Below are 144179 nucleotides of genomic sequence, written 5' to 3'. Positions count from 1 at the left end.
TAGGCATGTGGATGTTGCAGGTTGTCCCAGCTGCTGTCACAACAGCAACACTTGGGCTGTTGGGAGACAGGTGCAGGTCTACTTGGCCAGTTCCTGCTTTCTGAACCTGCTCCCAACCATTCCCTCCACTGCACAGATGCATGAAAAAGGAAGCTTAGGCAGAGACATATTGTAGCCACAAACATCCCTGTGCTGGCCACATCAGTGGACAAGAGAAGGACTATGAATGTCATCTTAGCACTTCTGCAAAGCCTTTGGCTCAGTCCCCCACAGGATCCTTTTCTTTAAGTTGCAGAGAGATGGATTTGATGGGTGGGCTGGTAGGTGGAAGAGGTATTTCTTGGACAGCCACATCCAGAGGGCAGTGGCTTGACTGGGGTGGATATGACCCAAGCATTAGCATCAAGTGCATAGTTAAAAAATGAGAGTCAAATAAAATTTTGTTCAAAAGTTTAAAATTGGCTTATCTATGGTATTTGCAGGGAATGCCCTGATGAAGGCAGGAATGATGCATCTGACTCCATGTTCTCAGAAGGCTAATTTACTACTTTATGATACTATATTATATTAAAGAATACTATACTATACAAAAGAATACAGAAAGGATACTTACAGAATGCTGAAGAGATAATAATGAAAACTGGTGACTCTTTCCAGAGGCTCAACACAGCCTGGCCCCAATTGACCTGAGTCCAAACAACTCACACCAGCATCCAATGGAACAATCACCTGTGGGTAAACAATCTCCAAACACATTCCACATGTGAGCACAACACAGGAGAAGCGAATGAGATAAGAATTGTTTTCCTTTTCTCTGAGGTTTCTCAGCTTCCCAGGAGAAAAATCCTGGGTGAAGGGATTTTTTCAGAGAATGTGAATGCCACACTTATCTGTCTCCCAAACATTCCCATCACAGCAATCATTAATTCTCTAACTGACACATATACACACTTATTCAGGGACAGCAAATGTTCCCAGAACTTTGTGGAGTAATGTAATGGAACAAGATCACGATTTCTTCAGTTGTTTTTTTATAATGTGGAACTGGCAAACACAAAGTACAGTTTCAAATATGTGTGAAATTCAAACCAGATTCAGCCAGAAGGAAGCATCTCCCTCTAAAAAGTAATGAAAAAACATGGAAATGAATGTGTAGGAGAATAATGTTGCATATTTATCTAAGCAAGAGGTTAAGCTTCAGCTACCAACTTGTTACTGATGTTTCCACAACAGCCAAGAGAATGTGATAAACTCACCACTAAATATTTCCTTCTGTTTATCACTACATAATTTTCTGGAATGCATTCTATGTAATTTGAGCAGAACTAGCTACTTCATGCAGGCTTTATAGCAAGAAAGAGAAAAAACTGAAGAATTAACTTGCCTCCTAAAATTCAGTGCATAGGAAGATAGTAGGAAGATATTACCAGAGATAGGATTACTTTTTCTAAGGTTGAATAAACAAGAGGAAACCAAAAAAAAAAAAAAAAAAAAAAAAAAAAAAAAAAAAAATCCAAAGAAAAAAATAAGATGTTTAGTTCCTTTAGTAATTTAGACATAAGAACAAAAAACTTTTAAGTAATCTTCAGATTCTCTAATTCTTTAAATTCTTGAATGTCTGCGCAGGAGTCAACACAGTATTAAGATTGCATTTCATCACATAGAGGTAGTGAAAAATTTTTACTGTAATTGGTTAATTTCAATTTATTTCTCATTCCCTTACATGAAATTGGAAAATAAATCAAAATTGAGTAACTTATAAGGCAGCTGTTTTTCACATAGCAATTTTGGCACCAGTGTTAATTCCGTTTCTCCTAAATTATGGCCTGCAGAAAACCAGTGAAAGAATCAAGAAAAAAAATAGCAATCACGTTTGAAAAGAATTTGTCAAGCATTTCCAAACCTTCATAATCAAAGACTAAAAGTATGAATACAGATGGCCTCAGTGGAGGCAAAAAAAATCACTGTTTTATTTTGTCTACCAATGCAGTTTTTGTTTAATGTTGAACAAGCTTACAGCTGCTACACCCACAGGATGGTCACCTTAACACCTTCTGGCAGCAAACTCCAAAAAACCTTTTCTTGAACCTCTGCCAGATGTTGCAAACAGCATCTGAGAACAAAACCAACAACAGGGTAAGCAAATAGAGCTCAATTATCCAAAGAGAATGTTCACACCTGTGTGAAAGGAGATTAAAATGACAAATTAAAGCAGGATAATGTTGAAATTATGGACTAGAGCCTGACTGGCAAGAATACAGTAAAGTGGCAATGGGTAGAGGTACTTTTGTAGAAATCTTTCTTATCTTTCATGGCAGAATGAGAGGAGGCTGGATACTAAGCACTAATTAATTATTTTAAATTAACTATTCTGTTGCTTGGCCAAAACAAACAGTAGATACTTTATTGCAGACATTTTGGAACACATCCCTTTGTACTTAAATCAAGGCTGTACCTAAAATTCCTGTACTACAGTAAGCATCTTCAGGGCAAAGGAACAAGGCTGGAGACTTTTTCCCCCCATTCATATTCCCAACATTTTTTCTTTTCTACCCATCTAGTTTTATAAAAGCTTAGTGTCTCCACCGGTAGAAAATACATTTTCCCCATTCTAACAACAGTAATTGCAGAGATTTCTGAGCTATACATGTGATTTTCTGACTTTCAAATCAAGTATCTGGTATATAGAACAAGAAGTTTAGCATTCAGTATTACACAGCAATACAGTTGTGTAAATTATGAAATTTTCACTCAATTCATGCAAGTTTAGTGTCATACTAATTCCAAAATGTATTGATGCTAAAGACAAAAAGGACTTCAAAGTTGAGTCGTCTTCAAAGACGTGCAAGATCTGATGAAACATCATGGAATGTGGTGCTCATGTTCTTAAGAGGTATTATTTTTAGTGCTTCTTTTAGGGTTATCACTACTCTAAGCTTCTGGTGAGATGCCTTAGCTCTCTAATCTGACTGAAAATTAAACTGGCAAGGAGATAAATACACACATGAAGTATTTTAATTAATTTTCAGCTAAATTACTGAGATGGTTGTCAACTCAATGGTTAAAAAATCAGTGTGCACTTCTTCTTGCCAATACCTCTGCAAAAAGCACTCACAAAGGCTTCTTCAAGAAATCTCTTCACTGGAGCAGAAAAGCACTGGAGCATGAGTTTCAAGATGTTTTGGTCTCAGAAGCCAGGCCTGTGCTTGCACAGCCTTTGTGGTTCAGATTCATACTTTGGTACTTCATCACCACTTTGATAGGGCAAAGCACAGTTTTTCTTTGGAGGGGTACTGGTTTTGATGTAAAAATATTTGGGATTTTAGAAATTACTTTGTTTTCTAATGGTGTGGAAAACTTTGCTCCATCAGTTCCTATAGTAGCTGGCTCATAACTCATGAAATTCATGGATATTTATCTGTGTTATTCTTGGGATTGCCAACACAGTGGGATGTTCATGAGTTACAGATATTCCTTCACATGAGCACAATACAAAATATTCAGTGAAAATCTGTTGGATTCAGGCGGATCTAACAGCTTTGCTGCTACGTGTATTCTAGGTTTACTTTTGTTGTTTTGTTATCCACTGAATGCACTATTTAAAGTTTTAAAGACTTTTATGTAAATCTGTTTGAACTTATGTGTCATACTGGAAAGCTGTCATTCCTCTTGACATCCCCCAGCCAGTGCAGACTGCTCTCAGATTAGATTTGCAATGTTCTAGGGTCAAAATTATTTTAGAGACATTACTTCATACCCCCTAATGCAATACATTACTTTAGGAAGCTGTGCATGTGTTCATTTGGAGTTTGTTGGCTTTACTTGGATGGGAGCATGTGATCCTTCAATCAGTTTTGCAGAAATGTGATTTATCTCAGCAAAAATTTCCCACACAGAGGGAAATTATCCTGCATAAATCTACAAAACATCTATACATTGCATCTCTACAGTCACATGTAACAAAAAGAGGTGAAACACTGGAAGGTAATTTCAAAGCCTGGTTACAGATATGAACCAGATTCATTTAACTATTTAAGCCAACAAACTTTATAGAACTGCTCCTCAAATTAATTGCATCCAGATTTGTAATAGTACTCACCATAGAAATTTTATTCTTAGATTAAAGTGGGACATTTTTCAGTTGAACCTGTCCTAGAATAATAGGATAATACCAAAAGTCTCAGTTCTCAGGAGCCATCCTTTGTACAAGTTTCATAAACCCAAAACTTTCATAAGCATAAAAATCTGCAGATCTAAATTAAGACATAGCTCTTTATGGCTGGAAAATACTGCTTTTTTTTTTTTTTTCCCTAGCATTCCAATTTTCTGTGTTCTTTTAAGTGCTTAATGTTAATTACAAGTAGTTTCAATGCAAGCTTTGCATGTAAATCTCCTGTGGGTAAGTGGGAAAACAGATGAGTTTCCTGCAAGGACTTAATTATTTGTTATGTCTCTTGAGATTCCATTTTCTTAGTATGGCACTTGCAACTGGTCCACCAAGCCAGATTTATTCACATTAATGTGTTTGAAGAAATCATATTTTATTTGAGTGTAAGAATTTCAGATTAACAAATAAAGGCTCAGTCACATTTGCATCTTCAGGGAAAGCCATGCATGGTCAAATCAAGGATGGATGAGTTAGTCCTGAGCAAAGTTTTATTTTCCTCTTCAGATTTCTGACAGTCTGGCAGTTCTGATAAAATAGCCCTTCATTTCTTAAAGAATGTTATGTTATTTTAATTATAAAAAATATGAGAATTAATAAGAAACAAGTTGAAGGCTATAAACTGTGCACACTGGGGACTCAAGAAAACTTATCAACAGACTGACTTCAAGATACTGAAGTACCAAACAGTTTTACCTTTAAAAAATCCACTTCAGTGGATCATGATTTAGGTGAGGGAGTAGTGACATCTGATTATTTCAACTCAGTTTTTGCTTTATTAATGGCATCTTGAACTTCCTGTGGCTGGAAGCGTCTCCCCACAAGGGAGAGACATACCACAGACATTTTTGAAAGACGTTCATGAACTCATGTACTGCTGGCTTTACTCAGCATTGCTATGGAACAGTTTTCACCAAAAATTAATGTTCATCTTCAGCTGCAAGGTTTCAATGCTGCAGTGACTGCCCTCCAGTCAGATTTTGATGCCTCATGAACCCAGGAGATAACAAGAATTTGATGTCTTTTATGTCATGTCCCGCTTCATTACAGCCCCAAATGTGCATGTTTGATCATGCTTATTTTTAAATTTTGACCTGCACATACCAAGGTATTTACAATGCAGATAGAGACTAAAAAGTCATGTATATTTCAAGCAGACATGCATTTTATTAGTTTCTCCATATTTTTTTTGCTGGCAATTGAAAAAATGAAACATTTCGATTGACCATTGGCTGGATTTCTTATGGTGATTCCTTATAGTATTTGGTCAGTTCAGTTCTTAATAAATTATTGATTTTTTTTTTTGACTTTGAATAGTCAGTTTTGATCCTTGTGCCTAAACAATAGGCAGTTTTTAATGATGTTTCTAGTCAAGAAAAATGAATGGTGTCTTCAGACTTCCTATTTTAGCTCTCCCATCTTGCTATGCTCTACAAGTTAATGAAATGAGTGAGGCAGAGTCCCCCCCTCTGTATTTCCCAATGATGTTACACCTCAGGCTTTAGCAGAATGAGCTTGGGGTGTAGCTGGCAGAAGTCTGTCCAGATCTGGAGCAGCTGATTTTTAGCAGAGGTGTGAGATATCACTGTTAGAGGTATTAATTACTTCTGCATGGCTACTGCCACTAGAGCTGCTTCTGCACCAGGAAAATGTTTTACCTGTATAGAATTATTGGTGTGTATGCCCCCTCAAGGCATGATTGAAGTATTTTTGGATCTGGCTGGTGTGAGAAAAGAGTTCATTACTCCTCATGTGGAGCTTGACACTTCCACAGATGAGCTAACTCTGCCCTGATCAATCCTGGGGCACAGTTGGTTGTTGGATTGCTTTGAACCATCTGTTCTGCACTAAACAGAGTGAAGAACATGCAGGTGATGTCTGAAAGGGTGTTGATTGTGGGAGTATGAGCTCCTGTTTGAGTGGCAAGAAGTGGTGAGGAAAGAGCAGCACACTGGTCTCTCAGGAAGTGAGGGGATCAAGGAGGAGAGGTTTGAAGGGTCAGCACTGCTTTCAGCTGCCTCAGCAGCCAATTCTCAAAGCACTTCCCTGCAGAAACTGCTTCAGACTGTTAGAAACCCAGTTTATGAAGTAATACTACAGGAAGGGAATGTGCCACTTCTCAAAACAGGATGTTCTCACGGTGTCAAAAAAAGAAATGCTACCAACCCTTCCAAAACAGGCTAAAATTCCACATTAATGCCACATCAGGATCCAGCAAAGCTAAAATTCCACATTAATGCTACATCAGGATCCAGCAAAACTAAAATTCCACATTAATGCCACATCAGGATTCAGCAAACCTCTTCAGGACAGGGTGAAATTTAAGGTATGGTTGTGCTTGCATATCTTGCACTTCATCTTTAATCCAGGGATCTGCTGCCACTGTGGATATACCCAGATCTAAAGAAGACTCTGTGGGTTTGGAAGATGACCCAGAAGACAAGTCCTCTCTCCTTCCATTTCCTAATTTCAAGTGCCCTAATTTTGGATCCTAGAGAAATAGGATAAGGAAACAGCTCAGGGGATCAGCTAAGTTTGCAGCCTCATAAAATTATATTCAGCTGTTGTTTCCTTAACTCCCACAGGAATGAGCAAACCTGGCTCCTTGCCTTAGTACACTGAATTTCAAATCCCAGACAAAAGACACTGTAGCCAATGATTAAGCCTCTTGCAATTTGAATGTGAAGCAAGGCAAGACCTTCACCTCCATTTTCTCTACTTCACCTACTTTCTTTTCACATAATATACAATAGCAACTGACACTTCATGCAGATTTATTCTTCTATGTACTGTGTTAATATCACTGAAAATGTCATATGCAACACAATTTCAGTTGACCATTCTGAATTCAAGTTTTTGCCTTCAATAGTTCCTAAGATTTAGAATATAATGCAAATATTTTTTTTTTCCCCTAGAGAGAATCTATTGGGACATCAGTCCTTTTTTAGTGGGAAGTGGGAGTATTTAATTTTGTGAGATTTGGGTTGGAAGTTGGTAACATGTGAAATGATGATGATGGAGATGGAAATCCTGGAAAATCCTGGAAAATCAAACCACTTTCTCCTATTGCACATCTGTCTCTTGTCCACCACAAAACCAAATCAGAGGAAGGAGGGAGCAGCTCTTCCTTGACACTTTTAACCAGATGTCAGCAGAGAGCAGCATTTGCAAGAGGTGGATACAGAACAGGCTGGGGTTTGCACTGAGGCAGCACACACTGAGCCAGATCCTACCCCCACTTTTACAGATGCTGATTTGCTGTCATCTATTTCGATCTATTTTTTAATCTTATATATATTTGCAGTTCATAATGAAGTTTATAACACATGACAGTTTTACCAGATTATCTGTTATCATGGCTGGGTGGGCTTTGATGATGCTGTGATTTTGAAGCATGTTAAGGAAATGGAAAAGGGAGACCTAAACTGGGAAAGTAAGAAAATCTGATATTTCAGTGATACTTGCAAATCAGGATTGAAAGCCTCTGTTCTTTCATGGTTTTCAATGCTTTTTTCCCTCTGTATTAATATTTGGTGGTTAAAAAGTACAATGTTCTTGCTGAATTGGATTTTTTAGATTACTATTTTTGTTTTGATTTAGGATTTTTAAAAAATCCTCAAAATATCTTTTCAGGGTCTTTTATACTTTCCATAGAGAGTGTATATAAAATATAAGCATTTAAATGTTCAGAAATTCTTGGTTTTTCTTGTTGACCTCCGTACAAAATGTGTGTTCTTTTATCTAAATTGTGCTTATTGCAGTAAGTGCACTTGCCTTTATAGTTTCCCATGATTAATTTTTTCAAAGCAGATAAATGCTTAATTTGCCACTTAGTGCACAATTAACTATTTTTAATTTGTCAACTACTTTTAATTTGCAACGCTGCAGAAGCAAATATCCAAAAACACCACCTGATTTCTAATGAGGCATGCTGATCTCAAGGATGCAGCTCACACTGAGGGCATGGTGGCAAGACATTGCTGCAGATTTAATTCAATAATTGTTTTTTTTTACTGTCAGGATGAAGGATATCCACCTAGCTGTAGTTCCATTATACTAAAAGTCTGACTGAGAGTTTACTGTTACAATATACACTGTGCAAGTAAAGTTAAACACAAAAGTGTGTTCCTGAATCCCTGCTAAATCCAGGTGCCCAGAAATCCAAAATCAGACCATGAAAACTTGTGGCCAGAATTCTGCTAATTCTGGGGGGCCAGGTTAACTCCTGCACTCATAAATGAAAGAAATAAATTTAAAAAAAATTAAAGAAAGTGCTGCTGCTTGTGAAGTTCTGGGCAGATCTCTGGGCCTGGGCAATGCAGCACCTCAGAGAGGTTAGAGGTGATGTAGGAGTGGTCCAAACCCAAAATATTGTAGCAGAGTATAGGAGCCTGTAGAGACTCTCTTCAAGTGTTAAAGTTGTTTTTTGCATAACTTTCTTTTTTGCCCTTTGGTTGGATGACTTTGGTACCCACAGGATAATCCTAGATTTGCAGTATTTTTACATGGGGCATTTTATTTTTTTTTTTTTTTTTAGGCTGGCTTCTGCCTGGAAAGGTGTTATATGAGTAAATTTTCATGACATATTTAATGCTTGTACAGTGGTAGGAGTGAAAGTCATCCTCCTAGGAACCTTGTAAGGAAAACTTCAAAGGCTGCTGCCTTTTATTGTGAGGCCTTTTCCTGCAGGAACAAGAATACTCAGTAACAAAAGAGGGGAATTTAGAAGAAAAGCGGTTTTGCTTAAAAGCCAACTACAGACCTGCCATTGTTGATGCTTTCTTACAGAACACCTCAAGTCCTGAATTTTTTAGATTGGGTTAAAACCAGATGTAGGGTATTTAGCAAATTCTCTATTTTAACATTTAAAGTTTCTATGTAATGAATTTTGAACTAATTGATCCCTTGCATCTAAAATTATGAAAGCTGTAGATATGAACTTCTCAGCTTGTGAAAAATGAGGTTTTGTGGGATGGAACATCAATTTTTATCTCTTCTGAGCCATGAGAAGGGACTGCATCCCATACCTCATAAAGTATTTGATCAGTCAGGACTTGCATTCTGGCTTGCATCACAATACTTGCTGCTAATAGTCTGGTTTAATTAATAATAGGTGACTTGAGAGGAAGCTGAGAGGAGGAACCCAAGCATGGAAATTGAAGATAGAAGTATTTCTGGGGAGTGATTAGGCAGTATTAAAGCACAGTTTAGGAAACTGACAGTCTTCATTAGTTTCAGTAGAACTTAGTGTTTGTGTATTTTGCTCTCGCACCTCTTCTTGGAAAGCAAAGCTCTTTTTAGCACAGAACTGTGCCATCCACTTCTACAGGCTCCTTCTCCACTTCTTTTTTTAGATTTTTCTGACAAGTTTCTGTAAGAACTCTACTCTAACTGTGAGACTGTGAAGAAAGGGTTTATGGAACAGTTAGCTCCTACTCCCAAAACCAACTTTGAAGATAAAGTCTCCATTCATAGACCGAAATACAAGATAATTGTTAAATACCACAATCCTTCTTTCCAGACAGGTCTGCAGGTGTCTTATATTTTGGAATAATTTTTCATATCTGATGACATGTTATCATACAGAAAATATAATTTATAATGAATGAGGGCTGCTACTGAGGAAGATTCTACTGACCTATTGGGCTAAGTAAGATGACAGCAGACCAGAGGTGCAGTGCTAGGTCAAGAATAAAATACTATAAAAAAAAAAAGCTGTCCAGTTTTGACCCAGGGAAGGGTAAACATGCAAACACTAAGCTTTATTCTAGTGCAAAAAATGTAATTTATAGGACCACATTAACATTTGGCCAATTTATCCTTCCTCCATGAATTCCAGGTCTGAGTTTCTCAATGTGACGGTCTCATGATGGAGATGAGGACTTGCTTGTCTATTCTGGGTATTCTGGGCCATGTTGTTTCCTGCATCTATGAACTGCTGTGGGACAAATTTGTCCCAAATATGTGACTGTGGTCTCTGCCAGATAATCAGTAAATTTACTGATATCTAGATAATAATTGCACACTGTTATCTAGGCAGTAGGTAATCACTGCTCTGTTATCAGCTCCTCTCTCACTTTCTCCCATCTTCCTGAAAAGTGGCTGCTGGTCCTGTTCTTTCTGATTAGTCCCTCAATAAAAGCATGGAAAGTTCCTGGACAGCTTTGAGGCTGAAGGTCTCTGAAAGAGCCACACTGAGAATGCTGAGGTAGCTGTGACATCTGGCTCAGACTGCTGGCATGTCAGGCAACCTGCTTTTTTTTGGTCAAAGACCTGAAATCACCCTTCAAAAGAACAGGCTGCTAAATGTGCATGTACCAGGAGCAAGAAATTATGACAAATAAATACCAGGAGAAGAAGATAAGAAATAGAGTGACATTTTTTTGCTATGTATTTTTTCTATAACCAGTGCTCCCCCTGTCCTTTCTTTTGTGCAATGGAATTCTGGCCTGGAAGAGAAACTTCCTGAATTGTGTATTGATCTTTCCTGCTCCTGTAGGAAGTGCATTTATAGCCTGAGTCTGCTGCTAGAGCAAAAAGAGGGTGGCAGAGATGCAGAGACTTGTGAACAAAACTCTAAGGATGCTGCATCAGAACTCACAAGATAGCAGCTCAAAATGTTCCCTGATCAAAATATTTGTCCTTATGGAAGTTTGGCACTACTGTTCTGCACTCTTTTTCATTTTAACCGAATGGTATTATCAATCCTTTATTCAAGCTTTAGTCAAATTTCAGAATGTCAGTGTGAAATTCATATAAAATAATTTCTTTCTCAGCTTGCAGGTACCAGCAGCACAGAAAATGCCCTCAGAATTGGACAACCTTGTCAACCTTGTGGTCAGCTCAGCTGGCAAACCATTTCCTGCTGGCAACTGGAAGGCTGCCTAAACATTATACAGAGATTAGCAACAATTAGCCCATAATATGGTAACTCTTACTAAAAAAAAAAAAAAAGGGGGGGGTGGGAAAGTCATGTAGACTGTGAATTTCAAATAAGCACCACTTAGTGATCTTAAAAATCTATGTGAACATTTTCCATTTTATGAGAGCTGAGCTTTTGCCCTAAAAGGCAGAAACTCCCAATTCTTTTAAAATAAACTCTTATGGCTGTTGATGGCCTTGCCTTGTGCAGGATTCATTTTGTCTTCTGAGTTTTGTTTAAGGTGTACCCACAAATGCTGATGTGCATCAGCTCTGCAGAGCTGAAACATAATTTCTAGTTATCTGCAGGTCTAGAACACACAAAGGGAAATCTCAGGATATACTTCAAACAGTGTTAACAAAGAAGAAAGATGAGTTTGATTTTCTTTAAAAGCATGGATTTCACATTCTTTGCTAGACAAACTACTAATGCTGGACTCCACTAAAATGTTCTGTGTTGCAATTTTTGAAAAAGCCAGAAGGAAGAAGCACTTATTGGCCACAAATCTGCAGTGAGGTCCCTAGTCCAGCTCTAGGGATTTTTTGTTTCAGAAAATGAATGTGTTCCATGTAACACGCTGAAATTCTTCACAGGAAAGTATTTTGCCAACATATTGGGAAAATGTTGTTGGTCCATAGTCAGCCACAGCTGACTGTGGCTTTCTTTATTACTGAAACATGTTTAAAACAGCAAATAAAAGCAGACAGCTTTGATTCCACAGAAGTTCAAGAGGCTCTGAAAGAGCAAAACTAGGAAAAATATTCATGAAAGAGGAAAATTTAGTAAGTTGTTATCCCAGGATTTTATATTGAGAAGACAGTATTGCAATCCTCCCATGGATGGTTATGGAGCTATTTGCCTCTATCTCTCAGCAACTCCAGGGAAATCAATAGCTGTCAGAAAATGCCCTTTGCCATCTGTCATTGCAGGTTATTCATAAACCTGATGCAATGCTGAGGAAGAATCTGGGCAATCAGATGACTAAATGCCTGGTGCCTTTAATAGAAATATCAAATAATAATTAAAACTGTCAGCCATTAATGCATCAATACAAACACGCCCATAGAAATTTTTTTTCTCATTTTCATTTCCAGATCTCTGAAAGAATACTGAGCTGACAAAGACATATACCACTGATTGATTATTCATGCCCATCAATGTCCTCATTTCTCTGGGCTGGAAGACTCGAGCTGAAAGCAGCATCATGAATAATTTTTATATTCATAGAGCAAACTGTGTATTTGTAATCCAGTAAAAGGTTGCTGCTGTTGGCATAGATCATCCACAGGGAAAGGGAAGGATCCAAGGGTATCTTGCTTTTATTGTCCACACATTTGCCTCAGCTCTGCTGCCTCTCCCCCACAGTACTCAGTGGAGCTGATGGACAGGAAAGTTTCCCTTAAGAGCAACCAGGAGACACCAGCAACGTTTCTCATGCAAGGTGATGATAAATAAACACCCCCACACATTCCCTCAGACAGAAACACTTGTGCATGCACAGGGCAGCACCAACAGCCTCATCCTGCTCACCTCTCTTCCTCCCATCAGGAGGAAGCTCCATTAGTGGAAAATATAAACATGCATGTCCATCATGGCCCCAGCAGCTGGCCCTTGGATTCTTCCAGCTCCATTTCCCCTCACACAGAGAAACAGAAACAGACAACAAACTGCTGCCAGTTATCCCCAGACCCTGGGCTCTCACTGGAAGCTGGCTTGGACCTCCTGGTGGGTGCAGCAGCCACCTTGTGATGCTGATCTCTGTAGTACATGACTCAGACTCACAGCCACCTCATTGCTGTGGTAAAATCAGGGAGCCCCCAATGGCTGGGAGTGATTGGCACCTGACTCCAAGGCTTCAGAATGCTGAATTCTCACTGTATTAAAACTAAATTATATTACATTATTCTATACTATATCATACTACAAAGAATACTAAAGAATACTGAAGAAAACTTGGGACTGTCTCTGGACAGCCAGGACACAGCTTTGAGTGATTGGCCAAAGAAACAAAACAATCCTCAGCAGAATCCAACTGACAAATCACTTCAGGTAAACAATCTTCCTAACACATTCCACACGTGCAAAACAACAGGACCAGCAAGTAGAGATAAGAATAGTTTTGCCATTCTTTTCTCTGCTTCTCTCACAGCTTCTCTCTGTTCAGAGGGCATGTGAATACCACACATTGCCTGGCTCCCAAGCCCCTTGTCCTGCTCGCCACTGGTTCTGCTTGATGGCTGCTGGTGATGACACCTGGCACGTGCACCCAGGCAGCAGCTATGGATCCCCATCCCTTCCACTGGACACAAAGATCCCTCTTGTGACCCATGGTCCCCACCTCAGCTGCTGGCACTGAACTGCACATGCACAAACACAGAACAGAATGCCCTCCCTCAGAACAATGGTCAGAGATGGAGTTTAGTGTCTGTAATGTGTCACAACCCTCCCAGGAAATAACCTCTGAGTTATTTGGGTGTCACTGTCATATTTTCTGAAAAATCCCTTTGCCAGGATTTCTTCTTCTGGGAAGCTGAGAAGCCTCAGAGAAGAATGAAAACAATAATTCGCTGATTGCTTCTCCCTGTTTCGCTGCTTTGGAATGTGGTCTGGAGATTGTTTATCCAACAGGTCGTTGGTTGGTTGATTGGTTTCACGTGAATTGTTTTGACTTAATGACCAATCACAGCCAGCTGTGTCAGGACTCTGGAAGCAGACATGAGTTTTCATGATCATTCTTTGTAACCTTCTGTCTGTATCCTTTCTCTATTCTTTAGTATAGTTTTAGTATAGCACTCTTTAATATAATATAATTATGTAAAATAATAAATTAGCCTTCTAAGAAGATGGAGTCAGATTCACCAATTCCTCCTTCATCCTGGGGACCCCGAAAATACCACATTTGGGCTTCCCCCATCTGCCATGGTGCTTCTGTGCTTTGTTGTGCCATAGACAGGAGCCTTGGATCACATAACCCAGGACAATCTGTTTAAAAACCCCAGAAGTTAATTATGATTAATGTATTGAGTAAATTCTTATTAGATAGTTAATGATTTATAGCTGCTTCCTCTAGAAGATGTATATAAAGGTCACTTTCTGAGATGCAGTTATTTTCATGTAGAAATCTGACAGGTTCTCACTGATATTACAGGTATGTTCTTAAAGGATGTCACCATTTGAAACCATATAAAGGACAAGGAAAGGGGGGTTTTAATATCAGGAAGTAATCCCTGAATTAGCAAAAAAGACCAGTTTTGCATAAAATCACCCAGCAAGAGAGTGATCAGGGACTTATTTTTCTCATCTCCCAGGAACTCTGAGTGTTTATTTAATTTCTTTTGCTGACAATTTTTTAGTTAAATCCTGTCTGGGGTGCCTCTTTTCCAGTCTTGATAATTACTATGGGCATTTCTAATATAAATTACATCCTGAATTGTTGAATGCAATTTCAAACTGTTGGTCTAATTAAGGAGCTTCAGACTCACAAAACATTAATTAATCATGGAGTATCTGGGCAGTGTGTGTGTGTATGTTCATGCTCAAAAATAAAGCAGCTAGAAAATCTTTCCTTGGTAGCTGTGCTTTTTAGACAATTCATTACAATGATCACTAGTTCCTGAGTGCAAAAGGCATTGTTTTCCTAGCAAGTTTGCCCAGACCAGAAAAAAAAAATACACCAAAGTGCTTTGCAGCATCACATTCCCATTCCTAAGAGGCAGCAGGAGAGCAGCTTTGTGAGGTGGGAGTGCTTTGTTCCTCACCCACTGCACAGCTTCACACACACAGACACACACACGTGATATCAAACACAGCAGGACCTGCCCTCTTCCCCTCCTTCAGCAGAATAACAACTCTCATCTCCCTGCAGTCCTGGGAATATGGGAATTCTTTGCTCTGGCTGCATCATAGCACCCTGCAAGTACAAATTTCTCCAATGACTAAGGGCTGTCTTGTCAGCCTCCAGTAACATACACCAGAAAAAGCAAAATGGATGAGAAAATTTATGAACTATAATGCTGGGAAAAAAAAAAAAAAAGATTGGGTATGAAAAACTGCCTCTAGGCTAAGTTAAGCAGAAAAGCATGAGGGTCTTTCTGGCATTAGAAATAGAAAAGTAAATTTTCTAGGCTGACCTGGACACATTTAACAAAGCCACAGTGCTAACTGGAGAAAAGTAGAGGAGATGTGGTCAAGCTGAAAGTGAAGAAACTGAAGTTGTACCTAATTTTGTCATTTACTGTTGTGATTAATTGAAAACTATAGGTTTCTCATCCAAAATCTCACCCTTATTTTATTGTGATTTTGCTCACAAAGAGAACAATATATTACTGCAAATATGCAATTAATCTTCATTGAAGATGATTAAAGTGGTTCAATAGCATGTTTTTCTTTGAAAAACAAGAAAGTTGAGTGCAAGCTATAACAAATTATTTGTTTTATGAACACTAGTTAGACAGAGACCACATTAATTAAAACAATGCAGAGGCCTGTACTCACATCTCATATATAAATTGGTTTTAGCCAACTGAAATTGATATCTCAGTGCAGTCCAGTGCCAATTAAAATATGAACATGAACATGTAGAGCCATAGCAGGGGTGTGACAGCCTCTGTGTTAATGAATTCTAAGAACAAAGGTTATCTTTACTTGAAGGACCCTTTGTACTTAAGAGAGAATGTATCATATGGAACCCATAAATATGCCAGGCCATGGTGAAACCACTGTATTTCTCACAGACCATCACAAATCCTTATCAGCCCTTTTCCCATCAAACAGCTCTTGATAACAAACAGCACCAAGTGCAGACTAAGGAACTGCAGACCTGGACTTAGGAACAGGACAAGGGGGAATGTTTTTAAACTGAAAGAAGGTAAGGTCAGGTGAGATATTAGGATGAAATTCCTTGCTGGGAGGGAGGTGAGGCACTGAAACAGGTTTCCTAGAGAATCTCTGGATGCCCCATCCCTGGAAGTGTTCAAGGCCAGGTTGGATGGGGCCCTGAGCAACCTGGTCTAGGTAAAAGTGCTCCTGCCCATGGCAGGGGGGTTGGAACTGGATGATCTTAAAGGTCCATTCCAATGGAAACCATCCTGTGATTAATATTAGGAAATAGTTTTTATGACAAATGACCATTATGTAAAGCTAATTTCAATGTGTCAGGATATATTTTGCTGGTAAAAGAAAAAAAGTGAGTTTTATCAAGCCATATAAACTTCATCAGTTGACTGCATTTTGTGTTGGGGAAAAAGATATCAAAACTGCAAGAAGAATTAAACAATTCTAAGTCAGTCTGGGGAAAAAGAACAATAATATGCAAAATGTAAATTGATGATTTTAAAGAAAAATGTTGGCTCAACACTACCTCCAGGGACATAATTCTGGATTTTTAACAAAAGGGAAATCTAGAATGTTAAGGCTTTTTCCTCAAGAAGGTAAGAAATGGTAGCATCTAATAGTCACTGATGCACAGAAGCACAAACCCCTCAAAGAAGTGACCACTTTCGCTGCTGAGTCCCTTTAATTCTTTACGTAAAATTCAGGCTGTGTTAAAGTTAATGAACACAAAAACAAAGGGAGGAAAAAGAAGAGCCAAAAAAACCCCCAGAGGCCCAAGTCTGAGCAGTGGCAGAGCTGAGCCTCCTTTGGTTCTCTGAACTCTTCTTCTGCCCTAAACTTCCATCTACAGATCTTTCTCAAGAAGGCAAAGAACTTGTGAGGAGCTTGTGCCTGCATGATTTCTGTACAGCCTCTGAGCTGTTAAACCTGAAATCAGAAACACAATCCCCTAAGGCTGGAAATCCTGATAATTTTGATCCTGTTGCAGGTATTCAGATGCTCTGCACCAGTGGCTGGATGATTGCCTCCATAAATAGCTAATCAGACCCGTTACACTTAATAAAAACAAGTCAAAGTTTAAGTCACCGTGGAATACCCAGCCCTTGGCTTCAATGCATGAATGAGTTTGAAAGGAGCAGGCTGTTACAATAAAAATAACAGATTTAGCTACTAGCAGGTTTTTCCAGGGAAGAAAGCATGACAGAGCAGTTTGGGCCTAGAATTTTTGATGGATTAAGAGAATAACTTTGGGTCTTATCTTCCATGTCACGTAATGTGGGATTTATAAGCAAATTTAATTAAATAACAGATACAGAATGATCAGACTTCAGTCATGACAGCAACAAGCTCCTGCAGTGCTTATAATTATCATTTATTCTGTGCCACGCACAGGTCTGATTAGAAATTGAAATGAGCAAGCTCCAGTTCAGCATTCGGCACGATTATTTCGCTCCTGTGCTCTGAATAATTGCAATCTTCCCAGTCTCCACACTTGGAATTGTGTTTTCTTGGAACTCAGATGAGCAGTGAGAAACATATAATGGACAGACAGAACAGATTTATTTATAATTTCAAATTCCCCTTGCTACCTGTCTGCCCTTCTCCATTGTCAAGTGGATTTTTGCCTCTCTTCCATCAATTAATTTTGCCAGATTACCTGCCTGCTTCTCTCCCCACCTTTACTCTTCCCTCCTGATTCCAGAGCACAGATGCTGAATAAATGCCTTTATCACCAGGTCCTTCTAGTTCAGTGAGACAATATGAAGACCTACCAAATATTTATGAGTTCTACTCAGCTGTTGTGGTAATACATAATTGAGACAGCAGCTCTTGGAAGCAGCAACTGCTGACCCTTGCCAGGCAACTCTGAATTCCACTTAGGCAGCTTTACATGCCAAGAAATAAGTCACAGTCTGTTGCACACGTTGGTTTGTGTACAGATTTTGCCATTCACACAAGTGTTTTATCTAACAGTTAACTCCCTGTATACACCACTGTAGAGCTGCATTTAGGCATCCACTTAATACAGACCACAAATTTTAATTCCATTTCATATGTGTTATTTCCTAAATAATAATAATAAAAAAAAAAACCCAGCAAACTCTGATGTTTTGTTAAAGATGTTTCCTCTTATTTCATTTACATTATAATAAAGCTGTCAATGTTAGTGTGGCACTTAAAAGGTTTCTTGATCCCTCCTCCTCCTGGAAGCCTCAGTCTGGAATATGAAGCACAGCATCTGCATTAGTATTCACTGTGTGCATGGTAACATTGACCTTGTGCCTCAAGTGGTTTTAATATTTCAGAGACATGAGGATTAAACTCCATGGGAACATTGAATGGAATAGTGGCAGGGCAAGAAGTGATGAATTAAAAAAGGTAAAAAAAAAAAAATCATGTCCTATGTGATCAGACATCTAAATTAAAGTAATTTTACTGTCAAAACAATCAGTTAACTATGCAAGTAATTAAGCAAATGGTGTCATTATTCTTTAAATCTCCCTGAGAATGTTTGATGTGCTTAGTGGATAGCTGATAGTGATAAGAGTGATAGTGATAGCTCAGGGGGTAGCTGATGGCTTTGTTCAGTTCCTCCACTATCTGCTGTTCAATGCCCAGTGTGCCAAATGTCTGCACTTCTTGGGATGAGGGACCTGGATCATCACAGTCCTCAAGCAGGCAGCAAATGTCTCAGCAGTAAGGTGGAATTTTTAAAGAAGTTAGAGGGACATATTTTGAAGTTCAGAGTTTGTCCTTCACCCCTCTGACTTCTTGAATGTCCATCACGAAGCAGGGATAAGACTCAAAGTGTGGTGTGGCAGAGACTAGCACTGCTCCTGTGTGTCCCACCTCTGGTACAACACCAACACAAGCTGGAAGGCCCTGGGATTCTATGAAGTCATGTACAGCACATGGTGGGTTCTGGTGTTTCAAGACATTTTTGATATTTTAGTGGGTTTTAGCATGTTTTCTCAGGTTTATCAGAGCATTTATAGCTTTTTTTGTGTTTGGGGGTTCTTTCATGTGTGTTTTTTATGTTTTTTCCCATTTTTCAGTGGTTTTAGCAGTACAGCTTCTTCCTTTTGCCTTTCCCAAGCTTCTTAGAGGCAATAAAAACAGCAGGGAAGTGAAACTGTCCTCTGGCAACATCAGGCTAATCATCAATTAACTCCTATGTGGAAGGAACTTGGAAACAAGAAAGCCAAATTAGGACCTAGGCAGAATATTGTCAAATTACAAATAACCCAATGAAGAGTTCAATCTCATTGAGAAACCAAAATTGTTTTGTCTGAGAACAGAGATATAAAATTGAGTTGTTTGGGATCCATAACAGCTTGGGCTCAGACAGTAAATTCAATGTAGAAAATGAAGAGTAATTATACTCTTACAACTCTTTCAGAGAACAAGATAAGATGGTAAAAGTTTATAGATATTGCCTTTGAAATATTTGCTGCTATGGAGATAGGAAGGGACTTGCAATTCCTACAATAAACGAAATCCAAACCAAATCAACTTTAACTCAATTATGATCTTTACTCTAGGATTTTAAAGAGCTCTGGAAATTCATGCTTCAGCACATCACTGGTGAGAATCACCCAGTCCCACCGTGGGAGCTGCAGTTCAAAATTCAGAGAACAGAACTAGACCATCTCCTTTTAGACTTGTCAGGAGTTAAGCCAAACCTTCTGATAGCATAATAAATAGCCAGTATGTCATGGGGTTTTTGTTTCTAGCTGCAATTTTTTAGCTAGAAATATAATGGAATTGCTACACCACTGTGCAAGCCTAACTTGTCTAATAAATTAAATACTCCAAATGAAAATTAATGGATTTTTGATCCACTATAAGAAATTGTTTCTGTAAGTCAGAACTCAACCTGCTGTGCTGCTGAGAGCAAAAAGTGCACTTTGGTAATTGAGATGACTGATCACTTGTTAGGCACCAATATTGGTTATGTGAGTTTTCATTTTCAGATCCTCCAGGGAATTGATTTCCCCAACCTGAATTACAGGATTATAGGAGCACTGTTTTACAGAGGGTCTTTGTCTCCCCCTTTGCTGGGTGAACACGAATAAAACAAGGCAACTCTGAGAAGAGCCAGCCAAGCATTATAACCCTGGGAGCCATCCTGCAGTCAGACCTGGAAAACTTCTATGCCCTGTGGCTGTGGACTGCTCAGAGCACCAACAAAATGCATTGGTTTTCCTGCAAGCAGGATCTGAGCAGATGAACTTGCTGGGCTATTATGCAAATAAGGACTTACAATTTCTTAAAAACAATGCCATCATTTTCACAGTGCCATTTTTAAGACTTCTGCTGCCAAGGCAGTTTTCATAAGAAGACATGCAATTTGTTAACCATTCAAAATCCTCTGAAGGGTATGCAGCACTTGTGAGCTGTGATAATGTGCTTTCCTCTCTGGTATTCTCCATCTGGAAATTTCCTTATGCATTACAAAGCAGGATGTTTCAACACTCAACCAAATTTGGAGAGAGGGGAAAATCAGTGTTCTTAAAAATGAAGTGATGCCTCATTGACAATAAGTCACTAGGGTAATCAGAAATAAACCGAGGCTCCCCTGTCAAGTATTTGAAATATTAAAATATGCTGCCTCTCTTCATTAGAAAAGGATTTCTTTCATTAGTGAAATGTGCCACACTTGATGCATTCAATTCTTTTACAAGCTATAGATAAACCTGACAATGTGGTGTGGAGACACTGCATTTTAATCTCCATGGCAGGGATGAAATAACAGCAGCATAGACATTTTAGGCCAGTTGGCCATCATCACACACTGAGCCTGTGTCAGAGTACAATAGCTCATCTGCTCCTCACATTTGCAGCAATGACACAAAAAATCTACACCAAAAAAGGTTTTGTGGGCCTGTTCAGATGACCACCTATCCATAACATTGATTATTAAAACAAAGCTGCCTCCTCAGATTGGAGGAACAGAACTGGCTATTTGGGAAGAACAGATGTTTTGCTTTTGTCATACTGTCCTGCTTCCCTCCCAGGTTGATTTTCTTCATCCACTTTTGTGTTCCCTCTCTCCCCTCCTCTCCCTCTTACAAATCTGCATCTCCTGGCTTAAGAAATTGGGATGAGCAATATTTCCATTTGGGGGTGTACTTGTCTGCTTCTGCAGAATCAGAGGCCAGAGCAGAGCTTGCAAGGTATTTCAGTTTTAAAAGCAGCTGTTTTGGATTCCAAATCCAAGTAAGGAATCGGTCCAGCTGGACCAATCTCAGCTCAATCTGCCCAGCTGGGTATCTGCCCAATTGGCTATCAGAGTTGGAGAGCTCAGGGAAGACTCCTGCATGACAGCTGTAATTTAAACACACACACAAAAAAAGAAAACCACACACAGTTGCATGTGAAGTAGAACAATGAATAACACAGAGAATACAAAAATGTTGCTCATATCACCCCAGCTAAAAATATATGCAGCTATGGCATCACAGAAAGAGATGAGGCATAAAAAAATAGGTGTAGAAGCACACAGAATTCTGATATTGCTCACTCACAAAAGATGTTGTCACTCATCACAGAATTTGATAATGAATATTGTAAAGGTGATACATCAGCGTCTTCTGTTTTGCCAATCTCATTGCCAGATTACAAAGACCGACCTGTGAGAGTTTTCTGAACATTCTGGAGAAACTGCAGACTCAAAGTCAGGCTTAGAAGAGAACATAACACCTCCAGTATTATTTGGTCACCTCTTTCATCCACTATTGGTGAAGAAGATTCCCTGATATATTCACCTCTGCACATAAAGTCTTAAGTCATCAGTGACTGAAACTGAAATATTCATATTTGGGTAGAATTGATAAATACCTGCCTGCCCTGAGATGATTTAAGGAGTCTGTAGCATCAGCACCACCCAGCAGAAACTCACTAAACAACATGAGTATTTTTGCTGCACCTCTCCAGTGTTGCTCTAGCCCTTTGATGTATTGCTGAACCGAACCACTGGAGAAACACAGCTAGAACTGGCAGAGTAGCTCATCATTTAACAGGATAAGAGAGCTGATCTCAGCCTGGCCAGCAGCTCCCCCTTGGGAACCATTCCAGCAGCCAGAATCAGCAAGGCAGGATGGAGTCCAACCAAGAGCACATGGCCCTCAGTCATTGGCAAGGACATAGCAAAGCAGCTCTGCTCCGTTTGGGCTTTGCAGAGCACCAGGAATCTTTCGTAGATCGGTTGCTCTGTCGTTTTGAAAGGCTTGAAACAGCCATGCTGATGTGCCTTAATTCCAGACAGAAACTATACCCAGAGTTTCTGCAAGTCATAAAGTCTCAGGGCAAACTTCTTTCAAAAGAAGGACGAGTTATTTTTGTAGCCAACAATGCTGGTGACTGCAAAGGTTGTTTCAACAGTAAACAAATTTCCAGGTCTTTGAGTGCTCGGTAGTTCTGACTCCAGCCTCTAGCACAGCAAGGCACAAAAACAGGATGACAAAACAAGAAATGACAAAAGTAATGTCCTCATTTGAGAACACACTCTTTATCTCTGATAAAATCTGCACCCTTTTCTGCTGGACATAGAAGTTTGTTTCATGGGTGTCAAAATACACTGCAGAGAGAAAACAGAGCCCTACAATCCAATGAAAAGAAGCATCATCAATTCATAATTGCTCCCAGTGCTCCAGGATAAGAGATTGTCTCTAGATACTATCAATAGATTTATTATATATAAATATATATTTAAAGGGATCTCTGTGGTCTGGCAGCTTTTATTGGGATTTCTCTGGAAAATATACTTGTAATATATGGTACATAGGTTTTCATTTACACCAGAAACACAGGGGCAAGACATTCTAATCCAGTGATGTATCAGTGCTGGGCTGAGTGCTCATAGATTAAAAAAAAGTAGATACAGTCATAGCAAATTACTTCTGAACTTCTTTGAAGCCTATAAACTGCTATTACAATCCAAAGGAAGCGTGACAAGGTTCATCAAAGATTCATTGCTTGTTGTTGTAGACTTCAAATGATGAATGAGAGAGGGTACATTAAAATTCTGCTGCTGCCACTAGCACTTCAGGAAGCTTTTGGAAGATAAATACTGCTTCTACTTAAAGGCAACAGGTTTTGAAAGAATGAGTCACATTTTCCAATACAACTTAACAATCTTGTTTAATAATTAACACAAAGGGGCACTGGCTGCTCTCATAAGGCAAACAACTGCTAGAAAATACAACAGATTCCTCCACAGATATTCAAAGCCAAAGCATTCCATGCTGCTGGGATTATGGCAGTGCTCTGGGTGACAGGCAGGACTGATCAGCTTTTGTTTTCTCCTGCAGACCTTGCTAACTGCATCTAGGTTTTCAAGGCCAAAGAGTCAGAGAAGGAGCACATTCAGGGAATATCTTTGACATCCCTTGAGAAGAGGCTCTCAAATGACCTGAGGTGGCATGGCTTACAACGACCCCACAGCAGCAACTCTGAACCTGACAACAGCACTTGTCAAAAATGTATTCTAAATTAACATGTTAGAAATACAGCTTCCTTTTCTTGTTTAGTATAACCTCATAAGTGATGTTACTGTTTGGACCTGCTTTATGAGGCAGATAAAACACAAAGATAACAGAAGAGCACTTCCTTTGTTCATTATATTAACAGACAAGAATTTATTCAGCTTTTAGATGGCCTGTGTGGGTAAGTGCATATCAAGGAGCACGTAATTAAATACTAAAGTATTTAAAAGCCTCTAAACAGACAATAAAGGGGATATAAAACCCACTTTATATTCCTTTAGAGTTCATCTCATGCAATGTCTTAGACAATATAATCATGTATCAACATGTATTAAAAAAAGCCTGCTTCAGGGCTGAACTAGAGGATCTAGAACCAAAATGTTAGGTGGCAAAATTCAAGGGTGATAGAATCTGTAGTGGATGAAACAAGGGTTAAAACAGGCCAAATGCCCCCCCGAAACCTGCACAACTCCACACCATGGAAGGTGACACCAGTGCCTGTAAATGGGACATGTTCCCACCTGTGAACACAGCTCTGCTGCTCTGCAGCCTATAAAAAATTATCATCCTTTGCCAGATTGAGGCAATTTCTATGCTGCTGATCTAGGCTAATAACGAATTTGTGCTATTGCACATTTAAACATCAAACTCCTGTAGGAACGAGGCTCTATTCATTTTCCAGGATGAAAGGATGTCTATCAAAATAGCTAATTTCCATTTGTACCTAGTTACAACCAAACTAGAATAATTTTATTCTCAAATAAATGTCCACAAGCAGATGAAGGATTTGGACTAGAACCAGTGCCATTGTTTTTTAGTCTGAGCTTGCACTGGGTTTGCTTTTAATGCAGCACTGAAAGATGCATGAAACAGGATCCAGTGTGTGGTAAAGAAAGAGGATAAATGGGTAAAGCTAAAATGAATTAGAAGGTGCAAAATACTGACATGAGGAGCAGTTTTGGTCACTATTCTTAGCATTTTAGTGCTTTCTGGCAGCCTCATATTACAGCACACATGACTTCAGAGGCTGAAGCACACTTCAGTTTGTCAGCAGGCCCTGAGGCACAGCACCAGCCCAGGTCAGGTACCCATCTTGGTGGCAGTGGAACAAATGCATTTTGACTAATTCCACTGAATTTCATTGTTTCCTCCCATGAGAAAAAGTATTCATTATTTAGGGTTATAATACCATCTAGATGTGTAATTCCTGATTTCAGCTGTGCAGTACCAGGCACTACTCAGAGAGAGAAATGCCTCCATCTCCCAAGAGCTCATAGAACACTGAGAGAAAACCTGCTTTGCTTGTTCTACAAGACTTGTACTATCTATTAAGTGCTTAGTACTTTACATTACTATGCACAGGTGAGAGCCATTCCATAAGACTGGATGATGTCTGTGCTATTTAAAATGTTTCTATAAATCTTGGGGTGCTCTGTAAAAGTTGTTCTTTCCAGTCAGCACTTCACAGTGATGCTCAGTAGCTGCAAATCTGTTTAAAAAGACTGAAACTGTCAGAACAGTGGGACAGGCAAATTTCTTCAGGTCTGTCAGGAGACTGGTGATATGAGGGATAATTTATAGGAAAGGAGAAACATCTCTTTGAGATTTAGACTAAAGATATTTTGGCTTTTAATGCTTTATTCTGTCACCATAACATAGTACTCAAACATGGGGTTTCATGATTAGAAAATAAAATAAAATTAAAAAGCACTTTACATTCCTCAGAGTTTTACTGAGAGTTTGACTTCACAGAAATTCATGGAGTTGGGCCACAGAAGCATATTTTCTCTTACATGGGAAGTTGGCTAGCAATTAGAGGTAATAAAATAACTACTTCAAGTGTGCAAGCACTAAAAAATATTTCTAGACCTGTGGTTTATTAAATTGCATCAGAATAATGTCTGCAGCAAAGAACTTCATTCTTTGGTGAGGTGTACCACTGAAACACATCGTCAGAATTTTGTTACAGCCTTTTCACATGTTTTCTGGGAGAAAAGAAGGGGAATATTGTATTTCATGGGAGAATTTTCCCTCCTTCCTGTGTTACTGAGCAGAACAAAAATAAATCAGAACAATGTGTTCATGAGCAATGGATGATGGAAAAACTCACCAGAGCAGGAATCTGGACTGAGATCATCAATGTAAAGTTCAGTGGAGCATGGATGGCAGCCTAGTATTTGCTGCTTCCCAAAGAATAAAAACCTCAACTCTTGATTTCTTTTGATCTTTTCATCTCCTGTTCTATTTGTAGCAACTCAAGCTTTATCTAACATCCAACAATATTTTTGATGAACTAAACTTACTGTATTTGTTTGGGGTTTTTTCTATTTTTAATTTCCACCAACCTCTCAGTAGAAATTGCAGTGTTAAGTGGGGCTCACAGGAAACAGAAGGCATGATTTCCATCAACTTCCATGTAGCCAGATTTTGACCAAGTTGGTATAACTTTCTGTGGTAGCTTAACATGAGCGCTGAAATTTTATCCTTACCCCTCAAAAATGCAGGCTTCCTTTCCATTAACATGTTTCAGTTTAAGAATCAAGATGGAAAGGATCCTCCCAACAAAAGCCTAGAGACTTTCCAGTGTGAACCTATTCCCCACGTAGAGGGAATGGGCATTAAATGGAAAAAACAAATAGCCTCCAGTAAATTCAAGGATTTTGGATCATGCACAGTGATTTTTCAATTTTTTTGGCAAAAATACCTGTGTGGAGAAAGGAAAAGCAATAGACTGCTAATACCCTTGCTAACAATGTAGGATTACTCATGACCCCAACAGCATTGCCAGATCATAACAACCTCAGAGCAGTTTCTGTAAGGTGTAGGTTGAAGAACTTTTTCTCTCTCTTCAAGGGGCTTAGTGCAAAAGGAAGAATATGGCTCAAGGAAGCAGATGGAAAAACATTTCTGACAGCTTAAGTACAGTTAATTATTTGTAGGCGAAGCATTCTGCTATCAGCACTGATTTGCTGTACTTGAAACAGTCAGAGCAGCAACAATTTTATTCAGCATCACTGCAATTACCTGACTATAAATAGGAGACCTTGCCTTTCATCCCTTCCAGGAACAAGCAGCTAAAGGCCAGCACACTGTGTAGATGCCTCTTTGGTAAGGAGCTCATCCAGGTCTCATCCTCTCCCATTTTTTCCCACCTCTTACCTTTTCCTTTTAAGCAGATTCAACAGTCACTGGAAAAAGGAAAAACAAAAAGAGTACAACATGTATGGGAAGAGTTCACAAGGTAAGTATCACCTCTTTCACTTCACAGACAGTGCAGCTGAGGAAAGTGAATACTCATTTAAGAACGTGTTCATTTCAAATCTGCTCCTGAAGGAGCTAAGAGTGATGATGTGTTTTCTTGTGTCTTCTGGGATTTATCACCAAATAAGTCCCAGAAAATTCTTCTCTCTGTGAGAGAAGAGAACTCTGCTCCTAAATAGTAACATTCAGCCTTCTGGGAAAAGAGACAGGAAGAAAGCAGGCTTGCAGAGGAAACCTCCAGCCTCCACTAACCAACAAGGAGGAACTGGAGACAAAAAGGATAGCACAGATTATTTGTCAGTCAAAAGTGTGTCATGGGGAAGACACTTCCTTGTGACCAAAGATCACAGTATTCTTTTCTACTCTTCCCTTGCTTTGGTTGAAGCAGAATCACAGAATCTCCTGAGCTGGAAGAGACCCACAAGGATCATCAAGTCCAACTCCTGGCTCTGCAGACTAAATTCAATGAAAGGGAACATAATATTAATCAGTTTTTCCATCAGCTTTAAGATTTATATCAAAGAGAAACAAAATGCTATTGAGAACTGTGTGATTACTTTTTTGAATAAGCATTATTGGAAAGAACTGAGACATCTTAACTTTCATTGTCCACTCACAGCAAGGACTAATTAGAATAAGATTCTCCAGAATACTCTGAACAGCTGTGATTATTCACTCTTAAGAAAGATTAATTTGACTGGAAAGACAACAGAGAAACCCTTTAAAGAAGAAATGGAGAATAGAGTTTTCTATGGAAGGACAGGAGGCGGCTCACTTTTAACAGAATGGAGGGTGAAAAGGACTTCTTTCTCTATATATTGAAATCTTAAGCAGCATGAGAGAAAGTGTACTTAGGCTAATGTTTCAAAAGCAAGTGGAATAAATTATCTGAGAATAAATTTATTCTGGAAACACAAAAAAAAATAAAATTCAAGTACCAGAGCAGTGAAATCCTGGAAACACTCACTCAAAGCAGTAGTAGGACCAAATGAAGTGTTCTGCTTTCCAGTGGACCTTGGTAAGTGTATTGATGAAGTTGCCTGAAACAGAGAACCTCTTTCAAATGACCAGTCCTTGAAGTCCCCTGAGGTTACATTCCACAGACCCACATGAACAGCTGCTTTTTGTGCTAAGTCAAGAATTACAGCCCAATGCCAGTTACAAAAACTCAGCCCTGCAGGCAAATAACTGACCTCCTACCAGTCCAGTTCATCCCTGAACCTCAGGATTTGAAAACTATGTGTTTTCAGGCAAGAAGCCATCATACTTTCACCCATCCAACCTCACAAAATTCCAAGTCTCAATGAAACTGACTTGAAAGCATGTATTTGGAATATAGGGAACCTGAAGCAATTTCTTTTCATCTCCTATGAAATCCTAGGAGATGCATGGAAAGATTCTGTCACCTGCTCAGAGCTCAGAGATGAAAGTTTTATGAGGTAGCAAGATATCTAGAAGTTATTCACTATGACTTGTTCCTGTGAATCTAGTTCCTATACTGCTGTAGAACTAGATGCTTTAGTCAGGATGCAGAGAAGAAATTCAGTTACAGACAAACATCAGCTTTTCATGGGTTGTGCATTAATTATTCCACTGCAGCAGAGCTCCATCAGTCAGCTCTGTATTGGTGCAGTGAAGTTCCTTAGCTCAGGCTCACTCCAAGAGAGCATATCTGTATTGCCAGCAGGGTCAGTGTGATTTCAAGAGCAGTTCAGCCACCTCTGTGGTGGGTACAATCCAAACCTATGAACCATCAGAGTCCAAATCAGCTTCCCAACATCTGATTTGGCAGTCTTATGCTTCTAGAACTGGGTATACTACATTGTATGAAGGTAAAATGCATCCAGTAAAAACTACTGAAAATTAAACAATAAAACTACTGTAAATTAAAGAACAGCAACCCTTGGGACAACTTCATTTAAATATTGTTAGAATGCTTGCACAGTATAATGCTTGCACAGGCCAGCTAGCCCCATTCCAAGCAATGCCCAGGCAGGATTTGGGAGCTAGCATGGTCCAGGAGCAGAGTTAGCATGCAGCCACTGTGCTTTGCTGGTTAACAGGATTTAATTTTGTTACTGCACAGACCAAACCAGAGTGAGTCCTGGCACTGCAGGCACACTGTGACTCCAGCTCCACAGGGAACATGCCAGACATGGAATGACTCAGCAGCCATGGTGAGCCTGCATCTCTCCAGCTGAACTGCTATGCCCAGCCTAAGAACCTCAGAGCTTGGTACAGGATCTGCTGGCTCTCAATAGCCAGACCAAAGGGGGTGATCAGTGAGCTCCTGCTAACAGGACCAGCTGTGAACAAGCCAGGGGACAGATGGGCCTCTCCACACTGTTCTCTGCCAGTCTCTGGTAGAAAACCACCTTATCAGCTCATTCCCAATGCAAGAGCTAAGCAGTGTCTGTGAAGGCTCTGCTGTTAGTCTTGGGTTTACAGCCTTGCTACTACCCACAGCACCAGTGACTTGGAGGGAATGAGTTTGGGTTCACCTGGATCAGCACTGAAATATATTTAGCAGCAGTTCTGGACACTTGATGCCTTTGACCAGTCAAACAGATGGACCTAAAATGTAAATAGATTGTGAGTATTTATGTAGATATGTATTTGTATATACATATATAAGTAAAAAGATATGCAGCCCATATAAATGAATTAGAATGAGAATTCTATGACAAAATTTTAAAACCTTTAAATTATAAAAAACGGAACATTTTTCAATAGGAACCTCATACAAGACAAAGACATTTTGTGTATTTGTTCCACCTTAAATTTTACAGCAGAAGTACAACTACAAAACAGAATTACAGACCACAATTAGCTGGTCCAGTATTCGCTATCCAGCATTGTGATAAATATAATAGCTATGTTACAATCCTCTTAAAATATATGCAGCTTTTACCTGGTTTGGGTTTTTTTTTTTTTCAGTCAGAGGAACTCTATTCTGATAAGTGTGCTTGGCCTGATTAGGTTAAACCCAATGTATTTCTACATCTCACTGTATGGTGTTGGTGCATCACAAATGAAGTACAGAAATATACTGGATGTTCACCTGCAGGAATAGCATATAGTTAGAATACAGAACATTGAAACTGCAGATTCTTTTGGTATTGTTGTTTTGGTGGGGAAAAAAAACCCCAACAAACCAAAACCACTGAAGTAGTTCCACGAGACTTGACATCCCTGTTTGACTAGTGTCATGAGAACATCCCTGCAGTTCAGTCACACATCTCACCCAAAGTCCGCTCACTGCTTGTTTTCAGAATGTTGTACAGCTCTTCTCTCTGTGTAAGATCATCTTGTCCTGTGCTTCCTCAGTCCAGAATGGTCCTTAAGAAAAGAAATGTTGCTTCCTGGAAGACAGCAGGGACTACAGGCATTAAAGTTTTAATGAATCCACTAAACCAAGCAGCATTATCCCTGGAAAGGTGAACAGTAGTATAATTTGGCCCACGTTGTTGCAATTTTTTTGTTTGCTTGGGTTTTGAAAATCATTTGCTGCAATACATTGAGAAACAGGAGACAAACAGAATTAACTCAGCCATTCTCCCATGGTATTTTGCTTCTCTTTGCTGGATCTCTCTTTCATGTACCATATTTACTGCTTGAGTTCAAAGTTTTCCTCTTTGCTCTTTTTAATCATGCATCCCTTGGTTCGCTCGTCCTTGCACCTCCAGCCTTTGTTTTTTTCAGTCCTTAGTGATGATCTTTCAGTTAAGAGCTCACCAGAGTGTAGATCATGCTGAATGTAAAAGAAAGACACAATATGAAAGTATCCCTTTGAAGCATGCAGAGCACTTTGATTTTTATAACCCTTTGCTGTCTGTTCCTCAGGTCTGGCTGTAATGGCCTGTGCTTTCCTTTGCATTCCTTCTATCTCTCTAAAGCATCTTAATTAAGGTGTATTCAAGATGGGTATCAAAAGGCACTCAAGAAATAACAAATTCATTATCGACATCCTACTGCACCACAAGCTGTGTTTGAGCTTTTTAAAGCTCAGTCTGACGTCTGGATTTGAACAGCAAAGAAACAAAACCATTTTGCTTTAGCATGTTTGATCTTTCAAACTTCAACCAGCAACTCTCGGCAGGGCAGGCAACGTTTTCCATGAAATTGCATTGTTTTGATTCCTTTCGAAAAAAACTCTGTGCACTATAAGAAACATAAAATGCAGCCACCAGCTGGACTGAATCCATACATATTAAATGCAACTCTGAAAAGCAGAGAAAACAGTATATATTGCCACAGCTCCATTTCTGCTGCAATTCTAATTCTGTCAATACCCAGGAAAGCATTGAAAAAAGTCTGTAATTTATACTATTTTATCTAGCACCAGGCAGTGGATTTTGGATGGTGGCCATGTTTTAGATTGAAGGGCTCAGAGGAAGCTGCACAGCAGTAAAGTCTCAGGAGAGATGCTACACCACACTGCTGAGCTGACTTTGAGACTTTGATCCCAACGCAAAAACGTGGAGTCAAAAAATGCTTTTTTTCCACAAACCTCAATAGCATTTGAAGGGAATACTGAGAAACAGCAACATGCAGCAGTGACTCCTGAAGATGTGGTGAACAGCAGAAAAGGTCAGACACCAATAATCAGAAGAGAAAACCACTTTTCTTCCACCAGCACACAAACCTGCCTTGCAGGGGGATGACTACATGCAAGACTGGCTTGAAGAGGAAATTCTAAGCACATACATCATGGAGGAAGGAGTAGAAGAAAGCTACAGCATCACCTCCATTTAAAGTGTGTTAGAGTTGGTTGTTCAGTAGTTTTAATGGTGTGATTACACTGAGATCCTGGCAAGGCCTTACCTTAAATGATCCTGACATACTTTTGCACTGGGCATTTGTGCCTGTGCACCGAGGACATGTGATATGCAATTGATGTGCATATCTCCATGAATTTACTTTAATCAGGGGTTTGGATCATGTACAGGCTTTGCCCTGTCATGAAGGGGAGCCTGTAGGAATGACTAGGGGCATGGTGCATCCCATGCTCCCACCCAACATCTACCTACCCATTTATTTACTGTCTTGAGTATCACTGTATCAAAGGTATAGTATTTTTCTTACGATCCTCTTGAATCATAAGAAATTATAGGTTTTTATTTGATGTAATGCCATTAGCACAACATTCACTATTTTACCATCCTAAAAGATCATACAGAGAAGCAAAAGTTATTTCCTTTGGTTGGTGCTGGGGCCTGGCTCAGGCCTTAGGTAAACACTAAATATTCTGTACTGAAGTGTCAGCAGGAGAATCAACAGCAGAAGCAACCTTTTATGAGACTAAGGAAATTGTCCAATTGGTTCCAGTCATTCCTAAATGCAATCCCACAAGTGAAATGAAAAGCAGCTTAGTGAAATGGTCAGACTTACCAGTAGAGATAGTAGAAGAAGGAAAGGAGGTAGAAGGCCAGCTTACACCAGGCCTCTTTCTGACAGTAACTCAAGGTATCTGCGTTCATGACTGCAGGCGGATCATAGGCCAGCTCTGAGCTGTCTGCTGGGCAACGAAAATACCTGAAAGAGCAGGAGAAGACACCTGGAATGACCCTGCAGTAAACTGTATTAAGTATGTGCAGACACACACCTGACTACCATCTTCCATGATAAAGCAGGAATTCCCCTTTCTTTCCCAAGTCTCTATTTCCAGACATTGTAAAAATCAGGATGCTAGTCTAAGCACTCCTTCCTTACAGAACCAAGCAATTAATGAATGTGGATTTTCTGTGGTCTATTAATTCTTCAGATCAAAACATTTCCCCTTCCTACAGAGTTATTTCTGGCTTATCCACTCATAACTTACACATTGTGAGTGACAATATATGGTGGTTTGTGATCACAGAGAAGATAAAGGATTACAGGGCTTTTACTGCACCTACACAACTGATTTCAGACATGATGAAAGGTGACAGTCCCAACCAACTGGTAGCTAAGTTCCTCCAACTCTGAAAAGGAAAAAAGCCAATATGGAGTAATGTAAGAAGTGGCTGACCAATATTTTCCACATGTGGCACTGCTCAAGAATTTATCATCCAAATAATTTTCTTCAAAAAATGTTTTTCTTTTTACATAGGACACATTTATAATTCTTCTCAGCAATGACTGAGTGTTTGAGAAAATCATGACAGAAGAACTTCTCTGGCAAAAGAGCTTTTATCTCAGTTTGCAGTAAAAAGCAAAAGCAAAACAACAAATAAAGAAGTCCTCAGCAAAGTTAATGAACTGATCTAAGATCAGCAAGAATCAGAGGAAATATTGTTATTTCTGCTGCTTTGACAAAGTAAGCAGAAGACTGCTGATTTCTTACAGATGGACAGACAGATAGACAGGAAGATATAAAAACACCAAGCAAGCGACCAGCAGCAAACTTTGAAAGGAGGTGTTCTCAAAATAACTTTGCCTTTCTCTCCTCCAATGTTAGTCTCATCCACTTACAATCTCTAATAAGATTGCAAGTTCTTTCATGGGGAACCACAGGTGGAATTTTGCTTAATTCTCTTCATTTGGATGAAGATATTACAGTATCTTCCCATGGTTCTGTGCAGAACTTTACACAATGAATCCAAACCTGCCTGTGATTAAAGCAGGAATAATTATGGAGTATCTATAGCAGGCATATGAAGAATCATGGAAAAAAAAATCAGAAATTTCCTCCAAAGGTTAATATCATTACTTAGAATCTGACCATTTTCCCCTTGGAAAAAAAAAATTGGTTTTAGAATTTTTTTTAATGGGTCTCATTGTCACACTAAGGGTTATTAACCCTTAGCAAAATAGCAGCATGAAACATTATCACTTATATTGCAGCAGAACAATAGGGAGAAAAGCACTTGTAGCTCATTTCATTTAGCTTTCTGAGAACTATACTGGCACTCTAATTTCTGAATAATACACTTTATCATATGACTCTGCATTAGCACCGAGCTTTTGCTGGAAAAAAAAAGTAAAAAAGCTACTGCTTTTTAGCTCCTGGTTGAGATGATGATAATAACTCTTCTTTACAGAATTATTCTTCTGCTACCATATGTACCTTTGTAACACAAAGAGACCCTGACAGACAAAAATCATCTGTGCTTTTACAAACATTGTGAAAATGCAGAACTAGGGAAGTCTCCAGACTGACAACCACAAAAACTGATTTCTCTTGGTTATTTTCAGAAGCAACAGAAGGCTGATCCTCCACTAGAATGCACAGGGAGATGCAGCAGCAGCAGCTGCACTGCCTGTCTGGAAAACAACAGCATGTCTTACATGATCAACTTTGGAAGCCCCTTGGTAAATATAAACACAATTCAGAGATCCAGAGTGGGAACACTCCCCCCTTTTCATATGGGCAGTGTGAAGAAACAGCTCTTCATCTACTCCAATCCCTACTCCACAAATCTCTAAAAGAGGATTCTCTTGAAGAACAGAAATTACCTACTGTACAGAAAGAAACAACTTATTTTATACTGGAAAAAAAAAATCAAAAAGCTGCCAAAGATGATGAGACACAAAAATCTGTCAGCCTTCCCAGTCTGTTTCACAGCTACAATGGAAAGGTTTCCTTGCTAGGGCTGAATGAAGAAGTCCAAGCTCTTTCAGATATGAACTGTCTTGCAACTCCCCATCTGGGAAGTATTTAGAGCCTCACCAAGTTCCACACTCAGATTCCAGCCTATTCCACTTCCATGTTTTCACTTGTGATGAGTGCATCCTGACACCCTTCAGAATATTCATCCAAGTAACTGAAAGCCACATTGTATTAGCATATGTTTTCCTTAGCCATTCTAAATCATGAAAAAATTTCCTTTTCTCTGGAAATAGAAGTTTCAGTGGCTTTTAGGCAAGAACCTTAGGCAAGAGATGCTCATCTCCACTCCTATCACTGTCCTTCATTTTTCACACAACCTGCATGTGTGCTGAGCTGAAAAGCAAGGCTAGCAAGCAGTCAGCATGTAAAAGAAGGGCTTACCTCCAGAAGTGATAAAAAAGCAGAGGAACATTTAACCCCAGTGTGAGCCACTCCTGAGCACATAAAAACATTATGCAGAAAAGACTGTGGATGGAGTACTCCGGCAGCACCAGCTAAAAGGAAAGGAACAGAAAGAACAGAAGTCAGTAAAACAAACAAACATCTCTTTGATTCTAGTCACCTAGGTAGTTTTTCAGAGAACAAATCAACTCTGCAAGTCTTGCAAGTCTCCTATGTGTCTGTCCCTAACACACCTCAGCTGGCAGCGTGGCTTTGAGCAAGGGGCACAGGACCCAGGGCCAGGTTTGTTAAGGTTCTACCCAAGTTTGTACTCCAAGGCCTTGTTGAGACACACGGGACAAATCACTTACTGTCTCATCTGGTGTTCCAGATCCATGTCTACAAAACATACATGATATTAGTGCCTCCCTCACAAAAGCACTTTGAGACTAAATGAATGCCAGTAAAAGAGTTTTCAAAGAACAAAGTTTTATTACTGAAGCATTCAGAAAGGAAACAAAGCTATTCCTGAAGTTTTGCTCCTACATTGGAGGAGTGTCTTTGGAAAAACAAAGCACTGCTTCTACCATTTTGATATATTATATACACCATAAAGAGATCCAATCCATTACCAAGTCAATCTTGCAAGCACAAACCCACTAAGACAGGAAACTCACTTCCTAAGAAAATCCATGGCTCCCTACACTCGTTGCTTCAGAACCATGACGATTCTTTCTATTAAAAGAGAAAATGAGTGGGCAGCTGGCAGAAGCAGAAATGTATGTGATGTTGATTCACAGTAGTTATTTCAAAAGGCACTTTGCTTTCTTCACTGCTTTCTCATTTCTTAGCTGTCTTTTTTCTCTTGTTTTCTTCCCATGTCTTTTCTCAGAAGTCCTTGGTTCTTTTCTTCAAGTCACAGAAAAGATTAATTTCCAGCACTGCATATTTCTCAAAGCTAGACAAACTCAAACACAACTCATCTGCATCCACTGCTTCATCTTAGAGATACATCGACCAAAATTAAATCACAAAAGGCATTTGGGGGCTTTTTTTGATGACAATTCATTATCATATGTCAAATAATTAAAGTGACCTCTATTTCTTTTTAAACAAGGTAAAATTTACTACACAGCTTCTCCAAATACCTACTCCCATACAGCTGTGCTGCAAGGAATTCCACCATCTTGGCTCTAGGAGTCTTTCCACCTCACATGGAACATACTGTTTTAATGCATTTCACTTCAGCACTTGAAAAAGTTAACAGATTTGGGTATCTCTGTGACTGTGCCTTCAACTTAAACATTCTCAAGGGCTTATTTTATGTGGATGAGAAATCATAATACAATTATATACTTCAGATTCCAGATGGTACTTATTTATCACTGCTGGATCTCTTTTTTTTTTTTTTTTTTTCAGTTTGAGAATGTGATTTACAACATGACTATAACCTTTCCCCAAAGAATGATTCATCTTCATAACAAATTGTAGACAAGAAAGGTCTTCATGATGTACATCTGCCCACTGAACATCACAGCACTCAAAAGTGTATTATATTCATTTTCACATATTTGATTGCTGGTTCCAACACAATACACAAACTTAGCTAGACTGCAACACTAGTGCCTGATCAGTGGGCTGGCTGGTAATAACAGGGAAGGAAACCCACAATGAATATTTATGCAGAGCTTGAAAAACAAACCAAAAATCTGCAGTGAAATTAGAAAGGAAACAAAAGAAACAGAGGACTCTCAGAAGTAGGCTCACTTTCCAGTCACAATTTCTGGTGTAAATTAAATCTATCTATACTTTTGGTAGAACAGCAAATGGGTCATTAATGTCTCTTCAACCTTTTCTTGGAGTGGTATTTTCCTGCAGACATAAATAAGAAAGGATCATTGCTAAATCACTGTTTCTGGAGAGAATTTGTGCAAAGAAGCAAACAAAGCTCAGCCTGCAAAGCCAGGTAGCTAAGTCGCTCCGACTGAAGTACATCAGCTGATGTACTTCAGAGACCAAATCTAAAAGGAGGTGAGAGACTTGGAAGCATAAAGTATAGAAAGGCACTAACTAACAGCAAGGCTTATGAGGTCAAGTAAGTAACTAAAATAAAACACTGCCTCAGTTCTTGGCTGGAAGAATCAACCTGCAATTTGACACTATATCCTCTGAAACAATGAGAACTTGAAATCAACTTTAGCAAACATGGGATTCAGCTCCTGGAGAGAAGAAAGCTGGCTGAGAAACAAGCGGCAGTCAATCCTTGTAGTTTCTGCTGAGGCACTCAACTGAAAAGCAACTTCAGTGATACAGATAACTGCAACAGGAACTAAACCAATGTCTTTAATTCATTCCTGTGAGAGCATAGGAAGCTGTCAGATGGTAAACATGTTAGGATATAAATAGTACACTTCTATTTTGAACCAGGAACATCCTGATTCAAATAACGACCTCTGCTTTCTGACACAGCTCAAGATAAAGCTTGGGATGGTTATGAAACATGGAGGAGAAGGAGAAACTGGCAGAGCAGCAAAACTCTAAAGGGAGGCAACTTGGTCACTTTGAGTCCCAAGCTCAAATGGCACTACAAATTTACCACCAGAAATTCAGCTGGCTGATATTTCCCTGTGGAAAACCACAGGAAAGCCTGAAAAGGAAGTCAGCTTCTAGATTAAAAAAAATGCTGCTAATCAGAAATGCCTTCTGCTACAACATAAGCAAGGGAAGAAGAAACCACTGTAATTTTGTTAGTTTTGTTCTGATATAACTGTATGGTTAAGTAAATGTCCACATAAGTAAACCCTTATTGACAATTTACCATTCACATTTAAAATGTAAAACCTTAGGTGGGCATCATGCCCATTACCATCTCGCCACAAGAATTCATTCTCATATAAAATAGTACACACACACTGCACATGCAGATTGATCCTTCTCTAATACTATAGAAAATAAAGCAGCCTATGCTATGGATAGACACCTAGGTTTGGCTGAACTAAAGAGCAGGAAAACAAACACTGAATTTAAGCACCAACCAGCAGCTTCTTTCTGTTTATAGGAATACAAAGACCTCTTTAGAGAAGCTCAGTCCCAAATAAAGTTATTCTGTTTCCCATTTCCTAAATCTGTTCTGTTGTTCTTATACAAAAGATAAACTGTCTTTTTTTGTCTGTATCTTTCCTCCTTATTCTGTTTATTACAGATGGATGCCTCCTTCTCAAATGTAATTTTGATTTTACAGGACACTGTATCATTTTTACATGGAATGACTCTCACAGTTTGTCTCATCAGTGAACAGGGCCCATAAAACACCTCACAGAAAACAGAACTGGGAAGATATTATAGCAGGAATAATAATATCCCTTCATCAGTGCTATTAAATTCTCACAAATCTCAAACAGTTTTCCTACTCTTAAGCCACTGAAATGTCAAGATTCTTCTTTCCAGCACTTTGTTTAGACCAGTGCTCCTGAATGCTACACACTAATAATAATAATTCTCACAGAATTGCTGTTCCTTCCCCAAACACCCAAGAGTCTCCATCAGTCTCCATCTGTGCCTGTCAACCTCCACATGCAACCACAGATTTCACACTGTACCCAGAAATTGCCAGCCATTACACACTCTACCCTACCAGAGCTTCTGAGAGTCTTCATTACACTGTTAGAGGCTGAAACAACTTCCCCTCTTAATGCCTGTCTTCCCCTCCTCCAGATGGCAGGAAAATCCTGCAGAGAAGTGGGGGTTGATTCTCTTTCTGGGGGTTACCCCAGAGCAAACAAGTTGTTCACCTTAAAATCACACAAGCCCCTTTCCATCCAGCTGAAAGCATCATGCATGTGTGGAATCACAGGCCCCAGATGAGGTGTGATCTAAGTGCACACTGCTTTATTGCAGTGCTTATTGCTACTGTGTCTGCCTGCACTAGAGGATGGCTGCAGCTTGTCACTATGGGGTTCATTTGCTGCCTTTTCCACCTCATCCCTCAAAAAAGCTGACAGAATCAGTCCCCATCAATAGCAGGGGAAAGAGGGGGTGGAGGTGTACCCAAGGTTTTCAGGACTCAGGAGTTATTTCAATAGCACTTTAAAGCCCATCCCTACAGAGCCTGCCAGAGCTAACCTGGGTTACTGGGGAGTGTCAGCTGAGTTAAAGATACTGTGAGATCAAAAGGGAGATTATTTAATGACTCCGAAATTCCCCTAACTGAACAGCACAGACCAGAAAAATCAGAAGTGGAGTGCAAGAAAGGGAAAAAAAGAAAGCAAAACCACACAAAAAAATAGTAGCAGCATGTGCCTTAGCCCAGACTGTGTGTGTATGTGGAATGTACATACTCTGAAACAAATCATCTGTTTCCTCCTGCTGGTGCACAAACCAAAGAAGAAGGGTCAACTATGTGTAATTTAAATACACAAACCATACATCTTAATAATTCCAACAGTTTTAAACATACTGTTTGCTCTGATCAAACAGATGAAACACTAAATTTTACTCTTGAAATACCAGAAGTCTTCCCACTTTTCTAGTGTTTCTTTCTAATCTACTTTAAATGATTTGGGTTACTTGACTTCCAAAACCTCTTCTGAAAGGCTGCCCTAGAGCCCAATACAATGCTGTCACAGTAAATATACTAAGGTTTTCTGTCCAAATATTCAGGTCCAATTTATTTCAATTCTCCTGCTAAAATCCACACTTGCTTGTGTCTCTACAGACTGTTTGCTAGTTGCTAATTCAGTAGCATCAAATTGTTATAACACAAACATGTAACAAAACCATTTTAAGTAATTCAAAACCATGTTATGCAAACCTCTAGAAGTATTTAGCAGTTTGGTAGGTAGATTTGTGCATGGAGTTCAGAAGAAAATGCCTGGGAAATGGATTCCAGATCATCAAAAGGACAACATGCAGTTGAACCTACTAAATTCATATATGCAGCTTTATATTTTATCTGGGGGAGAGGAGCAGCACACACATGCAAGACTTAATGTTACAAACAAAATGGAGAGCACAAATTTAAAAAAGAAAGGGATATAACATCTGTGTTTTCACCCCTCCACTCACTGCTCGGGATCACAATGAAACAAAGCAGCAAAAAGCCAGTGCTTTGTGAAGGTAATTTAATTATTCTAAAGAGCTATTGGAATTTCTTTAAACATTTCTCTTAAGTGAATGTGAACATAAGTCACTCCACAGCACAAATATCAGACAATGAAATGAGTAACACAAAGAGCCTAATTACTATTCTCACTCCATATCCATCTGTGACACAGTACAAGATCTAATATTAAAAGACAGGATTTCTGGATGCTCTTTCCATCTCAGCTACTAAATACTAAATTTATATTTAGGCCTATCATTTCACTTCTCATTGTCTCTTTCTCTCTTCTGCAACATGAGGATAATTATATTCAATTCTATATATTCCACTGGAGCTAGTTTATGACTGGAATATTTAAGCTTTTTCTTAAGACCAGTAATAACTTTAACAGGAGTGAGAGATGAGAATCAGGTCTTTACAGGACACTCCTCAGGAGTATCCATAAATATTTTGGTTTTGCAGAGCTCGTGGAAGGTCACAGCAGCCAACAGGTAAAAAGGTTATGAAACGGATTTAAAAAAAGACTGAAAGGTCTGCAGGGCATCGACACAATCTAAGAAGTGCCCCATCCTTGGCAGGCACGTCATTAGGGCAGATGTGCTGTGATCTTACAAGTGCATCTCCTCTGCAAACTGTTCTTTTCCACTCAGCAGGGATCAGGAGACATCTTTATGACCTTCCTTTTTCTAACGCTAATTCCGAACCAGCAACAGAAGCTGGGTTAGCAACCCCGGAGTGCCAACTCCTCTAATTTCCACAGCGCTGGCAGAAAACAGGGTAATAAACCTCTCCTTGCCCTACCTCACTTTGGTATTTCAGGCACAAGCAGCCAGGACACCCTGCAGCTGGGCTGCTCCAAGAGCTCCTGCCGCCTTTGTTTGCTCCCCCAAAACTGGGGAGAACGGCAATTAGCGCGGCAGCTGCTCGCTAGGAGCTACAAAACCAACCCCCAGTTCACAGGCAGGGCTATGAATGCACAAACCTCAGGGATGATCAAAATGAAGTTCAGCCATCTGCAGGGCTCAGGAAGGGCCCTCAGGCCTTCTCCTGGGGGTCTGCCCAAGATTGACACTTCCATAAATGCTGAAAACGAAGTGTTCGCTAAAAGGCTGTTTCCGTGTCGGGTGTGTGAAGAGCAGCAGTCTGAGGAAGCAGATTTGGTGCAGTGCAGACATGGCAAAGACATTTCCCTCCCTGGCACTACAACAGCTTCATAGAAAACAACAGCAATGAGATGCAAGGCAGGACATTTAACTCTCAGCAGAAAAAAACTGCATCCATAAACAGGTATGGGGTGAAATCATTGTGCTCTACATTTAGGAATTATACTGCTTTTTGTAATTGCACAGTGGCTTAATAGGGTGAGATCTCAACTTAAAGCCACACTGAACATTCTGCCAAACATAACAGTGACCTCTGGTTTAACTTCCTTCTTTTTATTAAAATGCAAATACTTACTTTATTGCATACTGAATTAGAGCAAATACAGGCCATTAGCAAGTCAAATTCTGCCAATATTTCAACACAGCTCTGAGGAACAGATGCATAAATCGCATCGCCCCAAGTGGCTGAGAAGTACACTGCTCTCAGGAGCACAGTACAGACAACATTACTCATCCAAATTTTTGCTGCATCTTCAGCTTATTCCACTGTTGCTTGTGACATTCTCCCACTGCAAGGACTTATGTTTACCAACTCTCCAGAACAGGACTGGGAGAAGCTGAATTGTAGGGCAAGAGGTCATCAGTTACACAGTGACACTTTGTTTGGCACTTTGATTATTGACTAAACACTTAGAGATGAGATTAGCAGCAAAATATAGTCAGTTAAGCTGCAATAGTTTCATACAGAAATATTTTCATGAGTAGTAACACTGTGAATATCTCCCTTTAAAAGATCCTCCAGTTTTCATCAGGTATCACTCTGGCAAATCCTGCTTCCCACCCTGAGCAGAAGAAGAATAAGGACCAAGCTGTGGCTGAGTCACAAGTTTGAACTCTTCACTCTTGCAATAGTTTTCCTAACTTCTCCCATTACAAGCTCCCCCTGCTATGAGCACCTGGCAGACACAGCAGGATCTATCTTCTCATTATCCCTAGGTAAGCACACAGACATCCTTAGGCAATTAGTGCTAAAAATAACAATTGTTATGTTCTAACTTTTGAAAAGTGCTGAATTCAGGAACTTGTAAAATTGACTAAAAATAGTGTTGGCACAATTCACTTAATCAATGAGTGTCAGTAGTGAATGAATTGCCTGCCAGAAATACTACACTTCCTCTCAGTACTTTAGTCCTATTTTAAGGACTTTCTTTCCAGATATGATACTGTATCCAAAGAAAGGACAAAAGGGATTATATTCAGTATTTTTACTGCAATTGTAATACTTTTTTTAGTAAATATGAATGCAACCTCTTTAAAATAAAACAGAAAGTGTGAAGAAGAGATGCATTATCTCTAGTCCAGCAACATTTATGAGATAATTTGTGTACAAAGTATAAATACTGCCAGGTCTTTGATCCCAATTCTATTATCAGTTCTGCCAAATAGCTTCTGTGCCAAGTTCCATTCTTTCTGATGAAATTCAAACTATGTGGGCGCCCAAAAGACTAACTGAATAGGGAATGTCCAATTTTATCCCATTCCACACTTCATAGATAACAAATGTAACAAAAAAGTAGGAGAAAAGACTGAAGAGAGGGAAGCTTTTAGATTATCTCTACTGAATTTTCTGTCAGAGTGCAGAATTGAAAAAGGCAGCTTGGTTACAAAGGTACTGAAGGCCTGGAAATCTATTACAAGATTCAGGGAAAATCATTATGTCCTTCATCCTTCTGATGCAAACAAAACCTCTACCAAGTGTGAATCACTATGAATATATTAACTCCCTCCTCATTTAGGCAAGCTGCAGAAAACAATTAAACCAACACAGAGCTAGTGAAAGTGTGTCATATTTCAGCTACAAATGTTTTACTTGCTTTTCTTGTATCTCCACTTCTCCTGTCATCATTCTTCTTTCTTTCTTTCCCTTGTACAACCTAAGGACAGCCTCACTGTTTATAAGAACAGAAAATTTAGAATTCATCTCCTGCCTCTTGACTAATGAGGGATGCTGTGTGAAAGTTGTCTAAAAAGAACTCCACCATAAGTCATGATTTTCATAAACACAAAATCATGTACTAATACATTTTTAGCTAATTTTACCCTTGAAGTGCAAAAAATACTCTCTCCTAATGCAAAAATATCTTGTCAGAGCCACTCTGAAGGCCAGAATAAAGTTGGCTTTATCAATGCAATAGAAGTTTAGCAGTACCTTTCAAGTAAGAATGGAGTACTGAAATACAGACCAGTTTTGGGTTTCTCATACATGTTTAGAGTTTAATGTATTTTAAAAAGCTTTGGGGCACTTCAAACAAAGAAGAACTTCAATGAATTTAGTTTTATGAAGCATGATGCAATCACAGTCCAAATCCTAATGGAGAGAATATGCAGAGCATGGCAAGCTGACACCATACAAAATCTGCAGGTATAATTAATGCCTTGGAAACAGCAGTATCCTTTATTCCAGTGGCTACATGCAAACTCTGGAATTTCTTCTGAGGCAGTCTGGAAGCTAATTTTGTGTGTGTATGTATAGCAGAGGAGTATAGCTCATACTCAGTATGACATTGACAGAGATCTAGCTCATCTTATTGCCTGTTCATTATTATTTCTGCAGAGCAAACATCCCAAGCCTCTAAGTGTACAACACCAGATAATTTCACTCCCAACAATCTGATATCAATGTGACCACAGCATTTTGAGTCTGATTCCAAACTTGGCTGGATTTGAAGCTCATGTAGAGATCCAAGACCTCATGCAATTATTGAACCAACAAAACATCAGATCTCTCAAAAACAGCAAGCATATTTTTACCTTTGGTTAAAAATAAAAGATTCAAGCTCTACCTGCAAACAAGAAAACTTAGTAGGTCTCCAACAATAAAATTTCTATCATCAGAGCAACTGTGCAACCTTTCCTTTCCTGTTGTGTACATGTCTGGTGAGTGTTAACAAATGTTCTTCATATTTATTACCACATGGTTTTTGTAGCATCTGGCACAACCAGGCTTTACTCTTTACCTGAGACCAAAAGCACTGCTGTAACACAAACACCAACAAACATTATGAAAAGGAGAGCTAAGTCTTGCTGAACACTCATCTCTTATCACAACCTTTAAAACCAACTAAGAGAACAGAATGCAAAATTCAAAAAGAGGCAAAATGTAACAACAGAACATCCACCTTAAGACAACAGAACATTCACCTAAAGACAACAAAAGCAGAGTTGTATTATATTTTCTTCCAGAAAGGCAAATGTATAACAGCCTAAAACTACCCTTTTGACTTCATACAGTTTAAAAACGTGAAGTTTTCATCTGATAATGTTAATTTATAATATCACGGTAGTCCTAATAACAGATTATATGTTTAAATCTGTAAAAAAAGGATTAATGAACATCTGTTTCAGATTCACATTGCTTATCAGGCCAGTTAATAGCAAGTTCAGATCCTGACAAAACTATCTAATGTGATCCAATCAAAAGCATTCAGCTCTGTTCTGAACCACTGAAATTGCATTGCAAAGACTGGGGAGGAAAAAAAAACAAACAAAGGCATTTGAGATGATAAAAAGAGTCTTTAAAATACATAGTATTTACATATATAGTTTTATACAGTGCCTGGGTATAACCTTCTGTTTTTCCCTGAGTCACAGGGAGGCACTGAATAACAACCTGGATATCTGCAGTATTTTTTCTACCCACAGAATTTTATATTCTCTCTTCTGAAGATATCCACCTTGTTTCTTGATTGGGGTTTATGTTCCCAGTCACCCTGTGGGAAGGGTCTCCTGACAGTTTTCCTGCTGCCCAGAAGATTACTCAAAACTCAGCAGTTTCATCACATTGATGAGGTGTGAAAAGGGAGAGCATTAGATACATCAAGAAACATGACATGTACAGAGAAGCCAGCAACAATGATGAACTCTTTGGTCTCTAATGAGAGTGGACAAAGTTCATGTGCTCCATCATTGTAACAATCGCTGCTAACAGGAAAAATGTCACACACTGCCATTTTTTGTTCCCTTTTGTGATCTTTGTTTGAGCAGCAGTTTATCAGAACTCTGGAAACATCAGCCTCTTTTTCCTGCAAGGCAGAATATCACTGCCATTTCCACAGCCCAAAAATGCCTAATGATTAGACTGAAAACTCTGTTTTCCTCTTAGATAACACAAGCCCCTAAGCTTCAAAGACTAGTCCACCACCAGGTAAGAGAACACCTGGGATATATTATCCCTGCAGACTTATCCCTCTACGTGTGGCTATGCTGCAACATTTTCTTTTTCTGTTAAGTCCAACTTAATGAGGAATTAAAACATTTTTATTGAGGTTGTAAACAATGTACAGCATGACCAAGGTAGAAACATTGCTGCTATTCCCAGTTTCACAACAAACTAATTGTCTTGCTGCTGGAGCTTCCACTTAGGAGATTTCTCAGCCCCAGAGAGAAAGTGTGATTCCTTCTTACAATATGGATGGTTACACACCACTTTCAAAATTCCTTGTGATTATGCATCACATTTGCTAAATTTGCTTATATAAGCTCACATTAAGCATTTTAATGAGCCATGCTATAGGCTCACAGAAGGGCTCTGCTAATGACCATCAGCCTGCAGAATGGGTAAAAGAATGTTACACATCCATAAATCCCTAAATGCATGATGAAGCAATCAATAGACAGACCCTTAAAATCCACACTCTTAAAATCCATCACATTATCTCAGGCTTGCCAGTGACCATGAGGCAGAACAACAGAGAGAGTGATCCTGGCAATAACCAGCAAATTTATCAAGAAGAAAAGGATGTGATCAGTCAGTTGAAATGAGCTACTGGGACACCTGACACTCCTCAAAGGAGAGTGACCACTCTAGCTGCTGCAAGCAGGGAATGCCAGGAGCCACTGGAAGGTGCAGGTCTGGAGCCTATCAAGGTCCAAGTAAAAAAAAATTATTTCATATGGCAATTACTCCAGTTCATATTGGTCAGTCTGTCAGTCTCCTCCAGCCAAAATATGGGAGAAAAAAAAAGTCAGCTGGATAAGGGTAAAAAAGTAAAGATAGAACTTTTTAACAAGGTTGATTTCACATAATATTTAGAGACCTATAAAGGAAAAGAACCTCCACACTCAAATAATCCTCTTCTGCTATTAAGAAAAAGCCTAAAAGCTAACTTTCCCTGTTAGCTGATTCGAGGAGCTCATTAATGTTTCACTGAACATATTGTGGGGTTTTTCCAAATTTTGGGAGTCTGCTTTCACTGCTGACAAAGAGGCATGACACAGACGCAGGACCAAGCCTGATCTTCATCCCCAGAATGCTCTGTCCACAGCTGAACCTATGGTGTTAACCCAAAACCCTTCAAGCTCCTGTTTGCTCATGTCTCAAGATTACTGTAACTTGCACATATGTGAGTAATTTTAACTTCTTTTACAGAATATATAAATGTTGAAATGTACTGAAACAAAACTGTGCAGACAGTCTGTCTGGAATTCTGTAATACACTAGGTTTTACATTTTATTTACACTATCTCAGTGTGAATGGAATGGCAATTCTACAATCACTCTTTGAGGCACTATGGGTTTTGGTTATCTACCAAAACCTGTAAATATAATAAAACGTTACTATAACAGGTATTAGGACATATAAAATGAAATATAAATTTAAAATAGACATTTATTTTACTTTTGCAAAGTGGTAAAAACCAGAATTGAACCTTGTAAACACCAAAACTACTGAATACAGAATAAATTTCCAGCACTACCACAGCAGATCTACCTCCACTGGTAGAAACCACAGTGACAGAGGTACAAGACCAGACCAAGCACTGGCACTGCCCAACCACCTAACTAAAACATTAAAACTTGCTTCAAAAATGTTAGTTGAATTGGTTTTTAGGTTTGTTTTGTTTTAAACCCCAGCTCCTGATTCACTATCTACTATACTACTGCTGGTACTGGAGTGCTGAACTAGCTGAGTTTGGTTATTCAAACAGTCCCTGCAGGGGTTTTTGTCTGTGTGTTGGTATTCTTCAAGACAGTTCAAGTTCATCTGGAACATCTTTGAGATTAATGTCACCTTGCCTGCAGTTAGAATCTTGCTGAATTTACTCTCTGAATTCCCATCATCCTTTCAGGATTTGTAAAAGCCAAAAAACCCCATATAAAATCAAGAAAAAGGATTGAGCTCTGGTACAGTATTTTCTTACACTTGCAGTTTTAGGAATTTTAGGCATAAGTAAACTAAAATGCTGCACTACATCAGAAAAATGAGTAGAAGTCTGTCTTTGTCAACCTCAACTCCCTCCCCATTAAGTTCCAGTTCTGATGTTCAGAAATTATTCTTACTTTAGCTTAATGGGCTTTAAAAACAAATATTTGCTGATAATTGGAGAAGAGTTACTTAAATTGTTGAGCAGTGTCTGGCATGAGCAAACTGAAACCTGAAATGTGTTCACTGAGCAAGAAGTTCAATCAACTCTCCTCCTTAGTGAGGATTTATTGAATTAATTCCAAAATTATGATGCATAACCTAATCAAAATTTAATTTAAATTTCCTCCAAGGTAAAGTAATAATATTGCAGTGCTTGATTAATGAATTTGACTGTATTTTAATCTAGGAAATTCCTAATTGTCCTTAGTGTTAATGTAAGTATCAATTAGGAATTAAAAAATAAGATATTCATGGCTTAGCTAGATTTCTTGAAATACAACTGCAATTACAATGAAATAATATTGCTGTCATCAGTAACTGAACATATTTTAACAGCCCCACCAAAATATTTGACTGTAAAAACCATGGTAGACCTCACAGGCACATCTTGGCACATCATAGGCACCCCTCAGCAGGGCTGAGAAGCCCAAGAAGCCTGAGCTTCTCTGTACTGCTCTGCTCCCACCCACCACTAGCTTGTGTCCTCTGGACAGCCCTGCAGGGAGCCATGGAATCACATCCTTAAGGAAACAGAGGCACTTTGGAGGGAAAAAAGCCTCCACAGCATTTGCTCACCCTGGTGTGTCCTGTGTGAATCACCCAACACTTGTAAGGAACCAATGTCTGCATGATGGGATATTCCACAGCACAGGAACACAGATCTATCCCACAAAACCCCACAGCACTGAATAAAATGAGGCAGCTGTGACCTGACAGGACCTCACATGGTGCTGGGTTCAGAAAAGAAGCCTTCTCTTCATTTACTTCAGGGCAGGAGAGATCTGACTGTGGCTATAAAATGTTCATAGCTTCTTTATGCCGAATCAATCATTCTTCAGTAACCAGAAAATTTAGGTTTATTTAATCCTACAGCACTGTAGAAACAAGGAGCCATGTGTTCCTGCACATCTACATGCCAGCACCATACACACCAGCTTCACACAAACCCGGCTTGTTTTAATGATACAGAAACATTTTCCCCAAACCAAACATCAGAAAATGCCTGGCTGCAGAACAGTTGCATCCTCCACTTTATTTTGGAAAATGTAAATAAGTTACATAAGTATATTTAATATCTGGTGAAATATCACACACCTGGTCACAGTTTCTCAATAAACTCCTCAAAGTATTTTGGATATAAACCCAAAAACACATCCTTAAAAAAGTCTTTGCTCACTGGAATCAGATTTCTATGACATATTTAAAAATTCCCAAGAAGCCCTTCTAAAACCAGTGTATAATGAAATTGAACTTACTTTTATAGCTCACCTCTAACTTCTTTAAAACAACAAATTTACATCAGCTCTTAAGCATTAAGTTCTAATGTCATAAATAGCAAGATACCACTGTTTTCAATGCCCTATAAAAGAACTTCCTGACTTCAAAACAGGTATGCTGCTGTTTCATAAAAATAGAAACAGACCCTAAAGCCACACAATATTGAAGGATATATTTAGTACCTGCTGGAAGAATCCTAACAGCTATTTTCCTGTATCAATATAGCTGGCACTCAATTCTTTACTGTTTTTCCTCAATTTTCCTCTATGCTACATGAAACACAGCTATTTTTAGCAGTTGTCAGATTTGAAGGCTACAAATCTCTGTAGTTATTGCACCCTCCTCTTCTTGCATATAATCTCTCAATTAAAACAAATGTCTCCCCAAAGAACTTTGAAGAAGAGGCTGAATTAACAAACCATTTAAGTGAAACAGAAGCAAGCCAATCCCTTATGAATACAGAGCCTGCAATTAGCCAAAACGTTCCATTTTGCCGTTCACAACAAGGCCAATGTGCAATAAAAATTAAACATTGATGCAGGCAAGGCATTCCCATGGGGCTCACATATATTAAACCATTACCATAAAGCAACTCAACAGTTGCTTTATGTCTAAGAAACTGGGACACAGCTTGAGACTGGCTGGCTGCCTATTTGATAAAATGGAAAGCTATTGGTAATACGTATTTTCCCTTATTTTTGTATCCCAAGTGGCATAACCAGGCTCAGGAAGTACTCAAATGTGGCTCCCAGCAGCCACATGCTCACAGGGGTGCCAAACAGACAGGACTCAGGCTCTGAGCAGAGGATGGCAGCCCATAGGTTCTGCATGGAGTCACAGTTATGTCTTTGGATCAGCCCAAAGTGATAATCCCCAGCACTGGCTTTCCCAAAAGCTCTGAGGATGATGCTCCATAAAACCCTATCTGAATTTAGGTCTTGCCTTGATTAGGGTGTGTTCAGTAGTCCCCACTGCAGTGATGACCTTTTTAAGGAAAAATGCAGGATTTAGGTGGCTTTGTTACCACTCTGCAGAACACAATGTATAGAAACTTGAACACAGAATAAAATACTTTGAAACTGTGATTATTTTTACTTAAATGGGACACAGTCAGGAAAAACAAAGATTGTTTATGAAAATCCTACTTGAAGCCACAAATAAGTAGCCCACAATCTATCAGCTCCTTCAAATGTCTCAGAAGCTGAGGCACTCAGCATCTCACCTGTGTCAAGCTGAAATACATACTGTTACCAACTTTTCTATTCCATCAACCAGAAACCTTGAACATTAGATATGTAACTAATAAAAATGTTCAGCATGTCAAATTCTGAGCCACTGTTCAAAAAGAAAGGGTATTTTTAAAGCCTGTACTACAACAGTAACAGCAGTTTAATGGGACTATAAAAGAACCTCCAGCTGCAACAGTAAAAGGACTTGTCACCTTGGAAAAGCTCGTTCCAAAATAAATGGGCTGATGTTCCTAAGTTCAGTTTTTATCCAGACACCCTCTATTCTGTCAACCTTTTACAATTTGTCTTGCTCTGTCCTTACAAGGCCACCTTGATGTTCACTTCTCAGCTGAATCCAGCTTTCCATCAACAGAGTGTGAGGATCCAAGAGAAAATAAATGTACATTGCCACTGGATAGCTTTAATTCTCATAAACTTCCCAAATCCTTGGCTGGCTCACACTCACCTTTCGCAGGAGGAAGCAAATCCGCTCAATATTCCTCAGCCTCTCCCTCTGTCAAGAGAAAGTGGGGGAAAGGCAGGAGATTAGCTGGTGTCACAAATGAAGACAATATATCACAATTACGAGGGGTCAATGTTTTAATTAATGGCTGCAGTGAAGCAGCACATGTTATTAATCTGGACTGACAGCATTCACTTCTTACCCACTGCTTGCAAACCAAATGATTTCCCATTTCTATGTCCCAGTAAGTTATTTCTCCTTTGTTACTGGGTGTAAAAATATTAGCTGGGGATTCAAGTCTGTGTTAGCCTTCAGCCAGAGGCTGCAACTCTTTTAAGTCATCATTTGGGGCTCTATTTAATTGTGCCAGTTGATACCACAGAGACCCGGTCTTGCATTTTCAGGTGCCCAACCTCTGGCTTCAAGATAAACCAGAGTGGGAAAAACAATGAAGTCTGCCTGGCAGCTCTTCCTCTGTCACTAAGATGGTGCCTGAACATGTGATACCAGAATTTAGCACATTTGTCACAGTCATATTTTCTGAAAAAATCCCTTTGTCCAGGATTTTTCTCCCAGGAAGCTGAGAAGCCTCAGAGAAAAAGGAAAACAAATTCTTATCTCATTTGCTTCTCCTGTGTTTTGCTCACATGTGGAATGTGTTTGGAGATTGTTTCATGGGATTCCTGTGAATTGTTTTGACTCAAAGGCCAACCAGTGCCAAGCTGTGCTGAGACTCTGGAAAGAGTCACGAGTTTTCATTGTTATCTTTTTAGCCTTCTGTAAGTATCTTTTCTGTATTCTTTAGTATAGTATAGCTTAGTATTCTTTACTATAATATAATATCATAAAATAATAAATTAGCCTTCTGAGAACATGCAGTCAGATTCATCATTCCTGCCTTCATCAGGGCACCCCACAAATACAATACACATTAGTGAAAAATATCTGAAATGGCCTAGAAACGCCACTTTAAACAACAGATGCATTCATAAATACTGAGAATCACTGTAATTAAGCATTGTGACTCAAAAGATGTTCTAAAAACTCAACTCAGAGAAAGAAGACAAATCAAAGCCAGGCTCTGTTTTCAATGGCTCATAATGAGAAGCTCACCAGCAAAATCAAATTTCACTGCAGAGCCCCTTGACTGGAGTTACTGTGAAAGATTCCACTTAGTGTCAGTTGCACTGCAGAAGGCAGAGTGGGTTTGGTGTCCTCAGAAGACTACCTGATATTTTTATTTAGATATGGCAAAAACATTCCAAACAATCAATGTTTTTAAACAGGTAATGTATTATAACAATGTGAGAAGCCAACTCTCCCTAAACTTTTTGCTTTCCAAATATTTTAAAACTCAAGGTTGTGGCAAATTTAATTCTAGTCTCCAAATAAATGTCTTTTTTTGCTTTTCTGTCCCCAAGTTTAAGCCATTTTTTAAAAAAAGTATCATTTTGGAAACACAATGAGGCAGTGGCAACTTGATAGGCCCCAGAAAAATACTGTGCCTCTTTTTGGAGTCTCTGAGCTAAAAGAGAGTCAGAAATTTTAGACTCACGGTTGCAAACATGAGATGGGATGTGTGTGGATGTGCCTGAGGAGCTGCAGAAAGCTCCCTTGCCTTCCAGAGTGGAGAGGGAAAGACAGATGCCAACTGCAGCTGGCCTTGGAGAAGTGGGAACTCTATCTCCAAAGGTAATAGAGAGCAAGCCAGGAAATTTGAATTAAATTCTCAGTACTGACATTGTTTTTGTCTCTGATTTGTCTTTAATTCAGTCTCCTCTTGTCAAAAATGCTCTACCCTCTGCCATGAAAATGTTGTGGAGGACACATGGGTAAACTTCAGACACTCCTAGAGTGCAATAAGAGAAAACTACCCCACCAAATAAATGGAATATGGGCACAAGCAATGGTGCAGAGGCAAAAAAGAAAATACACTTGACCAAAGAGATGAGAAATCCCTGCTAAAAATCTTCCTTTTGTGACAATATAAAAGGCAGCTACATGTGTATTGAGCAGAAAAAAAGCAATCTGAGATTATTGCTTGAATTATTCCAGAAGGTTTCATGGAAGTCTAGTATGTGAACCAGCCACAGAACACTCTGCTGTGCTTTATTTCATGATTCACTTTTTGATTCCTCCACTCATATGACTGAAAATGGGACTTGTTAATTTTTTTTATTGTGGAGACCAATTCCATTACCATTTTAAAATAAAATGAGATTATCTCCATAGAGTATCTCAACTTTTAGGAAGTGAACAATTTACTGGAATTTGGTACATATAAATTCAGTGTGCAGTTCTCAGATAGGAAGTAAAAACAGATAAAGTGGATTGAAAATCAGATTACTTCCAGTAGATTCAAAACCAGATTACATCCACTAATATCCTCTATAGGATTTCTTCATATAATTTCTTTCTTTTCTTCTCATTCTTTGCTTATGTGTTAGTGAACAGTAAAAAAAAAATATTCAAGGATTATAAAGTTAATGCTTGAAATCATCAGTGGTCTAAGCAGTACATGTCCTCAGCTGAGTTATGAAACAAGGCTAAATGGCAAAGTACTAGCTACTGCATCTGGCTATCAGTTGTAGGCAATTCAACAACTTGATACTCTGTAGAGATCAAATTCAGCATTTGTCAGAATCATTGTCATTCCCAGTGAGGTGATGGGGAGCCAAGCTCTGCTCTCAGTTCTGGTGGTACAAACTGGCACGTGTAGCTGTAGTCAGCTAAATCACCCTAGATTACAGCTTTAATTGACAGAGGAATTTGGATATGCTTAAATCTAGGCTGCATTTCTGGTTCATTAGTTAAAACTGAGTTTATAGTCCAAGGTATTTAATGCTCTCCTATAGCAAAAAATGATATTTACTCCTAAAGCACAGGAGAATCCAGAGGCCTGCCATGGGACAGAGAGGTCCAGGCATGCAGCTCTTAACAAATTCTTTCAAGTTTTTGGCTCACTGATACAAACAGTATGGGAGAAAGTGGTCACCCCATGCTCGAACACTTAGAAAGCAAGGTGTTTCTAAAACGAAAACTTGTGGCACAGAATGAAAAGGTGAAAAGAAAGCATTAGCATCACATTACATCCTTCAGCTTCTGAATTTCCAAATTACTCTCCTGCCTCCTTCAGCAAAGAGGAAAGCCATTAACATAAAAATCGCCATCTGGCTTCCTCAGACTGGCCCAATAAATCAATTCTTCAAACCACAGCTGACTTCACAAGAGCCTTCCTGTTCATTTCCACATGGATCCTTCACCATCAGCTCGGTGCTCCCTGTTTCTGGAGCAGCCCCAGGCCCTGGCTGTACTCACTGCATGGGCTGGGTTGCACTGGTCGATGGGGCTCTTGAAGTCTGTCCGAAGCTCATCAAAGGCAATTATCTGAAAAACAAATTTTTCAAGTCCTGTAATGAATGCTCCTTCAAACACTTATTTTCCTTAAAGGACTAATCAGATGCACTTCCTCACTTTCCAGGGAAAATACGGGAAAATAGCTTCCCTGACACACTCCCTTTAGAAGTAAGTAGTTAAAACAAAACAAGGGATACTCCTACGTATGACACTAGAACTCATTAATCTGTCATTCTGCAAAATCATATCTATAGCCTTTTCAGTGCTGCTACTTTCCATATTTCTTCCCTCATATCAGCAAGATTTCTCTTTTCAGATTTCCACATGACATAAAACTACTTCACAAACGAATACATCTCCAAATTTGACGGAAAAAGTCATCAGCTGCCTAAAACACAGAGATGCATCTGATACGATGTTCCAGGTTTAGTACATAAACAGCCTGGTTTTATTAGTTGTTAAATATACCTCAGGTATTAATTCTGAATTAGTATCAGCTTCACCATTAAGCTGCTATTCATTAACAAGCACACTCCCCAAAAGCAAAGCACTCTAGGGCAAACATGCCCTTCCTAAATTCTGACAGCTTTTAGAACTTTACTTCAGACCTCATTGATGGAGAGATGTCTTTTGCTCAGGTCCTTTTGGTTTCCTCCATTAACAGATGGATTGAGACATCCTGGTAATCACTGGTGCTTTTAAAGTACAGCAGACAATCTGTCTATAAAAATAATAGTGCTTGATAGCATTTTCTTGGAAGATCTTGTGTTAGATCTATTGAAGAGCTAGCATTTTTTTGGAAGACTTCTCTTGGAAAGAAAACATCTGTAATAATCCTCAGCACACTTGATTCAAAGATCTCAAAGCACATTCTTAACTTGGTGCTTGCATTCTAGTAATACCTTTTCTGCTACTTTTGTCTTGCTTCACCCAAGGAAGGAAAGCTCCCTGACAGGCACCACATAGACAGATGTTAAAACAGTGATTCCTTTTTAGACACTTTACAGCCTGAAGTGTCTGTTCTTAATAAAAGATGATGGAAGTACAAGGCAGCAGGTCTGGTAATTAGCAGATGAGTGCAACAGCCATTCCTTGATGTGTAACAGCGTGCCTGCAGCCTGGCTGTTCAGAAAGAAACCAACTGGGTGTCAGCACAGACCTGCTACACAGCCAAAACACATTCATTTAACAGAGATGGAAGGCAGGAGAAGAAAACCTGAAAACGGCCTGTTCTTGAATCACAACAATATGGTGAGAGGCTCGAGAATAAAACCCAGAGCTACAATCCATGAATTTCAGCACCACTCCACATCCTGCCCTAATGCTGCATTCATGCCACTGAAACACATTTAAAAATCAAAAGTGTGGCATTTTACAAGAGCACTCCACAGAATTCAATTTATTCAACTATGACAAGTCAAAGTGGCAGAATAAACCACAAAGGGAACTATAAAATGTGATTACAAGTGAAGCATTTCTCCCTACGGATGCAGCATCTTTCCAAGTCAGGAATTAGATCTGCAATGGTAAAAGAGCAACTAAGAGAAGCTGGGAGGGGCTTGCAGTACATTTGTGAAGAATAAGGCTCATGACACCTGTGCATTTATTATTTCTTGGACAGGTCTTCATATCCTCCAGCTGGACCAACAGCTAAGGGAGTTACACGTGAGCAGCTGATTCAGACACACACAGAACTGGGGAGCTGGATATCAGCATTAGCACTGGCAGAAGGGGGGAAGGATGGAAAAGAGGTTAGCCTCAAATATACTGCACATTTATGTTTACTTATATTTTTCATTTTTTTCCTCCTTCTTTTTTTTTTTTTTTTTTTAACTTCACCAACATTCCCAGCTCTGTAGCCAAACCCCCACTCTTCATTTGCTGGCACACAATTTATGTTATGCTTGCATTATACGTAAGTGCACTGAAACACATCTGACAGGTACTTAAACACATGGTTTTCACAGAACCAGTAAGTGTAAATGCAACAGTCTCACAGACAAACCTTTTGAGATGCCTGCAAGCTATGACAATGTTAAGAGACATTCCTGCTACACCTGAAAGAGACTGAGGTCTGGTTTCAAGCACACATGACTGGTGGAAAGTTTCTTTAATGAAAGTTTGAGTGTCTCTCTGGAAGGATGCTGACAAAAAAAAATCCCCCTCAATTTATTTCAAAAAAGGTTCCATAGTATTTTTGTATGTTGTTAAATCTCCAGAAATAGAAGTCTAGTGATGACATGAAAATACCTATTTTAATTTATGAAAAAGCACATTCCTGTTTCCTATTTCTCAGTTACAGTGAAAAACGATAAAGCACGGGCAGGCTCAGAATAAGAGGAATATAAAGAAACTCCCAAAGCATTTTGGGAGCATGGTTTTCTTCTGTTTTGTTGTTGGGAGTGGGGTGTGTTGGGGATTTTTTCGTTATTTTTAGATCTTACAATGTGGTTTGTCCTAAATCTAAAGCCACAACTGTGTAAAACTGTAGTTTCTTAAGATTAGCAGTTGCTTACAACACACTGAGTAACAGTGCAACAAATTATATTATATTATATTACTGAAAAAACAGCTGGGCTGTGCTGCAGCAGGGTTTGCATCATTAATTAGGAAACATCTTCCTCTTTCAATTATAACTCTCATTCTGTGGCAGTTTAATGGCGTGGGGCATTGAGTGGCTGGAGCTGCCATTTTTCCATCCACACCCCAAATAACCAAATACTTGTCTCCATGAAGTATTTCACAGTGCTCTCAGGGGAGCTGCAGTGCTCTGACCACAGCCAGAGGAACAACCTCATGCCTGCTCCCTTTTGAGCTGGATGCAGTTCATCCTGTGTCACTGTCATATTTTCTGAAAAACGCCTTTGCCCAGGATTTTTCTCATGGGAAGCTGAGAAGCCTCAGAGAAAAAGGAAAATAATAATTATCTGATTTGCTTCTCCTGTGTTTTGCTCCTTTGGAATGTGTTTTGAGATGGTTTACCAGCAGGTGATTGTTTCATTGGTTTTCTGTGAATTGCTTTGACTCATTGGCCAATCCCTGTCAAGCTGTGTCAAGACTCTGGAAGAAGTCTCATGTTTTCATTATTATCTTTTTAGCCTTCTGTAAGCATCCTTTCTGTATTCTTTAGTATGGTTTAGCTTAGTATTCTTTAATACAATACAGTGGCATAAAACAATAAATTAGCCGTCTGAGAACATGGAGTCAGATTCATCATTCCTTCCTTCATCGGGGCACCCCACAAATCCAATAATCCTGATTCCCACACATCTGCTGAGCAGATCTGCTGAGTGCTCTGGGACAGCACCTGGACACTCTCAGGGGCTGTTTCACCTCAGAACCTGCCACACTCACAGCATCTTGAGCATCTCATCTCATCTCACCTTGAGACAATGAAATAGATCCCAGGCAGAGCACTTCATAAAAAATGACATCGTTTCACCCCTGTAAATGAATGTATTTTATAAAGCATTCATTATCTTTCAGCTATCCAACTGAATTTGATGGAGGGTGCTAATCAAGACTACAAATCATGTACATGCATGGACATCAGCAACCCAGTCTCTGCAAAGGCCACACAATAAACACACTGTTCCAAAGAAAAATGACCAGCCCCTGATCACAATGCTGAACAGAATTTGGAAACATGCTTCCAAATGGAAACATGAAAACTAGGGACTGGTTCTCACAAAACTGAGAGATTTATTTCTATTAGTAAACATTAATGTTGTACACAGCTTCATAGACAGAGAATAAGGACCATCTGACATTTAGTGAGGAACTTGAAGAAAAAAAAACAACAAAACCAAAACACCCAGTTATCTGTTGACTTGCAAAGCCCTGTGAGGAAAAGAAAAAGTGCACAATGTTTAGCAATATTTTTTATAATTATTGCAGAAACAGACCAGGGATTGAATGGACAATGGAAATTGCATTACCTTCTGTCTTGGGGAATTTTCCCTGTGAATCCACATTGCAAATCACTGCAGGAAGTTTGTCCTGCCTCTGCCCTAGCCATGCTTTTTCCTGGTGAGAGAAGTGTACTTGTGTATGTTTTCCACCTAATAAAACTGAAGTTCTATAAAAATACTGCTTGCAGTCTCTGGTGATTCACACCATCTGCAAATCTCAAAACTCCCAGTACAAGCCAGCAAGGAGTTTGCCCCAATTTACACACATAATGCATCAATGAGATTTTGATGACAATACATGTTTCAATTGCAAGTATATTTATAAAATTTGTTTTAATTGCCTGCACTCTCTCTGCTAATCAGAGAGACCAAAACAGCTTTGAATAAGGAAGCATTCACACAAGACCCAACATGAATTTTGCTTTCTTTTTATGCTTATGTACCCACCAAAATGAAAATTTCACTTGATGTTAGAAATTAGCTATGATATCTCATTTTTAGGGAAGATTTTTTTTTTTTTAAATCACTGAGCTCTTACAGAAACATATTTTAATTGAGAATGTGGTGGTTTAGGGTGGCAGTGAAGTTGGTGTAGGTGTGAATGCAGTGACAGCAAAGAAGTTGGATATTATTGCCTACTGGCTTCTCAGGAAAGTTAAGATAAAACAGAACTTGATGACAATCACACCAACCACAGAACAGAACAGTAACACCTAACATATGCTTCCTTGCCACCACCCTGTCAATGCACCACCATCCCATATTGAGGGAACTGTCTTTAATGGTTCTTTTAGACAATTTGTCTCCCCTCCACTCTCCCAGGCAGCTTTCACAGCACCCAGGCCAGCAGCTCACAGGCTGACTGCAAGTCAGTACATGGACTGAAGGGAGGCAGGATCAGGAGCAAGCTGTACTCCTAAACTTCATACCTGCCCAGCAATGGATGCACAGAGATATTGACTGTGTTGGGAAAATGTGTCTGAACCACGAGCAAATTGGCTGAGGTACTTGGCTGGATTTTGTTGGGCAGGAGTAGCAACTGAAAAAAAGTCAGTCAGGTAAGAGTCAGTCAGGGAGGAATGAAAAAGGACCTGGAAGGGAAGATAACTCACTGCCTTAATGTGAGGGAGCCCATAAAGAGCTACAGAGAACAGGGACAACAGCAAAGTGACAGATTGAGAGAACTTTTTTTTTGCTACCCAATTCTTATCATGATATGAAATGAACCTGAACAAGAAATTTATCTGTGAGGTGTTCTTCATCCCTCTTTGCTCTCTGGTTGAATTGATCTGCTTAATGTTACCAAGCATGAAAGATATTTCAAAATTATATGAATGGAGGGGTGACCTGCCCCAAATTCCAGTGAATTTTATGCTTTTTATCATGTTGTATTTCCTGTCTCTATCCATTTGTTAAGCATCTCCTATTAAAAATGGAAAGAAGTCTCCAGTCTTGGTTTTCATCATACCTCTCTATGCAACACAGTACGCTGGTGTTGATGAGAACCTTAACAATTGAGCCAAACCAAGGGCAAAGAAAAAAGTGAGATGGAATGTATTCCTTTCTTTTCTTCTCTTTCATTTTCTGAGTTATTAATTCACCACATATTAATAAAAGTAAACAATAATAAATAATGCTTTGCATTTATAAATCTGCTTCCAAGGCAATGAAGGTCTTAACAAAGGAAAATATAATTTCCATTTTTTATACAAGGGAAAAAATGAAGCTCAAAGAAATTAAATTATTTACAGAATCAGTAGCAGAAGAACCAAAGCCTCTGGACTGTTGCACCATATAAAGTTTAAGGGAAAGAGAGAATACTGTCAGTACACTAATAACATGAGAAGTGAAACCAGGCACGTCTGCCTGATTATTGTGCTGTTGTTCATCTCTAGAGCAGAACACTGCTTTAAGCAGAGCCTTTTTGGATTAAGGTTGCAAATGGTTTTAAGTCACTCAAGAGTAGAAAATTGTTCTATTTGTCAGATTTCACACTAACAACTGTACGGCATTTCCTTGCTCTACTTAGCTTGAATTTCACATGCTGCCACCATCAAACAACCCACCACATAGAAATCCAAAATGTGGCTCTATCCAGTACTGCACAAACACCTGAGCACCCAGTTTATATCCCCTCACTCAAGTTCTTTTGTCTGTAAAAGGATGCTACATTTAGGACAACACGATTTAAAATTTTTAGGCTCTAACTGGAAGCTTAAGCTAATTAAAGCAATGAAAATCTTAGTGTAATTTCTTCAGAATTTAAGCCAGATCCTAAGGCTTTTCCAATAGAAAGTCCAGTATGCAAATTTAAAAATGCATAATCTCCATTCTGTAAATGCAACACAAAATTATTTCCTACCTACCAATGGAAATATAGAGGTATAATTGTACTGCTCTAAGTAAATACTGATTAAAATAAATAGAGGAAGGCTCTTTTGCTGAGAGCATGTGTGCACAAACATGCCAGCCTGCACTGCTATATTTACACCTCTGTTATTCCCTGTATTGATAAAAACTATGCAAGTGAAAAAGTAGCAAAATTAAAAAACACCCCAACTCTATACAGATGGACAAAAGCAATATTACTGCATCAGCTACACGAAATCAGATTTCCAAGCCTGTAGTGGGCTGCAGGGGAAACCACTAAGAATTAAGAATGACTCTTTGGCAGTCACCCAAACCAGTCCACACCTATTAGCACAAGCACGAACATCTCCATCCACATTGGGAAAAAATACAGAAATTTATATTCAGGAATACAACCACACTGTACAAAGCTTTGAGTGCCTTGATTGGAAAGTTACTGTGTCCATGGTACCAGTTGTTATTGCAACACTGCAGATCACAGTTTGGAAAAGCAACTTGATTCCTAAATGCATAGAATTCATGTTATTAATTTTGACAAAACGACTAAAAAACCCTCAGCAACTGCAAAATTCTGTTGTGCACACAATGTTTACAGAAGGATGATTTGACAAGCATCTATTGACAAATTTCTACAACTTGTACAAAATGGGCTTGTAAAAATAATTTAATCTAACTGCAAGGTGAAACAGTTTTTACTGGCTAACAACAGAACTCTGGTCACAGATTTCACTCACTCACCACAGATACTGAAATATCTTCCCCAGCCATCCTGAAACTGAGATGTCAACCCCCTCCTGCAGCAGAGAGACAAATGTCCCACTGATTCACCACAGACAGAGATGACCTGGGCTTTTATCACAACTTTATACCCACTCACTGTCTTCCAGTCTACAGCAGCTGAAATGCAGCCAGACAAAATTCAGCTGTGCACATATAAAGTGCATTTTGTTAAGAGAAGGAAGACAAGCAGCAAGCTGTGCAGGAGGGATGATGCTAATATAGCTGTACAGAGCCTCCTTCTAAATAGGTTAATAGTTTTGCTCCCTGCAGCTAGAACACATTTCCAAACAGACCTCAAGCAGAGCAGGAATTTTTAAGGTGTGTCCAGACTGCCATCCTTCTTTCCCTCCCAAAGGATTTCATCATTTTGTTGTCACAATTCTTCTTTTTTTTTTTTCCTTTTTTTTCCACCTTAGTTTAGTGCATTCACTACAGGGAACCAGTTCAGAAACCAGCAGTGTTCTGTGAATCAAACACGCCCCACAACTCACCCCTCAGTGGGACATAAACACTTGCTACCAATAAGAAGAAAAAACCCCCACATTTTCAATTAGTACCTAAACTGGTGAATACACCACATTGTTCCGAACAGAATGGAAGCTCTTTTGGATGTAGAGATGCAATACTTCCATTTAATTACATTCAGTGTGGTAGAAACTATTCTTCTACCTCAGCTGGCTGAAGACTCCATGGGTCAGTGGTGAAGTTAATGTCAGGATCTGAACCAAAGGCAGCAGGCATGGTTGGCATTCCCAAGCACTTATATGTGTGCTCTTCTCTTTTTTCCAATGAAGTCTTACAGAGGATGTGACAGTGCTTCCCACCAGCCCCAAAGGCACAAAATCTATGCATCATTGTAGGCTGGGGGAAATACAGGTGGAATCTCTGCAGCAATAGGGAACAGAGTACAAATCTCCCACACTCCTTGTGCTTTTGACACAAGTATGCCGCCAATATTCTCTTCATGCATATGGTCTCCTCCTCCTACATGCACTGGAGTATTTAATGTGGATTCCTTAAAAAACAAACAGGTTTTTCAATTTAGATAACAAGATCAAAACCTTTTAAACATTTCAGTCTCTAACTGCTTCTGATCTCTTCAGTTCAGCACCAAAACCCCGAGATCAGTTATTCACAGAGCACCAGTGACACCAAACTGACATGTCATTACTGGAAATGCTGTCACTTCTTAGTTAGGTATTAACTTGATGTGATAGTCAGGACTTGAAAAGCAAACAATCTGCTACAACAAGGATTCCCAGTCATAGCCACAGATTCAGCAAACCAAGAAAAGGCATCACAGAGTTACAGAATGGGTCAGGATGAAAGGGACCACAGTGTGTCCAACCTCCCTGCTCAAGCAGGGTCATCCCAGAGCACACATGGCACAGGATTGTGCCCATGGGGTTCTGGAATATCTCCAGTGAGGGACACTCCACAGCTCCTCTGGCCATTCCGTTCCAGAGCTTGGTCACTGCACAGGAAAGTTCTTCCTCATAGTCTGGCTGAACTTCCTGTGCATCACTTTCTGCCCATTGCCACTTGTCCTATTGACTGGCAACACTGAGAAGAGCCTGGCTCTGTCCTCTTGGCACCCTCCCCCAGATACTGACAGACAATTGATGAGGTCCTCCCTCAGCTGTCCCTTCTTGAGGCTGAACAGGCCCAGCTCCCTCAGCCTTCCCTTGTAAGGGAGATGCTCCAGTGCCTTGAACAAAGCAAAGGTCACCATAACAAAGTCACACAGTCTTGTACCAGCTTTTTCTTCTGTCCTGGAAAAGATGTAAACAAGGACCACATCTGCAGATAAACTGAACAAACATATGTATAAATTTAGGCCAAGACTTCACCCCTAGTCTTGATCTCTTCAATGGGCAAGAGGAAATGATGGGAGTTTGGATCCAAGCTTTACAGCTGAGGTGTCAAACTCAGATGTGTGGCTCTGATAAAGGGAATATCTAGTGCAGATGAATTGGTTTGCAGATCCCAGATCCAACCAAGCAGGGGGAGATGAAAGCAGTGTGATTTTCTATCCATGCCCAGGAGAAGCTGCAGAACTCTGCTTTCAGCACAAGAGATAGCATTGCTTTGCCCTTGCTTCTCTTTATACTAAACACTATAACTACTAAGAAAACACAGTAAGAAATTAAAGAACTCTGATGTCTTTCTCACAGCCTCTACATCACAGATGCATCACTACAGATTTGTACATCTGCTACTTGCATAGGCCAAATTCTTCACTATCCAGTTTTTTCCACACCAAACTGGGGACAGGCTAGACATGAGTTGGTGAAACACCTGTACTAGAGGCTGGCCAGGTGCAGAAGGGAAGAGGAAAGGTGGTCTGGTTACAGTGGTCCAATAGCTGGTTTATTCTGTATGGAAGCAAGATAACTGCCTACCTATGGAGGTGAGAGGGTTTATTCTTCTGTCCTTGGTTTTCCCCAAAATTACAAATAACCTCTAATCCATCTCACCTTAAATTCAGTGTGCTCCCATGCAATGTTTCTACTTATCTTTTAATTCTCATCAGAATTATAGTATGTGCAAGGAGAAACACACAGATGCATTACAGCCACAAAGCTCCATCTTCACAAATTATTCTCAAAACGAACTGAAACACTTTTTCTATTACTTAACAGCTCAAAGCTGATAATCCAAAGCTAGGAATAAACAGACTGTTTCTGCAGAATAAATTCAGGGAAAGGGTAGTAAACAGATGGGAAAATGTACCAAAATAGGTACAGCTGGAAAAAAATATTTGCCCCAAAGAAGATGGTAAGAGAATGAGCTCAAAAGAAAAGATTCTTTCCAGTATCAGTAGATAAAAGTCATGGGTGAGAGACTGGCCAGCTGGCTGGTGCTGTCTCTAAGCAAGTATCCAGTCTCATCACCACAACACAACTTGTTCTTTTCTTGAGCTTCCAAAGACTCCTACATATTGCTGCAAGTTATTATTTTGATATCTTAAAGCTCTGTTATGCTTGGGAGAAGCATTACCTTCCTTTCCCCCACACATTCCTTAGTTTTCCTCTCATTGCTGCTGATACTTTTTGCTCCCCTCTCCTGTGGTCTCCATTCCTATGAGTACCAATTTATGCACATTCACCAAAACCCAGGAGTCATGAAAAGGAGTCTGGGTTCTGTCACTAAAAAATCTGTCCAAGCATGTCACACATTACACCATACCCACACAGTAGAATCATGACATCGGTCGTCCAAAAACATCCACCACCTGAATTAACCACACCTTCTGGCTTCAGGCAGCCTCTTCTGCCCAAATAACTGCCTCCCAAATGAGAATGAGAACACAGCAATCTTCCCTCTTGTTAGTCCCCTTGCTCATACATGGATTTTCTTCCTCTCATTTCCTCTTTCCTTCACATCTTTCTCCCTGAAGTCCTCCCTCCCACAGTTCCCTTTTCCCCCTTCCCACGTCATTTCTATTTGCCATTACCCACTCAGCAGTGGGGTTCTACTAAAGCTGTCTCAGAAAGAAGCCCGTGGGAGGCAGAAATTCTGCTGGCTCTGTGCTTCCTGACTTTCAGGGGCACAGCAGGAGCCCAGCTGGACCAGCAAGAGGCAGGACAATGGAACAAGGGCTCTTCTAATGCAGGCAGCCTCAGACAGGGACGATCACATTAAAGACCTTCCCAAGTTTTCTTTCTTGGCCAAAAAGAGGCCAGGCAGAACTTGGAGGAAATAACTCCAAGGCCAAGGCACACACACAGACATATGTGAAATGGCCTTCAGCCACACAGCTGTGTTTGCAGGGCTAAAGCAAGGGGAAGCAATAAAGCAGCACCGGAGCTGTGGTTGCAGAAAAGAGGCAAGGGGAAGGGACACAACAACATGTAAAAGTGATCAAAAATTGAGATTAAAAGAGCAACACCCAAAAACATCCTCATCTGCTCAGCCATGTTCTCATAAAATCCCTTAGTTTAATTACAGGAGCGTGATTAAGGATAAAGATACATTTCAGCATAGCTCCAAACAGGCCTGTCACTTGGATGATCAGCAAATCAATTTTCTAAAGGATCTGCTAATAGTGTTTATATAATACTGAGGGAAGAACAACTCTGAAGCACAGGCAATCAAACTGATTTCAGTGGAGCCTTCATTATGTTTGCTTATAAATGCCCATTCTGTGAATGCATAAAGAAATTTCTAGTTAGGTGGTGATACAATGTGAACTATTTAGCCCAAACTCGTAGCGTGATAAAATAATAATGCAACAGAAGATTGACTAAACAATTACACACTTGAAACCGTGACTCACACACAGTGTGAAGATGGTTGGCATTTAAATGCATTTAAAAAATCAAATGTCATTCTATTAAAAAAATGGTGCTTGTATCAACAATGCCTGGCACTTGCACACTCTCTGGTATGAGATAATTGCAAGGGCTATAAGTTACTAATTATTATCTTTTACTGTCAGTTTCCTTAATTCTTTAAGCTTTGGTTTGTCCAGCAATGTGCTTAGACTTCCGGATGTATTTAAAAAATCCCAACCTATATTTGACAGCCAGAATATGACATGATCTGGAAAAGCATAGAAATACAAAACGACCCAAGACCAACTCGGATTTTTCATGACTTGTTACATTGGTGAGGGAGTTGCAAGCCGTGTACAATGGGAGAACTCAGTGATGGCACTACCTCTTCATCTCCCTTATGTTCTGCTTCATGTGCTCACATTATCAAAACTGGAGCCACAAGTTCAGCACTCCTACAGTATCTTGCTGAGAAAACCTACTTCCATTGTAAATGTCTTGTGATTTTAATGTAACTTTCCACAATGACAATCCTAAAATAAATCCTTGCTTTATAGCAATACCTTTTCAATGGGAAGCTGAGAAAAATGTAAAGACTTTTGTCCTCCCTTCACAAAGTGCACTGATGGCTCTCTGAATTTAAACCTACCCTCTGTTCAAAGCCATTCCTTCTTGCTCTGTTCCTTGTAAAAATTCCCTCTCCAGCTCTCTTGTAGGCCCCATTCCAGTACTGAAAGGTGCTATAAGGTGTCCCTGGAGCCTTCTCTTCTCCAGGCTGAACAATTCCAATTCTTTCAGCCTTCTCAGGGTGCTCCAAACTACTGAACATCTTCGTGGAACTACTGTGGACCCACTCCAACACCCACGTTCTTCTTATGTTAGGGATTCCAGAGCTGGGCACAGCACTCCAGGTGGGATGTCAGGAGAGCAGAGGGGAGGGGGAGAATCCCCTCCCTTGACCTGCTGGTCACACCTCCTTTGATGCAGCCCAGGACATGTCTGGCCTTTTGGGCTGTGAGCACACATTGTCAGGTCATGCTGAGCTTCTCACCAACCAACATCCCCCAGTCCTGCTCAGGGCTGTTCTCCATCCATTCTCCACCCTGGTTGTATTTGTGCTTGGGGTTCCCCTGACCCAGGTGCAGGATCTGGTCCTTGGCCTTGTTGAATGTCACGAGGCTCACACAGGCCCATCTCTGTCGTCCTGTTCTTCTAAAGTTCTTCTAAGCCTTCTGATGTTTACATTTTTGTAATGGAGTTTCTCACACACTTTCATGTAAATAATGATTGTTTTGCATTCCTTTCTGGAGGAAAAGAGAACTGATGAACTGTTAGTTTGACCAGTGTGGTTGGAGAAGTGGCAATTTCATCCTCCAATCCATGGTCACTTTTAGAATTCTAAAACATCGAGGTCCAGAAACAAACCAGCCCCTTTTTGCCTTGGACATCTCAGCATGTGAGTGTCATTCATTTCACGTAGTATTGTGACACACCTCTCCAGCTGTCAAGGGCCCTCTGGATGGCATCCCTTACCCCCCATGTGCTGACCACACCCTATGGCCTGGTGTCAATAAACCTGCCAAGGGTGACCTTGGTCCCACTTTTTATGTCACCAGAGAGGTTTGACAGCACTGGTTCCAATTCCGACCCCCAAGGAACACCACTTGTCCCTGGTCTCAACAATCGAGCTGCTGACCACAACTCTGAGAGTGCAACTGTCCAGCTGATTCCTTATCCACTGAGTTATCCATCTGTCCAATCCATGTCTCTCCAGTTTAGAGGCAAGGATGTCACTTGGGACAGAGTCAAATGCTTTGCACAAGTCCAGGCAGATGAGACCTCCTCCCTCATCCATCAACACAGTAACCTTGTTGTAAAAGGTCACCAAATGTCTCAGTGTGATTTGCCCTTAGTGAGGCCATGCTGGCTGTCACCAACCATTTCTTTCTTTTCCACATGCCTTAGCATGGCATCTAGGAGGATTTGCTCCATGATCTTGCATTCAGTTTCCTGGGGTGGGTTCCACAGAAGTTAGCACAAAACTTCTCTCAGGGGAATGCACCATGAGGACGATGCAAAAGTCAGAAGCTGCACCACAGAAATTCCAGCCATGTGTAAGAAAACAATGTTCACAGTGCAATGACTAAAGTACTGGAATAAGTTCTCAGACTTGCAGAATCACAGAGTGGATCAGGTTGGAAGGGACCACAATGGGTTTCCTGGTTCAACCTCCTGCTAAAGCACGGTCACCCCAGAGCACACGGCACAGGATTTTGTCCACATGGTTCTGGAATATCTCCAGTGAGGGACACTCCACAACTTCTCTATGCAATCTGTCCCAGTGCTTAGTTACCTGCAAGTAAAGAAGTTCTCCTTCATATTCAGGTGGAACTTCCTGTGCATCAGCTTCTACCCATTGCCTCTTCTCCTGTTGACTGGCACCACGCTACAAGAGCCTGGTCCATCCTCCTCACAGCCTTCCTTCAGATACTGACATTGATAAGGTTCTCTCTCAAGGCAGAACAGGCCCAGCTCCCTCTACCTTTCCCCAGACAGGAGAAGCTCCAGGACCTTGATCATAGCCCTCTACTGGACCTGCTCCAGCAGCTCCACATCTCTCCTGTACTGAGGAGCACAGAACTGGACAGAGCTCTCCAGATGTGCCTCACCAGGGCTGAGCAGAGGGGCAGGATCATGGACCTTGACCTGCTGGCAACAGTTTTCCTAATGCATCCCTGGATACCATTCATCTGCTTGGCCACAAGGACAAACTGCTGGCTCAGGGACAGCTTGTTGCCCAACCAGACCCCCAGGTCCCTCTCCACAGAGCTGCTCTCCAGCAGGTTGGCCCCCAGCCTATACAGGTGCCTGGGGTTCTTTCACAGGTGCAGGACCTTGAATTTGCCCTTGCTGAACTTCAGACAGTCCTTCTCTGCCCATCTCTCCATCCTGCCAAGGTCCTTCTGGGGTATCAGCCACTCCTCCCAGCCTGATGTCACCAGTGAACTTGCTGAGGACGCATCTGCCCCTTCATCCAAGTCATGGATGGGTAAGCTAAACAACACTGGGCTCAGTATCAACCCTTAGGGGACATCACTAGTGACAGGCCTCTCCTGTGCTAGGAGATTGACCTCTGAGCTCTTCCATTCAGTCAGCTCCACATCCACCCCACCATCCCCTCACCCACTCCACACTTCCTGAGTGTGCCTGCAAGGATGTTGTGAGAGACACTGAGGAAAGTCTTGCTGAAGTCCAGGTGGACAATATCCACAGCTCTCCCCTCATCCATCCAGGCAGTGTTTCATCTCTCCACCCATGGAGAATTCATAAGTGATCTGGACTGGATCTTAAGCAGCCTGGCCTAACTTTGAAATCAGGCCTGCCTTGAAGAAGAGATTTGACTGGATGATTTCCTAGATTCCCTCCAATCAAAATTATTCTATGAACCTTTTACCATTTCTTTTAACAGGAACAAGACATTGCTGAAGTTGTAATTACTATCAAGGAATACAGGAACCATTCTGTTAATAAAATTGCTTCTTGCTCTCTGCACACCATCATGGTCACAGACTGAATTTTTAACAGGGAACTTCCAGCTGTGAAACCCTGGAAGGTGACCTAGTAAATCAAACAGTATTTGACATTGTTCTGCCTTTACCCCATCAGCTGACTCTGCCCTGTGACTTTAAGTAACTCTTTTCAGAGTGGAAATAATAATAATTCTTACCTGTTTCATGTGGGAGAGATGCTTTGTTTCCACAATATTGGAAGTGTTTTCCAAACTATCATCACCAGAAGAGTAAGCCTCCCAGTATCCCCAGTTTACAACTTAAATGAGACCTAGTTCCATTGCCTGGTAGAGTCACCTCCAGCTGTCAGCAGCCACAATGGTTATAAATGAGGGGCATGTCACAGGCACTGACAAAGAGGAATGGGTCAAAGAGATGTCTGTTATCTGTATGGAAAACATTCTCTGCTGAGCTTCCTCCTCCTCCTGAAAAATACTTTGCTAAAAGGATATTTATGTTGGGGTGAGGGTAATCCACTAAGACAGAGGTCTGAAGGCTGAATTTAATGTTTTAAATTTGATTTAATGTAGTATGTGGTGGCTGAATAAACAAACACATGTAATGAGCTATAAACTCATGCCTCCGACTCAAAGAGTTTTACTCATGGTCTAATAAAATATGACAGCTATATTGCCTTGCTTATTAACAAGCATAGCAGTTACTTAAAAGCACTAGAAATACATTCTTTACCAATTTGGATATAAATCCCTCTAGTAAGTAGATTTTACAACTAATCCTAAGACCAAAAACCCCTCAGATATGTGACAACCAAATAACATTTAAATAGCTCTCTGCACATATTGTGGGAGGCACGAGACTACACAGAATAATTTATTTTACACAGATAATGGAGTCACTGTGACTTGTGAGGCATCCAGAATTACAGCCAGTGGCAAACACACACAATTTAAAATCTTTCTCCAAATAAATCTCATAATGACAGTTCAAGCATACACAGAGATCCTGCTTAAGTCTGTGCTGGAGCCCATAGACTGACTTCTATGATATTTTTAATTATTATTTAAGCATGGCAAGGTTACTAAACTGAGATATACCTCTTTCCCAATATAAAAGAAACAGTTTGCTCCCCAGCCTGTGCTGCCTGGCCTAATATCTGTCTGTCAGCATTAATGTGACAAACTTCTGAAAGAAAAGTTGTAAGGGAACTGTCAAGCTATGTTATAGCCAGGGCAATCTGGCTGTGCTCAGTCTTTAAAAAGAGTAGAAATATCAGACTCATTCCTTAAACTGTCCTGACTATAAATCCTTGAGGGACAATGTGCTTAGCTGCTTAGGCAAGAAAAGACATTTTCAAGAAATACGTATAACACACAGCAATAGCATTTGTGCTCCCCTTCATCAAGCCTTAATCTGATTTTATTTTTAAGCACATAATTATCCAACATTCTCAGAGAAATGCATTAATGACTCATTAGAGAACAGTACTGAACTTCAATGTCTGAAAAGAATTCAGGCTTGACCAAAAGTCTGTAAGGAAATTACTTTCTTTTCAAGACAGGCTCTAAAGCATTGCAGAGAGGTTAAATTGAGATGACTGATAGCCTTCATCAGAGAGAAGCACAGGTTCAAGTCAGATCACAGATCTCTTTACAGAATTCAGGTAGGACAGAGCTCTCTTCCAAACCTAAGCTACAGAAACAGTAAGACACAGATACACAGAGAACATTGATAGATCAGCACACAGTTTGTGACCAAAGTGTTTTGCTCAGCTGAATTTGCTATCAAACCAAGCTTATGTGCTTTTTATGTATCTTCAAAATTAAGGCTGTATAATTTATCAAAAATTAGGCTAGGAATTTCATGAGGAGGCCTGAGTCAGAAACCAAATCAAATTCTACATCCGTAACTCTTTGAGAGCTTTTGGATTTTTTACTTGAGCTATTGAACCTTGAGTGCTAATAAAACACAGTCCACATGACCAGGATGCTACAGTGACAAAAAACAGAAGTGGCAACATCTTACATGTGTATAGCACCTTCTGTCAGAAAGCAAAGACATTTTAAGGATAGTCTTAAATAAGTGACAGGCAGTACTTGCAGTTTAGTTCTCACACTTAGCAAATGAGAAAACAAGGCATAGATCACTCAAGGTATCTGATAAACATAACACACAAAGCCATTAGCAGAAACAACACTGAATACAGATCACAAGGGCTTAATTCCCTGGTGTTTGCAAAAAAAAAAAAAGATGCTTTGATTAAAACTGGAAGTCAATCTTAGCCTACATTACTCTGTTCAGACACAGTCTACCACTGTTTTTAATTATACTTGTGAACTTGAAAATGTTAAGTGAAGCCAAAGTTATATTAAGCGAGTTTATTAAGATTAATACTATTCAAAAGAAAAATAAGGTGGCGTGTGGGGCATAAACCAAAAAAGCTCCATCATCTGCTGCTTTATTCTCCTTATGCTTGGCTCAAGTAGCTGCCATCACTTTCAACACACGCTGCTCTTGTGCCAAAGGGCTGTTCCTGGATTCATCTGCATTCTCACCTATATCAAAATACTCCAAAAAAGCATCCAGTGTGGCACAACTTCTCAGACTGGCACTGCCAATTTTTTCACTGGCATGATACCCCTGATACTTTCTGGCAATCCTTAGGTTGTGAAGCAGACACATGCAAAGATCTGCTTGAAAAAGAGATGGCCCACCACAGAAATTCTTTTCTTTTCAACTGTAACATTCTTGGTACTTATGAATTGCTTTGCCCATGGTATTATAAGATGGACCACTTTGAAAATTAAAGCTTTCCTTTAAATAACAAATCTCAAAGCAAGTCTTTCCATCTAAAAATATCACCAGAAGGGAAGGACTCAGATTACTCAAAACCAATATAGTTTAAGAGAATAAAGTGCTGCAGGACTCAACACAAGCATATCCCTTTTTAACTGAGGAGAAATAAGGCACAACTTGGTCAACTTCAGTTAACTTCACTTGAGGCACAACTCAGTGCAGCTACACTAGAAATGAATGTGGTGTGTCAAGTCTTGTTGGGAGCTCAAACAGATTGATACGGCTCAGTTCAATGTTAACAAGAAGCTAAAACCTCTGTTCAAGATGATTTAGGAATGGAATGAAACTGATCAGTAAAAAGCTGTATGTAAAGAAGAAAAAGAGCTGAGGACAGCAAAACAAAGCACCCGTGATGGTTAGTAGGAAGACTAACACTGTTCTTGAGCTTACAACAAGATCAGATGAGAATATCAAATAATCTAGTTAGTAGAGATGAGAATATCAAATTATGTAGTTAGTAGAGATGAGAATATCAAATTATGTAGTTAGTAGAGCAAATTCTGCTGTTAGTTGTATCACACACTTCTATAGGGTGTTTCTAATACTGTGACATTACACCTAGAGGTAATGTGGTCACTGAACAAACTACATGCTGTAAAAATTCCTACACCACAGAGTGTCACATTGGTTTAATGCTGTACATGGAGATTTTCAAGTCCTTTTCTTCCCTTTAATATATATGAGTGAAATTACAGCAATAATACATAAAGATAATTCTTGTGCCGAGCTTAAACAAATGTTTCTGATAATGTCTAATTTGGTTTTGTTGGGAGGTTTTTTTTATGACAGACACTTCTGGCTACCTATACAACAGAGGCAAGAAAAACATTACAATATATTCCAGGTATCTGGAGGACTGTGTGCATTTTGTTCACAATTCCTTTAAAATGCTCTGACCAGCCTTCCTATCTACTTCCAAAGAGTAAGTAGCACAGGAATGCACAGTCTAACTTCTTAGAGGAAAGGCACCAGAAAAGCACAGTGTCCAAAAATAAAAATCCTCATCTTACTCTCTTGTTTTGGTTGTACAGTTTCTACTATACTTATTAGATCAATATGAATGAAACTCATAATTCATCTGACTTGCCAGCAGGAAGAAAAGGAAGTTTCATTTGATCTGTTGTTAAATCATTCCAGATATATGCCCAAACCTCATTCAGCTTCAGGTTAGAACAATATCAAGCCCAAATGCTACAGTTTTTTCTTATCCTTTAAAACAACTTACAAAATATAAATTCTTATCCTCAAAGATCTTCCAAAGTCTTAGGACTCTCAGATTATTCATCAACTTATTCTTAGCAGTGGATATTCTTAAAAAAATAAACAGAACAAAATAATTATTGGAACATTCCTCTGCCATTATTAGAACCTATGTGCAATACATTTACTGTCCCTTACCCATATATTATAGTGGAAGAAAAATCAGGTCACAGGGAAGGAGTAGGAGTTTTGTTTCTTGGGAAGATTTTCACTACTGAGATGTTTAAGGTGAAAGAAACTCCTATGACTCAATACATAACTTAGAGAAGAAACCAGAATGTACCAGTTCTTATAGAAAGGATAACAAAAATGCTTGTGTTCTGTGTACATGATTAACATGGACACCTAAAAGTTTATTTTAGCAGGATGTTAAATCTGTTATTCTATGACTTTCCTTAACAAACAGTGTATTTTAATAGGATTTTTCTATTTACTGGAAAAGATAGTGCCAATTCTTTCTCTCTTACAACAGAAGAGCATTTCCAGCCATTCTCCATTTCAATCCCTCAACAATTTTTTAACAGATGTAAGAAACATGCAGCATAAACATAAGTGTATCAAGAAAAGGTTTTCTTTCCTAGTTACCTTTACAGAGCTCTTGTACTGAGGGATTGCTCTTCATGAGTTTATAGACTGAAAGTCAAAAAAATGTTTCACTAAGAGTAAATTTGCAGTAACTGCACCCATTTATGAGAGAATTATTTGCAAGATTTGCTACAAGTCCTTTGTGAATTCACACGACATCAACTCCAGACTCAAAAAAAGAGGGCACAATGACAGACTTCAAACACATAAAACAACCATTAAAATTGCTGCAGTTTAATTTGCAGCTAGAGATTCAAAGGAGAACACACTTCTAACTCTAAGCCCCTTGAGGAAGCTGTGGAATTCTCACTTTTGAAGACCTAAAGGTTTGCAGAAGAGGAGGAGAGAAAACATGAGTAATAATCTAAATTTTACTACTCCTTTTTTCAGAGTAGTGCAGAAGCTTGCTGCTAGAGATCCTTTCCAGCCCTGCAGTACTTGACATCACAACAGCACTTGGCACTACCATCATACCTTTGTGGTTTCCCTAATAAAAAAAAAATAAAAAAAAGAACCTGTAATAGTCCCACAAAGAGTACAAAATAATTAAATTTCAAAGCATTCTTGCAACAGAAGGATTTCTTTCAGAGTGCAAATACAACTAAGCTAGCAGCTTTACTTCCATTTCAATAAAAATTAATTCTGCAGCTCCCTTGCTTGTTAGTCAAAGGAGAGTTTTTCTTTCAGTCATACTCCATCAGGTAGCTGTAGAAGCATCCATGAGACTCACTCAATATTCCAACTTTCCCTGGTCCATCCTGAATGCTTACAGCAAGGAGTTATCGTGTAGCACACACGAAGTGTAATTAATTCTAAAATATGTAACAGTTCAAAAGAATTGCAAGTTATGCATTAGAATGATCTCACATCTTCTGAGTTACACATTTACGCCTACCACAGACACCCAGCGAACAGTACGGAACGAGCACCAGCCCTGTGGAGTTAAATTGACGAAGGTGGACCACACTATGCGGGTCATGTATCAGAAGGACGAGAGAGTTTCTCATCCAACTTTTTAGGAAGTTATTAAGGGAAAGCACCCTATCTGCTTCATCAGACACGGAGCGGTTTCCCCGTCACAGCGCTCTGTTCGCCGATAAGAGAAGCAGATGATGTTACCTGGAGAGCGCCGAACTCCGCCAGCAGCGCGGGGCCGGGACAGCGCTCACGGCAGCGGGGACCGAGCTGCCACAGCCCCCGAGGTGGCACAGACACAGCCCGGGCTGCCACAGCCCCCGAGGTGCCACAGACAGAGCCCGGGCTGCCACAGCCCCCGAGGTGCCACAGACAGAGCCCGGGCTGCCACAGCCCCCGAGGTGCCACAGACAGAGCCCGGGCTGCCACAGCCCCCGAGGTGCCACAGACACAGCCCGGGCTGCCACAGCCCCCGAGGTGCCACAGACAGAGCCCGGGCTGCCACAGCCCCCGAGGTGCCACAGACACAGCCCGGGCTGCCACAGCCCCCGAGGTGCCACAGACACAGCCCGGGCTGCCACAGCCCCCGAGGTGCCACCGACCCCGAGATGGGAGCTCCGGCCCCCACAGAGCCCGGGCTGCCACAGACAGACCCCGAGCTGCCACAGAGCCCAGGCTGCCACAGAGCCCAGGCTGCCACAGCTCCGTGCACTCACAGCAGTGTAATAAACACCGTCCCCCGCTCAGAGGTCTCACGGCAAGCTCCGTCCGCCCTGGCCCCACCGCGGGACGCTGCGCCCCGGCTGCCCGGGCCAGGGGCTGCTCGCCCCCGCCTCAGCCCGCCCCGCCGCCCCGCTCCCTCACGGCACCGGGACCCTTCACACCGCGGCTGGAGCCGCCTCCAGCGCGGGGGCTGCGGGGCTGGGGTACTCACATGCCAGATGGCGAAGAAGATGAGGGCGGCGCACAGGACCAGCGACAGCATGTAGCAGAAGGCGGCGAAGGTGAAGGCCATGGCGGGGAGAGCCCTCCGCGCCCCTCTCCGCCGGGCGGGAGGTGCCGGCGGGCGAGCGGCGACCCCCGGAGCGGCGGCGCGGCGAGTGGAGCGGGCAGCGCCTCACGCAGCCGGGGCCGGGCGGCCGCCGCCCCCCGCAGCCGCGCCCGGGCCCGCCCCGACCCCCGCTACGCCCCCGGCCCGGCCCCTCGGCCGCGATCCGCTCCCCGCCGAGGCTCCACCCGGGGCGGGTCCCCCCGGCGGGATGCTCTGGGGGTCCGGGGCTCGGCGGAGCTCGGGGCTCCTCTGCCGCTCGAGCGTCTGCAGGCAGAGAGAGCCGCGTGTTCCTGACTGAAATCCTGTCACGACAGCGTGAGAGGAAGGAGCGTAGGCTGGGATCAGTTCGGGCCAAATCTTGAGGAGATAATTATGTGCCTAAACTTGAAGTGCTTTGATGGGGGTTTTAAAGTTTTTTTTGGTTTTTTTTTTTTTTCTTTTCAGGGACAGCTAAAGCGGGTGGAGCATGCCCCAGGCTCAGTGGGTGGACCAGCGGTGGAGTGTCCATGCTCTGAGGCAGACGGGGCAGGAACCCAGCCCAAGAACTCATGAACCAAAGCAGAGTAGCTGAGAAAAGCAGAATCAGTCTGCCCTTTCCCACCAGCTGAAAAAGGCATTTACTGTTGGAGTAAATAAATAAAGCATTTCTTAACTGCCACTGCTTTCAGGTATATGCAATATCCAAATTGTTGAAGTACATATGTAAAATAACAAAGGAAGAGCAAGCTCCTGCCTTCTCTTATTTTTAATGGATGGATACATTAGTACCTTGTCTTTAACAACATCCACAGTGTCTCCAGACAGAACTTAGCTGTTTCTGCAGATTTGGTTTAGATTTACCATCAAAAGTTCTTCCATTTCTTTGGAGCACATCAGCTGGCACAACAGAGCAGGTTTGCAAGCAAAAAGTTTTCATGAGAAAATACCAGAGAAGCATCAGAAATCCCATTAAAAATATCTTGAAAACTATGGATGAAAGTTATGTATTTGAAACATCCTTACAAAACAGAACATTTTTTTTTCATTCATGTTATGGATTAAAGGGATTCAGTAACAACACTGGAAATTTGCCAGTGGTCACCTGTGAAACTCAGACTTCATGGCACAAGAGAACATAATTCCATCAAAGCCAAGTCCAGTGGAAGCTTTCTTTGTAAATGTTTCCAATATATTTTTGTTTAAAAGTACAGTATATTATTTGTAGCATAACAGCCACTTTTATCCTGAGGAAAGAGTGTTGATTTGAATCAAGAGTCAAGGCCAGTAATTAATAAACCAATCAGGAATAAAGTGATGGATCCAACCTTTCATAATTGAGCTGCTCCAGACTGTACGTGTGGTCTGATGTTTTAATTAAGAAGGACAGGTCATGGCAAATAGAAATGAGATTTATGTTACACAGGGATGCAGTAAACCTATTTATTGTAATTCTCTAACCTTTTAATTTTTTTGTACCTGAAATCCTGTAGAGCATGTACTTGTGGATGTAAATGGTTTGTTTATAACCATACCTTTTGAAAAGAACAGTGAAGGAGGTGCAGGAGTCATCCTTGGAAATATTTATTTATTTATTTTGCCATGGTTACTTTAATATCTGGATATATATTACCCATGCTAAGATTCAACACAGAAAACACCTGATGCTTCTAAGAAAATGAAAATAAAACATTTCTTTCTGGAGCATTTATATGTATACACCTCCACAAATATATATGCATGCATATGAAAAATATAAATTTACAATAGCTATCATAAAAGACTGAAACAGAAACAACCCTTAAATCTCAGTTTAGCACCACACTCCAAGGTGAATATTCCCCTGTTTTTCACCCTCATCTTCATTAATATTCCAGCTATTTATTTGGAGCTCTTCAAGGAGCACACAGGCAAAACACTTGTTTCTGATTTTGCAAGGAGACAGTTCCACAGCCAAAGACTTCCCAGATCACAGAGGCTTCCCTGATACTGACTTTGAAACACACATTGCCCCTAGCCATATTGCTAGCCATTAATCACTGCTAGTGGCTGTCAAATTACAGAAGATTCTGACATACACTGAAGGCAAGAAACCCATAAAGATGCATTTAGAACATTTTTGTCTTACTGAGTTCTTCTTACATAATACCATGAGAATACCTTAAGAATCCTCAGATGTTTAAGCCATGGAGAGTGATGGAAAGACATACCCCTCACTCAGCACATCTCTGATTTGCACTCAGAGATTTGTCTGAGTAATCACAAAAAAATCTTCCTTGTCTCCATCTTGTTACAAACTCATTACAGCTCTCTGTGGCATGAGGACCTCACAGCAGGGAGCTGTTTCTTTGTCATTTATGAATGAGACTACTGCAAATCGTGAAGCAAAAGGTGAAAATAATATGGATGTGCCTGACTATTTTCTCCCTGGTTTAAGCCCCCGTGAGCACAGCGGGAACACCGCTCTGTCTATTAGCTCCTCGTGCACTTCCATGGTCTTGGTCCTAACCTTCAAATAAACTAATGGACTTGATCTGAGCTGCATGAGAAATTACAGTCCAGCACCCAGCTGTGCTCCTTTGAAATGATGTACAGCCCAGCAGCCAGGATGGAGGGTGAGGGAGCTGAGGGTGGAGGCTGTGGGAGCTGAGACTGCAGCATTATCTGCTCAGGGGACCTGGAATGGGCAAAACAGATAAACACAGATACCTATTTATATATATAAAATATATTTTTGCCTTGATGAAAAACTGTTGCTTTCAAAACCTGTTATTTTAACATTCTTGAGACCCATGTGGATTTCTACTACTAGAAATAAAAGGCTCAGAGGTTCTGCAGCACTCAGGAAATGCAGTAATTCCTGCTCTCTGATGTTCAGCAGCTCATTTTAGCAGCCACAGTCTCAAATTTAGCACTTCATCTTTCACTCTTCCATCCTCAAAAATCTCACCAATGCTCCTGCTTCCTCCATGGTATTCCCAAGTCACTCCCAGTAGGGATTGCTGCTCTCTCTCTCCCTGTGGCTCACACCTGTAACTCAGGAATGCAACAGAAAAAATAGTCAGAAAGCTGAACCATGGGATGAATTGCAGACCAAGTAGAGAGTCGGTAAGAAATGGAAAGTAAATTCTGTTCAGACTGATTAAAAAAGGGTTTCATCTTTAACCAGAGGCTCTTTATTTTAAATATATTTGATGATGGGTACACAAGGCATTTCAAGCTTGACAACAGTTCCTAGCACAAGTTTTTACATGAGCTGGCTTTGTCCCACAGTACCCACAAACAGATCGTGACAGTGCATGTGTAAACCCTGTGGAGAAAAGGGTTTTACAAAAGATTGTGAGGGCTCTTGCTTTCCTGTAGCAGATTAAATTTTGAAATGCTAGTTATCCCTCTTTTGATCTGGTGCTTGTAAACAGAAAGAATTTCTCTTTATTTTGCATATTTGTTGAAAGATATGATTGCAGTACAGTCTGATCCCAATTTCACACAGAGTCATCACAAGCAGATAGATGGTGGTGCTGCATTTGTACAAATAGTACTGAGATGCTGATTTTCAAAGATATCACTCTGCAAACATGACCATAGCTCAAAGCACAAACAGGATCGGGGACTTTTTTACTTAAGGATGGTTTTTTACTTTCTGAGGACCTCTATGAAGGGGCCATAAAAATTCAGTCACTAGGTAAAGAATAACAGAGAACATCTGGTGAGCAGTAGACAGCCTTCAAAAACAAACAACACCCAATTGCGAAAACAGATTGTGAAAACAGATTTATTAGATTCAGGAGTTCAGCATGTCCTTACATTAGCAGGTCTCAGAGCACTTGATTTTATGTGAAATGACCTTTTGTGCTAGACAATGAAAGAATTCCAAGGTACTTAAAGAAATTTCCAGTGGCTAATTTACAGAACAGTGCTGGAGATAAGAAGGGACTGCTAATGAGTCCTTTCAACTCCCAAATAATTACCACAACTGGATAAACTTAAAGGACAAGTCTTTATAAGGCTTGCAGTCCCTGAAGCGGGAGGCTAAAATCACCGTAAATCCATCCACAAGGTGATACACCCTCAGCCAAAGCAGTTCATAGTTTTAAAATTTATATATTATTGTTACATTCTTGTTTAAGTGTAACATGTTACTGAATGCCTGTTAAAGCCATTATATTAATTATAGTAGAGAACTCTCATTCACAGATTATTTTTTAATAATACATGTGACTCTCTCTTTTGTGAACCTTAAGTAATACTAAATTATTAACAATGCTTATATACAAATTACCATCATTGGGCTTTACTGCTAATATCCCACAGAGATTAATAGAAGCACTTCATACCCTTGTGCATTATTATTTCGGATTATCTGCAGATTCTAGATGAAACTACTCTGTTATTTCATGGTCAGTTCATTTTCAAAAGGTTACCTTTGCAATAATAAAGGCAAGTGACATTTTGTTAATGAAGTCTCATTTTCAGATTTCCAAGAATAAGATAGTTCACAAACCCACTGACAATAATCTCATTTTACTGCCAGCTGTTCCCACCTTTCTTTGTAGGACCTGGATGAATAAATTTAAAGTATATTATCATAAGATCACGGGAAAGTTTATGTCAGAAGGGACTTCAGGCTGTCTCTAGTCTGACCTCCCATGCAAAACAGTGACAAAGGCAAGGTCAAACTTATTGCTCAAGCTAATCTGGACCAGTCTGGAAAGCCTCCATGGACAGAGACAGTCCAGCTTCTCTGGGCAACTTGCTCCACTGTCTGTCTCAGGCCATCTCCAGCAGAATTGTCAGGTCCCAGCCTGTTTCATTGCCAGGGCTTATTCCCTGCTTAGTACACAACTTTACATTTGTCCCTGGTGAAGTTTGTAAGGTTCCTGTTAAGCTATAAACTCCATATTATAGAAATCCACTTTTAAAAGCATGCATTAATATGTGATACAGAAATATTCCTAAAGAGCAAAACAAGACTGTTCAGAGCATGACACTATAGTGGCAGTGGCTTTGCTTCTACTGTTCCCTTGCCAGCCTGTATCATAATCACACAGAATCCCACTCATATCCATAATGGCCACTGGCAAAACTGGGGCTTCAGGTTTGCAGCTCAGATCCCCCAGCTGAAAACAAAGGGATCTCAGCACTGTTCTGTGCCATGCTCTGATAACCAGCACTACAGAGGCAGGGCACTCATGCTGATTCTTCATGTCACCAGTGATCTTCTAGCAAATAGAAGAGTGTTTGTCATCAGGGAATTTGTGACTTTTTCCATTACCTGCAGGGTTAGTGGAGCATTTTTGTGAGCATAGATGCCACCTCTTAATTCTTAAGATATTCTTTTCTCCTCTATTGCTCCAGCTTCCTCTGTCCTTCTACTGCACAGTTCTGTCCCATTAGCCTGCTTTTCCCTTATCTTCTTGTTAGCTCTTAGTCTCAGCCTGGTCCATCTACTGTCTCTCACTTTCATTCCTCCTCCAAATCCAGCTTTTATCTCCTGGGAGCTCATCAAGACTACCTCCTCACCAGTGATGGAATTTCTGACTGGATATTAATCCCCTCAGAAGGACAGGATCTCTGCCCTTGGTTCCAGGACAGAGGAGAAAAAGCAAGTGGACAAAGCAATTGCAGGGGAGGTCCTGCTTTAAAGTGAAATGGACTGGGGAAAGAATTTGCTTAATTACAACACATCTCTAATGTCTATGTGTGGAATTTTCAGAAGGATTAGAATTAGACAAAACCATAATTATTCATGGCAACAGTAGAAGTCATCCTCATTGTACAAAAGTTACCTCCTTCCAGATGTGAAATCCTTCCAATACATGGAAGGCAGGAACCTTCCATAAATTAGTAATGAGATTTTCAGCATTGGCAAAATAGCATCTGTGTGTTTTTCCCGAGGAGATTTTTCTGAACTGGTCAAGACCTTTAGTCTGGAGGGGAAGCCAAACATAAAAATGGGAGCCCATGAAGGGAATAGAAAGTAAGATCTTAACATGGAATATCTGAAACAGTCTTAATTGCCTTTGACATTACCTACTTTGCTTCAAATCAATACATGGAAAGCATACAGAAGTAATTCTTGCTAACATTGCTTAATCCTGCCAAGAAGGAATTTAATTTGTGTCTGTGCTGGGGAGAGAGTGGGTTACAACTTCATCAATTCTGAATAACTGAATTCCATCAAAGAAATGAAAAAGGAATGACAAATTTTCTGAATAAGCTTTCTCATAAGAAATCCTTCATTAGTCACTGAAGACCCTGCAGACCTGTAATAAGAAAATTTGCATAAGATATGCATTTGTCCAAACACTGAAATAACATTCTGGGCCAGATTCCTCTGGTTTTGACAATGTTTCATTTTTTCCCACCCTGCAATACTCTGCTAATCCCCAAGAACTGCTGGTGCTCCCACCCACTGCAGGCTGTATCAGATCACACCCCATGGCTCCATGACTCTGAACAGAGATGCCAGAACAAAGTCAAATATGCAATGCCCTTCAAAAGTTCTCCTTCTCAGAGGATGATTAAATTATCTCCAATTAAACCAAATGCTCTTTGTCTTTCTGTACTGAGACTGATACTGAATGCTCATCCCTGCTGTCCCAAAAATAACAATCTGTTGCAGAAAACCTAGACCTGGTGTCTTTGCTATAATTTAGGAAAAAAATCAGTATTTCACCAAACTGACATATGTGTTCTCAGTGAATTAATGGTCTTAGTCATTTTTAACTTGCAGGCATAAATGAATAGCTACAATATGGTCTGCATAACTAACAGTGTTGACTAATGAACATATAAACATTCAATTATGGCTTTATTAATTCAGAAAAGTTGTTTTTGATGCAGTTCTATGAGAGGTGGGCTCATCTATGGTACAAAAGGAAGGAGAGGCCATGCAGGTGTACAGCAGCATTTGCTGCAGTAACAGTAGGAATTATCTGGTTGCCATCAGCTCAGGACTCCTATAGCCCTGTCTCCTTGTCCTGTAACTCATTAAATTAGGATCAGATTTGACTGATCTCTATTTAAAAGTAATAAATAAATCAGTTGCCAAAAAAACTATGACTTGTATTATTAGCACATCAGCAATGCAACTCTTTATCAAACACTGAATTTAAACCCTCTCCAAACTGATCTCCTAAGCTTCTGTAACTTTGGAACATATTTCTCATGTTAAACCAGAGAAAATAGAAAACCCATAAATAGGGATATTTTTAACTGTAGGAGTAAAACTAATGATTATAGCACTCTGTATCACTTAGAATTTCTAGTCACTTCAGCTAAAATCCCTTACAAAAACTATTTAAGCATTTGACAACAAGTACTGAAGAATTCATATTGTAAATTGGAAATATACCAGAAGAAAAGGTTGGAGGTGGCAATGGAGGAGTTGGGAACATGTTTAGCGAGAAATCTCATGAGAACACTGCGCTGAAAGATCATTTTTATTCTAAATATAATCTTTAATACATTTAATACATCCTGGCTTTAACATCCTAATATATTTTTATTGCCAGTCTGAAGAAGAACAAGCAAGACAAGGTGATTCTCTGCAATTTACTTATCTCTTATAAAGAAGAGAAGGATTGAAATCCTGGTGAAAGGTTCCAGTGCATTTTGTATTTTTGTATTGCAAGTATTTCAGTTTCTGTTCTGCCTTCTACTGGTGCCAAGCAACAGGACAAGAGGCAAGAGGCAGAAGCTGGAACACAGGAAGGCTCCCCCCCTGCAAATGAGGAGGAACTTCCTTAATGTGCAAGTGGCAGAGCACTGGAACAGGTCACCAGGGAGGTTGTGGAGTCTCCTTCCCTGGAAATATTCAAAAACCATCTGGACACAATCCACCTGCTCTAGGATGACCCTAGGGAGGTTGGACCAGACGACCCACTGTGGTCCTTTCCAACCTGACCCACTCTGTGATTCTTTTTCTTTCTGTAACCTTGAAATGTCTAGATAAACTTCCCTATACCACAAGATAAGTTTGGGTCTAGATCTTTAAGATATTCTGTATGCCCTCTAAAATACTCAGTTGAACTTTAGCAATAGTTAGGAGAAAAAGAGTTTGTGATGTCATAAGTAAAAAACCTGCTCTTGTGCCTATTTTTATTCTGTGTCATTCAAAGTCACATTTTTCCCAATCCTGTATGTTTTGTACCTGCATTAAACAGTTAGTACAAGCTTTCTTTTGTTAAACCAATTGTCACTTTAATGTGACAAAAGTGGCTGAGCAGTGACAGGTTCCAGCTCTAGTCATCTGTGCTCTCCAAATGGAAGGATCTGTGTTGTTTCCTAAAGCTTTCACCTGTCACTCAGAGCTCTGAAGCTGCTGTTCACTGGAAGATCAATGAAACACAGGTCTCAGAGATTACTAGAAAAATGGAAGAGCTAAATGGGATCTTAACTAGTCATTACCTGGGAAGAGAACTATGACTCACATCAACTTCAGAAAGTAAAACAGCCTTTTGGAAACTATCATGACTCACAAGCACTGCACACAGGCACTCATACACGCAGAGTCTTCTTCTCTGTTCAAGGCATTTAGTTCTTCTATAGAGAAACTCAGCTCTCATCTCCTTGAATCTACAACAAACTTATATCAATGTAATTACCTTGACATCAGCCAGCTCTCTGATTCAGAGAGGTAGATGCTATATGTGTGTTTCTTGCTGACTGGGCTGCATAAATTGTTGACCTATAAACTTCTGTGAAACAACACATAACAGAAATTAACTTTTTTCTTCTTCTTCTCTTGCAAAGAGATTTTGTAAGAGTTTGCTTTGGATTGCAAGTAAAGCAACTCTCAAAATCAAATGAACTCCAGGTAGGTTTTCTTTGAGGACATAGTGTTCTAAAAGAAAAATCTTTTTCAACAATTATTCCAGTGAGGGGTTATTTTGGCTTCTGAAGCATTCATTTTAGTGGTAATAATTCTGTGTCCATTGAAGCAATTAACATAAGCAAAGCTATTGAGTTAAGCCAAGCTAGACAAGCTGGGGGACTCAGGCTTGAAATGGGAGCAAATAAGACATTTTTAGCAGCACAGGTGTTTCCAATCCATCAGTTACTGCTGTAATTCACATGCATGCTGCCTTCTGAGAGGTACTTTGAACTTTCAGGGAACTGAAAATCAGAAAGCACTTTTGCTAATTTGAGCTGCAAAAGGGTTTTCCACTGTGATGCTCTCAGTATGACCCATGTGCACTCAGTGGAGATCATCCTGCAGGAAAAGGTAACACACTGCACAACTTTCTGAGTTTCTACACATATTTGTTCTGGCCCAGACCGAGAAGCTAATTTGTGATAATTAGGGTGTAAATTTCCAAGCACTGCAGCTTAGCTGCCCTAGTTCCCACTAAGGCCACTTTGACTTGCTGGGAGAAAGCAATCTGCCTTTGAAAGTACTGTAAGCTATTTTTCCTTTAACACTGAAGTGTCCCCAGCAAGAATAGTGTGAATTAGTGAAATGGAAATTCACACCCAATAAGAGTTTCTATTAACTTCCTTCTGTTAAAATGCCCATAAATAGGGCAGGTGGCTGGAGCAGACTGACAGGGTAATAGATGCCCAGGAAGAAAAAAAATTAGATCACAAAAGTAGCACAAGTCACTTGGAAAATGAATTAAGATGAGCTGTGTCCACAAATGGTGTTACTGAACTCCTCTCACCTTGAAGAGGAGGAAGAAATGCATCCCAAGGAAGGCAGAATTACTGCAAATGACCCTAAGTAGCTGAGCAAAGAGTTTGATGTGCCTGCTACCTAAGTGCTCAGCTGAGGAGCCAAGAGAGCTGAGCATGGCAAGGTGTGCCTGACACAGGGCTGGGAGAAGCTGTCCTCTGATGGTTGTTTATCAGACTGACTGAAATGAGCAAATTCAATTCTTATCAGAAAAGTGTCTGCCTTGCAAAACTCAGAAGCTGAGATTCCCCTGCTAATCATCTTGGTACAAGCGAAGAGGAACAAAAAACTTAATTATCCTTCTGCTCCAACAAATGGTACCTCCACACTGAAATCCAGAGACTGCACTGGGGACTGTCTATGCCTTTGCCCATTCCAGAATTATCCTACATGGATTATTTCATCCTGCAGGGTTGTCAGGCCTGAATTGAACCCAAACACATTAGAGTGTTTGCAGTTCTTTGATTGTATTTATCAGTATTCTTTGTTGTCAGGTGTAGGACTTTATTTTAAATCAATAAGAATATGCTCTTAACTACAAAAGCACATGGAAACTGCATGAAATCTTCAATTGTTCCCCACTACACAGCCAGGGTCTTCTTTAAAAAGGTAACTTTGAGTTCAGAACTTCCAGTTGTAGGAACACTAATTTAACAGTGCTGCGAGGCAAAGATACATTCAGCTTGTTTGAATTCCTAGGCAAGGTGTGAAAACAAACTGGGGAGAGTCTCCAGATAAATCAAGAGCAATTCCCTGACTGTATTTCAGTCCAAGAGCAATTCCCTGACTGTATTTCAGTCCAAAGCTGCATAGATCATAGTTGTATAAACTCATTTCATGCCTTTTATGTCTCTTTTGTTAACTTTAGTGTCTTCTGTCTCTGAACATCATACGTGCCTTCCAAACCCTGCAAATCTGAGCTATCTGAATTTACTGTCATATTATGTTGTGAAAGTGGATTGCCACACAACCTTATATCTGAATATTTCTCAAATTCACAAGCGCAGCAGATAGTCTCCCTTCTGTCCATACAACTTCTTCAATGGGATTCTGCTTCAATATGCAAGTTTCATGGCATCTCTACATTCTGTGAAAATGTGCTTCTCCACAAAAAGTAATATTTTACTATCTTTGACAGCAATAAAAATATTTCTCACATACTACAGAACATAGTGAGGCAGTCTAAGATATGCATGAAATGTCCCTCCAGGAAAGTGAGTTTATTTAAGGAGACTGGCACACATTTCCAGTCTGGTTTATATTTCAGAAGTTGCTGTAATCTCAGACTGACTGCATATTTGAGAAATCCTGAAAGACAGATGAGGTTCCAGAAGACTGGTAAAGATAAAAACTATCTTAAGAAAAATGAATAGCTGTGGAATAGTCAACATTTTGGCATGTTTAATTGTTTATTCCATTATTTTTCTCTTGATTTAAATTAAACAAGTATCTAGAAGAGAGCAATAAAAAAATAGCAAGGACCAATGATTAATCAAAGGGAAATTGTATGAAACTAAACAAAATTCTTTCTATGACAAAGTAATTGGTCTTGGGAAAAAGAATGAGCAATTAAAGCCATATATGCTAGCCCTGAAATGTTTCACAGTGCTGTCTGATTGTTCCCACTCTTACTATTGTGTATTTAATTAGCCCTACCTAAACGAAGTAGGTCTCCTTTTAATTTGTTGAGTTGTGTATACTTTTCACACTGATTTCTTGAGCTCTCATGATGATTCTCAATTTACATCCTCCCCTTTCAGGAGCAGTTAAGGATCCTCTGCAGCTGATGGCTGGATGCTATTTAATAATCCTCTCTACCATGTTATCCAAAATATTAATGGAAGTCTTGACTAGTGCTAGACCTGAGGTAGCATCCTGCAAATCCCATGTGCAGAATCCTTTCATTTTGATGATGAATCACGGTTAGTAAAACCAGCTGCATTTTCCCAACATGCTGCAGCAGTACTCAGAAAAATAGCTGCATGTTTTATCACAAATGGAACAAACAGAATGACATCAACCCAGAATGAAAACAGAAAACATTGTACTGGGATGCATAAGCCAAAAAGTAGCACTGAAGATGTGAAGAAGTGACATTTCAGGACATTACACTTTTGAAAGATGCATGCACATAATAATAATTGAGATAATTCAGGAGATATTAGAGCTATTGGCCTTGGAGATAAGCCAGAAAGAACTGAGCTCATTCCACCAAAAGAAAACTCTGCAGACACACATGAAAACATAAATGTAAAGTGGTAGTAAGTGTGGAAATACAATATTCTCTATCCACCACAGACAGGGTAAAATGTAATGGTCTGAAACTACAAAACGTGATTTAAATTAGGAGTTAAAAAACCTACAAAGAAATTAAAGTGAGAATACATCACTAAATGTGCATGTTCCCTAGATGACATTAATGGTAATGTAAAAATGCCAACCAAACCATACTTCCATAACCCACCTTCCAAACTGTCATGCACATGAATCCAGGGATATCTTCTTCCTCATCAGGTTGTTCAAAGGCCCATCCAGCCTGACCTTGGATGCTTCCAGAGATGTTCCAGCTGACCAGGTTTAAGAACTATGGAGACACAAAAACCACAGCAATCCTACAGGTGATTAAGGAACCATCCAAATCTATTACTTATAGTCTTATAGAATTTTTGACAGGTGACTGTAAACTACGGGTTTGAAATCATTATTTTAATCTGCTATTGTGAGAAGCCAAAAGTTCAGGGGTGTAAATTTTCTCCAAAGAAATCAATGGTAATGCAGAGTCTACCTACACAAAATATTTATGCAATCCCCATTATAGCAGTATTAGTACTCTTCCTAATATTTAATGTACTCCTCTTCACAATAATGCTGTAAGGTCAGCAAATCTGTTAAACCCCACAATCCAAAATACAAGATTTGCCAACCCAAAGAGAAAATGCTCAGTAAACCAATCATGAAGAGTAATCCAGTTGTATCTCCTTGGAGGAAATCACAATTCTAGCTCCCATTTTAAACATTTCAGATCTGCCCAAATCACTGAATTCCAAAAAACTGGGTGGACTGTACACGTACAGATCAGTGGAGTGTGTGCCATCAGCTCAGCACAGAGCAGGACAGGCGCTGTCAGACACTTACCAAGCTGTTAATATGAACATTATTTGCTCTCACCTGAGTCTTGGTCATCTGACAAGATGTTCTTTTCCTGCTGACTGAAACAATAGCAACTGCCTGTAAGAACAGGCAGTTCTGGAAAGCTGAGCAAGTCTGTTGTTTGCCTGTTTTACCCAATGAGTGATTACACTTAAAGTAGATAAATAAGCCTGGAGATGCTATTTATTTAGGAATGCATTACCCAGCTGAACTTACAATTCAAATAACCAAATTATTTTATGAATTTGATACTAAAATGACTTACCAGGAGCTACAGGATGAGCAGCCATATCTCAGACCTAGGTTCTCTCCTTAGTTGCACGACTCTTTCTCTCTCTTTATGGTCTGATTTTTCAAAGAAGGATTTTAAATTTAGGAGAATAGAAATCCAAGACTGGGCATGCAGGGCAGAAAAAAAGAAAAATCATGGGATGACCATCTCAGCAAGGCTTGAGTACATTACAGAAATACACTACCAGTAGCTCACAATTTATAGATTAATCAATTAATAGATTTCTAGAAGTGTCTGTCAAACTGCAATGTGACATTTCTTTGTATGTTATCAAATGAGGATCCAACCCTGAAGCGCTTCCAAAGTACAAATAATATTTGGGTGTTATATACACAAATAATAGGGTTTACTTCTTTGAGTGTACCCACAGCTGTCTCATGAGTGTGAACCCCTCAGTTTAGGAAGGCTTTTGAATAAGATCCATGTTCACAGATTACTTTTAAGTCAATACTCAAAGAACCATTAGAGAATATATTTTGCATTTCATTTTTATTTTGCAGAAGGTTTTTTCTTAAAAAACCTACAAGACAGTTGAGTTCCAGCTTCTCCAAAAGAACAGAGGCAGCTACATTGGTTATTCTAGGCTTGAAAACATTTTGCATGGCCATTGAGAAGTTCTTTAGATAGTCCAACATTGATTTCAGCACAAAATCTTTTCACAGTGCAAATATCAGGATACTTTGGAGCTGAAAAGCAAAGCCTTCAGTTAATCCAATTCTGCAAATACAAACAGCTTCCTGAATTAAGTATTAGAGAGAGTATCTTCCTGGGCATGAACTCTGGAGCCTATAGCACTAAGTAGGGAAGGAAATGGGATGACAAGAGGCAGGAGAAAATCTGCTACTGGCCCAAATACATACTTTTGTGAAAATTCAACTCCAAATTCCAGCACTGCAACTCTTGAGAAGCAAGGAGGTATCTTAGAAAATATCAGTGCTAGAATGAAGTTACAGATATTAAATTGAAGTTCTGCTTAATAACTGTTAAACTGAAAGTATGCCTAATGACTTAAATTTTATGAGCATGGACCTAGATGTTGCAATTTTAACAGAATTATGCAGATTTGGTGCCCCCTGCTGTCTTTTACTACCAGAGTGACCCATGAAAAATATGAGTAAGTGATTAAACACACTGAACTGCACAAAACAGCCCCAAAGGGCAAATTAAGGATGTTTTTCAAAAAGGCACATTTAAACTAGAGTGTGAGTTCACAGACTGCTTTGGTGAAGCACCCAAGAGCTGCGAAGAGCAGAGCTCTCAGTTGGGAATGACCACAAAGAGGCAAAACAGAGTGCACCATGGCCAACCGGAGCCAGACAGAGAGCTGAGCTTCAGCCTTGGCACACCTCCATTGCCTCAAACCAGAAGCACAGAAAATATTCAGTTTCTTGTAGGGATAAAACCAGATGAAATCCCTGTGGTCTCTCTTTTCTTGCTCAACACCAGCTCTGCTATATTCCCACCTCTCACCCCCAAACAGGAAAGTTTAAACAGACTGGAAACACTTCCATACGATGGGAGCATCTCAACATCTCAACAAATATGAGTACCAGTGGTGTCCCCAGCTACACAAGTTTGTGTTATCAACTAAAGTGGAAGACACACACTCCAGGAGCACACCCAGCACAGCAGGCTCCCACGGGGACAAGCCCAGAGCTAACCTGAAGCACAGCCTCTCCAACACACTCAGCACAGCTGCTGCTGTGGCAGCACAACCTGCTTCTCTCTCCAGAGCAAACCTTGGTTTGTCACACTGCATGCTAAAGGGACTTCAAATGAGACTCACCTGCTGAATCCCACTGCCTCAGAGGTGGTGGTCTCACCTCTCCATCCCCTGTGATCCTTGTTGCCAGTCCACCCATTTCATAAGCCTCAGCAACCTTCTGCCTTCTTCCTTGACTTTCTGACTTTAAAAAGTCATCTCTCCCTCTTTCCCCCCACCCCAGGCTGGTTTTCAGAGGGATCAGTTTATTGTATGGGCATGTGGGTGCCTGGTCTGATGTAAGAGGGGGAGGAATGTCCCTTTGGCAGCAGTACAGTCTCAAATTGGCTTAAACTAATCATGAAACTTCAGTCCTAAATCAAATAAGGCCACGAGGTGCCAATGGGTGCAAGTGCTTGTCCAAACTAACTGAGCACATTTCCAGCACAGCTGGGTTGAATCCTGCTATAATCAATGGCCAAGATATTATATCACTAACTTTTGAAAATTTCTCTGTTGGTCTCCTGCCCGTTCTTTGCACTCCTACAGGAATACTACAGAATGTAAGTGATGATGAAGCAAAGCACAGTGCTCTATCTGAACTTCTGCAAAGCAGCAGACAGGACTTTTCCAGGAAGAATATCTATTTAAGTGATTTCCTACTGCAAATCAACAGGCTACCAAGTGATGACTTTGCCTGCTTAAGCTCAAAGACATATCTTTAAAGGGGTCCTCGTTCAGCAGTCACAAGTAATCAATCAGTCAGTTACTTCCTCCCTTGGCTATCTGTGCTTGAAGATGGAAAAAAAACCCAAACCCCCCCCAAAAAACTCAAAAAACCAAACCTAAACAAAAAACTCCACAGAAAATGGACAGCCTTGTCTTGCCACAACAGGAGTGTTCAGTGACTTAAGACTGGTGCCTGTGTTCCTGAAATCATGGGTGCTAAAACAGCATGATGCTGTTCTTCAAGCAGATGTGCAGCAGATGATGCTTCATCATTTCATATTCTCCTCAGGTTGGAAGGCTTTTAGGACTGACATTGAATCTGTGAGTCACTGACTGCTCTGGAAAGGCTTACTGGTGAATAAGATGAAATTTCTGTCATTTATGGTGTCTGAGAAGGTTTTTCAACTTCAAGAGAAAAGAATTTATTCAGTTTCTCTGACACCTATTTATACACACAAGTTTTAAATGGCCATTTTCAACTCTTGAACTCCTGTGACTTAGTGAAATGTTATGATCTGTATTACATCTGCTGTAGCATTATTTAAACAAACATCCTTAATAAAATCTTGCTCACTCCCACCATCTAGAAATCCTATTTTGTACTTCACACATTTTATTTTCATACCTCAGAATTCAAAACACCAGAAGGCAGGAGTTTGGTCTGGTGACTATTAAATTAGTTGCACCCTGATACAAAACCAACTTGCTTACTACATCCTTTATACTTGTCAGTTTATTCAGCGAACTGGCTGCAGGGACTGCCTAAAAATTCACTTCTATCTCCTCTAAATGTTGTTTAAGTCAGCAGTCTGTCCTCTATTCACCTCTTTTCAGCGTGAAACACAGCCACACACAGCCATGTCAGGGGTTGTGCAAGAAGAAGATTATGAGGGTGGATCCACTTGTTTTGATCTCCTGACAGAGCACTGTGGCTCACCCTGCTACCACCAGGTTGTGGGGCTGCTCCTGCAGCCACCTTCTTGCTCCTTTTCCACTCCTAAGCTCTCTTCTTTCTCCCCTTTTCTTGTTTTCTCCCTGAAATTAATAAATTAATGTGCATGTTTAGCAGTCACCAAATTGCAAAGAGCCAGACCAAGATGTTCTTGAGAGTGAGGAGCCAAATTTTAACTATTGACATGAACTTGAGTGCTGGAAGAGCTGCGTTGACGCAGAAGGGAGGCGTGCAGAGGGATGAGTGTGGAGGTTGAAGTCAGATCTTATTATCACAAGACCTCAGGGCACTGGCTAATCAGCAGGGGTGTAGCTTTATTGGGAAAAGTGTCTTTTATGATATTCATGTCTGTATCTGAAACATTCCATTTCAGTGAGACACCAAAGACACTTCATGAGCCACTGGAGTGCTGCACCACAGCCATAAATAACAATTACTGGGAGACTCTCTTCCAGGGCATGCCAAGCCCCAGCCTGTGGGAAGGGATAAAACACATCACTACTCATGTCTTTCAAGCATGCTCTTCCCAACTTCCCAACAGAAACTAAGGTGAATACCAACATACATGGCAGACTTATTTCCTCTCTAAGCATACTCTTTCTCCTGTAATCCAAGTATTGGGACACATTTCTTCCACCTACTACGTATCTTTTACCTAAAAATGCAGATTTTTGCACTGTGAGTTGTAGTTTTCTCCTCATAGGATCAGAAAGCACTTTTGGGATAAAGAACCCAGAACAGGGAAGCAAAAAACTCCCAACTCAGTTCACAGTGTAAACAGAAGACTTTGCACTTACTCCACTTGTTGGACATCCTGTCTAGAATAGGATGGCAAATTGCCCTAGGCTTTGTTTATGCTGGCTAGCAAAATATGCCATAAACAAAGCAGAAGACAAACTGGTTTTCAACATGATTTGTCCAGTCTTTGAGGAATAAACCCAAACTTTTTAACACTAAAACCTAACACAATCAACCAGCCAAACTACTGGAAGGATTGAAATGAGCTATGTATAGCTATGTATAAAAAAAACCAAACCAAGAGTAGGCATCAATGAACCAGAGCCAGAATTCAAGTCATTTGAGTATAGAATAAACAGTGGAGGAACACGAAGCAAAACCAAATTTCTGCATATCCCTATTTCAGGATTAGGTTAAAGAGCAAAAGGTCTGTTCACCATCTCCTTCTGGAGACTAAACCAGGATATATGCCAGCATATCAGTAAGCACCAGGATATATTCTTCTGTTAGAACAACATTTTATCACATACATTTGTTCTTATCAGAAGCTGGAAGACAAAAGCACTCTTCACCCTGCAGTTAACAACAACGGGTGGCAATCTGTTAGCAACAGTGTAAACACTGCACTTTATCAAGCATTACTTCATTTTCACTCTTCTGTTTCCATCTCTTTGTGTCCTTGTAAAGACTGGGCAGCAGGTGTGAAACAAGGACTACTAAATGTTACAGAATTCCAAGTAATAACATCCAAACCCTGCTTTTTTTCATGATAAACAAGTATAGCTCCAACATATGCAGTTCTTTTAAGGTATTTTTATCCTGAATTCAGCATTTAAGGATCTTACGACAATTCGATATTTCATGTGATCCTGTTAAATATGAAACACTGATGATCATAAAAATAAATAGTGTGAAGTAGATAATATTGATGTTCTTGCAAAGTGATGCTGTAGCACAGCATTCAGCTTGTGTTTCTGTGTGTGTGTTTCTTGTTTCTCTCCTCACCCTGATATGGCTGGACTTGCCAGAATGTCTCATTTCTCCCCTTCTGGCTGCATTTTCCCTGCATGAAAACTGGGCAGGGTAGAGATGAATAAAAGGTGACAATACAGATGTCACCCCATTTCTGGATGAAGACAAGGCACACACCTGGGGAGCTGAAGAACACTGCTGAGGCATGCAGTAAAACCACAGCTAATGCAGCCAAGACAGGGCCTTAGGCAGCAACTGACTTTGCAGCTCTGTCTAATCTCCAGGCTTATAAGGGGATGCCTTCTGACATTGCCCCTTTTGCTGTGTAACTCTTCCTACCTGTAAGAAAAAGCTTCAGCAGCTCCCTGAGACATTCCCCAACAATAGATACAGTAATTGGTTTATAATGGGCAACTGCTGCTTGGTCCACTGCACTGATATTCTGAATTTTAACAGCATTCCTTTATTTTAAACATGCCACCAAGAGTAAATATTTAATGGGCAGTGATCCCTAAACAATAGGGTTTAATTTCTCATTTACCAGGGATATGGGAGAAAATCTGTATTCAGTGCCCTGTAATAAAACACAGCTCATAAAGTAATATTATGCTTTGGAATATAAATATGAGGCATTATACACAGCAGGTAACTTAATCATTCTTGACTCTGGCATAAATGGTTGGAGGTGAATGCCACCTAGATTATTACCAATTACACCTTGCACCTTTATGAACAGACTGAAGCACTTATCAGCCATGCACACAAGCAATTTGTTCTAAGCCACACAATGAGTCAGTGGCAAACAAAGGAGAGGAAACAAGGTTCCTTTATCTGCCAGACTTCTGAGCCAGCTTCTCGCCAACAAGAATGAAAAGCCATTTCATACTTCATAGCTACTTTTGGTGTTTCACCAGAGTTATGAACTCAGCCTCACAAGGTATTAAAAAGCTTTGTATAAGTAAATACATAAATATATTTATATGTTTGTGTATGTTTGTGTGTATTTTTAAATATGACAAAACATAAACCTAATGGATTAAAGCCTCACAACTCCTAAAGCAGCTTAAATTTAGTGTCTGAACACATTACCAAAGAAAAGAGTACTACTCTAAAAGCACACATTTATTGTATAAACCTCAGTATTTTGTGCAGCTTTTAGGTTCACTGCAATCCTACTGTACTACATTTTTATACTTCTTTAAATAACCACTGGGTGTCACAGTTATCAACAGAAAATGCTTGGGGGACTTTTCCAGGTTCATTTCAATTGGGATTTATATCATCAGAGGTAATACCAATTCCTATACCTGTAATGTTAATACCCACTCCCATTCCAAGATGAGAAAATGGCTTCCTCAATAAAAAATAAATTTAAAAAAAAAATCAGAGTTAGTACAAACTGTGTTCTTTTAGAAAATGTAGCAAAATGGAGACTTCTCTTTCAAATTTAGCCTACAGGTAAGATTTTGTCATACTGCACATTTGTGAAGTTCACTACTGGAATGGAATGAGGCAATCCTAGATTTGATGGACTTGAGAAAAAATTTCCATAGGCTTTCTCTTTCAAAAATTAAGAGACATGAGAAACAATTATTTCCTCTCTACTTCATAAGAATCCCATTCAATCTAAATATTTTGGCATCATAAATAGCATTATAGCCTTATGCTTCAGGTCCCAGCTCTCGGAATCACACAACTAGCAGAAGAACTTGAGTTTTCTTAATTTAAAAGTAAGTGTATGGTCTTCACCACAGAAAAGAAAATGTGACCCCAGTGACTATTCAGATTTGCAAATAACAGCTTTAAATCATGCAAGCTGCTCTGTGTCTTTGTTCACTTTATTCCCAAAGGAACAAAGTGCTGCTCACCTCCCAAAATCCCCATGAGATGAGGATTTCACCCACCCACATGTGTGCCTCACACCTGGAGAACTGGAGAGCTGCTCTGTGCACCCAAAGCTTGGGCAGCATCAAGTAACCAAGCACCAAGTGAACTTGTAATTTTAGAGACTGTGTCACCACATAGGTGATCCAAATGATCCATGAGGAAAGGCTGGCATGGCTGGGACACCTGGGAGAAGACAGAGTGGACAACCAAAGGATTGGTGCTCCTGAGTGCCTCGGAATGTCTGTAGGATACTTGGGAAGCCTCTGTCATACCCATGCTAAGGGATACTGCTCTGGAGCAGATGCTAAGAGCAGTCAGGGATTCATATTTGGGATAATTCTGGACAGCAGAGTTTTGGGGATCTTTGCCAGGACCTGTAAGATGTGAGGAAAGAAGGAGGAAGGTATTTCATGGATATCTCCTGTATCTTGGAGTATGACGTTTGAGGGCTGAATTAAGGAGCATGGGTCAGTTACCAGCTGCCACATTTCTCATTCCCTACTTTTTCTTACCCATCTTCAAAAATGGAGACAACTAAAAAGGGAAGCAGAGAACTGACCTAATCCCTGAGAATCAGGCTCCACAGAAGCACCTACAGTTCCTGGCCACCGTTCAGGTGACGGGGGAGAGATGCAGGCTGGGACATGGGCAGATGAGACAGAAATGCCAAACAGGCACTGTCATGAGAGATGTGCAACACATGGAAAGCACCAGCCTCTCTCTCTTTCTCTCTCTCTAGAAAATCACCCTGCCCTGCCCAGCATTTTCCAACTCCTCCATTTCAGCCACTTGCTGCCTGAGCAGCTAAAATGACTGTCTCAGCCAGAAATGTGATTTTTTTCTCTTTTTTCCTTTTAATCTATATTCATCCAAGTCCAGCTGCACAGAAAAAGGCACATGCAGGAGAATGCAAGCATTATCTAATACATAAAAGATGGATGCAGAGAGGAAGAGAATTAAGCTGTTCTTCATGCCCAGCATGGCACGATAAGAAGTAATGGGTGTGAACTGCAGGTGGGAGTTTTAGACTAGACATTAGAAATGGCTTCTTTTACCAGTAGGCATAATAAGGACTTGAATAGATTGCTTGAGGAGGCTGCAAAAGACTTCAAAAACAGGTTAGACAAACATTTATCAGGAATCATATTGGTATGATTCATGTTTGCAGACTGGAGCAAGGAATGGATCGTTTAAAGTTCTGTTCTCCTGTGATTTTTTGATCCAAAGATGCCTAATGACCTATTTTTTTTTTTGCTAGGGATTGGTCTTAAACAAATCTCACAATCTTAAAAACCTGCCAGCATAATAATAAGAAGGACTTCTTAAAAAATAAACATTATTCCAATGCCTTCTCTTAGTCAAAAAGCCCTCCCACTCTGCAACACATTCAACTACAAAGCTGAATAGAGTCAGTAAAATACTGAAAGCATTAGCAGCACTGCTAACACTGTGGCAATAATACAGCAAGTGATCTGAAATCCCCATTTCTTTTGACCAACTTCTTGCCACTTGTACCTTTCTGTCCTTCTTGGCACCCCAACACAATACATAATTTTCTAAATTACTTGAGCTTTTCTGCACACTTTGATTAACATAGCAGGTGCAGTTATTTAGACCATTAATGTCCTAGCAGTAGTGGAAGCTGGGAGTGACCCCACTGCAAATTAACAGTTCAGACACAAGAGGTGAATGGTGCTTTAAAATACAGCTGGAAATTTTCCACTGTACCCAAACAGGACTTGGTCCAAGGTCCTTGTCCCAAAGCTGCCCTCTTAACACAAGTCACTTGAGTTGGAGGAGAAAAGCATTACAGATTAATTCTGGTTTGTGGAGAAAAGAGGCTCTTTTCTTCCAGCTGAAGTTAAAAGCTGCCAGCAAACATCAGCGACCTATTTGGAAATTTTGGACTGACTCCTCATGTGATTTGACCATGGACTTTTTCTCCACTTTCTATTGTAATATTTCTATGAAGTCAGTCACCAAAAGCTTCTCTGAGTCAAATTCATTCTCTCTGCTTTCTCTTCACACTGCTGTGCCACTATTTGTCTTTCCCATTCCCATCACTTCTCAGCAATAACTTCCCTTCCAATAGTTTGAAAGCCTGATGCCAATGTTAAGAATAAACCTACAGGGGGAGGGAAATCCCCCCTATTCAACCTGTTCTGTCCATGTTACCTTTCCATTTTGTCTCCTCTTTCTAAACTGTAAGCTTGCAGGGGCATGGACAGACTTAAATTCAAAGTAAAAACCTACAAAAGTAAGGCTTACTATGCCTGGGCCTGCTGGGATCACTGGTACATGGACATTAAAACATTGCATTTATGTACTGTAAATAATGCAATGTAATATGATGTCAGACTGTGGCTACTACTGCATTCCCCAGGAAACAGAAGGAATAATAGAGGCATTCTTCTTGAAATATTACAAAAAATTATGAAAAAAAGGAGATGCAAAAAAAAGGACAGTGTGATAAAACATACTGAGAATGTGCTGGTCACATGTCAAACCACACTGACAATTCCTGAATACAGAACTGGCCACGGAGTGGGGTCCCACAGCGTGTGTTTGGTAATTGCATCACCTGTGCTACATATTCTCAATAACTTTGGTTGAACTACCTGACTTATTACTCATGTAACCCTATAGTTAAATGCAGGATATGGCTGCACAGCTCAGCACAGCACTCCTACCAAGTAACTCCAAAACAAGATGCTGCAGAGGTGTGTCACTGCTCCTCCCCGGTAATGAGCACAGCAGCAGCTGGGAAGGAGGGCTGAGCTGGGAGACCTGCATCTTCCACAGCCCCAGCCCACAGCCCAGTATCCCTCTGGGAAGGGGAATGAGGAACAGGACAATTGTTAGATCCATCCCACTTCAAAGACTCTAAGAAACAGCCTTCTGATGTCTGTGTAGCACAAATGGCTATAAAGATAAGATCTGCTTCTCTTTTAACTGAGAGACCTCTCTAAGATTCCAGTCCTTCTTGTTCACAACCACTCAAATTGCTCTTCCTCTGCAGAGCTAAAACGATGGCAGCGTGATCAGAAGTCACAGCAAATCGAGTGTTACATTATTATTGATTAATTACATCATTAAACACATTGTAATTTGTTTCAGTGGACCCTGTGTGGTCCCACACAGGTAAGAATCACAAAGAATGTGCACTGAAGCCAACAGACCTTACACACAAGTGTAAACCAGTCTTAAAACAATGTAAATCTCATTTAGGTAAACAAACAACAGCCCCAATATGTCATCCACCTGAATTCATTAAAATAGCAGTTTATACCAAATATTACTTGGGCTGATCACCACGAGTCATACCCAGAGAACCTCATTTTGATATTCCTTGTTCTTCCTCACAGAAAACTTCTGCAGTGTAAAGAGAGCAGGATTAGGCCAAACAATTCCATGAGCTCATTAGCTTCACACCACAAACACAAATCAGACACGTGTAAGAATAAAGAGCCAGTTTGGCAAGATACCATGATGCCAAGTCAGGTCAGTCAGGTTATAATAATTTTTAATTAACACTCTTCCAAGTTTCAGTGTTATTTATTTGCATGCCAGTGTCACTCAGAACAATCCTCTTCCCTCCCTATGAAAACCTTGGAGGAAAACTGAAAGAAAAATTTTCAGCCTGATCTGGACAAAGAGAAAGGCAATGTAATGACAAATGAAAATGACAGGTGAACTTGAAAACTCTTAACAAAAACATCTGTAGAAATGAAAAGACTGATATCAGTCTGACATCCACTGATAAAGAAACAAAAAACATAAATCAGCACAGTTTGAACACCAGAGAAGACATGATTTCTACTAGTCTATTTTTGATTATGTTTATCCAAGCAGCAAAAATTCCTCTTCTCAGAGGTTTTATATTGCCTTGCCCCTGAAAATGCTCCCTTTTGAAACACTGCTAGTGTTATTCCCTAAGGAATACAAAGGTCCAATGTAAAATTCAGCAGGTTGAGCATTCTAGACAGTTTCATTAAAAAGAAATTGCTATTTTAATTATTTTTTGAAAATGCTTGATAGTGCAATAACTATGCAATATTATTCATCAAGGCTTGTTTCAAAAGCCAAGTCATGGAAGCAGTTGTTGACAATCTGAAGCTGCCTCAATTTACTGTCTTCTAGTAAAAAAAATCCAGACTGAATATCCATAGGGTTTGTTCCATATATTAAATTATTTACAATTTAAATTAATGTTTATAGGTATTTGTGTTATATAGGTAAAATGATAAAAACCATTGAAGGTGTTGAAAGACATAGCTAAAATTGCTATTCCTATGACAAACTTTTGATCATATGTGAAGTAGCATAGCCTTATTATCCACATAATATTTGCCATGTATTTCATTATCAATATTTTGTTAATATTGATAAAACACAAATATTTAATACATTATAAAAGTAAGATGTAGAGTAATATATTAGTCCATGTAGAAGACAGATAAAGGGTGTTTTAGCATCAAATAACTCATAAGATTTCAGGGAAGTCATAATGTGTTTATACAAGATATTTTAGGATATCTGCATGGTAAAACTTTTTTAACAATGAAGTAGATGATCCTAAGTCTCTTCTCAGTGTTGAAATAATGTTATCATGATATTGTTGAAGGAGGCATGCAAGTATGTGTTATGGGATAATGACTTTATAAAATATATGAATTAATATGAAAAATGAATGTGCTTAGTGAACAAAAGTGCCTATTTTAGAGTTTTGTTGAAAAGGCTTTATTTTCAAGATGGATTACTTGTATTTCTTCTTTATTTTTACAAAGGATGAGAGATGGTGGGGAGAGAAACTGCTGGCAGTTCTGTATACACAGAATGCTTACTGCACTTAATCAGAAAAGGGTTTTAAGCTTTCACCTTGCTTTTTGTTCATCTAATTATTATTTCCATAATAATTTTAATAGTTTGCATATTTTTAAAGTAACAAAACTAAGCATCAGTGACTACCCTTTACTATCTAATGAACTGCACATAGGCTCTAGTTAGGTCCAAGGGTCAGAGGACACATGCCCTGAAGAATCAGGAGGATGGAGAGGCCTGGGAGCAGCTTCAAGATAACATGTGGTAGGTCTAGACCCTCAGAGATCCCCAAAGGTCATCCTGGATCCTTCCTGCCAACATCCCTGGAGACCTTCTGCTCCTTCAGGTGACCTGTCAATACTGGCCTGAACATCCCTGGCTGGCTGGTTTTCTCCCACAGCTGGGTCTTAGGATCCACTATGACCTTGAGAACAGATGATGACAGATCACCAAGAAGGGATGTGATGGCACAGCTCCAAAATCCATGAGCCACAGGCTGGCCTCCCAGTAACACAGGAGTAAGTGCTCCGCTACCACAGCTCACTGAGGCTGTCAGTGGCACAGTGCCAATGAGACACTGTTTGAATTTCCAAACTTACAACCACAGTGGTAGAATGTAGGCCAGAATTCACCTCTTTTAACTCTACTCACCTACAAGTGAGTGATGTGCTCTAACGTGGCTGGGCTAGGCTCCCACAGTGTCACTGCAAGACACCAGAAAGCCACACATCCCATCCTATGATGAGGATCTGGGATGAATCACCTTTGTGGCTGCCTCCACCTCTCCAGAGGAAGCCTAGGAAAATAGCTAGGCCAACTGCTTAACTTAGACATGTACAAAGTCAGGCTAGATTAATGCCATGAACTATGTTTTTCAAAAAGAAAGTTCTATCAAGGTTTCCCTGCTAACACTGTTGTTACAATAACAGCAAAGCAGATTTATCAAGCTATCTACTTTGCATTTGTGTCAATGCTCCTGGCAAAATGAAATTAGTTCTGTTCAGCTGTGTCTTTGGCACTGCACATCCTTGGCAGGGGACTCCTAACAACACATGGGTATTCTTTTAGCTTCAGGGAGAGGAGTCTTTGTCTTTCAGGACAGAAAGCTTGAGCTCATTTCAGGATGCATTTGTGAGGTTTTGAAAGGCCATGGTGTGCAATATAATTAGTTGCTCTGAGGTGACAGATTTGTTAAAATCTATAAAACTAGGTTCCAACTGTGAAAACGCAGTAAACAGTGCTGCCCACAGAAGTATGTCTATGCATGCACTGAAATATTTAAAAGACCCAGCCTTTGATGCTAATTTTACAAAACTCCCCTTTCTTCCTTCCAGCTGGAACTCCTTCCCACCATCCATGCCTCCCAGCACTGGCAGTATCCAGCAGGACAGACTCCTCTCTCAGACATGGTGCTCTGAAGAAGTGCTATTAAATCAGAGTTACTGACAAAAAAGGTGTTGGTATTTATAGAAAATGAGGAACTACCTCAGAAATTCTACAGATGGAATTGTGTCTATTGTGTCAACATGTCCTGCTGGATAAAAATAGGAATGACAATATCTAGGGTGTCCTGTCCATTAGTCCAACTGGTGATGAGTAATGCAGCCAAATGCATGTCAGTAAATCCTACCTACCACACCATGCTTCAGAAACCCTCTTGGCACTCTTCTTTAAGAGAGAAGCCACAAAAGCATAAAGGTTTAATCTGCATGTATTTGAAATTATTATATCATTTATGAGGCAAAGATTCAAATAAGGTATATTAGTTGCTCCAAATACGTCTCAGTAAAAAACCATCTCTGCCTACATTCCACAGATTGTACCCTCTTCAGAAAACCCCCAAGTGATACGGAAAAATTGGTGAATGTTACACTTTCAATCGGAGAAATCAGGTTGGTTTAGTACAAAAGACCCAAACACATTAGTCAAAGACAAAAAAACTGAACTCTCTGATACTAAGAGCCTTTGGAAAAGGATCTGAAGAAACTCTTCTGGAAATTAAAATGTAATGTTTAAAAGTTATTGGATCACATGGATTGAACAATTTACTGCCTGGTGTTAGCCTCAGACAGAACTTGTGTCTTGAATGAGCATCCTCCTGAAAGCCTCAGGACTCAGTCTTCAGTAGCATGCAATGCTCTTGCCCACTCCTGCATCTCAGGCCAGTCTAATTCTGGAACAACACCCTCTTTCAAGTGTGCAGAAAGTATTTTTGTGCTGGACTAGTGTTGGTGCCTTGGGTTCTTTATCAGAGTAGATATTTGAAACTTCCTGAGGTACTAAGTCTGAGAGTAAGAGCCAGAGCTGATGTACCAGAAAACATTAGATGAAGTGGTAAAGACTTTTTACTTCATAAATGTGTGGAGCCACACAAAGGAATCTTTTCTCTCCTTCTGTGGCTCTTTATTTCTGATGCAAATACTATGCAACAACAAGGGAGGAGGAGCTTGTACAGGAAGTTGTATTTTAAGTAAAGGTACAGTTACAAGAAAAAGTAATGATTTCCCTTAAAATAAGGGGCACTTAAATGACATTCTTGTGACACTTGCCTTTAATCTCTTGCCCGGAGTAAGGAGAGTCTGGTTCACTTGCTTTTTTAAACACGGACTTGGAACACCATATATTTCTGATTAAGAAGGGGAAAAAATTAGTAACTAATCCCAGGGCTCCAAGGAGCTATTCACAAGCCTAATGTTAAGATGTAATCTTCTGGTGATTACGTAATAGTTTCCCCCTCTGCCCATTCCAGAGTGGATATGAGATACTACAGTCTACATGCCTGGTCTTGAATGTTTGGTTCCAGGTATGAGAGCTCATTGCAGCTGCCTAGTGAAAGGCCAAGTGTACATGTCATTCTGGGAGAGACAGGATAGGCAATAGAAGGTGGTGTGCCACCCCACTCAGGGTTAGGCTCTAGGAGCTATGTGGGAGTTGGCAGACACAATTAACAAGCCTGAAATAACAATTGCCTTGAGAGCCAGCACAAAATAAAAGGCAGGGGAGCAGCCTTCAAGTAGGAAAGTAAAATAACTGCAACAACAGCAGGACAAATCTAATCTCACATAAAAACACCAAAAACCCATCTGAGACCTGGACATGAAATCAACACACTGATATTAAGGAACACAGATCACAAGAAACAAGAAGCTTGGAATCCTCCACGGAATAAAATCAGTGATTAGCTTTTCTGTGGAATATCTGCCAGCTCCTGCTGCACACAATGGTCAGAAGGGGGTTTCATAAGTGTTAGAGTGAGCATTTACACCTATCAAGATGCAGAGGAAAAAAAAAGAAAAATCCAAGCAAACTGTTATTCTGTCCAGTGCAATCCACTGCAGCACTGACACAGTGGCCTACTGTCTTTTCAAATCCTGGCCACACCTGACTTCTAAACATATCTGAAAATGCCTGATGCATCACAGGATACACAGACAGATTTTGCAGGTGATATCTAGAATAGTCCCAGACAGATAAATCCTGCATGCAAAGCAAGTCTGACATGTCAGATTCACAGCATATGCAATATTGTCTTGCTCAGAGAAGTTGCACAGTAAGTACCAACCTGGCAGCACACCCCTTGCACATACACGTTTTATCTGTCCTTACAGAGAAGTCTGAGCTCTCCCAATGCATCCTGCACATCCAGAAAAGACACCTGTGGCAATGGAAATACAGGGGAATCCATGCCAGGTATGCTCTTCCTACGAGAAATTGCACTGACCACATAAAGATAGGACACACCCTGTATTAAACAGGACGTTCTGTACCACATGGGATCCCTGGCACTTTCTGACATTTATTTTTGTGACCACAGCATGCTGTGCTTACTCAGGAGAGTGCAGAGGTCAACATCAGTGTATGCACATGAATTTGGTGGACAGAAGACACTGTGTGATTACCTAATATTTAATTAGGTTGCAACGAAAGCACTGCTGCCCTTATCTTCACTATGCAAGCTCAGCTACAAAGCAACAGGATGGCTGCACTGAAGCTTTGGGATATAATATCAGTAACCCCTGAGACATGACAATTATCCAGTCACCAATACTGTTCCCCACCAACACAAGGATAGTCTTGTAGAAAGTATATTTATAATCAAAGCAAAATGAAAGTTGGGCAAGATATTTTGAAGGTCACTGGTTCAACCTCCTGCTATCTCCACGGCTATCTTCAAAGATAAAGTAGGTTGCTCAAAGTCTTTTCCTGTCTAGTTTTGTTTCCAAGGATGGAAAATCCACAGCCACTCAGGGAAAATGCTCTGCTTGACCATTCTCACTTTGAACTTTCGTTTTCTTACACACAATTGGAATATCTCTGGGTGCAGTTTCTCACTTTTATCTCTCATCCTGTTGGCGACTATCTCAGAGAAAAGCCTTGTGCCATCTTCCCTATAATTCTCTCTGGGAAGGTGCACATTGTAATTAGATCCTGCTGTGGCCAAACCCACTTCCTCACACAGCATGTGCTTCAGCCCCTCACAGTCTCAGCAGCCTCTGCTGAACTGGCTGCTCCCAAACTAGACAGTGTGTACCCAGTGTGGCCTCACCAGTGCAGGACTCAGAGCTCATACCTGCTGGCTTTAAGGAGAATGCAGCTCTGCAGGTGTTGGAATCCCATGAGGAACTTCTTTTGTCCACCTGGATGGCCAGGCCCTTTTCTGCTGGGCTACTTCCAAGCCAGCTGGTTCTCAGCTTGTAGCATCCTATAGCCTGTTCCATATTCAGGACTTTGCCCTTGTCTCTGTTGACCAACACGAGGTTCTCACTGGCCCACACCTGCAGCTTGGCAAGCCTCCTCTGACTGGTGCCTCCTGTGTACCAGCTGATCTCCCCAGTTTGGCAAGGAGAGCAGCTGAAAACTTGCTGAGGGTGCACTCTGTACCACCCCCTGCGTGGTGACCTTGTCAAATGAGACTCGCCCCAGTACTGATCCCTGACCCCTCCTAACAGGGCAGCAGACAAGACTTCAAACCAATGACACACAACCTTCAAGCCTAGGGGTACAAGCAGTTTTTCACACCCAGGGTCTGCCCACCTCACCCACATCTCCCCAGTTATAAGGTTATCGAGGAAATCCACCAAAAGCCCTCATAAAGACAAGCTTGAACGACATTCTCTGCTTTCCCTGTGCTCACTAAGCCCAAAGTCAGTGACACTGGGTCAGACACAACCAACTTTTGCCTTTGTTCAGTCACCTTCAGTCTTTAAATGTCATGGACTTTCCAACGTCACAGGTTGTGAGTACAAAACTGGTGAGCTCCCTCAACACTCAAGTAAGTGTCATGTGGCCCAGTGGACTTGTATATGCCCACTTTGACAGAGTGGACTTTCTGTGGGGAGTTTCCCTCCTCTGCCCAAACCCTACTACAAGCACAGAAGCTTGGGAGATGGGAATGGGGTTTTTCCCAGCAAAGTCCAAGATGAAAGAGGTCTCTTCTTTTTCCTTGACCTTTATGGCCAGTTTAATCACCCAGTCCTGCAGCAGGCCCACATATTTCCTTGTCCTCCTTTTGCTGCCAAATCACCTGTAGAAGCTCTTTCTGTTGCCCTTCACGTCCTTCAGTTGCAACTCCAGCCAGGTTTTGGCTTTCCATATTCCACTCCTCTACTAAAATACTGACCATCCTCCTCTGCATGAAGTGATGAAGAATCTCACACCAGTGTAATTTGCTTACTATCTGCTGAATGATTTCTAAAAATGCTGTTTAAGGAAAGTGCTTATCTTTCATCCTTATCTCATTTTTTGGAAGTGGCAAGCACATCCAGGTGCCTGTTCCAGCCTTTATTTAGCTGGTACTGTGGAAAATGTGATTGTTCTAAATTATTCTTTCTTCCTTTGTTCTTTGTTGTTAGTTGGTTTGTTTCCAGCAACCTTAGATTTGATGCAGAAGAAAAGGGAAAGTATACACACCTGATAGGGAATCAAACAATTAATTACCTTCAGCGTTCAGCTTTGACTGCTAATCCATCTCTCGAGGATTTTCTCTAATATTTTGTAGTATTACAGCTCTGCCCAAGCAGCCTCACATGGTTATTATCAAATAACCCAGGCCCTTAATGAGAGTTCCTTCCTATTATTCAGATCTGGACTATGTGCTCCATCCTCCTCTAAAACAAAATGGTAGGGGAAAAAAAGTTAAAAAAAAAGACCTAAATTAGCCAAAGTTTATTAGTTCTAGCCAGCTCATGAACAATAAATTCAAGGGTTGTTTTTTCTGACTTTCCAGATCTAGAAAATGGAAGTGCTTCTTGCTTCTCAAGCATCTGTATTTAGTCTAGAATGTCCCAATATGGGTTTCTTACACTTAAGAGTAACACTAGTTCAAAATATTCTACATTGGTAATTTCATTTGCTGTTTTCGACAGGGAATGATTGCTCTCTAGTATCTAAAGTATCACAATAAATAAGAAGTATTTCTGCAACATTTTCTCTGTTAAACATGTGGAACTTGTCTGAAGTTGTCTGAATTACAATACAGTCAGAATTGTACATATTCTGCACAGTTATGTATTGCAACTCTGCTTCAATAACGTGGCTGGTGTTACAACTGTATTTAAGGTTGCCAAAATTTCTCTTCAAAATTCCTCTTCTGGGTGTTTATAAGTTTGTCATTTTTTACAGTTGAATTGGTGCATTAATTCTCTACTTTTGGGAAACTTTAAAGATGCCTGAATAGGATGAACTCATACTTCTGTTATTGTAATAGAGTCATCTGTCACAAGTGAGACAGATGTGTTTTGTATTTACCAGTTGATTCTCTAATTGCTCAAAAAGCTGCACACTTATTTGGATTATTAAACCTGCCCTCTCTCATCTGGCTGTAGAATAGAATCAGATCCAAAACAGGGCTTAGCTGATGAAAAACTGAAAAAGCGTGGCGCCCTTACCCCTTTCACAATTCTCTTTTTCCTGTGACTGTGCCAGCCCCAGACCTGTCTTCCAAGATCCCCTCCTGGTGACTGGAGAAAGTCTAGGAGGAGTAAAAACCACCTTTATGACTAGGGAAGGCACAAAGGTGACAAAGGACAACAGGTGCAGACAGTGGGAAGGGGTTTTTACCATCCACTCCCGTGGACACTGTGGCACAGGGCAAGAAAACATAGTCTTGATCTTTAAAGTTCACTTTTAGGTGCCTTCACAGGGTCTGTGCTGCTCTCTGCAATTGTTCCTGCCATCTTTACTCAAGTCTTTGAATTATGGATGCAGTGATGGCATCTGGGGAAGACCAAGAAAGAACTCAAGAATGCTGAAAACACACAACAATGGAAATGAGAGTATATACAGCAGTGAAGTGACTAAAACACAAGCCTTGTGTTCTCCAGCAATGGTTGGTCAGCTAAAAACACAAAATCAACATTCCCCTTTCTGGAAGACCGATGTTGAATTTAACCCTACAGCCACACCAGGTCAGAAGTCAGGGACAAAGCCCTTTCCAACCTCTCCCTCTGATGTAAGAGTGCTTTAGCTGTTATCAGCCAAATATCTTCTGCTGCCTCTAAACAGGGCCAAGGTATCTACTTCAGCTGGCCAGGCCTCCATGAAGTCTCATCTGCTTCTCTGGTTTCACTCCTTTCATGCATTTTGTCCCTCCATGGAGTTCTCCACTGGTCTTGGGCCTCTGGTTTCCCCCAGCTGGACTTTTTCAAAGTTCCACTCAAAACAAAGCACTGTTGCTCAAACTTATTAGTTTAACCTAAGCCAGTACTCCTAAAACCTCAGCTTCTGAAGGGGAAGATATTTAGATATTAACCTCAGCTTTCAATAAGGAAAAAAGAGTTTTGTTATTTCCCTTTGGGTTTTGGAGAAAAGTTCGAGCATACCAAAGATAAAAATTCTAGGCTCTAAACCAAATAACATAAAACATATTATTTCAAGATGTTATTTTTAAAGACCAAGATTTCACTCATGACTTTTGACCAGTGGCCTGGCTCAGGATTTGTGTTTGCCTTCCACCACACAGGAGGGTTAGCAGAGAGAGACCACAGGGCAGAGATGGAGACCCTTAAAATTCCCACTGTCTTCTGACAGCCTGTCCTGACAAATGTGTCCGAACTCTCAACATTCCTGCAAGATCCAGCAAAACTGCCATTTCCCCCCTTTTTCCGTGCCAACACATGCAGTGACAAGACCGTCAGCAGGTCTGAAACCTTCCAGTAACCAACCTGTGCAACACCAGGATGCGACTTCATGAAGCATTTTCCTTTTTTAGAAACCCCCAAACGCAGAATCATAGGATCAAGGTTGGAAGGGACCTTAAAGACCATCCCGTTGGGCTGGGACGCCTTCCACTAGACCAGCTTGCTCAAAGTCCCATCCAACCTGCCTTTGAACACCACCAGGGCTGGGGCATCCAAACCTCCCTGGGCAACCCATCCTAGTGTCTCATCACTCTCACATAAAAGCATTTCTTCCGCGCACCCAACCTAATTTCCCCCTCTTTCAGTTTGCACCCATTTCTCCCTGTCCAAATTATATCAGGAAACCACCTGAGGCCAGAAATTACCCGGTCACCTCCACGGTGTCACAGGGACGGCCGGTCCCACCGGGACACGTCGGGGCAGCCCACCGCACCTCATGCGGGACCACCCTCACCCCTCTCCGAGGGCACACACCGGGCACATGCCCGGGACCCCGGCTGCCCCTCGGGCACGACGCCCACGGCCCCCGAGGCGCCGCGGGACCCCGCGCGGGCGGGCGGCGACCCGGGCGGTGCCGTTGGGGCGTCCCCGTCCCCGCCGGAGGCCGCCCCGCCGCCGCCCCCCGGCAGCCGTGGGGCCGTGCCCACCGCGGCCCCGGGCGGCGGAAGTGTGTGTAGGGGGCAGTGCAGGAATTTCCTGTGACGTCCCGGCCCGGACTCCATTAGGTGCAGCTGGGCTGAGAGGAGACAAACCCGGCGGGCAGCGAGCGGAGCGGGCCGGGCGCCTGGGGCTGCCGGGCGGGGGCTCAGGGCAGCGGCGGCCGCCATCGCCAGAGGGAGCCCCGAGCGGGCGGCGGCGCTGCCTCCGGGACCCCCGGCGGGCGCAGGGCCCCGCTCCGCCTCCCCTCGCCCCCGCCGCCTCCCCCTCCTCGCCCCCCCGGCTTCCCACCACGGCCGCTCTCGGCGAGGAAACTCTGGCCTCCGCTTCCTCCTCCTCCGACTCGGACACCGGCGGAGCCTCCCCGCCCCCGCGGAAGAAAGCCCGGGCCTCCCCGGCGGCGGCGGAGGGAGCAGGAGAGCCCGGGGCTTCCGCGGGCAGAGCAGGCCTCACCTCGTCCCAGTCCCCCTCGGTGCCCGCCGGGCTCGCCCCCGCCGCCGCCCCGCTCAGAGGCAGTAGCAGCAGCGGCGGCATCGCCAGCAGCGCCATGCAGGCCAACGGGGCGGGAGGGGGCCAGCAGCAGCAGCAGCCGCCGCCGCAGGGCCCCGAGCTGGGCTGCCTGGGCGCCCAGAACGGCGAGGCCTCGGCGGGCACGGCCGCCGGTGACCAGCTGGCCCACGCCAACGGGCTGCTGCCCTCGGCCAACAGCGGCGGCCCCGGCGGCGGCAGCCCCGGCGGGCTCGGCGTCAACAACGGGGTGCCCGCCGCCGGGGGGCCCGGCCCGGCCGCCGCCGAACTGGGGGGTGGCGGCGGCGGCGGCAGCGCCCTGAAGAAGAAGAAGCGGCTCTCGCAGTCCGACGAGGACGTGATCCGGCTGATCGGGCAGCACCTCCACGGGCTGGGGCTCAAGTAAGTGGCCGCGGTGGGCGACGGGCAGCGCGGCTGATGCGGGAGACGGGCTCCTTCCTTCCTTCTTTTCCTGCGGCGCCCTGACCGGAGGGTCCCCCCCGGGGCCGGGGCAGCCCCCCACACAAGCCCCGCCGCCCTCCGCTCCGACCCCGGGGAGGGTCCGGCGCGGGGTCCCCGTGGAGGATGGGCAGCCCGAAGCGGGGAGGAGGGGAGAGGAAGGGACCCCCGGTTCGGGGTGGGGGGGGGATTGATGGGCAAAACTGTCCCGTCGCAGCCTGGTGCTGTCCGGCGAGGGGAGAGCAGTGCCCGGCGGTGGGGCAGGCCCGCTCCCGGAAAAATGGAGCCGGAGCTGTGTTTTTCAAGCCCGTGCCGGTGTCTAGCGAAGGGACAGGACAAGAGCTTCCCCTGCCAGGGATGGCAATATGGAAGTCGAGTTGCACACCGATAAGGGTAGATCAATACAAATGTGTTAGTGGGGGAGAAGTTATCTAGTAAACATAATGGAGCCCGCAGCTGGGCGTGGGGGGGGCGGCTTTTTCGCAGATGAGCCCCAAGATTTGGCTTGTCAGCTCGGAGGAAGCGACACAAAGTAAACTGCCACTTAAGCAGGCCGATTGGTTTCACTCTGGAAACCTTTGGCCCTCTAAATGGTGAAGGCCTCTGTAGATTTGTGCTGGACACGTGTTTTTGCTAATAATCTTACTTGTAAACAAGAAATGAGAATGTTGGCCCTTCCTTAAAATCAGAATAGAGAAAATAATTTCCCAGTGGAATAGGGGAAGTCGTAAGTGTTTAATCATAGTGCTTTGTGAGTAAAGCTAAAGCTAGCCAGTATGTCATCATTTTTGGAAGGAGGGTAGAGAAGTCCTGCGAAGTGCTTATGTAGCCACAAAAGAAGTCTTAAAAACACTGCAGAATGGGTCAGCTATAAAGAACATATTCCATAAAATAAATTGCCTCTGACACAAGAGGCAAGTTTACAGCAGCAGACAACTCGTGACTATTCATAGATGACACCACAGTAAATAAGCTATTTTTAGTATAAAAGGGGGAGGGCTACAGGTTCCTGAGTTTGTTTATTTTTTTTTAAGGAGCCAGTCTTTTAAGAAGTGATGAAGAAGAAAAAATTAGGCTTGTGCCAGATGTTGTAGCTCTCCTTGTTCTTTTAGGGGGGAGGTAGGGAGGGGGCAGGGGATGGCAGCCAGTAGCTGACAGCTTTCTAGACTGTATCTTCCTTCATGAAGTTTATCTTCTGTGCAGGGCTGGCTGTTTGAGGTGGCTGGTAAGTCACATACTTTATGGTACTTCAGCAAAGCTTTCAAGCTCCTTGACAACTTGCATTAGGTAGAGGTAGCTTTTTACATGTCTCAGGCAACTGAGATCACCTTCTTGAACAAGCATCTGAATCTGGTCATCATATTCTTGTTTAATTAAAGTTACTTTATAGTAAACTGTTATCATAGCAGGCGGTGTATTTGTGAGGGTGAAACTGGTCGGGTTTTTTTACACTGTATCTCTCCTGCAGCCAGACTGTTGATCTCCTCATGCAAGAGTCAGGATGTCGTTTAGAACATCCTTCAGCTACCAAATTCCGCAATCATGTCATGGAAGGAGAATGGGATAAGGTAACGTAGGGCTTATAGGACTGTATTAACCACTGTTGAAATTTATAGTATCTGTGAGAGAATTCAAAATTCATCCTCCTTATATACTTTTTTTTCTCTTATGCCGATTTCTGCAGGCTGAGAACGACCTGAATGAACTTAAGGCCTTAGTGCATTCTCCGCATGCAATTGTGGTAAGAGGCACACTTGAACTCTTTCAGAGCTGTGTAGTTGGGCTAATTGTAGTGGTGTAATCTTTCACTATGGAGTTGGTTGTCCATAGTTCTTGTTTTCTCTTTTTTGTTTACTTTAAGCTGCTTGCATGCTATCTCAAACGTCATACTAAGCTGAACTTTTTTTTATTCCATTGTAGAATGTGAGATAGGCAGCCCAAAAGTATTGAGGCTGAGATTTGGTGTGCTGAATGTTAAAACTCTATTAAATGTACCTAACTGATAAAATATAAATCCTGTCACAGTCCTAAAATAGGTCAGTTTCTGTAGAAACTGCCTATGTTGAATACTAATTTCAACCTTGAAATACTTCTCACAATCTCTGTGTTTATAGGAGTTAGGTTTTCTGGAGGGAAGAGAAGTTTAGAAATAAAATGCACTAATACTAATGTGGAGTTGGCATTGTCATAGCACGTTACAAGAATATAGAGGCTGCTATAGACTATGAACAATACTGTTGCTTTTCCAGATGGCTTTTAAAGAGCAAATGCATTTGTATTGCTGTTTAGGATTTTATTTAGAGCTTTTTCTCTTTGGGTGGCTTTTTTTTTTTAAAAAGATAAACCTAGAAATGGAAGGTTGGTGGATCCTGTGACTTGACACTACAATATGTGTTGTTATGATTTCACTTGCTTTGGGTGAAGTGTTTTTTGTTTTGATTTTTGTATCTCAAGATATAATTCATCACTTGGCTCTTCAAAGAACTTGTTCTCTTGTTGTAAAACGTTTATTTTAATGAGATGAAGTTACACCAGCTATGGTCACTTAGGAAGCAAACAGTACCAAGGCTTTTTGAAGTGTCTGTGACTGTAAACAATGAGGAATCAGCTGATGGCTGCTTAGTTCCACTTCTAGCTGATTCATTTGTTGTCAAGACAATTTCCTGTCTGGTGGGGGAGGGAGAGAAAGAGAGAACAGGAAATGAAGTAGGGAAAACAGATGTTTAACAAAACATCAGAAGGTACTTGACAGAAGTTTACATTTGGTTCTATTAATCTGGTCAAAGCTTAGCACCTCTTAATTAGACCGACCAGTAGTTCACTTTCTCTTTTGTCAAAGACCTGAAGGAGTTGAGAATATTGCATGCAGCTTTCAACAGTTTGTGCAGGCTGAAAGTATGGAACTGCTATGTTGTAATATGAGTGGTCATCTAACACAAATTTTCTCATGTTTTTGACTTCTGAAGTTACAAAGTTTGTCTGTAGTATTAAAACGTTTTGCATGTTAGTGAGTCAAGAGATTTAATTGAGTTATCAACACTGTACTCTTTGGAGACCTCAATTTGAGAAAGAAGAATGTTTTCCTTCTGTTGTTCTGAAGGGCTCCAAGAGCATTCTCTAATATTGATATCTTAACTGGTTCCATAAAGCTTGGTGCAGTAAAAACTTGGTTTAGGTTGAACTTTACCTGAACCAATATTAACTGTTTTCTTTTTAAAGTTGATCTCCTTTATATTAACTTGATATAATTTGAAACAGGTAACAATTTTGAATATCTTACATGTGCAAGACAGCATTATTTGCAAGGATAAGTTGAGCTTGTGTGCATGGAGTCTCCTCCTCCCTCTCTGTCCAGCTTTTGTGCACATGGTTGTGGTTCTGGGTGGGTATTAGTGCTGGGAAGGTAGAGAAAGGTCATTACAGGTAAGGAGGGATTCTTTATTCTCTGTAAGTATTCCCCACTGCAGTAAAGTCAGAGCTAATGAAGGTGATAAATGTCTTGATCAGGACAAGTCCAAACAAGGTGCTGCTGCAGGTAGCTTTTTAAAAATAGAAAATTGGATTTTGAGTTTCCTGACTTGTGACTCACACTATGTGACTAGATGTTTTAAAAATGTGTGCATACAAGAAGAATGGGTACCTAAAAATTTAGGTGACACAGAGAGTATTTAACTAAGTAGGGTGTGTGTTCTGTGGTTTGTTTTTGGTTTGTGGTTTGGGTGGGTTTGTTTTGTTTTGTTGTTTTTTTTTTCCTTACAGTTAATATGACCTGGACAAAATAACCAAGATACATAGCTGCTCTTGAAATGTCTGGTCAGTGAAGGGAGATGGATATGTGTTCAAAAAATCCTACTTGTGTTTAATTTCCTGATTTCTCCAAAGTGCTTTAAGTTCTACAGGTGAAAACGCTAAATATGAAGGGGCTGATGTCAATTTTTAAAGCTTTGATGCAGTGTGTTGCTATGGGGGGGAGGAGGGTGTGGCAGCACACAGGACAGTTTGCTATTTCTATTTGTGTTAACACAGCTGAGTGCTGTACAGTATGTGATTAGTCATGTTTGCTTTTCCAGCATGTAAGATACAGCTGTCTTAGAAAATCTGTAGGAAAAGTTTATAATTGAATCAAGCATGATGTTTTTGCTTCAGTAACAGTTAGAAAACAACTTCAAGCCAGCCTGCAGTTTGGCTTACTTTGGGGCTACTCAAGCATGTGATGGCATCTGTCTTGGGTACTTAATTGCACCTAGGAAGTAACTTTGGGATTATTCCTCTACAATCTTCTAGAAAATACCTTCAGATTGTTCTCTTTACTTATTCCAGAGGTATACAGCCTGCAGCAGGCAATACAATCTAAAAAGTGAGTTAAATATTATCATTTGAGTAAAGTGCTCCACCTGCCTGCATGGTGTCCCTCTTGCTACCAGCATTAAGGGCAGTTCCGTGCTGGAGTTAATTACTCCCTGTTTGGTAGGACTTAGTATGGTTGAAGCCTCATTAAATTCCTTGCTGAATTCTGTAGAGCACAATATTTTCTGCCCTTTACATATCAGGGCATTTAAGTTTTGTGTTGTTTTTAAAGCTTTCATCAGTGTTTTACAAAACTACCACAATAAAAAACTACAGGATAAAGAAAACTGAGGTCTTAGTTCTGCAGGCTGTAAGTAGATAGCTACTGTGTTGAGTTTGTTTTGAAACATCTGCTGATAATTTCACCATGTATTTTAGTTACCTATTTAATTTCAAAGAGCAGTTGTTTCAGCAATGTTTACTTATTTTTCACTCCTAGTACATTAATAAAACTGTTATGGAGCTTAAGATACACAGGTTGAAAATAACACCAAAATCTAGACATAAGCTTAGTTTATTTTGCATTTTTTCTGAAGATTCACTGCTGGTTACAGTTACTGATCAGAATGGCCCAATTTCTTGCCCGTGGCAGTGTGTTTGTCCTGTTCCTTTCACGGCTTTGTTTGTTGAGGTTTTCACCTTTGGGTATGTAGTGATGGGGAGTTATGGTACCTGCCAGACTTCCTAGAATTTAGGATTCTGGAAGGGGCTTTCCTACTAACAGTTAGGACAAGGAAGGAGTACAGTACTAAGCATTCATGTTAGTAACCCAAGTTTGAAGAAAGAAAAATGCTAGTAGTGCATACATTGAAATAAACAAACAAAAACCTATAAATCTGTTAACTCTTTGTTTTGCCCCAGGGTAATCAGAGTTCAATTTACGCTTAAATAATAGCTTGTAGAAACAACAAAGTAATGCACTTTATCCTCATCCTTTCTGTAGAGGTGAAAGACAGGATGAGGTATAATAACTGAAAAAAACCAGCCAGACTGCAGTGCTGACACTTGGATTGGACTTTTCCAGAGGTCCATCAGGGTGAGGAATCTTGGCTATAAGCTAGGCAGTGGTGGTGTCTGAATTTTAAAGTGTTCAGCAGTCATGAGTGTAATGAAGTTGAATTTCCTTTGCAAACACTGAGATGATAGCAAATCCCAGGCACTTGTGTTACTTTGGTATGGTTTTCATTATGGTCATTTTGATTTCCCTTCTTGGTAAGGCAGCTAAAAAACACGAAGAAAGAATAAGCTACTTAATCAGCAAGTTTGTGCTTTTACTTTCCAGTTGTCAATATTTTAAACAGTTCTCATTCCTTCTAGAAGAGGTTGTTTGGGCTCTAAAAGAGATGATGTACCCAAAATGGTCTTGGATTTTGTAGAAGGTGGTGTTGCAAGAAATTAGAAGTACTATTAGGAGGGTGTAAAGGAGTTGAGAGAAATTTATTTACCAGCAAAGTCGCTAATTGCACAAAAATAAGAAGTAGGAGACAGTGAGTGTCCCAATGTTAAAAGATGACCTGCAATGTAATATTACTGGAGTGTGACTCTTGCCTTAAGGAAATTCATGCCATTGTTTGAGTATGCTGTAGGGCAAGTTTTGGAGCAGTTACCAAAATAGCTTAGTAATTCAATTTAATTTCCCCATCAAGATTTTAGTTCCTGCCCTCTGCTGTCGATAAGTTACTGTTCCAAGTTGCTTATCTCTTACTCTGATTCTCCATTATGGAACACTAGATTGCTGCATGAAATGTATAATACTTTGTTTTTCTGGGGGCCTTTATATTCCTAATATGCCTAAGTCACATATGGCACTGATGGCCTTTTTTTTTTTTTTTTTTTTTTTTTTTTTTTAAGCCATACTTTCTAGCCTAGAACTGAAATTACACCTCTTTGGCAGCAGCATTCTGAGTGGAAGTATTCCTGTAATGCTTCCATGGAATTGCTGGGACTGATGTTATAAAACTCATATTAGAGGGTTTTTCTGCTCTTTTTACTTTTTCCCCTAACAAAATGAAAATTATGTTCCAAGTCATGAAAGTAAGGAGGGTGAAAAGGTAGGTTATCACATTTAATGGAAATGTGATATAAATTCAGTATTATACACAGTGGATGGAGAAGGAAGATAGGGAGGGATTACAGTTTTTATTACAAATAAATATCAGCCTGTTTTTGATCTGGTGGTTATCATCAGTGTGAGGTGACCAAAAGCAGTGAAATATAGTGGGTGTCTGCTACCTGGGCATTTCCGTGGATCCTGGGGAGCATGTGCACAGCTGGTGGAGGAAGTTCTTATCCCTCCTGCTGCTGGTATATAAGCAAACAGCGTGGGGTCTGCTGGCCTGCTGCATGGAGCCAGCCACTGGGCTTGTAAATAATTGGGATATCTTTCATTTGGTTTTTCACATGTCAGAACATCGAAAAAAGTTGTCTCACCTGGAAGAACTGTACAGTAATGGTCTAATAATTCCAAATTCAAATAAACTAAAGAGCTGGATTGGGAGTGCAATACAGGTTTGCCTGTCAGATACAGGACAGCAGAGCACTACAGACAAGTTTGAACATAAATCATCTTTACTGTGTCATGTTTTATGCTTCACAAAGCTGTGTGGTAAGTTAATAGCACTGTATGTGGAAACTTCATTCTTTTGAAGAACTGAGTGTCTCTGGAAATGAAAAGGCTTTATGTTTTAACTTTTGAATTTAACATCTAGTGAGCCTTAAACTTTCATGTGAGCTTTAATAGGACAGGAACATGTTAAACTTCCCAATTATCCCTCTACTTAAGGAGGCTGGCAGTGTGTTTGAAACTAAGTAAACATTGACCAAATATGAGCATGAAAATAGTGAGGTGCCTGAGGTCTGATGAAAGCAAAGGAAACTGGTGATTGAACTGGTGGTGTATTCATTAGGAAAGCAAATGTAGTTTACTACACTTTATCTCCAGTCTATGTCTTACTAGTTTATCTAAGCATGAACATTTTCCTCATTTTCCTTTTCAACCTGGTGAGTTTTGTGGACTAAACCTGTCATTTCTGATAGCAGTAAAGAATGTGTACAAACACAAGATGCTTGATTTCATCCAGAAACAACCAAACTGTGTTTGTACTAAATTACTGTTAAAAATTTTAATATAGTAACTAAATGCCTATATTTTTTTACCCACAGATATTTGTTACAATAGTAGGCTTGATTATTTTTTTAAGAAAACAACCAAAAACTGTAAAAGTGAAAGGAACACTATGCAATAACAGCTCTTAATTCATAGTGTTGAAGTGACTCCTAAGTATAGGAAACTGGTTTTTTTTTCTGTAATCCTGAAAACAACACCCAAGGAAAATAATTAAAGATGGAACTACAAAAAAACCCCAAAACCTCAGGCAGTGTCAGTTTGTTGCTGTTATATGTTATGCATCTATGCAAACAATTTATGTCAACACCTATGTAAGCAGTGTGAGAACTTGATGAGTTGCCCTGTTGTGTTCTGTGCTGTCATGCAGTCTTAAATATGTGAATAGCTGATTTGGGGCCCTTTTCTTGATAGAATGTTTCACTGGAAAACCTGAGTAATGCAGGGTTTGAAGGATGATGACTAAAGAGAGAGCAGCTGAAAATGGGAACAATTGCAGGGGAGATCTGAGGAATGAGATAGGAACTACTTGGAGCCCCATCAGGCAGGGAAGAAATTCATGGATAGCTTAATTGCTGCAATGTTGTTGAAAAGCCAACAAAAGAAATTGAGTAATGAAACATTACTTAGAGCTGTCTTTCTGAAGGGCATAGTAGAATGGTTTCTACTGTTCTGTTTAGGCTCAAACGTTTTCTGAAACTTCAGTCAACCTTTTTCCCCTGACTGCTGCTTTCTGTCATGTCAGAGGATGAAGTTTTTGCTGCTGCAGCAGAAGTACCTGGAATACCTGGAGGATGGCAAGGTCCTGGAGGCACTTCAGGTTCTACGCTGTGAACTGACGCCTCTGAAATATAACACAGAACGCATTCATGTCCTCAGTGGGTAAGTGTTTGCACTTTGAGAGCTCTTGCAGAGATGTTTTTTAAGGAATTCTGTAGCTTTTGATAGCTGATGTTGTGAAGACTCAAGCTGTATTAAAGCTACTATCCTGGTGGATAAGAAGCTGTACTGAGACGTGATAAAATGCTGAGTGAAGAATGCTGTTCAGTAGACAGTATTTTGTTCAGATGCTTGAAAACAACCTGATGATGATTTACTTTAATACTACTAGAACCCAAATTAATAGATATATATGGTTTTCTATCTTGAGAATTATTATCCAGTTACCTTAAAATTTAATTGAGTATAATCTGGTTTGTTCTTAGATGAAAATAAGACATTTCTACCATCCTAAAATTGCTTGTGTTTTGTTTTGTTTTGGTATGGGCAGTTTGCAGGCATTTGTTCAGAAGATGTGTGTTTGTGTGAAATAGTTCCCTGCCTTTTTCCCGGTTGGTCTCAAGCTTAACTTACCTGTTCCCAGTTCATTAAAAATGTTATGATCTGTATCATGCTTAAAAGTGAAAAGAATGATTCCAAAAAGCCTTGGTCTGTTGGTGTATGTGCCCTTTTGAAACAGGTACCTGATGTGTAGCCATGCAGAAGACTTGCGTGCAAAAGCTGAGTGGGAAGGGAAAGGAACAGCTTCCAGATCTAAACTTTTGGACAAACTCCAGAGTAAGATGTTCAAGTGTTTAGAATTTCTTCTCATCTCTGTTAAATCCAGTATACACATCCCAGGGAATTGACTGTGTTTGCTGGTTGGTTGTTTTTTCGTATATCTTGGTTCATGGGGATACCTTTAGGTGCCTTTACCCTTTGATCTTCTGTACTTTAGCTTTTGCTGTCTCTGATAAACTGCTTGTAATAAGAACTGTTGCTTCTTAGCTCTGCTGCATGCAGTAGTGATACACCTTGGTGATTAAATGTGTGGTTTAGGGTGGGGTGTGTGTGTGTTATAAATGCCTGCCACATTGAGTGGTGGAAACTTAAGTGTGGCCTGTAACCTGTAGTGATACTGGTTGACAGTGGTCTCATACTTTGCTCTGAATTGTGGTTTCTCCTCTCTCTTGTGGCTGTTGTAATACTCTGGACCAAAGTTATAAAACCCATGATATTCTTTATTTTCATAGTGCTGATAGAGAATTCCTTAAAGGAACCCAGCTGATGGTGTTGTTATGCAACATTGTAGATTTTGTAAAATACTGAGTTTTGAGTTAGCTTCTGTAAATGGTGCTTGTTGGCCAGGACAGTGCACTCTACAACAACAAATACCTTGCATACAGCTCTGCTTCCCAGAAGTTCATGCTTCTAATTCCAGGTGTATAGCTGTACATTCAAATTCAACAAGCTGCCTGCTATTATTTACTAAGGTTTCTTCCAAAACCACTCAAATCAAAGTATGCTCTTACTTATAACTTGCTTTTGAGAAGTCTTTTTTACTTCATTTGTTTGTTTTTTCTTCCTAACTCCTCTGAAGCCTACCTGCCCCCATCAGTGATGCTTCCTCCGAGGCGTTTACAGAACCTGCTGCGCCAGGCTGTGGAACTCCAACGGGACCGGTGCCTATATCACAACACCAAACTAGACAGCAACCTAGATTCTGTCTCGCTGCTAATAGATCACGTTTGTAGTAGGTAAGAAACCTTCCAGACTCCTGAGATGGGCAGTCTTTTCTTGGTCTTTTAAAATAATCTGATTGTCAGAAACGTGAGAACTGTTCTGAGCTGGTTTAACAGGATTTTACTGGGAAAAAGCAGCTTCGCCAAATGAGCGGTGGAGGTGAGGAGTAGAGGAGATTTTGGTAGCTGGATGTGAGGTTATGGCATCAGACTGAAGGTTAAAAATTTTAATCAGATTGGTGTAAAAAGATGATACTGCTATGCTTATCCATAGCCACTTATTTCCAGTCTATTTATTCATCAACACAGGATTGCTGTGTTTTTTCACACAGAGAAATTCAGTGGTGTGTTGCTTACCCAGACTCTGTCTTCAAGGTTACTGGAATGTAGGAAGCCTGCTGAACCATACTTCTAAGAACTCAGCTTTCTGCTGTAACTTTTAGAGTGGACATAAGTGCTTTTAGACACAAAGGTTAAGACAGAGGAGAAATGTACAGTAGATTTTTCTGAGTTACATAATATATAACATGAATATTAAAAAGAACTATTTTCTCAGATTTGTAAGATAGTAATAATTGAGTGTCTCTTATACCTTTTTATTGGCTCTTTAGACTGTCTGGATAACTTTTTTTTTTTTTGGTGACAAAATGGAGGCAGCTTCTGAACCTTCAAAATGCAATACTCTTAATAGACATGAAACAGGAAGATGTTTGTTTTTAACAAATGGCTGACTTGAGCAGTTTTTCCTCATGCAGCAAAACTTGGCTAAGGACCTAAAACTCACTGTAGCTTTTATGGAAAACTGCTGTGCTGTGCATGGTGGATTAAGGGATAAGGGCTGTATGGGATCTCCTTATATATTTGTCCATGTAACAGGCTAACACTTGGGCTTTCAGGGGAATTGTTTTCAGTTAAGGTTAGCTCATCTGAGGAAGTTAATTAAGAATTGATAAACTTGCTTATAGAAGTTTTCTGAACTCAGATGCTTTGATTTGCATTCTTGGGTTACTTGGAGTCAGTTTTTAAAAATGCATACTTCCATAGTACTTTGCTGTAGCTATCTTAAGGTTTGAAAATTAAGTGTCTTTGGCACTTAAATATATTTAAGTAGTCTTTTAGCCTACAATTTTGCTACATTGCGTTGTTTCAGCAGTTGTATATGTGTGTGCAGACATTTGAATGTTGCCCATTTTAAGAGCTATTGGAAATGATCATGTACTGGTATTGTGGCTTCCCTCCTTCAGAAGTGAGTCTTAAAATCAGACTACCTAGAAGAGATTTAACCTTTAAGCAAGTCCATGAGTAGTATTGGCTGTTGTGCAACAGGTTTGATATTGCTAATCAAATCCCAAGGAGCGTTCCAGATCACTGTGAAGAGCTTGATTTACTGAAGCCAGGCTACAGAGAGCCAGATAGAAAAGATACTATATGCAACAAATCTGAGTTTGAATTTCCCCCACTGGAATCTATTTGCTGACATAAAAGTTTGGCCATAGTTTGGGTTTTTGTTTTGTTGGTTCCTTTTTTTTGCTAAAGTAGTACTTCCCAAATTTGCATATTTGCTGTGTATATACATAGATACTTATGGCTACTGTAACAACAAGAACCCCAACCGAAAAAGTACCAAAAAATCCACTTAAAAGAGAGGCTTCCATTCTGTCCTCATCCTATTGTAGCTGCCTGTTGCAGGGGTCTGGCTCCAGTTTGTGTTGTGCTGTACTGCTGCCATGCTTGGGCATAATGAGATGAGTTAGACAGCAGAAGCCAAATTTTGATGAAGGTGACAGAAGTAACAGTAGTCTAAAAGCTTAGACAGTTCAAGTCCTGTGCTACTTAGTTGATGCAGCACTGATAACTTTCCACTTTTTAGTTGGAACTAATCCCTTTTGGACTTATGGCAGTGTTTTGGTTAAGCATGCTTGAATTGCACTAAGAGGCAAAATTATTTTCAACTGTAAAACTCACTTGATAAGAGTGGGAGATATGAGTGAGGCACTACTGGGAGTGCAGGTGAAGGGTTTCATGTTATTGTGCCAGAGATTTTAATAGTAGAGAATTGGTGCTCTTGGAGATGATGATTTTTTGTTTTGAGAACCTTCAGTCTAGTTGGGTGTGTTGGGGTTTTTTTGTTCATTTGCTTTTTTTGTTTGTTGAGGAATAAAACTTTCATTGTATGTACAGGGAATAAAAAGGTAGCTATTTAGTGTTTTATTCTATTATTTTGAACTTGTGCAAATACAACAACAGTAAACTTTTATTAGCTGCTTAATCTCAGTAAGTGAGTGACATAATTCAGGTGTTTTGTGCTGAACAGAACAGTTTGTCATGAAACACTTAAAAAAAATGAAGAAAAACCTTTGAGCTTCAGTGATATCTAATTGCCAAAACCAGAAGCTGTTAAGACAACTGGTTCTGGTTTCTTGTTTCAAGACTGCTGCTATTTGCTTCCACAGCCAGGTTATTTAATGTGGCTTTGCTATCTGTGAAGTCAAACTTGCTGAGTTCTGTTTCACTAGTTAAGTGAAGAGGACTTTTTGTGGGAGCACTTTGATCCAACCAGGTTGTGAGCAGCATAATTCAGTATTGGGATGTGTCTGCAGCAGCCCTAATAGCTGTGTCACCCCTTCTAGGAACTGAAGGTAAAAATGGTGTGCTCCAGCATTATCCTGCTTGCTTTTCATGTCTACAAAACCTTGGCTGCTTCTCTTAAGCTTTAAGATGGAAGAGCTGTTGTTCCATAGAGTATTATTTTGAAATGAAATGAGATGAAAAGACTTTCCTGGGACACAGCATGCCCCTTGTACTTTGTGTGAATTATGGATGCAGCCTCACCTCCTAGGGCAAGTTGCTGCTCAGAGCAAAAACATTAATTTATAACAATATGGCTAAATAATAATAAAACACTGCTCCTGTAGGTGCACATCTCTGTGTAAGGGCTTGCCTGCTTCCCTCTAGACTTGAAGGGAAACTAAGTCTTCTTTCATGGGTGGGGCTTTTTTTACCTTGGGTTCAGTGTTCTTCCAGGGGCAACCAGGTAGTTCCTGGTCGGCTGAAAACAGGAGCAGGAACACACTTGTGTTTCTCTGTCAACAAGTAAGTACTGACATGTCCAAGGAAGCCAAATATATATATATATATAAATATATATATATATATATATATATATATATATGTATGTATGTACATTTTATCCTTCTCTACCATAAGACTGGAAATGAGACTGTGTGGTTGTTCAGTGCTGTTTGATAGCCTTGAAGCACAGGCTAGGAAGCCTCTTCTAATAAAAGAAAATGCACTGGGAGGGTACAGACATTTTGTGAAGCAGAACTTTTTCTAGCTTCAGGGAAGAAGTAGTTTTTTAGGTGTCTGTCAGCCTAGCTGCTACCAAACTGTATTTATAAACATTAATGTGTGGGAAGTAAGTTTTCTGCCTAAATTAATTGGGGGGCTTGCTTGACTTTTGGTGGGTGGATTGTGATGTTTTTGTTGTTTTTTGATTTTTTTTTTTAGCCAGTTAATCTGCAGTGATAAATACAACTGTACATTCGAGGGCACCATCATTCCCATAGTGTCACTGTGTCCCATCAGAGTTGTGTTGCCCTCTTGCACTGGGTGCTGTAAAAACTCAGCCTAAGACTAAACCACTTCAGCATCTCTGCAGTTGAAAATGTCTGTGGTTAGAGATTATCTTTTAGTGCATCTGAACAATGAACTTGTACCTCTTGCAGTATTGTTTCAAAATGAAGACATCTGCTGTAAAAGCCTACATTTATTTTATCTTAGCTCTGAAATTCTTATTTGAGAGCTTGTAGGCAAGATTTAAATCAAATAGAACTTGTCTTCAGTTCTCACCTAACTTAATAGTTTGACTGTTAGCTTTTTTTTTAGAATATTAAATATTGGTTCTAGAGCAATGTTTGAATCTTCTTCAGTAGTTTATCACGTACTATTTTGTTTGATAAACTCAGCATTTTACAAAATAGCTTAGATTTTGTGAGGGAGAACTGTTCAAGCTGAGAGCTCAATGGTATCTTGCTAGTTATGCTTAGATATTGTATGTGGTACCCTGCAAAGGTGAAAAATGACAAAACAAAGGCAAAGAAACATCTAGTTTATTGCAAGGTCACATTCAGGAAAAGGAAGTTCCATGTTAGAATCATATCTTAGCAAGATGTAGCTAAGTGAGTTAGATACCTACAAAAACCTCATGAGTAAAAACCTTGCACCTATGGTTCAAAGAGATCTATACTATAGTATTTTCTATACAGTAGAAAATGATATTGTAATAAACTGTTACACTCCTGATGAGGTCAGTTTAATTCCAAGTTACATGAAAGAATAACAAATTATGTAGGTGAAATAAGAGCAGTTCTATGTTCTTATGGTTAATTATGATGACTTAATGGTGTGAGCTTGTTGCCAGGTAAGACACTTCATTCTGTACTTACTTGAAGCAGCTGTTAATAGAGGGGGTTTCTAAGTTGTCTGGCCTTGCACTTAAATAAGGTTTTTATTTGAGTGGTTTTATTTAATACCTTGACTTATAAGAAAGCAGTAAGATTTTTTTGAATGTGTGACTGCATCCCTTTGTTTTCCCAGGAAACAGTTCCCATGCTATACCCAGCAGATCCTAACGGAGCACTGTAACGAAGTGTGGTTCTGTAAATTCTCCAACGACGGCACTAAATTAGCAACAGGATCTAAGGACACAACTGTTATTATATGGCAGGTTGATCCAGTAAGTGTGAAAATGGAATGAACTTGTCTTGCCCTTTCCTTTCAGCTTTCTCCTGCTAGGATGGTGTGATTTTTGTAGGACAGGCTGACATGTGCTGTAGCCCTGTTACATCCTATTCCCCGGGATGTAAGTCTTGTAAATCTCGTAGCAGTAGGATATTTCATACATCTTTCCTACACGTATCTATTGGTATAGAAATAAAGATACTGATTGGTGAATCTAAGCCTGTTTGGACTTGTAGAAGTGATTATGAAAGTATGTCCATATATTTCATAATAATTGAAGACTGGGAATAAACTTGAACATACACACACAGCATTTGAAGTTGCTAGTGCTTGTGAAACTGTCAGAAATAAGATCCTTAAGGTTTTTTAACCATACTGCTGCAGGCTGGTGTGTGAGGTGGAAAGTGAAAGGATTCTGCAATTCCATACTGGTGTTTGGTGGGGTTTGAATCTGAGTTTCTTGTCTTTCACTTCAGGTTAGGAAGCCATATAATCTGAATCCTTTTTCCTGTTAAAATGATGGGAGGACTTGAAAACCCTGTTCCATGTGCATAAATATTATGTAGGCCCAGAAGTAACAGTAGGCACCATGGCTTTTTCAGGCATAAGACTGCTGTGGTTTGTGTCTGACTGGGGCCTGTGTGCTCTGGGCCAAGAGCTGCATAGCAGCAAAGCTGACTCCTGTATTTAGTTTGGAAATTATCTGTGTTTTGTTTGTTGGTTTTGTTTATGTTTTGTAATTTTTTTTTAACAGAGTAATTTTAGGTGAATTAAGGATCAAACATTTTTTGCTGTTAACTTGTCAGTTGACTGTAGATGCACATCTTTCTTCTAATTGATGGGCTTTAATACCAAACATCTTGATTAGTACATCTTAAAGTGAATTGTTAGCTAATAGCTGCTTAGTAAAACCACATAAATGTTTTGTGAGTGTTTAGACTAAGCCTTTTGACCAAGGGTTGCCAAAGAATAAAATCTCTAAAAAATAGTTAGTGGGAAAGTGGTTTTGTAGAGTTTTATTGGTTTGTCTCCTTTTTTGAGTGCTTTAAAAAAAATTGCAATGCTTTCAAGCAGGTGGATACTTAAATAGCATTAGGCCACATCAAGTGATTCACTTTCATATTTGCCAGAACACGCTTTTTACATTTCCTGTAGCAGTTGACAAGGTCTTTTGACCCACAAATGTAATCTGATTTTCAAGCCTTTAGGTATACAGAATTATTCTGTTTGCATAAACTACATGGAAATAAACATCCAGCAATGTCTGGGCAAGCGGTGGGAGAGCCCTGTTTTAAATGGACAGTGTTTGATTTTTCCACACACACTTCACATGGGTGGGAATCCTTCATTTCTCCCTTTCTTTCTTCATTGCCCCTCTTGAAGTTTAAGGACACTGCTCCAATGTGTTTTCTTACTTTCATACCTTGAATTTCTTACTCTTTTCTAAGACCCAGCCACGTCTAGACTGTCTTAACCTATGCTTCTGTTGTCATTTCCATGTGCTAATTTCAAAGTTCTGAGGAGGGCTCAGCAGCATTAAATAGTGTCTTGAGTTGTCTAGGTTTGTGTGGGATGCATTATTTGACTGTCAGGAAGTGTGGCAGAATCTCTGTGGAGCACAAAGGATGAGCACACTGTGCATCACCTTGTCTAACATGCATATTCTTTGTTAAGAGTTCTCCTTTAACAGACTCCTTTAAAAAAATCCCTTCTGCATTTTCTGAAAACTGTTGACAGGTTTTTGGTCTTTCAGCCAAGGAGCTCAGCTAGTGCAGACTTGAGTTGATGCCTGAATAGTTGCTTGTCGTACAGCTTTCCAAATTTTTGTTGTGTATGTAAGGGATAGAAGTGCTGAGATTTCTTTTGGTGGTGGGTGGGAGGCAGGTTGACTACATTTGGGGATGTTTGCCTTAAATACCACTGACTGCTGTTTTAGAGCATGGTATAGCAGCTTTATGGTATTTGGGGGGAAGTATGAGAGCAGTATGGAAGATAGTAACAGCCCCAGAGTGCTATCATTAGAAGAGGAGTATCTTACATATCCTGTTCCTCATGAGTTTCAAATATGCTGAAGTGACAGGCTACTTTAATCCTGCTGTAAAAAAAAAAAATGTATCTGTTCCATACAAGCTCCAGGATGTGAGATGATGTCTGACATGACTCAGTTTCCTTGGGAATCACTTTAGCTATAGACACAGCAGTGTCTAATGCAGTCCAGGAATAATGATTAGAATGGAAAAGGGGTCTTGAGGGGGTCCATTCATTTGTCCCTCCTTCTCTGCACTCTGAAGATTATTCTTAGCTCACTTTCTTTTGAGGAATTTACTTTTTCCAGCCAGCAGAACCCCCAGTGCTGCAGGCTGGCTGAGAGTCACCAAATCCCTCACAGCTGATCCCAGGAAACAATCCTGTGTGTCAGTCTTCCTCTGGTCATTCTCTTCAGAATCAAGAAGTGCTCTGTTGATTAATACTGAAATAAAGAAAGAAGGGACAATTAGAGAAATCAAGCTAGATTTTCAAATTAGTCACGCTTTTTGAAAAAAAAAAAAAAAAGTGGAGATGTAAGCATCTGCCATGCATGGAAAAAAATGGGGAAGGGTGGGTAGAGGGAGGACAATTTGATTGCCCTCTCCAAGAGGCTTCAAAATAATTTTGTCAGCATTTTAACGAGCTCTGTTCTACTTGTGTATATGCTGTTACCAAGAATCAGTGCTAATACTGTACTGAAGCATGTTTCTGTATTTAGGAAGCCAGTGTGTGGTTGTTTCACAGTATCTAGCTGTACTATTTATTTTTACAAGCTTCTTGAAAAGTCAAGTTCCTCTGACGAGGCAGCAGTGAAACAGTTGTAATATAGAGATGATACAAGAGGCTGCATGTGCCAAGTATGCTTCATTCACTAAATCTGGCAGAAAACAGCTTGCTGTAGGCAATGCTGAAATAAGAACACCTCTCAAGGAAGATTTTAAAAATATCTTTCTGTAAATCTCCTTCCTTGAGCAGCACACACAAGATAGATGCAAGTTTATAAAAATATTGGCACTTCAAGGTTTTCCCTTGTCAGCAGCTGTGAAGGTTTTGGTTCTCTTTAACCAGAACAGGTTTCCAACATGTCTTTACTTCTAAGAAAGTAACTTAATTCTGTAAAATACAGATGATAGTGCTTTCCTATTCCAGTAGAGGTAGAAAAACTTGATGCTACAGAAATCTTCTGTACTAAGGCAAGTGTAATGTAATGTAAAAACTTTGTACTCAGTGGTGTTTCTAGAGTTTTATGTTCAGAATCAGAGGACATTGGAACAAAAATACCTATGAGTGTTCTTGTTTTGAAGGTTGAAGTTAAAAGCTTTCATTTTCTGGCCCTGTAAACTGTCAAAGGTCTCATGCTGTGGATGGATGCTGTGAAAGTGTGAAATGTGGTGGGAGTTCATTTGCAGTGTCTCAAGAACACCTCTCTTGTTCCAGGACACTCACCAGCTAAAACTCCTTAAGACGTTAGAAGGTCACGCGTACGGGGTCTCCTACATTGCCTGGAGTCCAGATGACAACTACCTTGTTGCCTGTGGCCCAGATGATTGTTCTGAGCTTTGGCTCTGGAATGTACAAGTAAGTGGTGGCTAAGAGTGACTAACAAAACTTTGTGGTCAGCCTGCTGCTTTTGTTTCAATATCTAAATTCTTTCTTGAAAGAAGGAATTGCTGCAGGCTTGTGCCAAGGTGGGAGCGTAAAGAAGAGATGCTGATCTCGCTGCCTTCCTCTCAGTTTGAAAAAATAATTATGGCAGCCTGCAAATGCTCTTTGCACTTTGGACAGAGCTGAAATTGGAGTTCAAGTCTAAGTGTCTGGGTTTGTGCAGCAATTCTTGTGTGGGTGGTTACTATCATTTCTGAGAAGGGATGGCATAAATGCATAGGATGTCAGAGAGCTCCTGAAGAGAAGGACAGCAAATGCATCAAGAGAAGCAGAGGGCAGAAGTATCATTGAAGGGAAGCAGTTGCTCATTGATGATTTTAACAAGTAGGGAAAGTAAAAAATGCAAACTGTTCTGCTTCATATAACCTTCCAGTGATGTCAGTGAAAGAGGCTTCAATTTATGATTTCAGAACTTCATTTTTCCATCAGGCACTTGGGCATTTTGCCATTCCCTCCATGCATTTGAAAATCACTTTCTGCTGTTGAATTTTATGGGCACTTGAGTTGATATAAAAGCTTCCCTTGCCTCAGCTGAGAGCTGTATAGACTTCCTTGTGCTGCCTTGGACTCTGAACTGATGTAGTTTCCTAAAACAAAAACGTTTCCTTTCTTCACCCTTGGAACACTTTTCTTCTGTTTAATTGACTAAATTGGCTCAGTGAGGAGCACTGCTGACAATGCCACTCGTTGGTGCTTTGTCTTGTGAAACTGTGACTTTATACACTAGGCATGAAAGCTAAATTTTGGCATGGAGAGCTTCAGCTCAAGGAGGAAAACATTCTAACTACTGTGATATTCCTAACTTCTTGCTAAAATGTATTTTGTCACCTCTTTTCTTCTGGTCTTTCCCTGCCTCCTTTCTTTCAGTGTTTTGGGTTTTTTTCATTTGATACTGCTTGTCACTCTCTTGGCTTGTTCATGTAATTTCATTCCACTCAAAATCTTTTAGTTGACACACCAGCTATTCCATCTCTCTTGATTTGAGAGACAAAAGAAATTATCCCAAATAAAGTCCACTGGATATGCAAAAGTAGTTCTGGCTTTTCATTGCATTATTCATAAATGTGTTGCTTTTTAATAAACCTGTTGAACCTGATATATGCACCTCCAAACTATTGATGTCAGATAAAATTACCAGTGCCTTTTGGGAAAGTGTTCTGGTGTAAGGCCCTGCTGCCTTTGTTTATTTTCCAGACTGGGGAGCTGAGGACAAAGATGAGCCAGTCTCATGAAGACAGTTTAACAAGTGTGGCCTGGAATCCTGATGGGAAGCGTTTTGTAACGGGAGGGCAGCGTGGACAGTTCTACCAGTGTGTAAGTTCTCTGCATCTGCCCCTTTGAAAGCAAAGCAAGGAATTAAAAGCTTGGTTGGTGCTTTTTTGGGGTTTGTATATGTGTACACTAAAGTTTCTGATCCTTTGCAATTCAAAGAAGCAATACATTAATGCAGATATTTCAGCAGCACTTCTGTATGGAGCACTTTGAAGGGTTTGAGCATCTTTGACCTGCCTCAAGGAGGATTTGTGGTCTGGAATTTTTTTCTTAGCTGCTTCAGAAAAAAAAAAACCACTAATAAGAAGCAGTAGCTTTGTCCACAAGTGTTTTTATTCCACAGAATTTTGACTACATCTTTCTTAGTTTTTGCATGCTGTCTTTGCTTAGTGAAAACAAATGTGAAACCCTCATTACTTGACTAGTGCTGGTTTGGGGTGGTGGTCCACAGTTTCACCACATTCTTGATTATTTTTTCAACTGGTTCCCAGAATAATAATGTAGTATGCAGACCTCACTGTGAAGGTCAGCCCAGTGATGGGGTGCAGGTGGCCTGAGAAAGTAAGTGACAGAAGGGATTTTCTGCTCTCCAGGGTGGATTCCTACAAAAGCCCTTGGTTAGGACAACCAACTCCTAATTCATTAGGTCCAACCTTGTAAAGGGTAAGGTTTCTTTCTGTAGCAGTTGTCTGAATAGAAAGGGAAAAACATTTTTATTTGTGTCACAGCTCCTCAAAAACCTGAGACTAATTTTTGAACGTTTGTTGTTTTTTTTCCTTCTGCTCAGGATTTAGATGGTAATCTCCTTGACTCCTGGGAAGGGGTGAGAGTACAATGCCTTTGGTGCTTGAGTGATGGGAAAACTGTTCTAGCGTCGGACACACACCAGCGAATTCGGGGTTATAACTTCGAGGATCTCACAGACAGGAACATGTAACTGCCTCTTTGTTTGCTTCTGAATTCCTGCTTCTTAGTGGCAGAGGAAAATTGAGGAAGGGTGTGGGGGGCAGGATAGGAAACAGGTTGTTAAATGTTCTGAATATTAAAAGATGGGACAAGAATTAGTGAGCAAGTTTCAGCAAGCAGCATTAGATCAGCTATTAGAAATAAGTTCCTGAACGCTGGAGTAGTTTTCTGGTGGATGTTTTGGCATTTCTGTCATCACAAGTACTTGTCCTCTCAATTCCTGATGTATTTTAGTAGATTCTGCCTTGAATTTAGGAGTTGAGGTCTGAAGTCCCTTTTGGTCTTGGTGTTTGGCCTAACTATAAACAAGTATTGCAGACCTGGCTTATGCTGGTTTATAGAGTCGTACCTTATTTCAGATTTGGAACTGTTTTTCCCTGATCATACTGCAGAGACAGGACATGCCTGTTGTCTTGGTGTTGAATCATTATCTGCTTATCTTGACTCTCATGTGTTGTCATTTCAGAGTACAAGAGGATCACCCTATTATGTCGTTTACTATTTCAAAAAATGGCCGTTTAGCTTTGTTAAATGTAGCAACTCAGGTGAGTTGGGGATGTTGAAAGGAAATGGAAATAAATCTGCTTGCAAGTGCTACCTGTTTTTAAATATTTAGATGTGAGTTGGAATGCTTGATATTAACTAGTTGTATATTGTGTAATATGAAGGCCTTAATGTTCATAAATACAGCATGGAATTAATTCTCTGACAAGAAGGCAATCTTATTCTTGAGACCTGATTTTTTTTTTATTTGACTGATTTATAGTCAAGAGTTTCATATTGGGAAATAGGTACTATTAAATGTTATTATCTGGCTGTTGCATTGAGGAGGCAGATACAACAAGAACTGTGTCACTTTACACATCTGGGGGCACAGATTTTATTTATCTATTTATGCTTTTGAAACCTTGGGTAAAAATAAAGCTTTCAGACTGGAAGGGGACCTACAGTGAAAGCTGAGTTTAGTAATTTGATACATCTTTATTCTTTTCACCCACTGACAGTATGAAAGTTGGCTCTAAAGTGGTGCACTTCCATGTCTAATTTTTTCCATTGTTCAGAAGAATGCCATTAATAATACCTAATGATAAAATAACATTCTTTAAATTTCTTATTTCCAGGGAGTTCACTTATGGGACTTACAAGACAGAGTTTTAGTGAGAAAGTATCAAGGTGTTACACAAGGATTTTACACAATTCACTCGTGTTTTGGAGGTCATAATGAAGATTTCATTGCGAGTGGCAGTGAAGGTAACACCATTCTCCTTTGTGCAGAAAACTGGAACACTGTATCCTTCCTATACCTTCATCTTATAGATGACAGTTGCTAACAACAACATTATAAAAGCAAACCAAGTAGCTCATGAAATAAATTTGAGGCTTGTTGAGATTGTGGCATACTTCAAGAAGTAATTGTGGGCTGGCAGACAGAATCTTCTGAGAGGATGGCAGAGGTAGAACACATTAATGACTCTTTTGTGTTCCTCCTCTACAGCAAAAGCATCTGCACAGTTTTAATTAGAAGTGGGTGGGGTGTTCTTGAGGATTTTTTTTTTTTTTTGTGGTGTGATATTTAGACTTCTGGTTGGAATAAAATGTACTTCTGGGAAATAACAGCTTCATTTGCCTGTTGAAGATACAGGTGTGGTGAGGTTATTTTAATTTCCATAGAATCATTTTAAATACAGACAGAGTAGTCTCAAATTAGGCAGTTGTTGACGTAGTCTGGTAGAGTTTCTTGGTGATTAAAGGCTTTGAAGTATGTTTTTATTCAGCTGTCTGTGGCAAGAGTAGAAATTTGTTAAAAGCTTATGTGTTGAATTGGTTTGGTTTTGTCACTGGTGTAGTGCCATCATCTGCCATGGAGGTCACTTTGAATTCAAGCTCATGCAGAGCTAAGAATTACACTTCTAATATGTAAACAAATTACTGGGAGCACTGTGTAACTCACAGTTCTTAGGAAACAAGGTTGGCCACGGCATTTCCTACTCTGCTTTTGGAAAATATGAAATATATCTAAAATAAAATCAAGTTTCACTCTCTGGCTATATCCAGTGGAATATGACTGAAGGACAGCACCTCCAGTCCTCCAGTCCAGTATGAACCCTTTTCCATGGCTGGACAAGCTTCTTTGTGTGAGACCTTAGTGCCTGAAAGTTCAGGATTTAGCCATATCTGTGTGCAGGTGTAGATACTGTAGTGCACCAGTCATTTTTGCCCCCCAGTTTATTGACTTTCCTTGTTTAAAAACCACTGTAGTTGAAATTGGAGGTAAGAAACTGATGGGTTCTTAGATTTGAACTGTCTGAAGCTGTTTCCTTTGTGCAAATGTGCCTACTGAGACTATTTTTAAAAGACAAGCAAACAATAATAACAGGTTACATTCTCATAGTTTGCTTTAAAAATAGTTGATCAGGTTGTAATAACTTCTTAAAACATCTTGTCAGGCTAGGTAGGGGTGTTCCTGGCAATTGCATCCAAAGGAAGGAAATAGAGGTCTCTGTCTCAGAGAGGAATTGACTGCTGCCTTAAAGTAGCTATCTTGTTTTTTCCAGACCAAAGTACTGGTTTGTCTTTAGGCTTTGGCTACCTGACAGAGCAGAAGCTTGTGTGTTTAGTGTGTGAATTGTGTTGTTTGGTGAATGGCATGGATGTGCAGTGCCCTTGACATCCTAAGTGGAATGGAAGCACAGCCAGAACATTTGCATCAGCACAAGCACCTGTGAAGGTGGTACCTCAAATGAGCTGGTTCAGCACAGGGCAAGGGAGTTAGCACGTAGGAAAAAGCCTTGAGGCTTTTTTAGCAGGAAGGTCAGAGAGCAAGGTTGTTTTATAAGGGGCTGGGAGGAGGAATAGAGGAAGATTGGTTTGTTTACTGAGCCTTCAGTTGCATCTATGTGAAAGCCTTTCAAATAGATCAACATCCTTTCATTTGGTTGCTAGACCTCAATATAAGGCTTTTGTGTAATTCTAGCAGTACATACTTGTCCAGTTTATGTAACTCTGATTGGAATATTCCACAGACAATCCTGGACAGGTAAACCCACAGACTTGTTACAGGCTGCTGGTCTACAGCTGCGAAACCCCCCCCTCCTTCTCCCCACCCCCATTTATTCTTAAATATGGTTGGTTATAAAGAATGACTCTTCTCTAAACAGTGCAGTAGAGTGTCTAACCAGTTGCCTCTTCTACTATGTTGCTAAAAGTAATTAAAAGCTTCCCATCACAAAATAGGATGTGCAGGGTTTATTTGCATCTACTTCAATATGTACAAATTGATATCTTTAAATACCACACAGTAAATGGTTGTCAAAGACAGTAATAGCTCACAGTTGGAGCCATTAAGCTTTAGCCCTCCCTCATTTGCTCTGTTTGCACTTTCTCTGGAGTGTTACAGGTTTTTAGTATTAAGATGTTTTTCATAAACTATAAAGCTGTGATCTTATCTGCTACTCATCACCAGGAGGTGGATATAATTATTCTTAGTACTCATGACTTTATAATGCATTTACTAATTTGCAAATACAATTTTTTGAGGGGGAGAAAAAAAATATCTGCAAGTCCTCCTTTTGAATAAGATTACAACTCCATATCTGTAATTAAAGAGCAGTTTAGTTTCTCTTTTTACCCTTGTGTTGACTTATTTGCATTACAGTCAAACATTTTTCTTCAAACACCAAGTGTAGTAGACTTGCAGGTGTTAATGGAAGAGCTTTGCCTGCGTTCTTTTGATGGCTTTGAAAAGAAAAATTTTGTTAGCGCTGTTCCCCACCGGAGACTGGAGTTTTAATGGGAGCAGGTGTGTGAGTGCTGCTCAGGCTGCTTTCCCTGTGTTTGGCTCAGATCACAAGGTGTACATCTGGCACAAGCGCAGCGAGCTGCCCATCGCGGAGCTGACGGGGCACACGCGCACGGTGAACTGCGTCAGCTGGAACCCGCAGCTCCCGGCCATGATGGCCAGCGCCTCCGACGACGGCACCGTTAGGATATGGGGACCAGCGCCTTTCGTAGACAACCAGGATATTGAAGGTAAAAAAAAAAATCTACAAAAAAGGCCTTACTGAAAAATTAGTCACTGCTTTGGTTTGTTTTTTTCTAGTGTATGACTGGTGGTTTTATCTGAGTTACTCGTTTTGTGGAATGATAAAGACACAGACGGTATTTCCAGCCTTGTTCTGACATGGCCCTGTAGAAAACTGTGGTGTCACTAAGACCTTAGGGTTATATTAACTTATTTATGCAGACTCCATAAAAACCTTGCTTTCAATGCTTAGGTTTAGTAATGTACAATGTTATTAAAATTTAAACAGTGCATTCTAACCACACTGCAAATTGAGGGATGGTACTGTGATGCTTACAAAAGGAATTTCCAATGTCTAGAGTGAGTGTTAAGTTTTACCCTAGAGAACCTGTACAAAATTGTATCCTTACTAACCATCAGTAACCACATATGTCCAGGGGAGAGAGAGAGGGAATGCTCATTTTTTTGCTGCCAAAATGCACCCAGGTGTTCCCAGCCCTTCTTATCTCTCCCAGATTATTAAGGAGATGACTGCTGGGGAGTTGTTGTGCACTTTATATGCTTCTGTCATTACGTATTCAGCCTTGCAATAAGAATTTACAGGAGACATTAAAATGATATATGGTATATCCTATTGCCACAGAACCTCATGGATGTGACACCAAGGGAACCTGGGCAAAGTAATCAAAGAGAAATCCATTAAGTGCTGGTAGATAAGTAAACACCTCTAGTTCAGAATGTCCCGTGGCTGAAAGTTGGAAGGATGTTAGGAGGAAGAATTACCTCTTCTCCCTGCTCCAGTGCTTTGATACATGTGCTTCTAGTCTTGGACTAGGTGGACCAGCCTGGCTAATCTGTAAGACCTGGAATGCCCCCATAAGGAGTCAGAGCCTGTCCTCCAGCTGGTTTTTCTCGTGGCTTTGTTGTTTGGTTTTCTCCAGTGAGCTGCTTGCTCACTCTTTCTTAGTAAGTGCCATCAAAACCGAACCAACCACAAATGGATTTCTCACAGCAGTGCTTTCACAAGAGGTGTAGGTGCACAGAATAATACCTAACCACTTAGGAATCCTAAATGGGTGACAAGACAGCTCTGTCATTAGCACACTCCCCATGAACTTGTATGTAAATGTGTGTTATGTCTTTCTGGGCCAGATGCTTTTTGAGTACCCACACCTAACATGCTAAAATAAAATTATTCATAACAATCAAAAATTATCTAAAATAAGTAATTTTAAGCATGGAATTTAGCTACAGTATAAGATCCATTAACTAGTGCATGTTCAGTTAAAATGTATGTAAATAGACTGTATTAATTACCTTATGATACAAATATGAACTGTTGCTAAGATCTTCAAGCTGTGATTTCTTTCTCTCTCTGTGTTTTTGTTTTTGCTCAGAGGAATGCAGTAGCATGGATAGTTGATGGCGAATTTGGAGCAGACGACTTCAGTTTAACTTAATTAGTCGTATTTTAAATGGCTTGGGATTTGGTGCAAACAAACATGATTGATAGCTGGACAGACATGCTCGTCATGAAAAAAGAACCATTTCTGAAGCCCAGTTGGGGCCAAACATTTACCACCTTTGCTTCATAGTAACCAGTCGAGATGAAGCACGTCTTTAGAACTTTGTTGGACACCGTGTTGAAATTACCCCCCCATCGGTTGTGAAGAACTGTGCTACATTCAGGCTAACCATTGAACTCAGTATATATATTTTTCCCTCCTGCCTTTTTGTCTGGCAGGCTACTGTTCTTGTTGCTCTTCTGTGTAATGAAGTTTAAATGCTTGTTTGGAACACTTTATTTAACAGTTTAGAAGGCTTGATAGAAAGAGTGCTTTAGTCTGAAGAGTATACATTGGATAGGAAAGTATTTCCTTCTCTTGTTTCTCAAGTCTCTCTCCGCCTTACTTAGCTTGAGATCTTTGCAGCTTGGTTCATGGATTCTAGCCTTGCCCGTTGCGCAGTATATCTATCAATTGAGAGGATAAACCAATGAACTATGTCAAAAGCACTCTCAGTATCACATTTGACAAAAAGTTTTGTACTTTTCACATAGCTCGTTGCCCTGCAAAGGGGTTAACAGCACAATTTTTTAAAAATAAATTATTTATAGGATTAAAATGACTTCATTTGTATACATTTGGAATTAAAACAATGCAAGAAGTGTCGTGAAACATGGTATCACTGATGCTTTTCTGGAGTGGCCTGAGACCCAATCAGAAGCAGTGGCTGGAAGGAGATTGATATAGGCAGTAAAGCTTGTTTCAGATGGAGGAATTCACTGTCCATCTTAACAGTTAAACTGTATTAGCTAGGAGAAAAAAGCATTCAGACTGCACCACCAGTCTAAGAGCTGAAACAAGAAGAGGTCTTTTGGTTTTTTTAATTACAGAAATATATGCAACAATGCTGGTGTAAAAGGTAGACTACACTTTGAGGGAAGAATGTGTTGAAAGAGTCCTTTCTTCACAAAGTCAACACTTTGTATAAGTAATTTACGTACAAATCATAATTAAACACTTGTGTTATGATGGAAATTTTTTCTTTATTTGATAAACAGGGGTGGACAGATGTTGTTGTTGAGAATATACTTTTAAGTTTGAAGATTTAAATGCCTCTCCCAGACCTTGTTGCAAGCTGGTGCTGTGAACATCTTGACACATCTAGGAGTAGTTCCACTAATGTCCCATATTAAGAAAAAGCAAACATTTATAGTTTAAATATTTATTCTTTTTGACATGAACAGATGGCCTGGCTGCACTACACACAAATCCATTATGGGATGGCACTGGATTCCCTTTTGCCACCTTGGGTGGAAAGGTAGTGTTGGTACTGCTGCAAAGTAAAGAAGGAGCAGGGAAGGTCATGCCACCAGAGTCCTGTGAGCAGAGGTGTGGACTTCATCCTTTCATGAGATAATGATTTAGTGTCCTTATTAGTCACGTGTGGAAGAAGGGTGGGGGAAGGTTTGCTGGAATTCCTGGGAAGAGAGGTGTAGCCACTCTGAATGGGAGTGTGCTGTTTCCCAGAAAAACAAAGGTTAGCAGGTTAGACTTTGTTTTGTTTTACATTCCAGCCATCCAGTGGTGTGTGTTTGTCTTGCCTTGTGTGCAAACTTAAGTATGAGTTAAGATTCTGATACTGTGGTTGAAACCAGCCCCACATCTGACATGTGAGTCTTCTAATACCTCCAAAACCAGGTAGGAACTTAATGTTCAGCCTTAAAACTGAGGTGAATGCTTTGATAGCAATTACTGTTTCACAGCACTGAAAATACGTATGTAAACTTAAGATTATACATCAGTTCCTTCTTCCTTTAATCAGTTCTGGAGGAAGCTTTTATTTCCCTTCCTAGTTCAGAAAGTGCAAGATGAGTCAGGCCTGTGGCCTTAATGTTGCAGGAAAACAGACAAGTTCCCATGGTCACATTTGAGTAAGCTAAACCTTGGGGTTTAAGGAAAAATGAATTACCTAAGTTGTAAACAGTAAATTCTAAAATGTCTTACACATTCAAAACATGGTACAATTGATAAGCAATGCCAGCATGTGAATCTTTGGAAGTTACTCTAGTATTGTCTTATGCTGGAACTTAGGTTTTCAAGCCAAACATTGTTTAGGGAGAGTAAGGAGAAGAATGTTTTGATGTCTCTTAATGTCCCGTGCAGTGATCTGTCACTACGTACTCGTGGAAATAAAGTGGGAACTTCAGGCAGGTGGTGAAGGCTGGATCAAATCTCAAGTGTAGATTTAAAGTTTTGTATGCACTTCAGGCATTTCAGTGTAGTGGCCAAAAGTAACCAGGGACTCCTTCCCTGGGACAGCTGGGGGAAGGTGTGGGCTGATGCCTGCTTTCCACAGCAGTGCAGTTAGGAATTTAAATGTAGGACCTCTGCAAAAACACTGCCCCTCTCTTCTGGCCTTGGTTTGTCCCTCTGAGGTATTTAGAAGCTGAGTTAGGGAGCAGCACATGTGGGACCTCTCTCCCTTAGTGTCCTGGTGCAGCCATGCCATGTAAAGGCAAGCTCCAAGCAGGTGGCACTGCTTCCAGAGTGTCCCAGTGCCAGCCTGTTGGCATCTCGGGGCCATGAGCAGCAGGACAGAAAGGTGAGATTCATCTGCGTTTTGCCACACTACTCAGTCCCACAGCAGCTGCCATTAGAGATGTAGCAATGAGTGCCATCCCAACCTGGAGATGAAAGACCAGCCCAAATTCTTTCCAACACTATGTGGATTGAAAAGTACCAATACTTTTTGTGCACAGACGATAAAATGAGACTGGGGTGGGGTGGGGGGAGGGGAAAACCCAAATTAGTTTGCTCATTTGCAACACATTGATTTCCATGTGCTTAAAAATGTTCATAGGCTGGAGTGTAAGGCTGGAACAAGTACACACCCACAATAAATTACTGTATTTCCAGTCAGCAGGCCCGTGGTTTTAGAGAAGAAAATACTGTTAAGTGTGTACTCATTTTGTAACTTTCTCTGGTCACCTGTTGGCTTCAGATATTCACAGTAGCCCCAGGTTATTATCAAGGCAGATCTCAAAAATAAAAATGCTGAAGCATTTTGTTATCTGAATGTTCTTTAGCTGTTCAGGTAAGTAATTTTCAAGGCACAATGGAACACAAAAGGGAAAATGGTAGCTCTGTTCATGTTTTGGAGGGGAGGGAAGTGGGGGAAATGACACCTTTTGTTTTTAAATTCCCTCTGTCTTTTCTGAAGTTCTCCAACTTTAAAGTTATGATTGGAGCAAAGATGCAAGCTAGAAATCTGCCCAGATCTTGCCAGTTACTTCTCAACTTGGCTTCAACCAGGTAATGTTTAATAAAACTGTCTGCTGTTGGGAGTTGGTGTCTAGTTGAGTATTTTTACACTGCTAAGTGATACTCCCACCCAAAATCAATTGTGAGGCTTCCTTAGCAGGAAGCCAGGACTCGTACAATTAGCTGTAGCTCGAGGGGATATGTTGTAGATCCAAATGGGGAGGGAGGTAGAGAAAAAATAATGGACATAAGAAGCAGGATTTACTGACCAACAAACAAACTACTGTAACTCAAGGGGGAGGAGGAAAAATGCACTTTCAATAGTTTGTCCATATTTTTAGCTACAAAATACACTTGTATCTAATTTCTTTTTGAGACGACTATTAAGAGGAACACCCATCCCATAAATGGCTAATCCTCCTTTTGCCCTCCTCCTGTCTTTTCCACATTGGCTTGAGTCCATTTTCAGCTGCCATACTTGATGTTTGAAAACTGCTACTTTTAACGATGTCTAGAAAGCAAAATCATTAACTATGACACTTTTTTTAAACAGGGTGGACTTAATTGAAGTGTGCAGTGTGAACTACTGCTGCAGTAGCTGCCTCTAGTTGAAATAAACCGTAGCCAAGTTTTCTGTCTATTCATCCAGATAATCTGGATTCAGTCAAACATCTGTGAGAGTGTTCCTCCCATCTGGTGTGAGTGTGTGTGTGCGTGTGTTCCACAAACAGACAGAGAACCAAATGTTCTAGGTACTTGTCATGTTTTATTGCATACTTTAAGTCGTGTGTATGTGAAGTGTCCTTTGACCAGAAGGTTTTTGGTTAATATCAGTATATTTTTATAAATTTGAAATTCATTGTGCCCCATCTTTTTTCATAAACATTTTTCATTCTTAGGGTATATGTGCTAGATTTGAAACTTAACATTTTTAGGCACAGATGGAAAAAGTTATTGGCTCCTTGAAAACATATGGGACAAAATGGATCCTCAAAGCATGTATGTACTTACAAACCAAGCTGTAGAGATCAAGAAAAGAACTTTATTGTTGATCTCAAGATTTCTAAATTGTCAAGATTTATATGGAGTTGTGGTGGAACTAGTTAACACTTAGAGCTTTTGGTATGTAATGACTATTTGCTATGGACTGATATTAAATGTTTCAAAGGATTGCGTTCTTAAACTTTCTGGATTTTTGTTACTCTCAGATATTATTAAGTAGTTAAAAATTTCTTTGCTATATTACATTAAAAACATAAGAACTTTGGGTCTCGTATTTATTTTCACTTGTTTTACTAATTATTTACAGAACACCGTTTTAACTTTTTTATTTTATAAATGTGTAGTATTTTAAACATATCTTTAAAAATTGTTCAATTGGAACTACATTAACTTCTGATTTGTTTTTATTAGGATTTTTAAAAAAAAATACACTTTTTCCATGTCAGTGCACAGCACTTAACAGAAATGTTTGTATTCCCTTTCTTTCAATTCAATAAACAATAAATAACTGGAATGAATAGTTCTTAGTTTCCCTAACTTCACTTATATGACTGACTTGGATGTTAATTTCTTGATTGTTAATTGTAGATTTCTTCCATAGTAGTTCACTTCCTCGCTAGGAAAATTAATTTGTGGCAGTGTAGCTGCAGCTGAGTCACTCAGTGCTGTGTTCAGGCTCTGCTGTCTGCCTCTAACCCACCTCACCCTTGTGTTTGTGCTGTACTTTAGCACTCGACCTGCCCCTGTCCCAGGCTGTGCTTGTCTCACTTGCTCAGCACCTGCTCCCTTGAGGCTCTGTGAAATCCATCATTCCCTTAAGGCTGCAGCTTGCTTCCATACCACACTCTGGTTGCTGTAGGTGATATCTGAGTTTTATGGGGGTTTTTTTGATACTTCATAGTAAGAAGGTGCTCCTAAAGTACTTGGATCTCTTGCCTTTGTGTTCCCTCCACCTTGTCCCCACGTTCTTGTCCCTCCTCCCTGTGCCTTAAACCAGAACACCATCTTTGTCCTGCATTTTTATTCAGCTCTAGCTTGTGTTAAAAAAGTTGTGCCTGAATTTTCACTCCCTGTATCTTTTCTGAACTCAAACCTTTTGCTGATGTGCATTCAATTTTTGAATTCTTTTAACTTCCTTATTGATTAGAAGTCTTCACTCCCTCTAGTAGCACCTTTGTATTAACTTTGTTCTCTGCCTTCCAGTGTAGGCAGCATACAGATAATTATGGCTTAAATGCAGCTGCCAAGAGAAGGGATGTGCCTTATTCCTCTGCATGTCCTCCCTTGTGCCACTTCCCTTGGCTGCTGGCATTTGCAGGAGGGTTCTTGTGTTGCAGACCCATTTCAGCCATAAATTATTCACACAGTAGATGAAGGGAGTTACTAACAAACCCAGCCAAAAAAGCTGTGCTTCATCTGCTCTCCTGTCTGCCTTTAATGGGTCAGAAGAGTGCAAGAGAAACAGGTACATGAATTCTATGGGCCTGTGACTTTTCAGCATTTGTAACGTTTTAAGTCCTGTGGGTTTGGGATTTGATATTTTTTAGGGGTTATTTTAAATTTTGTTTTGTTTTTTTTTTAATGTGTTTTTGGTTTTTTGTTTACTTTTTAAAATATTTCAGATTATTTCAAAGAAATTCCACAATGCACCTGAGAGTAGATGTGTATTTCTTAATCAGCTTAAATCCAGACTCTGCCTGAGAAGAGCCCTTCCTTATACCTTGTCCCTGCTCTCTGTGCTGCCTGGTCACCTCCCTGTGTGTCTCACATGTGCCAGGGCTGTCACCTCATCCCAGAAGGATGGCAGTGCCAGTTGTCTCCTCACTTTTAAGGAACTATAATGCTCTGAAGGGCAACCACTGAGGCTTGTATGCCTCTGTTCCTGCTGGAGCTGTGGTGGTGAATGTACTGATAACTGCATGGTGGTTCATAATACATAGCCCCACTTGTCCTACTGCTGCCTCCAATGTCCATCATCCCCCATACTTAAAGGCATAAATGGTCTTTTGGCACTTGTACAGCAAAATCCTAGAGAGCTTCTTGTGAGAAGAAAGAATTAGAATAAAGCTCTGACATTCCTGAACAGATAAAGATTTGCCTTCTTGGGCTTATCAGGGTGTCTGGTTGATTGTTAACCTGCATGTAGAATTGTTCTTAGGACTACTGGTCAGACTACTGATTTACCATGTTCCATGCTACAGAACCATTTTAGAAAATCAAACCAGTCATTTCCTGGATTGAGGAGGCAAGTTATTCTTTAAAAAACAGGTTCAATAACCAACAGTCTGTGACTTATGATCAATTAGGGGGAAACATGCACTTCTACACATTTTAACTAACCCCCCAAGTGCAGAATTCTTAACTGTGTTATATAATCTCTCTGAAAAATGATGCAAGATGCTCATCTTTGCAAGCTGGCTGGGCTGTAGATTGTGGGTGAGGAAAAAGGGCTCAGTAACATCAGTTAAAATCCCTGCAGGACTGATTTATTTTCACTGATTAGGAGTTTTCCATCAATGGTGCCTCACAAAGTTATACCTGAATACCTCAAGTCCAAAGGGACTGAGTGTGAGTGAACAGGAAAGAATCTGTATTTGACCTCACACCAATTTATAGTGATAGTCAGATTAATTTTTTTTTAAAAATCAATCTCAAGTTTCTTATTGTCTTGAATTCTGTATGGTAAGCTTGGGTTTAAATTACTCTGTTCTCTGCTGAAAAATAGGGAGTTTTGGGTTTTTTTCTTACCACCATAAAAATTCCTGTGCTCTGTGGGTCTCCTAGGAGTGACATAACTGCAGTATCTGTATTTCTAGCTAATTAATCATGGTTTTAGGTATTAGAAATACATTTTTTCTGCAGCTGACACTGACCTCTGAAGTTCTCTTTTGAAGCAGGCACTGACCCTGTACAGTAAGAAGTCTTCCAGAATTACCAGTGTAATTATTCAGCAGAATTGCAGTCTCTGAAAGCTGCTGCTGAGATTTTTACAAGACTTATAATCAGTTGTTGGCTATAAATGAACAGAGAACTTATTGATCACATTTTTAGAATAAGATACCAAGCTGCTAGTTTGAGTAATGCACTTAAAATTAAATGAGGTTAATGCTCATGTTTCTCAGTGTGAAACAAGTTTAGTGAGCTGTATCTATTGTCAGCAGTACAGCAAGGACCTGACTTAGGCCCTTTCTTCCAACACCCAAAATATGTGTAGTAGGTTTTTTTCACACACAAATAAAGTAATTTAATATACCATAATTGCTAAAAAAGTGACTTTCTACTCTTTTGAAGTTTTATTTGCTCTCCTTTCTCCAGCCCTACCTCCTGTCAGAGTTATGGCTTTGCAGGGCAGTACTTTTTGTAGTTTGATGTTGTGCTGTCAGGTAGTCAGTGTCATCTAGCTGTTTCCTTAGTAATTTTTTTAATGAGCACAATTTTCAACATTCATCTTTAACACAGCTTATCTTGGACTCCATCCATCAAAAATTTAAAGCCAAACTTCTCCTAGAACAAACACTGAACACAAGGTTATCTACAGCAGTAAAGCATCAGTGTTGCCTTTTTATGGCTAGCCCTGAAAACAATTGTTGACTTCAGCTGTGCACTGAAACCCCAAGTACTTAAAAGAGCTCATAAATTTTCAGATGTAATTACAGCAGCATATTTTTAAGTGTTTTAATTGCTGTGTTTGTTCCAAGAGACCTGTTTGCAACCACATATAAAAAACTTAATGACAGTTATTGGACAGTGAGGATACCAACTCAGGTTTATACACTTGTCACTGATGCAGGAGCTGCACAAAGAGAACTTGCTGGTATCACTGAAGCAGAGTCACATCAGAACTGGAGTAAGTGGGGTTGTGGGTTAGCAGACCATTTCCCTGAGCTAGGCAGACTCTTGGTTCACCCCACTGCCTGTGCCAACAGCAGGTTCAGGGAGTAGCAACTGCAGATAGTCTTT

At 40.3% G+C, this 144179-nt stretch overlaps 2 protein-coding genes and 1 long non-coding RNA gene across 3 annotated transcripts; 1 reads left to right on the top strand and 2 right to left on the bottom strand.

Annotated features, from left to right (window-relative positions):
* Nucleotides 1-29175: 29175 nt before the first annotated feature.
* CNIH3 (cornichon family AMPA receptor auxiliary protein 3) lies at nucleotides 29176-65763 on the bottom strand. The gene is made up of 6 exons (XM_059843447.1): nucleotides 65584-65763; nucleotides 53558-53626; nucleotides 50243-50290; nucleotides 34641-34753; nucleotides 32060-32203; nucleotides 29176-30419 (listed from the first exon to the last, which is right to left on the bottom strand). Exons 1-6 carry the CDS (start codon nucleotides 65761-65763, stop codon nucleotides 30392-30394), a joined length of 582 nt encoding a protein of 193 aa, XP_059699430.1. The 3' UTR covers nucleotides 29176-30391.
* Nucleotides 65764-76678: 10915 nt separating this feature from the next.
* On the bottom strand, nucleotides 76679-108661 carry LOC132324510 (uncharacterized). Its single transcript, XR_009485658.1, has 4 exons — nucleotides 103586-108661; nucleotides 88196-88324; nucleotides 87245-87364; nucleotides 76679-78134 (listed from the first exon to the last, which is right to left on the bottom strand). It is a non-coding gene; the product is annotated as an uncharacterized LOC132324510 (long non-coding RNA).
* A 408-nt stretch (nucleotides 108662-109069) lies between these two features.
* WDR26 (WD repeat domain 26) lies at nucleotides 109070-136991 on the top strand. The gene is made up of 14 exons (XM_059840678.1): nucleotides 109070-109727; nucleotides 111253-111352; nucleotides 111469-111525; nucleotides 118001-118137; nucleotides 118715-118812; nucleotides 119615-119771; nucleotides 124356-124494; nucleotides 127965-128105; nucleotides 129387-129506; nucleotides 130252-130397; nucleotides 130897-130975; nucleotides 131552-131681; nucleotides 134274-134459; nucleotides 135849-136991. Exons 1-14 carry the CDS (start codon nucleotides 109366-109368, stop codon nucleotides 135872-135874), a joined length of 1878 nt encoding a protein of 625 aa, XP_059696661.1. The 5' UTR covers nucleotides 109070-109365; the 3' UTR covers nucleotides 135875-136991.
* The last annotated feature ends 7188 nt before the right edge of the window (nucleotides 136992-144179 follow it).

Source organism: Haemorhous mexicanus, chromosome 3 (assembly GCF_027477595.1).
Source record: "Haemorhous mexicanus isolate bHaeMex1 chromosome 3, bHaeMex1.pri, whole genome shotgun sequence".
NCBI classification, from domain to species: Eukaryota; Metazoa; Chordata; class Aves; order Passeriformes; family Fringillidae; genus Haemorhous; species Haemorhous mexicanus.
This window is presented reverse-complemented; position numbering and strand designations above follow the sequence as displayed.

Excerpts from the sequence above, each read along its gene's own strand:
- CNIH3 (XM_059843447.1), bottom strand. The coding sequence starts at position 65,763 with ATGTTCAGTAGTTTGGAGCACCCTGAGAAGGCTGAAAGAATTGGAATT. Across the intron at positions 53,627-65,583 it reads GGAATGGCTTTGAACAGAGG|ATAATTGCCTTTGATGAGCT; the intron begins GTAGGTTTAAAT and ends TTTGTTTTTCAG. Across the intron at positions 34,754-50,242 it reads TTTGCTTCCTCCTGCGAAAG|CTGGTGCTGCCGGAGTACTC; the intron begins GTGAGTGTGAGC and ends CTTTCCTTTTAG.
- WDR26 (XM_059840678.1), top strand. The coding sequence starts at position 109,366 with ATGCAGGCCAACGGGGCGGGAGGGGGCCAGCAGCAGCAGCAGCCGCCG. Across the intron at positions 118,138-118,714 it reads CGCATTCATGTCCTCAGTGG|GTACCTGATGTGTAGCCATG; the intron begins GTAAGTGTTTGC and ends CTTTTGAAACAG. Across the intron at positions 124,495-127,964 it reads TTATATGGCAGGTTGATCCA|GACACTCACCAGCTAAAACT; the intron begins GTAAGTGTGAAA and ends CTCTTGTTCCAG.